Raw genomic sequence first — 144,179 nt, forward strand, 5'->3', positions numbered from 1 at the left:
TCTCTTCCAGGAGGGGAGGGGTCTGGTGAATTTTCCAAAGTTCCTGAGCTGATCTCTTCAGTCTTTGTTAATTTTTTTAAAGGAAACTATTGGAATTTTTGTTTGTTTTAGACTTAGGGTCTGTCTGACTATGTATCACTGGCCAGCATAGAAATTGCTATGTACGGCAGGCTAGCCTAAACTCACAAACGTCTACCTGCTTATGCCTCCTAATGAGGTTAAGGGCACATACCACCATTCCATGAGATACCATTTCAGTTTGATGCTTCGGACTGGTCATAAACAGCAAAGACATCAACAGAATTAAAATGAGACCACCAGGATAGCAAGGTTTTTGCTTCGCTTCGCTTTGCTTTGCTTTGCTTTTTTTCAGAGAGCTGAACTAAGATGGCAGAGTAGTCAAACCTCAGCTGTGACTGTTGCATCAGAAAAATCAATTAGTTAACTTAGCTGAAAACAAAGTTGAGTGCTAGACAAATTTATAACTAAATCCTGAGTGAATGCCAGTTTTATTTTACTCTTTAATTTTACAAAGTACTTATGCCCCTTGATTTCCAACCACCTCTAGGCTTCCTTTGCTGTCTTTTTCTCTTCAGGTCAAATCTACCTGTCTGCAGAATTTGAACTGAGTCTCTTGTCCCTCCTTTCTTGGCCTACATTTTAATATTTTGTCTCCCACAGTGTTTTTTATCAACCTGTTTGATGGAATTACTGCCTGGAACCTATAGCTTTCAAAGTTATATCTCCAGCTTAGTGACTTCTGTAACCCTTCAGTTTTCAGACTACTATTTCAGCATATTTAATATAGCCAAATCAGAGCTCTTGGTAATGTCTGAAACTCTGTCCTATTCCCAGCCCCCACCATGTCTGTGAAGAGCATTCTGCTGACCCCATTGGTCAGCCAAAAGCTGGGAAGACATCTTTGGTGTCTCCCCTGCTTCTGTTTCTTGTATCCTGTTCTGTTTGTAACTTCATTAGGAAAGATGTATTAAACAAATAATCTCTTTATTATTATAAACACAAAATACAAAAAAATAAAGAGAACTGAGTAATCAAAACACCTGTGCCATAGTAAAGAGATTAGCAGGATCAATCTGGTTCAGAGAGAGTGCTACAGATGAGACACCACATGAAGAAAGCGTTGCCATAGATACCAGAGGCCAATCAGGGAGAGCAGATTCTCCCTCCCTGTTAGGTATCATGAGAGGCACTGAGCGCAACGGTGGGTGTGCAGGCTGACAATCAAGAGGCAGGACATATTCTCAAAGTATGTGGAATTTAATGGGGGTAGAAACAGAGTGGGGAGGGGGTTGTTTTTCTCTACAGTCTTCTGGTAATCTTTATAACAAAAAAGACTAGTTGCCTATAGGTCCCATTTGTCTGACAATTTGTATTTCCAAAATATATCTAGACTATGTGGATTTTTAAAAATTCTTATTTGTTTGTTGTTTGTTTGATGTGTGTGTGAATTTTTCTCTCTCTGTATGTACACATGTGCCACTATGAACCTGTGTAGGTTAAAGGACATCTTGTGGTAATCTATTCTCTCCTTCTATACTGTGAGCTCCAGAAATCAACTTAGGCCATCAGGCTCAGTAGCCAGCACCTTTATCGTTTCTCTACATCTTTATAATTTGTGTACCACAGTTCTTATCTAAGCCCTTATCCATTTCCCATGGTACATTGCAGTGACTTACTGATTCCATTGCTGTCATCACATCTACTAACTCTCCACAAAAAGGCCAGAGTGGTCTTTTACAAAGTTCACCAATGTAGGGCCATCCTTTGCATGGCTGTTCTGATGATTCTTCATTTTCCTTGGAATAAAATGGAAAGAGTACACAGTTTCTAAAGGCCTGTGCTGTGCTACATTCTCCTGCCTTATCAACGAAACATATTCTTGGACCATCCCAGGAAAGACCTTCTATCTCCCTAGAATGCTCTTTGTAATATGTATATATACATATATACATATTTATGTACATTTATATATTTATATAAATTTATATTTATTTATGTACATGTATATATTTATATAAATTTATATTTATATATTTATATGTTAATATATTTACATTCATTTATTTACCAACATGGGATTATTTATTTGCCATGCCACATGTATGGAGATCAGAGGTCAGTTCACGGAAATCAGTTCTTTCCTTCTACAATATGGATCCAAGGGATCAAACTCAGGTTGTCAGCTAGGCAATAAGTGGTTTTACCCACAAAGTCATCTCACTAGCTCCTCTTTCCAGTTTTTAATGATTAACTCTGTTTCACAATTTAGATACCAGCAATAGTATTAATTCCTCAAAGAAACTTTTCTTAAGCACGTTATTATTTATATTAGTTCTACCAACTTATGTTTGTCCGCTAATTATTCTGAAGTGTATTCCCTATTAACTCTGTTCAAGTACACCTGAAATTCTTTCTCTGTGTCTTATATGTCTTTCCATCAGAATGTTTCTTTAGAACCTCATATAGTGCATTCCCCATATGTAGTTATTAAATGACCCTGTTTCTTACCTCTCTCCTCCTAGTTAGGTGTTAAAATTCCTCTCAATTCTTCTGTATTATTATGAGTTCTAAGATGACCACCCACAAAGTTTAACTTTTGTACATATTAGTTTAACATAAATTTCTTACATTGGATTTTAGAATATGTGGTATTTCCTCTGTCAGTTATTTATGAATAGGAACATTTTCTTCCTCCTCCTCATTCACTTGCACCTATCGCAGTTACCTCAGTGTGATTTTTCCACCTGAAGGTATCATAAATACTGAAAGATAGAACAAACATGTCTTAAAGTACTAATTTCTACTAATAATGTCAAAGATATGATCTAGATGTCTTAAGCGAAATTTTAGAATATTATTCAATATTTATTCATTCTGTTATGGGTGATTTCTATGTTCCAGAATAAATTTTACTGAATATTAGATTTCTTTTCTATTTTGGGGTAGCATTGTTGGTGACAGTTTTTGCATTGTTTGTCTTATTTGGGAGAAAGCTGAGCTCCTGCCTAACGTTCAGTCATCTTCCCTCAGGTTGACTCTCTATTATGTTGGAATAGGAGCAGCTGCCCTCGTTTTTGGCTATGTGCAGATTTCCTTCTGGATCATAACCGCAGCCCGGCAAACCACAAGAATTCGAAAAAAGTTTTTTCATTCAATTTTGGCTCAAGACATCAGCTGGTTTGATGGCAATAACATCTGTGAACTTAACACCCGCATGACCGGGTAAGGGAAGGAGAAGGGTCTGTGTGGCCTTGGTATTAACATACAATCTGTGTGTAACTGAACCATGGGAACTTCTCTGTTGCAGTGACATCAACAAACTCTGTGATGGTATTGGAGATAAGATCCCTCTGATGTTTCAGAACATATCTGGGTTTTCTATTGGCCTGGTGATAAGCTTGATAAAGAGCTGGAAACTCTCCCTGGTGGTTCTGTCCACATCTCCTCTCATAATGGCCTCATCAGCACTGTGCTCTAGGGTAAGCAAGCTAGTCCTGCTCCTGGCAGCAAAAAAAGGAGCACAATGCTTACAAAATTTGCAAAAGAGAAAGGGGTACTTGTGTTTATTCTGCATGTCCCAGAGTATAAAAGAGTTTATCAACTGATAAACTCTCTGATATCTTAATCAATAATATCACCTTTATGCCTTTAAATTACATGACTAAGATATGATTTTTCATTAATAGCTTACTAACAGAAAAAAATAGAAAAATAGAAACGAAAAAAATCACTTCTTCGATGATGACACAGATAAAGAACATTACACATTGGATACTTAGCTGTTGCAGGGGGGAGTCTTGTATAGTCTAAATCCCCCCATTGGATGCATTGTAGTTCATTGTACTTGGTAGAACTGAAGGGAAAGATCCTCAAGTAACACCCTTAAAGAGCTGTTTGATAGCAGTCTCCTAAAGTTTACATTGTACATGCCTTGAAATGGTTTAGAAAATATGTTAACATCTAAGTAAACATGGTTCAGCTCTTTAAACAAATTTGTATTTGCATTTTCAATTGCATTCTGAGCAATGTTCTAGTGTACATACCAGAAGATAATAATCTTGTTTACAATCTAGTGAAGTGTGTGTGTGTGTGTGTGTGTATGTGTGTGTGTTCATCCTCCAGTGGCCCAAGTATCCCTAATAGCTCTCAAAATTATTTCTTCATAGTTGTCCATTGTGTGTGCCCAACACATCAAAGGCACTGTGCTTTTAATTTTGTAATACTCAATTTTCAAAACTCAAATCTATAAAATTTCCTGGCTCACTTGCTAGGATAATACCAGCTCAATCAAAGATTTCTAGCAAAAAGAAAATATCCTGTAGTTGACTGTTTCCTTAGAAGGAAGCTTTGGGTACTTAGACAATAGATATTTTCAAAGTTTTCTCCTAGCATTTATTAATTGTACATAACAATGGGTTTCATTCACATGTATAAAATATAGTTTATCACATTCTCTCCATTTGCCTTTCTTGTTGCTCCCCAACTCTCACTCTCCTTCTCTTCCTCTTCCTGACTAATCACCCTTCTCTTTTCATGTCTTTTGTGCCTGTGACTCAATATGTGTCAATGGATTGTTCACAGGCATGTGAGTGAGTGGTTGCTTAGAGGAACATGGACAATGTAGCAAAGGCTATCCTACTAAAGAGAATTAGACAGCAGGTCTGTGGTAGTCTGTCTTCTCATGTTGACCTTGTAATCCTCATCTTTATCTCAAGCTTGCATGAAATGAGGGTCACTCAATAGGAAACAAAAAAGCCCAGAATGTGTTACTAAGAGCAGAACCTTATCCTCTCATGAGAAAAGTGGACAGAAGTTATAAAGGAACAGCAGAGGGAGTCTAAGTTCCACTAGTATATCAACCGAAGAAAAACCAAGTGAGAGCCAAAGTTCCCCCAAATGACTAGAGGGACTAGGGTGCATAATCTTCTTCAATTCAGTTTAATTTTTAATTAATATTTACTGAATATTCAATATGTAAAAGGCTTAGCACAACATGGTGTTGCCCTCCAGTGATCTACTGTGGGGTTATCATTGTTGAGCAAACTCAGAAAATGATTAGCTGTTCTGGCTAGTTTTATATCAACTTGACACAAGCTAGAGTCATCAGAGAGGAAGGAGCCTCAATTGAGAAAATGTTTCATTAGATCTGGCTTTAAGGCATTTTCTTAATTAGTGATCAATGGGGAAGGGCCATCCCATTGTGGATGGTGCCACCCCTGTGCTGATTGTCCTGGGTTCTATGAGAAAGCAGGCTGGCAAGCCAGTAAGCAGCACTCTTCCATGGGCTCTGCCTGAGTTCCATCCCCCACGTTCCTGCCCTTTGTGAGCTCCTGCTCTCATTGTTTTTGATGATAAACTGTTATACAGAACTATGAACAAAATAAACCCTTTCCTCCCCAAGTTGTTTTTGGCCATTGTAGTTCATCCCAGCAATTATCAGATTAGTAAAAAAAAAGTCAGATTAGTAATCCTAATACATTAATTAATATTTAATTTATGCCATCTCATGACTTTACCAGCCACACAAGCTTCTTCTACACCAAATCAACTCCAGTTGTATGGAATGTACTTTGGTATTTTGGAAACAAGTAATTTTATTACATGAGTAGGCAATGTAAAACTCTCAGCTTTGACGTGGTACTGTTGTTTTTCCCGCGCACTGAACTGTTTTACTAATAAAACTACAAAGGATTGACAAATGGATTATCAAACAGGAAGGAGCACCTGCTATTTCAGATTTTTAAGAAATCAGCTTACCACCTACTGTCCATAATAGTAATGATCTCCTTTTTCTTTTTAAGTCTCACCCCCTAGTGTTGAGAGAGAAACATTTACTGAGCATACTCCAGCATATATGAATAGTAATGGTTTCCGGACCATTCTCCATACATATGAGAAGTGAAGTTCCTTTTCCTGCCATAGTCTTGTGACCTAACCCCTCTCCCCTGAATCCTTTCTTTTTGTGCATAATAACAAATCAATTCAAGTCAGTCAAGCTCACTAATTTTCAGTGTTCACAAAACAAATGGTGTTTCTAATGTTCTTTGCTAAGTCAAATATTCCCCCATTGTACCAGTAAAACTACCCACATTTGAAGCTTTTAAAATACAGAGAATTTAGTGAAGCTTCACTGATAGAAGAAAAAGTCAGATAAAGATTTAGATGCTGGATAACGAGAAGCTACTCGGGTTTCAAATTGTGTGAGCGGTAAGTGTAAAGTCACACTGCCTCTGGTTCCCTATTGGTCAGTGCTCTAGCTTCCTCTCCTGCTGCTGTGAAAAACTACTCTGACAAGGGCAACTTGGGAAAAGACGAGTTTGTTTTAGCTAATAGTTCCAGGATACAGTCCATCACAGCAGAGAAGTAAAGGGCAGAGAGAGAATAAATGTGATAAAAATGTGCATGCATGTACTCGGCTCTCTTCTATCCTATACAACTCAGGATCACCTGCCAAGGGAATCAGACCACCTGTAATGGGTGGGTCTCCCCACCTCAATTAATAAAATCAAGAGAATGGTCAACAAACATTCTCACAGACCAGGCTAATCTAATTCTAGATCCGTCAAGTCAGTTTGTGTTGCTGTAGCACTAATAGCAAGAGAGAATAAACTTTTATTTTGGTCTTGCCCTGACAGGGTCAGGTACTGAGGTGCTGAGATAGGACACAGCGTCGGACAAAGGACAAAGACTGATGACCCCTAGCTTTTAACTTTCTCTTACCATTATGGGGACCACAAGCTGATGGCTTCTGGCAATTTGGGGTTCATAATTTGTTTTAATCCACCTTGACAGGAAAGGTAGAGGGTGAGCCAATGGTGGGTGAAGGGTGTGACTGGGCTTCCCACCCCCAAGGACCAAGAACTAGAAAGAGAGTAAAGCCAGAAGTGGACTATATCACACCTGTAATAGCCTATGTCCATCAGCTAGACCTCACTCCTGAAGGTCCCATAGACTCTCCAAAAATGTCACCACCAGCTGAGCCTCTGGGCAATATTTCAAATGAATCATAGCAGATTCGTTCTTTGCCTAACAGTGGCTGTGCTTATTACAGATGGTCATCTCGCTGACCAGTAAGGAGCTGGATGCCTATTCCAAAGCTGGGGCTGTGGCTGAAGAAGCTTTGTCATCAATCCGAACAGTCACAGCCTTTGGAGCCCAAGAGAAAGAAATTCAAAGGTCTGTCCCTTTATTATGATAAAAGACACTTGGTTCTGTTTTCTCCAAAGGCTACTACTTGGTGTTTTGCTTTGTAAGGTATACACAGAATCTAAAGAATGCAAAGGACGCTGGAATAAAGAGGGCTATAGCTTCAAAGCTGTCTCTTGGAGCCGTCTACTTCTTTATGAATGGAGCCTATGGACTGGCTTTTTGGTATGGAGCCTCTTTGATTTTCAGCGGAGAGCCTGGTTACACCATCGGGACTATTCTTGCTGTAAGTCTTATTTGCAAACAAAGATGGTGGGCTTAGAGGATCTTTCCTAACCTAGAGTTTAGTTTTTAAAAATTTACTTTGAATGAGGATAATTACCTTCTCATGATTTGCATGTACTTTAAGTCTATATGTGTGTGTGTGCGCATATACATATGTATATATACATACACACACACACACATATATATATAATTTTAAACAAGATTTATTCATCCGACATGTTTTGTGTCCTCACTGTGGCAAGCATTGTGCTTTCAGAAGTATCATAATTTAATTCCCCACTAATAAATACATTTTTTTAAATCTGGCACTGAAAATGGCCAATCTGTAGGGAAGCATTTCTTCTCAAGTTTCCTGGGATTCGATCACAGTCCACAGAGATGCTGGACTCTCTTCCGTGTAGTCCACAGAAAAGTCTTACAGTATAGTTGGATCCATCTGCTGTACCTCTATCCTTTTCAGCATTTAGCTGAGTTTAGGCTGGAGAGGTGGCTCAGTGATCAAGTGTGCACTGCTTTTGCGGAGAACCCAATCTCAGTTCCAGCACCCATGTTGGAGAAGGATGGTTTACAACTGCCTTTATCTTCAGCTCCAACTCCAGAGGACCCCATACCTTCTGGCCTTCTCTGACATCAGCATTGGTGTGCAAAAAACACCCATGCAGAGACATATACACAGAAATAATTTTAAAAGAAAGAAAGAAAGAAGGAAGGGAAGAAAGAAAGAAAGAAAGAAAGAAAAAGAAAGGCTTCATGCAACCCTTTTCAATCTTGCAATCCAGAGTCTTTTAAACTGCTACAGTTATGTATAAAATTGTAAATAATTTCATTAACCTCCATTCTCTACGTCAGACACACCAGTTCAGGCTTAAAGAGATCTGTCATGGTGAGCAAAGGGACCTTCTCTACTGCTTCCGTTTTTGTTTGGTCTTTCTATTTTAGATGCATGTCTCTACTTTCAATTAAATCGATCTTTTAAATTTGAAGACTTTCATAGTTAAGGCTCTTAGCTGTTCGTTCATCTCATATGAAGAACTAGTAGCTGCCATTTTTACTCCTTTAGTTCCCATATCTACATGACAGAGAAAAAGTACATGACCTTCTAGAATTTGTTCCTTATTTGAACTTTTCCTGCAGAGGCCTTTGCCTGAATAAGGACAGTGACAGAGCAGTTTTAAAAACAGGATGGAAGCAATACAATGTCTCTGAACGATCACCTCAGTCACTGTCTTGCTAAAACCCCCAATGTCGGCCATAGTACAGGGGAAGAGCCCATAGAAACACACTAGGCTTGTGGGCAGCTTCCTGCGGGCCAGCATGGTTCAGGCAGCTCAAACATTGCTGCAGCTGGAAAGACACAAACTCATGCAGTGGAGAGTCATCCTGAAAATAAGCAAAGACTGCTGGGGAAGCCTGTGTTTTCTTTATTGGCTTCATCCTGTTTCCACATTTTTATGTAAGTCCTCTGTAGTCCATGAGCAGGCCAAGCAGGCCTCCCAATCATCACTGCAACAAGGTGACTATTGTTTATTTTGTCCCTATAGGTTTTCTTCAGTGTGATCCATAGTAGTTACTGCATTGGATCTGTAGCCCCTCACTTGGAAACCTTCACTGTAGCCAGAGGAGCTGCCTTTAATATTTTCCGGGTTATTGATAAGGTAGGAGCCCTCACTGCATTGAGAGATAGCTGTCCTTACTGCAAGAAGAAACCTGAAGGACAGGGACATTCAACTCCCTAAAACCACATGGTGGGTAAAACCTACACATTGGTCATTTGGTTATAGAAGGAAAGATTGTGGTTAACTTTTTGTGGGGGAATGTTTTTTATTAAAAACTTCATGTCTGCCTGGAGGTGGTGGCATATACCTTTAATCCCAGCACTCAGAAGGCAGAGGCAGGGTGATCTCTGTGAGTTTGAGGCCAACCTGGTCTTCAGAACAAGTTTCAGCCAAGGCTACACAGAGAAACCCTGTCTCAAAAACAAAAGAAAGAAAGAAAGAAAGAAAGAAAGAAAGAAAGAAAGAAAGAAAGAAAGAAAGAAGAGAAAGAAAGAAGAAAAAGAAAGAAAAGGAAGGAAGAGAGAGAAAAAGAAAGAAAGACAAAACTTCATGTCTGGCTTTACTTACTTCTAAAACAGGAAGGAGATTTTAAAAGAACTTTAGGGTCCATCTCTAAACTATTCTGGGATGGAGGCAATGTCAGCAACTTAACCCTTTAAAGATGTATAACAATCTCTTTGTTTTTCCAAGAAACCCAATATAGATAACTTTTCAACAGCTGGATATAAACCTGAATGTATAGAAGGAAACATAGAATTTAAAAACGTTTCTTTCAGCTATCCATCAAGACCTTCTGCCAAGGTATGTTAAATTCAGTTGCATTCTTCCATTTTCTTACATTGCCTTCAGGCCAGAATCTTCTGTTGTGGGAATTGTTTTTAAAAGATTCTTTTGTCCGTGTATGTGGGGTATGTGGATATATGCATGTTTACCTGTGGGAGTGTGCATGCACATGTGTGCATGGACCTGTGGAGGCCAGAGATCGACATTTGTTGTCCTCTGTAATCAACCTCCACTTTACATGTTAAGTGTCTCTCACTTGAACTGGAAGCTCACCAGTTCAGCCAGTTTGCTACAGGAATCCCCTGTTGCTGCTTCCCACACTAGGATTACAGATGGGCTGCCCCCACCCCTTCCAGAATTGGTATGAGTCCTTGGGAATTGAACTATAATAATCCTCACACTTGCATACCAAGTACTTGCCATCTCCTCAATCTTTGGGATGATTTTGACCCAGAGTTTGTCTACTTGCTTAAAGACACAAGTAGACCAATATCTAGGCAGACTGACAAGCAATGGACGAATATCTCTGGATATTGTGGGCTTGTGGTTTAATGATAAGGATGCAGAGACATCTTTGCTCTACCTCAAGGGCTTGCTCCCTTTCTGTTTCTCTCCCAGACCTCCAGCCAGTCCTCCCTTCTGCCCTAGTTCCAGCCAACTCTTTATTATGGAAAAAGCCCGCTCTTTCTCCTCCGTTCGGGGGGGGGGGGGGGGCGCCAGGAAGGGCAGGGCCGGGTGTGTGTGATCTTCCCCACCACAGCTTGCTTTTCTCTTGGGTCAGGTGAGGAAGCAACAAACATTTACTGATCCTGCTAGCCTGGTGCTGCCGACCCAGCAATTAACCACTGAGAATACAAGGACATACCTTACAACATGTGTGGATGTGGGGATAGTGATTTATATTTTCCTTCCTCTCTCCTGTATTTGACCGATAAGCATTTTTAACCACCTATGTTTCCTCCACTCTCCATGGCTGAGCACACCAAAATGTCTTGGACTAATGCTGCCACCTACTGGTGGTGCTGGAATAGTATCCAGCTGCACTTAAATAGTTCATTTGTATCTGGGAGTTTCCAACCATCAGGTGTTATGTTCCTCCTAGGCCTTCTCTCTCACACCTTTGGGGCTTCTACTGCATGCACAACTGTATATTAGATACCCTTCCTCTCACTTTCCACACTCTCACACACAGACACACACATACACACCTGTGTTCATCCATAGACACACATTTATGAAAACAGAGTCTGTCCTATTTGAATCACTCAGCCTTTAATAGTTCTAAGGAGACTCAGTCTAGCTAAAGCCCAGTCTACTGCCCTCTTGAAATGCACCCAACAAACTAATCTTTTAAAAACAAATAATTCTTGGGAAAATATATCTGCCTCTCCTATTAAATTTTCCTTATATTTAATTAATGCATTTGCTCCCTCTGCTGCCCACCCCCAAAAGTAGCATTAAGGATTACAAAAGGCAGCTACTAACAAAATACATAATTAGGAGAAGAGAAGGGAGCAAAATTTTAAATGGAACAGATGACATTGCTAATGCTATCAGCTTCTAATGTGCCTTATAGAATCTCCATTAGAAATAATGTGCCCACTCCTTTCTGTTTTTTGTCTGACAAACCTTTTAACTGAAATTCTCTCCTCAGAATCTTTTGCTTTACGACTTGTCACCATCGTTGTCCTGGTTTTTTGCCTTTTCTCCTAATAGAGCATTTTAGACTGCATTTTAAATATACATTTAGGCTGCCTTCTGGGACCCTGGGCACCAGTTGTGCCAATAATGCCCTGGGCTATGCTCTCTGGGTTCTAGACAATTCTTACTTGTTTCTTTATTTTGTAGCTGGGTTTTCACTAGTACCCCAGACAAACTCCTGACTAGTGTGTCCTATCATATCTGGGTAAACAATTGTCTTTAACTAATTTGTGTGTATGTGTGGGATCAGGAAGAGGGGACATGCCACTTTGCACAGGTGAAGGTCAAGAACAGCTTAGCTTTCGGGATTTGATTTTCCACTTCCAACTTGTTGAAGCAGGTCCCTTTATTCTCTGGAATGCTCTGTGCCAGTGGGCTTCCTATACAAAAGCTACTGCACTGGTTTGTTGGTTTTCTTTCTTTTCTTCTTTCTTTCTTTCTTTCTTTCTTTCTTTCTTTCTTTCTTTCTTTTTTTTTTTTTTTTTTTTTTTTAACATGGGTTCCAAGAATTGAGCTAAAGTCATCTGGCTTATGTGGATAGCATTTTTACCTCCTGAGACATCTCCTCAGCCCTTAAAAGAACTTTTGAACATAACCCTTTCTGTTAAGCTGACAGGTTAATTTTGAAGGCCTACCCACTTTAAGGAAAGGACATACTCTTCCATGGGATGAAGAGAAACTGACTCAAGTGTGAAAAATACTCCTTATTAATCCAGAATGCTCATCTCCCCCCCCCAAAAAAAAAACTGCTTTCCTGGTTGGCTGGTTGAAGGACTGACTCACTTACATACCTGTTTCTTTGTAAATGATGAGATTCTGAGGAGCTGCAAATGTACAGTTGCAAGCAAAGATCTCCGAGGGTATCAGGAAGTGACTCTAGTCATAGACTGCCCCCGTGTGGCAAGTCTCTGGGATACAAAGTCCTGGTAGATTCGCAAATAGGAAAAAATTTTGTGGCTGAGATCATGCTGAGATGTGTGCTTAGATCCAGGCAGGTGTCTAGAGCGCCAAGGTCTCACCTGTGTCCTTGTGGGCTTGCCACTTGCTATTTTGAATGTACCTTGTAAAAATATTAGAGCTACTCTAAAGGGCAACTTTCCTAAGTAACTCAATTACTTGTTAAGATTTCATTTGTTACAAATTAAAAAATAAAACATTAATTTAGTTGTCATAAGATTCACGTAAGGTATTTCAGTTAAAAATGTGAAGTTTGCAGGCTTGGTAGATGGTTTATTTGGTAGTGAGCAGGTAAGGTACTCACTACTTAAACATGAGACCAACAGTTCATATCCCCAGCACTTACTTAAAACCTGGTAGGAATGGCAGCCCACTCATAATCCCAGCCTAGAGGAGGCAGAGATAGAATCCCTCAAAATGCTAACCAACTCAGACTCACTGAAAACCCAAGCTCAGAGAGAGACCCTGCCTCAATTGGGAAACAATTGAGGAAGACTCCTGGTGTTAACATGGAGCCTCTATGTGCATGCACACATGCATCATGTGCACATACCAGACACACATATGTGACAATGTCATAATGAAACACATTATAATTTTGTGCAATTAAAATATGCTAATAAAAATACGTGAAGAGTTTGTTGTGGCTGGCTGACTCTTAAATTAGATCTCTTCTGTGTACAAAGAAATTTTTAAATACTATACTCTCAAACTGCATATCACTATAGGTATAAATGAGGTGTTATACAAATAAATATAAGACCCAAATTGATTTCATATGCCACATAAGAATTTTTCTGTTTATAGTTCCAGATTAATTTTCTGATTGTATGTGCATAATTGCCTATCATTCCTAACCATATCATTTCCTGTGCATATAACAGATTCTGAAAGGTCTCAATCTCAAGATTAAGGCTGGAGAGACAGTAGCTTTGGTTGGTCCCAGTGGCAGTGGCAAAAGTACAACAGTCCAGCTTCTGCAGAGGCTATATGACCCAGAAGAAGGCTGTGTAAGTGCAGACTGCTTTTAAAAAAATCATGTATGAGGGCCTGGGGAGATGGCTCAGTGTTTCAGGGCTTGCTGCAAAGTCAAGAGGTACTGTATTCTCGGCACCTACATAAAACTTGTGGCTTGCACATCTGCAATCTCAGTGCCAGGGAACTGGATCTCTGAGGCTTGCTGGCCAGCAAGTATGGATAAATTGGTGAGCTTCAGGTTTCCTAAGAGACCTTATCTCAAAAACTAAGGAGGTAATTCATCCAGGAGGAGACCCAACCACTAGTCCCTATGCCCACACGTACACATACCCAAATACTGGTCCCTGTGCACATACCCAAACACTGGTCCCAATGCACACATGTACACATACCCAAACATTGGTCCCTATGCATACATGTACACATACCCAAATACTGGTCCCTGTGCACATACCCAAACACTGGTCCCAATGCACACATGTGCACATACTCAAACACTGGTCCCAATGCACACATGTGCACATACTCAAACACTGGTCCCTATGCACACATGTACACATACCCAAACACTGGTCCCTATACACACATATACACATACCCAAACACTGGTTCCTATGCACACATGTGCACATACCCAAATACTGGTCCCTGTGCACATACCCAAACACTGGTCCCAATGCACACATGTGCACATACTCAAACACTGGTCCCTATGCACACATGTACACATACCCAAACACTGGTCCCTATACACACATGTGCACATACTCAAACACTGGTCCCTATGCACACATGTACACATACTCAAAACACTGGTCCCTGTGCACACATGTACACATACCCAAACACTGGTCCCTATACACACATGTGCACATACTCAAACACTGGTCCCTATGCATACATGTACACATACCCAAACACTGGTCCCTATACACACATGTGCACATACCCAAACACTGGTCCCTATGCACACATGTGCACATACTCAAACACTGGTCCCTATGCACACATGTGCACATACTCAAACACTGGTCCCAATGCACACATGTGCACACACTCAAACACTGGTCCCTATGCACACATGTACACATACCCAAACACTGGTCCCTTTGCACACATGTACACATACCCAAATACTGGTCCCTGTGCACATACCCAAACACTGGTCCCTATGCACACATGTGCACATACTCAAACACTGGTCCCTATGCATACATGTACACATAACCAAACACTGGTCCCTATGCATACATGTGCACATACTCAAACACTGGTCCCTATGCACACATGTGCACATACTCAAACACTGGTCCCTATGTATACATGTATACATACCCAAACACTGGTCCCTATGCACACATGTGCACATACCCAAACACTGGTCCCAATGCACACATGTGCACATACTCAAACACTGGTCCCTATGCACACATGTACACATACCCAAACACTGGTCCCTATACACACATGTACACATACCCAAACACTGGTTCCTATACACACATGTGCACATATCCAAACACTGGTCCCTGTGCACATACCCAAACACTGGTTCTAATGCACACATGTGCACATACTCAAACACTGGTCCCTATACACACATGTGCACATACTCAAACACTGGTCCCTATGCACACATGTACACATACTCAAAACACTGGTCCCTATGCACACATGTGCACATACTCAAACACTGGTCCCAATGCACACATGTGCACATACCCAAACACTGGTTCCAATGCACACATGTGCACATACTCAAACACTGGTTCCAATGCACACATGTGCACATACTCAAACACTGGTTCCAATGCACACATGTGCACATACTCAAACACTGGTCCCTATGCACACATGTACACATACTCAAACACTGGTCCCTATGCACACATGTACACATACTCAAACACTGGTCCCTATGCATACATGTGCACATACCCAAATACTGGTTCCTATACACACATGTACACATACCCAAACACTGGTCCCTGTGCACATACCCAAACACTGGTTCTAATGCACACATGTGCACATACTCAAACACTGGTCCCTATACACACATGTGCACATACTCAAACACTGGTCCCTATGCACACATGTACACATACTCAAAACACTGGTCCCTATGCACACATGTGCACATACTCAAACACTGGTCCCAATGCACACATGTGCACATACCCAAACACTGGTTCCAATGCACACATGTGCACATACTCAAACACTGGTTCCAATGCACACATGTGCACATACTCAAACACTGGTTCCAATGCACACATGTGCACATACTCAAACACTGGTCCCTATGCACACATGTACACATACTCAAACACTGGTCCCTATGCATACATGTGCACATACCCAAATACTGGTTCCTATACACACATGTACACATACCCAAACATTGCTTTCCATACACATGTCATGCACACACATGAACATGTACACAGGTACACAAAAAGAAAAAAATCTAATTCTTAATGCTTCTACTTAACACTGACTATTGTCTTTAAAAGAAAACTATTTAGAACTTTGTAGGCCTGAGTTCATGCTAATATTGACTAAATAAATTACTGGATCAGTGTAAAGCAGTAAACATTCTCAAACAAATGCCAGGACTGTGAAGAATAAAGTCTCTGATGGCCACATCCAACTCTGCCCCTAGAATGTGTTGAGGTGACTGTGCTACCTAAGAAGACAGAGTTTATTTACCCTTAATTAAAAAAAAAAAATTATTAGAAGGAACTTTTGCCTTTTGTGATTGAATAAGGCATTGAGAAATAAAGAAGGCTAGAACATTATAGATACCATCAGTCTTAAAACAACAAAGCTGATGGTATCTGTCTATATAACATTTGTAGCACCTACAGTGTTTGTGTGTGTGTCTTATGAACAAACTAATTAATACTTAGTTATGGTTTCATGGGACTTTAAGTTAATTATTTCTTGAAGATTTGTTAGTTCCAATCTACCTGAAAAAAAAAAAAATCTATTGGTGTTATCCATACCATAAATATGTTTACCAAAATACAGCCAGTCTTTGCTGAGATACTACCCAGTTTGTTCTTTGGATTAAGAAGACAGTTGAAAGCCAAGACCTTGGGCAGCACCATAGCCTGCTTGGTTCTTTGGTATGGCAGATCACCGTAGATGAGAAGGACATCCGAGCCCAAAACGTGCGACATTACCGAGAGCAAATTGGAGTGGTCAGCCAAGAGCCGGTTTTGTTTGGGACCACGATCGGTAACAATATTAAGTTTGGGCGCGAAGGCGTGAGTGAAGAAGAAATGGAGCGGGCAGCGAGGGAGGCAAACGCCTACGACTTCATAATGGCCTTTCCTAAGGTGAGCGTTGTGCTGCCTGTGTTTTCAAAATCCACCTAGAGCACCTGAGGGCTCCACACAGCCTAGGATAGGCTAATTCACATTACACAGTGGGTTAATATGGAGAGTGTTTTAGATACAGGGTCTGCAGAGAAAGGAAGACGCTAAAGTTCCAAAGAAGGAAGGCCAAACACGGGAGTTAAGTTTAATTTTTTGCATGTCACTGTTCACGGAAAAGAGAAAATATGTTAAAGCAAGGACATCATGAGCACCAGCCGAGAACAAACGTTGGTTTGTAGCTCCATCTAGTGGCTCGTAGTAGAAATGGCGTACTCACACTGTCAGGACTGATGAGCAATAAGGAGACAAGTTCAAGGAATGAACACGGAATTAAAAATGTAGAACTGTAAAAAGATGTGATAAATTTGAAATTCTTGGTAACAAAACGAGTGTTGATAAACATCGTGTAATAGTTTTTAAACCATTTACTTACGTTTCCTGAAGTTTAAGTTCATTAGAACCCCATGATAATTGTGGTTGTACCCAATCAGATATTAAAAGCTTACACTTGAAACTAAATTACATCTACAGCCCGTAATTCCAGAGGGTCACAATAACAAAAGCATTAATTTTGGAGTACATGCTTAAAAATCACACTGTGTGCATTGTAACAAAATAACTAACTCTTTTTTAAAATAATGTTTATTATGCCGTGATTTAACATAGTGATTAACGTAGCATGCAGGCCAGCAAGATCACTAAGGGCTTGAAGGTTCCTTTCCTTGGTTAGGGAATAGTACATTGCCTTTTGTTGGTCTTTTATTCCTTTCAACGAATTTCCTCAAATGCACAATACTCTCTTGCCCCCCACTTAAAATTCGAGAGCATTTCCATGTAGTCTTCAACCAGACTCTGAAAGTTGGTATTTACTTTATTAAAAGAACACATATACACAAAGATGCCATTTGATGTAAATCTAATAGTAAGTCACAATGCTGCAATCCAAAGAATAAACAAATTAAAAGAATAAAAGGTTAGCATGGTGAATGCTAATGTTCACAGGTATAGTAACTTAGAGAGAGAGAGAGAACATGATAAAGGGGAGAGGAAGAGGAAGTAAGTAAAGGAGAAAGAGAGAGGGAGAAGAGAGGGGAACAGAGACAGAGACAGAGAAAGAATCCGCAATAAAAGCCGTTCTTGACCACTGATCTCACAGTCACTGAAAAGTTGTACTCAAGGGAACTATGAACCCCTTTGTGCCTGTGGATTTAACAGCTTAGAAGAGGGTCAACACCTTCAAAGACACAAACTGCCAAACACTTTTTTTAAAGCAAATAATGAGCCCAAACGTTTTTACAAATCAACTAAATTTTTAAATAGTGGCAAAAGTTATTTAAAAAAATTAAAGCTCTCACAAGTCTTCAAAATAAAATTTTCATAAGGATACCTTTAATAAAAGATGAGACAAAACAATAAAAGAAGACCTAAATAAATCGTGCTTTATTTATTAGTCAGCTGTTTTTAAGGTTGTATATTCTTCCCAAGTTAACTTATAAATGCGATTCTTTGATAATTAGAGAATTTCATGAGTGTTCTGTAGATGTGTAGAAAGTGATGCATAGACTGCAAAATATTTTTGTATTTATAAAATCAAAATATGAATATGGACAAAGCAGCTTTAAAAACAGAACAATGCTAGCAGACACACACAACACTTAGTTCAAGACAACAACCAATACTGGTAGTGGAGAAACATCTGTGAACAGGTAGAACATCAGGGCAAAGACTCAAAACAGAACCGTAATATCAATTAATTTTTAGCAAGGCTAATAGAATTAAGCAGGTGAAAGAAAAAAAATTAAGCAAGAAGTACTGGAACAAGATATCCAATGAGCTGTGGTTTTTGCATCACACCACACATAAAAATTAATTTAACATATATCTTAAAGCAAAATATTAGCTTGAGTTTCAAAAATAAAAATGTAGAAGACCACTTAGAGAGCTGAGGCAGGAGAATCGCCATTTGGAGGCTAGGCCACACTACATAACAAGTACGGAACCATAACAAGTCTGAACTATTTTGTAAGACAGTCTCAAAATAATAACTAATTAATACATTTAACACTTTAGCAGAAAGAAGAGAATCGTGATGTTAAGGTAAGCAAAGAACTCTTAGGAAGCTATGTACTGCTTTCTAAAGTGGTAACACCTGGGCTACTGAGACAATTCAGAAGGTAATGGCATTTACTGCCCTTCCAGAGACTCAAGTTTGGTCCTAGCACACATAATTGTTAACTCTAGTACAAGGGGATTACAACCATCTTCTGGCCTCTGTAGGCACCTAGTCAGACACAAAAAATTAAAAAAAAAAAAAAACACTTTAAAAAAAAATGTAAGGGCTGAAGAGATTAACTCCTAGAGTACTGACTGCTTTTCCAGAGATCCTGAGTTCAATTCTCAGCAGCCATATGATGGCTCACAACCATCTGAAATGGGATCTGATACCCTCTTCTGATGTGTCTAAAGATAGCTAAAGTGTACCAGAAAGGAAAAAAGAAAGGAAAAAAGGAAGGAAGGAAGGAAGGAAGGAAGGAAGGAAGGAAGGAAGGAAGAAATCTTTTTAAGAGATATTTATTTTTAAAAAGTATAAACTGTCGAGGCCAGCCTGGTCTACAGAGTGAGATCCAGGACAGCCAGGGCTACACAGAGAAACCCTGTCTCGAAAAACCAAAAAAAAAAAAAAACAAAAAAAAAAAAGTATAAACTGTCCAAGTATGTATGCTTACACTTGTGATCCCAGTATTCAAGAGACAGAGGCAGTAGTAGGAGAATGTCAAATTTGAAAAGAGCCTGGATGGATACTAAGACCATGTCTCAAAAGAGGGGTAGAGATATGGTCAAGATACAGTCTATACATTTCTAAAAAATATTACAAGAAGAACTGAAGCTGAAGGCTGGGGATGTAACTTGGTTTGGAGGATTTGCCAAGAGTGCACAAGGCCCTTGGCTTCTAAGAGAGGAGAAAAAAAAAAAAAAAAAAACAGTAACAAAAACAAAGATACAAAGTAGATTAAATTAAATTAAAACCTTCTTTCAAAGAACAACATTTAGAAAATAAAAGGGCTAGGTACACCATACAATAAAATGTTCTGAATGTCTCTACCTGACTAAGGCACACATCCAGACTATTTAAGAATTGTTACAATCAGAGACAAAGAAAAATTAAGATTAAAAAAAAAAAAAAAAAGAACCTCGGGTTTGTCAAAAGATACACTAAATGAACAATGCACATGTAAAAACTAAACATTTTTTACTAGTCATCAAGAAAAGCTGAAACAAAGCTGAAATCAGGTGTGATTTCACACTTCCTAGAATGGCCAAGGTGAAAAGGACTTGCTGAAGTAACTTGGGTGCTAACATAAGCACTTGGACCACCCCTCCCACTGAGAAGAGCAGCAGTTGATAAAGCAGTTTGCCTTCCATACTGCTGGACATGGGATCAGGACAGTTCACTATTCCTATATCTCATCTTTCACTAGAGAAGAAAACACAATTTACAAAATTATCTTTTCCGTGAATATTCATGGAAGCTTTATTCATAATAATAAAAACTTGGAAATAAGCATCTGAATGAGTTAACAAGTTATCACCAGATGAGACGCAGTGTTCTTAGTTAAATTTAGGTGTCAGAGAAACAATGACTTTTTAAGCTTTGATCTGTCTGAAATTAGAATTTATCTGACCTCAGTAGGGCTTAAGAGTATTTTTGTTTGGTAAGGCTACACCTGGGAACCCAAGGCAGATTGACATTGTAAGGCACTCAACAGCATAAAACACTGTCAGGTCATGAGCAAATTTCAAAAGCACCCCTAGCTGAGAGGAGCTATTGGCAAATGATACTGAGGAAGGAAAGATTGGGCTACTTCAGGGATGTAGGCTGTGGAAGGGGCCACTTGCTCCAGCAGATGCCCCTACATCCAAGTACACTGGACTCAGTACAGGGGCAGAGCTTAAGGTTGGGACCAGAAGCCACAAATGCAGGAGGAGTTGGCATTTGGATGGACTAGGGTCCTAGAGGATAAACAGAATCTAAATTCAAAAACCCAGAACACCACTATGTGGACTGAAGATACAACTCAGTAGAGGTTTTGTCTAGCATGCAAGAAGCCCTAGGTTCAATTCTCAACACCATATAAATTCAGACATGATGGCCCATGCTTGTAATTCCAGTACTTGGGAGGCAGAGGCAAGAAGATGACATAAGAACAGTCCAAGGTCATTCTGGGTTACATGGCAAATCTGAGACATCCTGAGCTGCATGAGAAGCTGTCTTAAACAAACATAATAGGTAAATTTGCACTGTAATCAAAATCAAATGTAGTTATTTTGAAGCAAGATGAGTTTCAGACTGAAAAGGACCCTGAGAAAATTTTGTAGGTCATAGTAGTGCTAATTTATTTGCCAAAAAATAACAGGGTTATATCAAAAAAAAAAAAAAAATACATCCAATTACTATGCATAACTATTCTACAATAAGACTGTTTTTTTTTTTTAAATTTCAACCTTTCTAAGATATTTTTTTGATGTATATGAGTGTTTGCCTGCATGTTTGTCTGTGCACTACATGTGTGCAGTGACCGTGGAGGTCAGGAGAGGGCATCAGATTCTTTAGAACTGGAGTTACAGGTGATTGTGAGCAACAAGTGGATTCTAGGAACCAAATGTGGACCCTCTACAGAAGCAGCCATGTTCTCAACCACTGAGCCATCACTCTAGTCCCAAGAGTGACCTTTTTAAAAATAGGGGAAAAAATAAGTCTCTAGGAATGTTAGGTTTAGAAAGAATATACCAACTTATATTCTTGATGATCTGTGTACCATAACCCAATAGAATATGACTAATACAGGTCACAGGTAACATAATATATAATATAATACAATATTCAAGTATAATATAATAATATTCAATTTGTTAAAAATGTGTTTATCAAGAAATAAATGAATAGAGAGGGCCCTAAATGTTTCACAAGATGGAAAAATGTTTTAGAAAAAAAAAAAAACTTCTTTTTAAAAAAGAAGTTGTGATAAGTTTGGTTGTCTGTTTTAGTTTTTTGTGTTTGTTTTCTGTTTTTGAGACAGTGTCTCTCTACAGAGCCCTGCCTGTCCTTGAACTCTGGACGTAGACCATACTGGCCTGAACTCATAGAAACCTATGTGCTTCTGCCTCCTGATTGGTGGGAGTAAAGCTTTGCACTACCACACCTAGTCTTTTGGGTTTGTTTTTAGGCAGAGTCTCCTGTAGGCCAGGTTGACTTTGTGATACACATCCTCAATGTGTAGTTGAGGATGGCCTTGAACTCCTGGCCATCCTGCCTGTGTTTCTTCAGCTTACAGGTGGGCATCACCACACCCTGCAAAGTGTAATTCATTTTTGTCTTACTATTTTTCAGAGTCTCCAAAGAAAAAGTATAAGTAACATATCAAACTACCAACAAACACTCTTACAATAAATGCTTCAGATTTTTTTTTTTTAACATATTCTGAGGTCATCTAAAAGAGATTTGAAAACTTACTCCAGTTAAGAACTTTTCTACGAATCTTTCTTTCTGTTCATCTGGTTTGGTCCTAAGTCACCTTTCCTCATTCTCTTTTCTAGGACTTTTCCTCAGAGATGTTTGTTTTTATAATGATCAAATCAAAGACTCTGAATGGCCATGATAAAGCAATCACTAAGCTGGTATTATGCCTGCCATTTCCTCCTCTAATCATTTAACCACCTTTCTATGTTTGTGCTTTTTCCACACTGTATCTCATAGAGATTTAATACACTAGTAGGGGAAAAAGGAGCTCAAATGAGTGGAGGCCAGAAACAGAGAATCGCCATTGCTCGAGCGCTAGTTCGAAACCCCAAAATTCTGATCTTAGATGAGGCTACATCTGCCCTTGACACAGAGAGTGAATCACTTGTTCAAACTGCTCTGGAGAAGGTAAGTGGGCAGAATCACTTGAGACCTGGCTCACTGTTGTCTTTAAGTACAAAAAAGTACAGATTTGAGATTCTTTGGATACCAGATAGTAGTTTCCAGAGTTCCTCTGGTGTGGATCCTGGATGTTACTTGAAAAAATAAATCTATAGTTGGCACACACACACCACATATGTAAGCCATCGATCTGTACACCCATCCATTCCAGCAGGTCTCATCTGCCCATAGCAACAACACCCTAATCAGAGAAATAGCAGCGGGCATCTTTTGCTTCCTCCATTCACACTAATAGGATTCTTCTCTCCTCCCAAGTATATACGCATTAACACAATTTCACTTCAGATAGAGAAGCCTTGACTTCCAGTTATCTTTCTCAAATAGCACTGACCACTATCATGAATGTGAGAGATGTTTGAATGACTTAGACATTACTCAGTGACTTAGCCTCTCTTCTGAATGGCACACTTCATTTCTAACTGCTAAACCAAATTATTATATTACTGCTTTCCTAGATGTGTTGGCTGATATAAAATATATATGCACATACACACACACATATATACATACAATCATATGTGAGTCTGTGTATATGTATGTATGTATGTATACAATCTATATATGTGTATACATTCCTAGCAAATGTGGGAATATGGAGCCAGTGAGATAGCTGTTAGTAAAGGCCAAGCTCCCAAGACTGATGATCTGAGTTTGATCCCAGGAAGTTGCCTTCTAACCTCCATGTACACATTATAATGTGAGCAGACACACAGAAGACATGTGTGTGTGTGTGTCTGTGTGTGTGTGTGTGTGTGTGTGTGTGTGTGTGTGTGTGTGGTATGTGTGTCTAAATATATATGCACATGTATGACATTCACAGATTATTTTAGCATATTCTGATGAGTCACTAAACTGAGCATCATTAAATTTTGAAGTTTCTATTCATTGGAAAACAGCAGAGAGTGAGAAGATAACCACATACATGGAAGAACAGCTTCTCATGAAGTCCCCACACTAGGCTCTGTAAACATCTCCTAATAATTAGCAAAGGAAAGCCCCATCTACTTCGAGAATGAAGACCATTCTCAACAATCAGACTGTCGACATTCCAGAAAATGTCAACATCACTCTGAAGGGCGCACAGTCATTGTGAAGGGCCCCAGGGGAACTCCGCGGAGGGACTTCAGTCACATCAATGTAGAACTGAGCCTTCTTGGAAAGAAAGGGCTCTGGGTCGACAAATGGTGGGGTAACAGAAAGGAACTGGCCACAGTCAGAACCATCTGCAGTCATGTTCAGAACATGATCGAGGGTGTTACACTGGGCTTCCGTTACAAGATGAGGTCTGTGTGTGCTCACTTCCCCATCAACGTCGTCATTCAGGAGAATGGGTCTTTGGTTGAAATCCAAAATTTCTTGGGGGAAAAAATACATCTGCAGGGTTTGGATGAGGAACGGTGTTGCTTGTTCTGTTTCCCAAGCCCAGAAGGATGAATTAATCCTTGAAGGAAATGATATTGAACTTGTTTCAAATTCAGCGGCTCTGATTCAGCAAGCTACAACAGTTAAAAACAAAGATATCAAAAAGTTTTTGGATGGCATGTATGTGTCTGAGAAGGGAACCGTGCAGCTGGCTGACAAGTGAGGCCTCAGTTTCCTAGCTCCAGAAACAAGATCCTGATCACAAGTACAATTTGGGCTCTTTGAGGGCAATAAAGGACTTATATATTGAAAAAAATAGCAAAGGAAAGATGGCTCCCACTTGAAAATGGGCAAAAGATCTGGGCCATTCACATAAAAAAAAAAAGTTTCACATTTTCATTAACCAGGTGAAAAGTTATACACCTTCATTATTCCTCAGGAAAATGTAAATAAAAGTTTCAATTTAATAACACCCATCTATCAGGCAAAGGGGGATGTACCATTGTTGGTGTAAATAGAATGCTACCTGAATTGTCCTGCTCTTTGGGCCTCTATAGACTGGGACACCCTATGTGTTAGCAGCCCCTTTTGAGGTGTACAAATGATAGATATACATATAAATTTGTTCACTAAATAAACAATGAAAGAACCTATATATTATAGAAAACAAACAAAAACAAAACAAAAATACTAAAGATAATTCAGGCCCAATTAGTAATAGAATGGATAAATTATATCTATAAAGTAAAATATTTTGTAGTTATAGGAAACAAAATGGTTAAACTCAAAGCCACAAATACCTGGACAATCAGGGTATAGACTGCAGATTCCATTTATATAAACACACACACACACACACACACACACACATACACACAAACACGTTACTGGGAATAAGATGGTCCTTTTGGTGGGTGTGCAGTAGAGTCACAAAACAAGGCAAATATTAGCTTCTAAATGCTGTAATGACATATGTGAGCTGGATAGATCTAGTTTGAAAGGTATCTATCAATGCCCTTATGTGTATCCATCTATGTACTGATGATTGATGTACGTCAAATTAAAACATATTTAACCTTGAGTCTGCACATAACTTGTTAAAGAACATTCTCATTTGAGAGGTGACAATGAGTTTAAATATTAGATCTCTTTTGCTCTTATGGTTAGATAGCTCAAAAACTCTTGCTAGGTTTCTTTCTAGAGCTAAGATACTAACTATGGTTATGGTTTTAAAACCACCGTTTGGAACATACTACCTTTTTATATTCTAATTTCTCCTATCTCTTCTCATCTGCTAATTACTCTGATATTTTATATCCCAGGGTGATATAATTTTGGAAAATAATTGTGAAAATAAGTTGCCCTGACTACTGCAGAGGTTATCTCTAACACTCTTCTGTTTACTCTCCATGTCTCTTGTTCCGTAGGCAAGCAAAGGCCGAACTACAATAGTGGTTGCACACCGACTCTCCACTATTCGTGGGGCAGACCTGATTGTGACGATGAAGGAAGGTGTGGTGGTGGAGAAAGGGACCCACGCCGAACTAATGGCAAAACAGGGGCTGTACTACTCCCTCGCCATGGCACAGGTAGCCTACGGGTTGTTATGTGCATATGTTTCTTCAAACTCTGCTCCATACATTTGCATCCTCATAAGTGGGATACAGAGCTCACACTGGGTAGTCAAAGGGGCAGGATAAAGTTGGCAGCCCTCATTTTTCAGGACTCATATACATGCTTGTGCTGAGATCCACTCTGCCGGATTTTACACAACTCTTTCCTCAAGGCACATGAGTAGAAGACGGAAATTAACTCTTGCCATCTCCTTTATTCTACTCCTGCTTCCTTCTCTTATTCTAGAGAACCGATTTCTTCCTAAAGGCTCTTATGTCAGTAAATAACTTTAGTTTTTTTCCGTTTATTTTACTTCAACTGTCTGGTTCTATCTTTAATGTCAAGATTATTGTTTTACAAATTAGGAAGTAGAGAAAGCTATGAGTCTCCATCTCCTCACCAAGTTTATAATAAAACTGTAAATTCTAACTTTGTCCACTTTACTAAGGGAAGGGTTATTTAGCTTAACCTAAAGTAATAAAAAATTAAAAAAATATAAAAAATAAAAAAACCAGACAGTGGTAGAGCGCTTGCCTAGCAAGCGCAAGGCCCTGGGTTCGGTCCTCAGCTCTGAAAAAAAAAAAAAAAAAAAAAAAACAGACATTTGAAATATACTCTTAAATAGAGTATGGTGACTCAGGCCTATAATCCCAGAACTCAGGAGGCTGGGAATACTGTTAATACAGTTCCTCATGTTTGGTAACACCCCTCACATACATACACACACACAAAAAAGATATTTCATGTTACTTCATAACTGAAATTTTCTAGTGTTATAAATTATAATGTAAACATCTGATACACAGGCTATCTGGTTTGGAACCCCCAAAGGGGTCATGTCCCATAGGTTAAAATCCCTGCCTTAGAGAAATCAGCTTATGAGGTAACACAATTCAGTATTCCCAAACCAATAAAACTAGTAAGAAAAGGACATATTTGAGGTCAAATTTCTCACTTTTTGAGTCTTTTTTAATTTTTTTTCTTTTTCTCGTTTCTTTTCTTTTCCTTTCAAGACAGGGTTTCTCTGTGTAGCCCTGGCTGTCCTGTAACTCATTCTGAAAACTAGGCTGGCCTTGAACTCAGAGATCCATCTGCCTCTTGCCAAGTGCTAGGATTAAAGGCATGCATCATTGCTGGCTCTGCTTCTACCCTGCCCCCAGCCACTTGTTGAGATTTCTAAGAACCATTTCTAAGAACCATTAGGTATTCTTTGGAATAACACACCTTTAGTTTTTCATTATAATTAAACTGAAAGTCCATAACTAGGCCTTTAGTTAAAAGGTTTCACAATGTAAGAAAATCAGAAATAATACCTTTGTATTATGGATATGTAAAATATTTTAACAACTTCTTTGAAGTAGATTAGTGTTCTCAGATAACCAAAACTGTGCCAGTTCACACAGAGCATATATTGTATTCTTAACGATGAATGAACACACATGAACAAGTGATTCTTTTTTCAAATTCTGGATGCATTTATTTGCCACTACTGACTGTAGTGTCAAAATTAGTCATTCTGAAAATCCATGACCATTACAACGTCAAAGCTAACACTGCTCAGAAAATCTGGGAACAAGTGACTAGGTGCTGTGGAGAGAGGAACCTTGCAAGGATGAGAACCAGATTCCAGATCCCTACCAGTGTGGTGGCCCCTCCGTAATTCCACAGCCCCACTAGTGTGTCAGATACCTATAATTTCAGATCCTTTCCAGTGTGACGGACCCCTGTAATTCCAGATTGTAATCAGTGGAGGGCTATAATTCCAGATTCCCACCAGTGTAGGGGACCCCTATAATTTCAGAAGAGACAGAATCTCCAATACATACTGCCAACTAGACTAACCATCAGTGCTCTCTGGGTTCAACTGAGAGACCCTGCCTCAATGAATAAAGTAGAGAATGACCAAAAAAGACTCTCAGTGTCAACCTTGGACCTCCACATTTACAAGCACACAGGTATACACACACCACATACATAAGCACATACACACCATACACACATATACCATACATACACACACATATACACCACATATACACACATCACACACACATACATACCACATACACACCAACCACCTATATACACACACATACACACCCCACACACATATACCATACACAAACGTACCACATACACATCACCTATATACACACACATATACACACAACACACACATACATCATTCACACATGCATATATACCACATATGCCACAGAGAGAGAGAGAGAGAGAGAGAGAGAGAGAGAGAGAGAGGCTTGAGTAACAGCACAGCACAGTAGCTGAGCAATGAGCTCCTGTCACTGCTAGCTGACTCTGTAAGGTCATACTTTTAGGGCCTGGAATAAGCATCTTAAATTATCTGTGCTTCTATTTTCTAATCCCTAACATGAGGAGAAATGCCGTAATCAGTTAATTAATTATTAAGTAATAAATTAATTAAGTACTAAATGAGCTGATTCTTATAAGTATTTGGAATTACTTTTCTGTTAGTGGATATGAAATAAAATCAAGTACAGAGGAGTTGGAGAGATAGCTTAATGGATAGAAACACTAGTTGTTCCTGCAAAGGACCAAGGTTCAGCTCCCAGGACTCACCTTAGTTGATAACAATCCATAACCCTAATTTCACCAGGCGGTGGTGTCACATACCTTTAATCACAGCTCTTGGGAGGCAGAGGCATGTAGATTTGTGGGTTGTAGGCCACCCTGATATACATAGGGAGCTCCAGCAGAGGCAGGACTACACAGAGACACCCTGTCTCAAAACAAAAAAAAAACAATAAAAACCTCTCCAGTTCCATGGAATCTGATGCCCTGTCATGATCTTCATGGTACTAGGCATGAGACAGAGAGAGAGAGAGAGAGAGAGAGAGAGAGAGAGAGAGAGAGAGAGAGAAGATTTCTTCCTTGGAAGAAGAATAACAGAAAGAAAGATGATAGCATAGGGGTGTCTGATTATGAATAATAATGGCAGGTCAGCCTGGTTAAAATTCACTGTACCTTAGTGACTCATTAGCTGTTCTTCAGATTGTTGACAAATCTGAGCATCCCTGGAATGTGGTCCTTGTGCACATGCTCCTTGCCCATCTGCCCTTCTCTCAGCTGCTACCCTGGCTGGCCTCCCATCGTCTTGTGCAAGCTCCCTGCACTAGAAGGGACATCTGGTAAAATCACAAATCTACTCTCTCACTCCTGGATCAATGGAAAAATACTGTCTAGGTGTCTCACTACAAATTGCCCTCATCTTTCTGAATTACAAAAAAGAAAGAAAGAAAGAAAGAAAGAGAGAGAGAGAGAGAGAGAGAGAGAGAGAGAAAGAAAGAAAGAAAGAAAGAAAGAAAGAAAGAAAGAAAGAAAGAAAGAAAGAAAGAGAGGGGAAAAAGCTAGGTACAATGCAGTTTAGCTTAGAATTTAACAGTAATCTATATTTTAATACTTTATTCTCATGGAGCACCAAAAAACACCAATTTGCTTTGAAATCTCAGTCTGGACTGGGCTATGGCTACTGGCCAGGGAAGTATTACTGTTTCCTAAGTTCTGTCTTAGGTCCTGGCTACACACACACATCAGCTTTAAAGTGACACAATAAAATACCTTTGTATTCTTTCCCTTTGTGCGTGTGCATGTATGAGTGCATGCATGCATGTGTGTGAGTGTGTGAATGTATCTGTGTATGTGTACATGAGTGCATGTGTGTGTACGTGCATACGTGAGTATGAATATATGTGAGTGTGTTCTGTGTGTATACACACATGATTGCCTGTGTGTGTGCATGCATGAGTGCATGGGTATGCATGTGTGCACCCAAATGTGTGTATATGTGTGTGTTGGATGTACATTCATGTGTGTATGCCTATGTGTGTATGAAAGCACCATCCACCTTGTATACTTGTTTTTTTAATGTAAGAGTCTTTAACTATATCTCACCAAGTATGCTAAACTTGGTAGCCAGCAAACCAAAAGAATCAATCTACCTCTATCTATCTGTCTACATCCTCACCCTCACCTTTCAGCTGCTCCCTGACCCCATTTCCCAACCATACTGCAGCACCCCTTTCTCTTCTTTCCCATGCCCACCTTTTTTTTTTTTTAACTTCAGTCCTAGGAACCAAACTTGGGTCCTTGTGGTTACTGGGCAAGCACTTTAGCAGCTGGGCTATCCTAGGCAGTTTCCCTATCCCTGCCTTTGTATTTTTAAGGAATCAGCATATCCATTCTTCATTTACAGCATCATTATGACAGCATGTATATTCTTCATTGAAGGATATTAAAAAGGCGGATGAACAAATGGAGTCAAGGACGGGTTCCACCGCAGGAAACACCAGCTATGGTTCTCTGTGCAATGTGAATAGTGTCAAGTCCCCCTGCACTGACCAACTTGAGGAAGCTGTACACCATCAAAAGGTAATGGGTCACCTACCAATATGCTTGCATACGTGTTCTCCAAAGTCCAATTGATCCTTATAAAATTTAGAATTGACATACAGTAAAATAGTACAGTGCCACTAAGTTCAGAAAGCATTTACTCTCGCTTCCCTGTGACACTAAGAGGGGCATCTAATGGACTGCATTTATGTCAAAAAGATCCTTGTTGGGGAGGAAAAAAATTTTCATGAAAACATGCTGTTTCTTCCTACAAGGAAAACTCTGAGTTAAAACACCAGCTTGAAGTACCACCCCAGCCACCCCAGCCACCCCAGCCACCCCAGCCACCCCAGCCACCCCGGCCACCCCAGCCACCCCGGCCACCCCAGCCACCCCAGCCACCCCGGCCACCCCGGCCACCCCAGCCACCCCGGCCACCCCGGCCACCCCGGCCACCCCGGCCACCCCGGCCACCCCGGCCACCCCGGCCACTCCGGCCACCCCAGGGCCAGCATCAGCTTAATTTGGGTTAGGATGTTGTGGATCTGAGTCTGAAGGGGATCCAATGGGACTTTCAAGTGTCTTAAACAAAGAACTGGACAAACAAGTGAATAGTCATAGAAATCAAAGGCAACTATTAAAGAAGAAAAAGGCACTTCTAAGAATAGAGGTGAGCCTAGGAGTCACAACCAACTAAAGATTCTTAAACTCCAGGCCATAGTATCATGATCCTGTTGGTCATTTATATACTACCTGCTTTCCCTGCATATGGAGAGGGGTCAAGTTCATTTCAATGTCTCACCTGCCACTCCTGCTGCAACAGCCTGGATGCAGACAAGCCACCTGCACAGTTCAGGCCTCCAGTATCCTCTGCTCCCATGAACTTGTCCCCAAGCATGCTCTTCTCTGCTGCCAGTACAGAGGTCACCCTGCTTTATCCCTCCTTGCCCCTGACACTCTTCAGTACTCTCTTCAGTCACACCATTCTACCCTGTCTCATTTCTGTGTCACAATGACACTCCTTTCTCTAACCCTCGTTGGGCTCTAGACCCACAACTGAATGCTGTCAGCACCTTCCCTCATCAGGTTATTGCCATGATAAGTACCATACTCAAAAGCAACTTGGGGAGGAAAAGGGTTTATTTCATCATACAATTGTAGTCCATCATGAAGGGAGCAGGAGCCTCGAGGCAGGAACTGAAGCAGAGGCCATGGAGGTTGCTCACCAACTTGCTCCCTGTGGTTCATTCAGTTTCAGTTTCGTTTTCTACATAACCTCCTGCCCAGGAGTGGCACTGCCCACAGGATCTGGGACTGCCCCCATGAATCATTAATCAAAAAAATGTTCCCACAGACTTGCCTACAGGCCATGTTGAGGCATTTTCTCAATGGCAGATCTTTCTTCCCTAAAGGCTCTGGTTAGCGTCAAGTTGACAAAACAAACAAACAAACAAACCATCAAAACCCAGCATGCCTTGGCATCAGCACCATCCACCATCTTCCCTGTACCCCTTCCTGAGTCCCAGAGCTCTCCTTCTCCAAAGCTCCACATTCCTGACCCCTGTGTGATGCTTAGTATTTGTGCTTTGTCAGTTATCTGCCTGAGCTCTGGATTGTGTACCCCAGGTGTTCTGCTACCCTATCCAACACTGTCAATTGTCGATGACTATAGATGTCAGCAATGTGTATCATAGGAATTTTGTGACTTCAAGTAACCAAGAGAGTAAAATTTATGACATCTAGCATTGAGAAACAAAACACGAAAGGACTGAGATGATGAGTTGGGGGGGATTTCTGGTAATCTGAGTTTAATGCCTACGCCCATGTGGTAGAATAGGATAGACTCCTACAAGTTGTCCTCTGACCTAAACGTTACCCAGTGGCATGTGCTATAAAAGCATTGAATTTGAGTGAGAATACCTAGTAGAAAAATCTTTGTGACCTTATGATTTTCTAGCTATAATACCAAAAAATATACTGATAAAAAATAATAACAAATCAGACATTATCAGAGTGAAGAACACTGACATTTATAAAACAGATGTAAGCAACAGAATAAACTGAAAGTATTCATAAACTGCATATCTGCTGTGGCACTTGAATCAGGCTGTATTAAAAACTCCCAAAGCATTAAAAAAAAAAAAAATAGCAGCATCCAACAAAGTAAGAAAAAGAGGAAAAAATAAAGAGACAGAAACATAATGTGAGTTTCAGGGGTGGACACAGGTTGAAGGGGCTGGTCTGGCAGCTGAGAGGCTGGAGAGGAAGGGCTTGTAAAAGGCAGGAGGAACCTTCTGGGGAAGCAATTATATTGGCTATGGTACTATGTTAGTAGTCTCATGAATAACTAGCTTCCAAACTCCGAAATTACTCATGTATATGCAATTGGCTCTGTGCAAATCATATCTTAATAAACTTCTAAAATAATCACATGAAAATTTAAATTCTTTAGGAGATTTTTAACTTCGTCGGATTGGTTTGTGCCGCAATAGAAAATGCCTGTTTTGTATGTTTACATTAGATTATCTTTAAATATTCCTTAATCTGTAATGTATTAGGTCTCATGACATTGCCCATGATTTTACAGAGATTTTTCATTTTTATTTTTTCTTATTTTATGTTATTCGTTTCTGTCTTGTTAACACTATTTAAGCAGTATTCCTTGTTTTAAAAAAATCTGGGCTTTTTAAATCCATAGGGATAAAACAAACACACAGACACACACATCTTTTAAAACTGTGACTCACAACTGCATATGAGGACATCACAACTAGATCACAAAAGTAAAACAACTGACAACAGTAAAATGTTTCTGAATGTACGACGGCTAAACATTAACTCAATATCAAACACTCTGTGAACATAGCAGTGTTCCTGGTTGTTTCACCTGTACTACATGAAACACCATCCCTGTGGTCTGTGAGCACATTGCCTGTGCCCCTTACAGGATGTGTGCCTTCACACCATACCACACACAACCAAACTGGGACACTTCCAAGGCTAAAAATCTAGTAAAGCATTAACCTCCTGCACTTTCTCTGCTGACTTCCTGCCTAAACCATATCCTTGCCTAGAACATAATATTCAATCTGACAAGAGTAAGAAAAATTAAATTTATTATTTCATGTGATCTTAGCTACCTGAACAAGTGACCTACTGTGTGCTTTCTTTTTAAATTTTTTTATTTTATTTTTTATGTGTACGACTGTTTTTTTTTTTCTTGTTTGTGCATCACATGTGTACAATGCCTGAGAAGTCAGAGGAGGGCATCAGATGCCCTGGGACTGGAATTACAGGTTATGAGCTTCCATGTAGGTGCTGGGAATCAAATCCTGGTTTTCTTAGTATAGCTATGTAAGATTCCAAAAACTAATGTAAGATTCTTTAATGTTTGAGACTCATCATTAGCAATTAACAGTGGTAAATGTTTCTAAGAAAAATACAATCGTATGCTGCCCTTCATTATATTTGATAGGTTCCAGTGTGCTTCTGTGTGTCCTGCCTCACTTCTCTGGGTTCCCTGATGCCTTCAGACTGATGTTGTTTTATTTATAGACAAGTCTTCCTGGAGTTTCATTGTTAAAACTATTTAAATTAAGCAAGTCTGAATGGCCCTTTGTGGTTCTGGGAACACTGGCTTCTGCTTTAAATGGATCTGTTCATCCAGCATTTTCCATCATCTTTGGAAAATTAGTCACTGTAAGTAAAACTCACTTGTTTATGCTTTTAATAACTTAAATTAAGCATACTATGAGAGCACAAAGCAGTAGTGTGTTGATCAGCAACATGGGAACCAGAAATTTGAGTGGGTCAACCCCAGGGCAGAGTCCCTGGTAGGAAAGGTAGCTCCGGTGCCTAGGATATGAACCATGTCTGTTATATAATGTTCAGCTGGATCTTGTTGGCTGGGTGATCTGTAAAGAAATTGCTTTGTTTTTTTAATTCTGACTCTAGTGTTATATCAGCATTCCTAAGCACTGAAGCAATAAAAGAGACAGATACAACTTCACTCTTCCCAACCTGTCCAAACAATGACAGACTTTTATTACCAGCCAGCTCCAGGAGAGGGAATACAAGTTTGGGATTGTGCCAGAGCCCTTGAAGAGTTGACTAGTTCAAAATCTTACTAGACCAACACTGACTTCAGCACCCCTGTGCACAGCTGTATTCCATGCCAATGTGTGGGTCTAATGGCTAGCTTTGTGAACAACTTCTAGGGGGCATATACAAATGTCTCACTTTAGAAAAATATTAAGAAATGTGAGTTATTAGAAGTTATTAGAAATAATAATTTAAATTTAAAAGATCTAATTGAAAAAAATGCTATAAGGTCAAAAAGCTGTCTCAGTGGGTAAAAGTGCTTGCCACACAAGTTTGACAACCTGAGTTTGATCCCCAGAATGCACATAAAAAGCCAAATGTGGTAATGTACATCTGTACTCTATGGCAAGATGGGAAACAGAGACAAGACATATATGGATGGCAAACTAGACTATGCAGTTAATCAGAAACAGGATGTCCTCTGCCTCAACAAGGTGGAAGGCAGGAAAGAAGCCATTACCAGAGTTGACCTCTGACCTATACACAAATATCCCAATTCATACAATACACGTACAAAGAAAAAAGGGAGAGAGGAAGAAAGGGAGGGAGGGAATGAAAATTCAAATAATAATAAAAAGGAAAACAAACTATGATGCAAGACTCATTTGTGTGATATATTTACCAAGCAAATGCAGGAAAATTAAAAGGAAGTTGATTTTATCATGTGTATTAAAAATGGGGTTTTTGGTTTTGTTTTTGGGTTTTTTTTTTTTTTTTTTTTTTAGTTTGGCTTTTTTTGGCTTTATGGGTTTTTGTTTGCTTAGTTGTTGTTGTTGTTGGTTGGTTGGTTGGTTGATTTTTTTTTTTTTATTTTTTGCCCAGAAATGCATAGCTTTTTTCTTACATTGCAATGTCTGTAGAAAATCCTGGTGTATATAGATGTTCTAAGCAAGGTTGGTTTTGTTTTCTGTTTACACTTTCCTCCAAGCTTCTGAAGGAAACTCTATTCCTTCTCAGATGTTCGAAGATAAAAATAAAGCTACATTAAAGCAGGACGTAGAACTCTACTCCATGATGCTAGTCGTCTTGGGCATAGTGGCTCTTGTCACCTACTTGATGCAGGTAAAGTTTTAATTAGTTTATCAGTCCTGGGCAGGATCACCTGTTTACATTATCTTCTCTGTTTCAGTTAAAAACATAAAGACCGAACATTACAAAGAGAGCTAAGAATAAACAGAGCTTTTTGTTTGTTTCCTAGGGGCTGTTTTATGGCAGAGCAGAGGAAAATTTAGCCATGAGATTAAGACACTCAGCATTCAGAGCCATGCTCTATCAGGTCAGTGAATGGAGTAGGATTTTTCCTCTTTTAATTTACATTTGTTGTCAAACATTCTAACCTTTAATTCTTTCTCATTTCTGGACATGGTCTTTATGTCAGATCATTGAAAAGCACACTTTTTGTTACTGTCCTAGGCAGCAAAAATCTACCATTAGAATTCTTGTGAGTATATTCTTCTAATAAAAGCATAATCCTGGGTCTGGAGAAACGATTCAGCAATTAAGAATGCACATTGCTCTTCTAGTAAACCTGAGTTCAGTTCCCAGAATCCACATCAGGAGGCTCACAACAACCTATAATTCTGACTCTAGAGAATGTGACCATCTCTGGTTGCTGAGAGAATTGCATGTACGTACCCATGTACATACACACACATACACCAATTAAAATTTAAAAATCCAGAAAACAAAACACATCCATATTATGAGGCTTGAAAATAAAAGATTTCAGGCCTACTCATATTCATTCATTGAGCTTCCCTTTGATGCACAACATTATGTCAGGGGATGAGAAAGAAAGACCACATGTTAAAACTGAAAAGGAGAGACGTGAACTCTGGCACCTTAGAATACCATTGCAGGACTCACTGATGTCCTAAGGTCTTATCCATGGGCCAGAGAAGGTTTTTCTCTCCACATTCAGGCTCTCAGCTGTTGGGTAGAAAGTTGTCTATTCAGATAGCATTTGTGTGCCTGGTAGGTCACACTGCTGCAGATTTCCAAGATGACTCTTGGAAATAGCTGTATTAAGTGGATCAAGTTCTAATTTCCCGCCAGGACAAGTCTGCCATCTGAAGTGGAAGGGGTTCCCCCTGAGAGCCCATAATCATTGAAGCCTTGCTTCACCTTCTGTCAGCAGAGCTGGTGGGGAAGTGTCCTGCCTGGCAATTGCTTTTCAGAAATGGAATTACTGTCGTTCCATTGGAGTTGTCACCATCAGTTTTTATATCTTCTTAACCATCTTGGGGCTGCCAAGCAATGAATTCCATGGCCCTTGTTCTGCAGCACACAGCTGCCAGCAGTAGGTGTCATCATGCTCTCTGTTCAGAAAGGTCCTGACTCAGAGCTTTCTGCATCTTGGAAACATCCTCTAATCTAAAACAATTATATATATATCCCCTGCATGTAACTCTCTGAAAATTTCTATTTCTTTACTTATTAGCACCTTATGTCTCCACCTCGAATCTTAATTAATGTGAGACTGTAATTAACTAAAACTTTATTTCACACCTACTAGCTTACCGTTACCCTCGTCATGAATTCATGTTTTCCCTAGTTCAGGTCTTTTTATGTCCATAGGATTTTTAACTGCTTCCTGAATATCTTTAATACTTAACACAGAAAACAGTAAATTTTTATGTTTTCTCTGTGTTACTTTGGACCTCTCCTCTATTCACAGAATATTTTTTAAAGATTTATTTTATTTTTAATTATTAGTATGAATGTATGTCCATGTGGGTATGTGCACATGAATGCAGGTAATAAAGGAGGTCAGAGACTGCAGGTCTCCTAGAACTAGAGTTAGAGATGGTTATGCTGCCTGACTTATGCACTGGGAACCTAACTTGGGTCCTGTGGAAGAGCAGCAAGTGTTCTTAACCACTGAGCCACCTTGTTGACAAAATGTTTCAAGAGGAAGCTCAAGATCCTGAGCTGCTTTAACGTCCAGAACAGCTGTCAGGTGATCTGTGGGTGATGCCACACAGACAGACCCTTCTCTAGCTTTAAGTATGTGAAGAGCACCAGCAGTAACATTTTTAAACAAGGACTTGCTACTCTCCAGGCCATCGGTTCTGTCCTTCAAAGCAATGAAGGCTAAACAAAGAATCCGTGTATTGCTTAACCAACTTCATTCAGTTCCCGATAATTTTACTCTGTCTCTTTCCACAGATTTTTTTGTTTTTCTTTTTCCCAATTGTTTTTCAGAATTCTTCTTGCACCTTGTATTTGCTTTTTTTTTTTTTTTTTTTTTTTTGATGAGGGGGCTGGTGCAGGTATAGCATTTTTAGTCTTTTCTTTGTAAATGCCTTCACAAAGTTGCTTTGTCTGTGGCAAGGGAGATAGCTAATATGAGATTTTAGCTGACTTTTATTGCTTGAGTTTCTTTCCTAAGATAAAACTTCGAAGCCTTAGAAAGCATGCTAAGGCTTGCAGTGCCTTTTTACAACCATTTTGGAATCTCACTGAAGTAGACATGTTTATAGAATCGGGTGTGGTTTTCTGTAGATATACAATCTATCTTTTATGTGATTACTTGAGAGCCTTTCAGCTAAATATTCTTATTGTTGCTATTTTTTAGTGCTCAATACTGATATACAGAGCTGTGGGGGGGTTGAGGTTTGGGGTCCCCCCCCACTCTGATTTCTCCTCTAAATTTTTTGTTGGGGGAGTCTAGGTGAAAACGAATCTTTCAGCCATCAGATAATAACACTGATAGCAGCCACTGAGAAGTCTCAGGAAGCCCTGGAACTTCTTCCAAAAGGTTGTGAGGTGACCAATCTCAGAGCTCAAGAAGCTAGAAATAAAACTCAGCCAGAATGCCTCAGCCAGATGAGAAGCAGAACAAGACAGTTTCTTAAGAACTGTGGCCTCTTTACTGAAGCTCAAATCCTGGCCCTAGCACTTGCCAGCCACGTGTCCTTGACTTAGTCCCTCTGTATCTCCCTCAATACGTCCATTTCCCCAATCTACAAAATGTGGATTATCATAATACCTCATGGGGCTGCTGTAATAACAAAAAAAAAAAAAAAAAAAAAAAAAAAAAAAAAAAAAAAAAAAAAAAAACCACACAGCACACTCTTGTTCGAGTGTGATTGTATTAACTGTTGGTAAGAGAACAATATATCAAAATTCCTGATAGCCTCTATTTATAAATTACTTTACCTCTGGGAGGACAGAAAGCAAGCCAATTTTCACTCAGTACCGGCTAAATTCCAGAAAATCTGCTAAATATTCTGGCATATATTGAGTATTCAAGAAGACAATCTCTAGGGTGTACAATTGCTGACTTGAAGGAAGCAGTTTCAGCCATACTGCTGATTGGACGGGTGACTAAGACTGTTCGTTGTGTGGTGCAGTGAGTACAACAGAATCTGGAACATGATATTCAGATTTCATTTTTTTTTCTGTGTTTGTCATATCACAGCTAAAGTTTCTTCATGTGTCCCATGGTATACTGAAGTCTAGAAACGACTAGGAAGTACATGGAGTCCCTTAATCCAAGAGCTAGTTCTGCAGAATAGCAAGTACTTGACTTCTGGTTCCAGTGCTGTAACCATACTGGAGCCATCACTCGTGAATGTTCCCTTTGCTTCACTCAGACCCTGTCATCACAGCTTCGGGTCACCTAAATCTTTTGAGAAAGCTTCCCATGGCAGTGGCTCACAGAACATGGCTCTACATAGGTACACCCACTCTCCTCTTGGCACACTCCTCCACAGATCTTTCTTCTTACATGCTGTATGACTCATGCCCTGCTTCTGTTTAATTTCTGTTTCCTTGACAGCACTGTGTAACCTGGGCCTCAGAGTCCTGGCTGGGTTGTATCAAGCCACCAGTTTATACTTTATTATTATTATTATTATTATTATTATTATTATTATTATTATTATTATTTATTATTACTGGAGCCATGTTCATCAGCGTCTCCACTGGGTTTTAATTCACAAGTGTGGTCTGAGTGAGTGGGAGGAAACACTCAATAAAAGGAAATCATTTCCTCAGGCAAAGTGCTCAGAAAAGCTGTCTCTATCAACTGTTGAAAATGAACCAGTTCTTACCTTGTGTTTTTGTGGTTTTTACCTGCCTTCTTTAGACTCTGTGCTCCTAGGAAACAGCTGTCCAACCTTCCACCTCTTGTCTCACAGTGCCATCAAGTTACCAAACTCAGGGAGCAATAAAAAGTGTCAGATAAAATTTTGCCTGTGTGAATCCTAAAGGAGACAGAAATAGGTTGTTGTGTGTTTTTTTTTTTTTTAATGTGTGTGTGGTTGGTTTTTGTTTTGTTTTTGTTTTGACACTGATCTGTTTAGGTAAAAAGATTTGAAAACGTTCCTAAATTGTACTGGACATTACTCCACTGTGTAGACAAAATGTTCTAGATATACAGCTCAAAAATCTCAGACCTGAGAAGACTGTCTCTCTAACCATATGTCAATTCCCTTCTCTCTAGGATATGGCCTGGTATGATGATAAAGAAAATAACACTGGAGCCCTGACCACAACGTTAGCCGTGGATATAGCACAGATTCAGGGTGTATGTATATTGTGATTTTAAAATTTGTTTATATATATATGTAGTCTATGGGTGCATGAGCATGAGCCACAGCCCACATGTAGAGGGCAGAGGACAGCTTTCTGAGGTTGGTTCTGTCTACCCACTACATGGGGCGTGGGGATCGAACTCAGGTACCAGGCTTGGTGGAAGGTGGCTTTTCCCACTGGGCCATCTTACCAGTCCTGTTGTTTTATTTATTAAACATCACTCTGCATGGTATGCATGTGTACCTACACATACGTGTCTGTGCCTATCTGTGGCTTATGCTGAGATGGCCCAGCGTTAACTATTAAGCATTAAGTAGTATCATGGCCTGCAGGGAATTCTTAGGAAAGACTCAAGGATATCTTTGAGATTAGGCTATTTTTCACCTAAAATAAAGAAGCATTGGCTTTTATTTTAGAATAAATCTAAAACTAAAATGGATTCTAAGAATTAAAGACAAGAGTTTACAAGGAAATAGCAGAGCAAAAAAATAGCAAGAAGAAAGAAAACACCCAGCACAAATTTCTTCATTGTTTTGTTTTGAGGCAGAACATCTTTAAGTAGTCCAAGCTGGCCTTGAACCCATGAGGCTCCTTTCTCAGCCTCCAAATGATAGACTTAAAGACCTTCACTTCTCCCAGCCCCAGAAATGTCAATGAAGGAAAAAAGTTTAATTTTCATTTCCTCAGAAACTAAGACCTCACTTAAAGGGATATCTACTGATGCATACTCAGTGGTATGTTCTCAGCAGAGCATGTTAAGCCATGTATATAACCATGGCCTGTTATATCACAAGCCAATAAGACATTGTTCATCATATTCAGGTTATTGGCACAGTAGCAGCACATTGAACACGATACTTGAGTAAGTGTAGGAACAGGGTTGGGTGCAGAAGGAAAAGAACAACTTGGTAGCCAGGTATAGCATTTTATGACTGTAATCTCAGAGCTTGGAAAACTGGGACAGGAGAATTGCTCTAAGTTCCAGCTTAGCTCATTTCATAGAATGAATTCAAGGCCATCCTGGACTGAGTGATGAAGATAGATAGATAGAATAGATGATAGATACATGATAGATTGATGATAGATTGATGACAGATAGATGATAGGACAAATATCAATTGTCTTCAAATTATTTTACTAAAATTAACTTTTAGGGCTAGAGAGATGCCTCAGTGGTTAAGATCACTGACTGCTCTTCCAGAGGTCCTGAGTTCCATTCCCAGCAACCACATGGTAACTCACAACCATCTGTAATGGGATTTGATGCCCTTTTCGGGTATGTCTGAATACAGCTACAGTACTCATGTAAATTTTAAAAAAATTAACTTTTATAAAACAATTAAGATTTTAATCTAATTGAGAAAATGAGTACAAAGCAAATTGTCTTATTCTTAATTCAGATGAAATTGTTTTTGTTAAAGTGGGTGTAGGTGTGGGTGTGCATACGTGTGGATGAAACTTCCTTATTGCAACTGAAAATCCTGCTCTTGCAACAGCTTTTGAACAAGCCAAAATATTTAAGAGGAAGAGAGGGAGGGAGGGAGGGAGGGAGGGAGGGAGGGAGGGAGGGAGAGAGAGAGAGAGAGAGAGAGAGAGAGAGAGAGAGAGAGAGAATAAGAATAGAAGATGTGATTACAATAGGAGCAGGTTCAAAATGATTCGGGGCTAAGAACTCTGGCTCTGGCCATAGAGCAAGGTGTGGCATAACTACAACAACCTTAAGATATGAAGGTCAGACTGTTTTTGCTACAGCTGCAGAAACATGGAAGCAGCATCCCCTGTGTATCCATTAGACTCACAGAAGTGAAGCCCTTTTTCCATAGGTCCCCCTGTGCTCAATTAGGAGGAACAGAGTTCTCAATGGGTAGTCACTGCATGCTGTGTAGAGCTTTTAGGAGTCTTGGTCACCAGTTTTCTTGTTGGAGATGGTCCTTGTAGATGATGAGACGACATTTGTTGTTGAACACTTTCATGGCTATGTATTTGCACAGAGAAAGATATATATTATGGATGAGATAAGTTATTTTTATGCATATTAAACCAGTCCAGCTTTAAGTAAAAGTCATATCAGTAAGTTATTAAAGTGGAAAAAAATTAATTGTGATGGGTCTGGGAAAAAGGATCAGTGGTTAAGGACACTTATTGCTCTTGTAAAAAACCTGGGTTAAGTTTCCAGCACCCACATGGTAGCTCATAACTATCTGTAATGTCAATCCCAGAGAATCCAATGTCCTCTTCTTGCCTCCAAGGGCACCAAGCGTGCCCATGGTATGCAGTCATTACATGTAGGCAAAACTCCCATAAACATAAAATAAAAATAAATAAAATAAAAATAAATTCTTTTTTAAAAATCAGTATCTATAGAATAAAGGGTCAGGTCCTAGACACTTTGAACTCGACAAATTAGAGTGAGAAAAGACTTCTAAGTGTGAAGGAGTCTGCTACTCTTCTAATACAAGTTCACATAACTGTTTGCTTGGCCACATAAAGGTGATGTCATACCCAGTGTGATGGGTAATCTTCATATCAGACAAAGAGTGACTTGCCAGTCTTATTTGCCTGCTAACTCCTTTCTCAAGAAGAGAGATTAGAGATGAGCCTAGAAATAATTTAGTGTCATATTTCTACCCTATGAGCTTAGCTAAATTATTTCCCAGTTCCTGTACTATGAAATTTCAGTTATAGTTTATCAAGTAAATTAGTGTGAATGTTCACAAGACAAACCCTTAATAATAATATGTCTTAGTTAGAAACCTTTTACTAATGGTCCAAAATATATAATCTTCTATATTATATGTGTACATACACACAGTCAGCTTTTGCGAATTTGTCCAACAGATTCTTTTTCTGGTGACAAATAATCTCACTGTCACTTTTAGAAGCTCTGATACTTTGAGAATTATGATCAAAACACATTGGTGAAATGCAGTCACAACATCTTTCCTAAGTGAGATGAGTAACACAGGCTCTTTAACTGGTATTGTTTTAGCCCAAAGTAATGGCTTTTTGCCCACCTATCTGTCATCAGACTCTCATATAATAGGTAGTTTTAACAAAAGTCTAAGTCCATTTTAAATTATTTCGGAATCTAGATTCCACAAGGTTACAAGGTATTGTTGTTTCTGTATATTCTAGTAACTCTGTCATCAGCCAGAGCTCTTACTTCATTTTCACACAAGAAAATTCTGCCGTCACCACGGGGCACATTCTGTGCCACCAGCAGACCCAATGCTAATGCCAAGATCTCTGCTTGTCGAAGCTATAATTATGTTGCCTCGAGAAATCATAAACGCTTACATCATTTATTAATTTCAGAGCCAATGAGCTGATCGGTTTGTGCTAGTATATTAACTTGGGCAATGATGATCTCACTGCTTGATTTCTGACATGGGAAGTATATAAAACAACTTGATAGTCCTTTTGAGCCAAGCAACATTAGTAGTTATTGAAATGACTTTATTTAGTACAGTATAAGCTGACATATAATTATAATCCTGCCTTGAGGTTTTAGGCTAAGTTTATTAAGAATGGTTATCAAGTGCGCAGCAAAATTTGACATCCAAATCTATGATAAATGCACAATAAATTCTATGCCTTTCCACAAAAAGCACACTGCTGAATTGTAACAATGAATAAATATAGTTTGCATGTATTGTATTATGGCAAGCTTTCTATCTGTTTGTCAAACTAATTCTTATTTCTTCTCTCAAATATTTTCACTACCACCACTTATAATACATCTTAACAGACTCCACTTCAGGTTGTTCTCTCTCAGGTTTTTTAATGCATTCTCATGTATAGTTGTTCTACATACGAGTTGTTAACATTATCTAACTTTTCAGTCACTCTAATTTCCACTCTCAAAAAATAGAAACAAACTGAATAGTAAGTAGCATTAACATATGCAAACCCATTGTGAGCCAGGAAACCCACTAAAAAAAAAAAAAGAAACCTTAATATATAAATCTTTATATATGTAATCTTTATACATACATATCTATGTATGTATGTATGTATGTATGTATGTATGTATGTATAGGAATAATCACTATCACACACTAATAGGAGAGAGAGAGAGGGATTTGTTATGTAGCCTAGCCTGACCTCAAATTATGTAGCCCAGGATATCCTTAAACTCAAGATACTCCTGCCTTAGCTTTCTAAGAAAACAAATATGTACCACCTGATTGTCTATCAAAATAATCTAGTTACCAAAAATTAACTATTGACGTTGCTTTCTCAACATCTTCAGCTCTGAGCAACAGTTATTAAACAGGCAACAGAACTATAACAAGGTCTGCATTCTGGATGCAGCTCTTCCAGAGCTACAATCCAATGTAATTAAGTTAGCTATTATCTTTCTTTGTCTGGCTGGTAAATAAGCCACTTAGAAAAATCACTTTAAGTCTCATTTTCATATTTTATGGAGAAATTCTGGTATTCCATTTTAAATTTCCTAATTTTTCTGAATGTTGTTTTCCTACAAAATTTTGGTATAAGTGTTCACTCTGGTAGTACTTAAATTTATTTTTCATTTTTCATTTTTTATTTTTTAGTAGTATGCAGTGTCACAGCATACAGGCCAAAAGCTGTGTGATCTAATGAGAACACACAGTGATTTGTGGTATGTTGTAAGCGTGGAGTTAACAGGGCAGCTTCTGTAGCCACCACTGTATTCTCTTTCTATCAACTTTTAGATTCTAGTGTAAATGAGATAAGACAGCATCTAACAGTTCTGGAGTGATTTCAGTTGATTAACCTCTAACCTTAACATGAGTCTCTCTTTGCTACACTTCAGCACAGCTGGTTATTTTTTATTATAGGCCACACATTAGGAATTCAGCAATTTAGATGCCAGGTGATACTTTTATAAAAAGATTAAAAAGAAAGAGAATATGTTTTGTGGAGGTGTGTGGTGAGGTATGGGGGAAGGGGATGTCTCAGCATCTCTTCCCCTTGAGGGACCAGCCACACACCAGTATAGTATAGAATAGAATAGAGTTGATTCAGGGCATGGGGAGGGGAGGTAAGAGGGTAGTAGAGGCAGAGAAAGAGAGGAGAAGTAGAGGCCATGAACATGTGAAGAGAGGGGGAAGGGGAAGGGGTGAGGGGACAGAGGGATCAAGAGATCAAGAGGGCAAGAGCAAGAGATCAAGAGAGAGAGGAGTGGGCAAGCAGCCCCTTTTATAGTGGGCCAGGCCTACCTGACTGTTGCCAGGTAATTGTGAGGAGGAGCATACCTGGCTGTTGTAACTGTGAAGGTGGAGTTTAGACAGAATGCTAACAGGGAGTCTACTCCAAGACAAGGCCATTCTGTACACTCTATCCAAAGCCCCTAAGAATCACAAACCTCTCTGTCTGCTTAGTATGATCAGGCACAACATATCTCTAGTCCCCATGTGCATGCATTTTCTTTTTTCAGATAAATACTTAAAAAGCATCTTCTGTGGCTGTCCTGGCTTGTTTAACCCTTTGTCCTCTGGTAAATATGCTGCACTGATTAGAATCCTTGACTCCTCAGCTTTGCTCAGTCAATCCAGCTGAGGCAATCACTATGTTTGTCTGCCGTCTCTTTCCCTACCTACTAGATGTCTTATATAGAATGCTGTGAATACCAACACTTCATATACATACTACTTTGTCTATTTCTTTTTGTTTCTGGTAGACAATAAATCTGTTACTCCATCTTGGCCAGAAGTAGAAATCCTTCCATGTAAAATGTTACTGTAATTGCATCCTGAGATCCCTTCATTTGCTCAGGCTAGCCACTCCTTAGTTTTCTTACCAGTTATACCTCCAACTGCATTTTTAAATGATTTATTTATTTTTAATCTTCTGTTTTGCCCACATATATATATCTGTGTAAAGGTATCAGATTCCCTGAAACTGAGTTACAGACAGTTGTGAGCTGCTATGAGGGTGCTGGGATTTGAACCCAGGTCCTTTGGAAGAGCAGCTAGTGCTTTTAACTGCTGAGTCATCTCTTGAGCCCCAGCCCCCCCCCCCATCGATTTTTGATAGTTTACTAAAAACTGTATAATTTGTGAGAGGTGGTTTGACAAAACCCATCAAGTATGTGAGAGAATATTTTCTAGCAGTTCAGAATCTGGCTTGAAATTAGGATCTCTGATACATTTGGAGTTAAGTTTTGTGAAATAAAGATATATTTTCATTCTTTTACATGTGTGCATCCAGTTTTACAGCCACCATTTGCTGAAGAGGATGTCTGTCTTAGGGTTACTATTGTTATGACAAAACACCATGACCAAAAGCAACTTGAGGAGGAAAGAGTTTATGTGGCTTACATATCCTGAATCACAATCCACTGAGGGAAGGAAGCCAAGGCAGGAACTCAAATCAGATAAGAACCTGGAACCTGGAGGCTGGAGCTGATGATGCAGAGGCCATGAAGGAGTGCTGCTTACTGGCTTGCTCTCCATGGCTTGCTCAACCTGCTTTCTTATAGAACCAGGACCACTAGCCCAAGGATGACCTGGATGACCCCACCCACAAAGGGCAAGACCCTCCTCCATCAATCATCAATTATAAAAATACGTTATAGACCTGCCCATAGCTTATTCTTATGGAATCATTCTCAACTGAGACTCTGTAGTCATCCAGCGGCCATGAATGAACTGGGTTTACCTGAAAGGGTAGCTGGAAATGTAAAAAACAAGGGGACAAGAGAAGCATGGAACCAAGACAAGGTTCTGATCAAGACTCAAAGTTTAATATTCAGCACTGAATTTATGTAGGGGAAGCCCACTGAACCCCACTGAACCCATCCTTTGTTTCAGCTAGATTATGTCACAAAGCAAGCTCAGCAGGCAGTCTATTCTTCTAAATTCCTGTAGGAAATTGTGTGCCCAACCAGAGTAGATGACTCCACCTGGTTCTTTAAAGTCCATTGTGGTAAACAAGGTCTATTCTGCCTGCTCTAGGCTGGGAAGGGCACAAAGCTCCTTCATCTCAGATGCCTCTAGCTCTTATCAGGTTGACATAAAAACCAGCCAGAACAGTGTCTTCCTCCAATATGTTTTTGTTGTTGTTGTTGTTGTTTTGTTTTTGTTTTTTTAAGCATTTTTGTAAAAAATCAGGTGGCTCAGTGTAGTGGCACATGCCTTTAATCTCAGCCCTTGAGAGACAAAGTTAAGAAGATCTTTGTGAGTTCAAGACTACTAGTCTATATTGAGAGTTCCAGACCAGCCAGGGCTACTGAGAACCTCTTCTCTTTATTTTTCTTCATAGCACTGAAGACATTTAACATTTTAGTGCATTGCCTAAGTACTAAGCTTTCCACCAAAAGAAGATTCATAAAACGTGTAGCTCTTTGTTTATGCATTTAATTTGGGAGTAGGGGGCTGAGACAAGTCTCACATAGGCTAGCCTTGAACCCACTATGTAGACCAATATGGCCTTTAACTCACAGAGAACCACTTGCCTCTTCTTCCTGAGAGCTGTCTGAAGGCTTTACCTCCATGCCCACCTTAGGCATGTAGTACTTACATAACAATTATAAAGACAGTTCTACTTCTTCTTTACTCTTGGAATATTTTCTTGCCTTGGACTACAACGTCTCCACCTCCTTTTCCAGCTTGATATTGCCACTTACACCTTCACTTAATGAGACCAACCTGTTAAGTATAAAAAAGAAGATAATAAATATCATATTGAAGCACACACTTGAATGAAAGAAAATCTTTAATCTTCCCATTTAACGCTGCTGGGGTTACAATAGCTGAGTTTTGGTCTTCTAGAACTGTGGGAGAAGAACAGGGCCAGGTATTAGAGACTAGATATGAAGAATCAGGCATGCGAGCATTGTGTCAAAAAAGCTGAGGGGAGCAGCCAGAGCAAGGTGAGGAAGGTACCATGGAAAGTTAGCCACTGGGAGAACAAATGGATTGTACATGGAAAGACAAGCCCATTAAGAAAAATTAGGAGTCAAACATGGTAGAACATGTCAGTAATCCCAGCACTTGGGAGACAGAGGCAGGAGAATTTCCACAAGTTCCAAGCCAGGCAGAATAAGTGTGAAACCTCACCTAAAAACACAGATAGGTAAAGGGAGGGGAAAATGGGGTAGGGTAGGGTAGGGTAGGGTAGGGTAGGGTAGGGTAGGGTAGGGTAAGATAAGGTGGAGTGGGGTTCGGAGGGGAGAGGAAGGGAGGAAAGGGTAAGGTGGGGAGAAGGGGAGGGGAGGAAAAGAAAATGAGAGAATCAGATTTTTCACTTATGAAGACAGAGAACAAATAAGGAAAAGAGAAAACTAAAGCCAACCTTGTAGCCTTGATTGGGAATTGGAAAAACTGCAGACTCTTGAATTTCAAGAAATTTTAGATAAGTAAATGCAGATGTAAATACATAAACATACACACTCACATACACATACATACACATGCACAAACACATACACACATACACTCTTAACACATGCACAGACATTCACACACACACACACACATGCACACTCACACACACACACACATGCTCACACATGCAGACACACATGCACACACATTCACATGTGCACACATGCACACATTCATACACATATGTGCGCACACACATGCACATACACACAGACACACACACACACACACTGCCTCCCAGTTCTGCTCACTGGCAGTCCAATCACAATGAGCACAAGTAACACAGATCTGTGCAGAAATGCCACACTTTCCTACAAGTGCGCTTGTCTTTCCGTGTTTCTGCATGTGTAGGACTCACAGAGGTACATAGTGCTCAGCACTGCTATGAGTGACTGATGGAAGTCATGTGACAGGTTAACTGTGTCAATACTACACAAAGATCTCAGGTTTGCAGATTCCATAAGGAAATATTGTTAAAATAGAAATTGACAATTCATCTTAGGATCTTTTTAGAGATAAAGAGTTGACTTTAATAAGTATGTAAGCTAAGGCACAGAATTCTTTTTATGCAAATATGTTACATGAAACCTTTGTGAAAGTACATATACACAATTTAAAACATGTTTTCCAGGCACTTAAACTTTAAGTGCATGACATTATGCAAGTCTGTAAAACTGGTGCTTTAGTGGCATTAAACATTAAGATATTTACTTTCCCACTGAATGTAACAACAATTTCATAACAGGGAATACTAAAAAATGCTTTACAAAAGACTCATTCTTACTTTTTGCTATTCTTGCTCACAGTACTCATTACTCTGTTACTTTTTCAAGCTACTGGTTTATTTTCATAAGTTCTGAGTTAGGGGACTGGTAAGATCACTCAGCATTTGTCATTCAAGGCTGACCAGAACTTGAGTGATTCTCAGAGCCCATAAAGCTGTCCTCTGACCTCTCCAAGTGGGCTGAGTGCCTGTGCACATGCATGCACACACACACACACACACACACACACACTATAGTAATAATAATTTATAAGTTAGGATTGAGATAGAGTATGCATATGAATTTGTGTGTGTATGTGTGTGTGTAACACAGAAGATCTTTAAGAAGATAAAGAAATCCTGTTACTTCAACTCTCAATATACTTAATTTTTATCAGAATATGAAATCGTATACAGCTAAAAAGAACTCTCTTGGAGTGACTTTATAACAGGTTACATTTGCAGTCATAGTGGTATACATTTTAATCCCAGCATTCAACAGGCAGAGGCAAGTAGACCTCTGGGAGATCAAGGCCAGCCTAGTCTACACAGTGATCTCTAGGACAGCCAGGACTATGAATAGAGACCCTGTTTCAAAAGAAAAAAGTAAACAAACAAACAAACAAACAAACAAAAGGGTCATATTTAATTTCAAATAATCTAAAATGTCTACCATGCTTCTATATTCTGCATACAGTGTTAAAATAGACAACATTCCATGTAGCTGTCTCAGTACTAGATGTAAGGTTGAAAAATGAAAGGATTCCTCAGCCAGGTTTTCAAGAAATATGTGTCCTCATTAATCTTTAAAAAAAAATAGTCTTAAAAAACAAGTCCAAGTAGAAGTTTGAAAGCACTTTATTTTACAGGAAACTATAAGAAGAATTCTTCTAAACTCCCCACTCTGAATATGTCTGATTCTAGGCAGCAACTTCAAGACTTGGTATCATAACACAAGATGTGACCAACATGAGTCTGTCCATTCTCATCTCCTTCATATATGGATGGGAGATGACGCTCCTGATTCTCAGCTTTGCGCCTGTACTTGCAGTGACAGGGATGATTCAAACGGCAGCAATGGCTGGCTTTGCCAACAAGGATAAGCAAGAGCTTAAGCGTGCTGGAAAGGTAAGGTGCAGGCTCTTGTTTCCACCCTGAGGATGATAATAAGAGTATCCACTTACAGATCTGAGCATTAAACAAAACATCATTGTTATACAAAACACTTAGGATGGCAACCAGAAGATAGGGAACAATGTCCTCCACTATCATTGTTACTGTCAAGGGAAGGTTTTGAATGCCATGAATTCCCATCCTCTATTTACTGAATAATGAAAATTTCTCAAATAATAATTCTGGGCATTTTATTTTTTGAAATGTCAGGAAATCTAACAGTTACTGAGTACAAGACATTGATATTGATACCTAAATTAATCTATTTTTAATAATCAATAATCAAAATGAAGAATTCATGTAACCATATATTCTTTTAGCACATTTAAGCTTCTCAGGATCAACCACAGTAAAAGAAAGAAAAAAGAAAAGAAAAAGAGAAAAAAAAAAGAAGAAAAAAACCATAGTTTTTGAGGTTTAGGAAAACCCTGCTGTAGAGCTAATCGTCTATGATGAAAGAGGGTCATGTGACCTAATGACTGACCTCACCCAGGCATCTCCCAGTATAGTGCTGTGATGTCAAGCATTTATCCATCTTCTACCCACCTGTTCCTCTAGTGGCTAGCAATGCATTACTATCTCAGGGTGCCTACTGTTAACATTGTGTTTTAATGCTGGGTCCAGGGAAGAGGAGGTATTCTGGGTTTGGTTTTGTTTAGGTAGCTTTGTATGCCACGTTCCTTTTTATCATGACAGCATTTTAGAAGATGCAGCATGTAAATACCCATTCCAGGTCTTAGGCTTTTTCTCTCTTCACATGGCTTCAAAGCTCTGCCACATTGATGGGCATCCTCTGAATGTGAAAATGACTTTAATGTCATGTAGAGTCTACATTACAGTAACTGGATTAGAGCATAGCATCTACATCACAAATACTCGTAAGTGCGGACAGTTACTTAGTGATCTAGTTTGCCCAAGCCTTGGACCTTTCCACTATTCCTACACTAGATAAGGAGCCTTGGAATGTCGACTTGTGCTAGATAAACTGAACTATTTAACAAATATTTGTCTCAGAGATAGTGTTTACCCTCCCTGTGTGCTTTTAAAATGGTGATAATTTGGACATTTTCTAAATTACTAAGACATTAATTAGATTTTTATATCTCATTTTTTTTGTGTGTGTCATAAGATTAACCTGACATTGTACGATTACTAATTGCCCTTAAATTCGGCTACCTGAATCTCTACCTGCGACTTTTAACAAGTCAGTTTAGCAGCCAGTGAGACGGCTCAGCAGGTAAAGGCATTTGCTACCACACCTAATGACTGGAATTTGATCCTGGAATCCTGCATGGTGAAAGAGAAAACTATCTCTCAAAGTTGTCCTCTGCCCTCCCCAGGCATGTAGAAGCTCACCCTATCCTCTCCCATACACAAACACATACACAATCAATCAATCAATCAATCAATATAAATTTAAAGTTTTACTAATAAAAGATGCTGGTCTTCTATCTTAGTCAGGGTTTGTATTCCTGCACAAAACACCATGACCAAGAAGCAAGTTGGGGAGGAAAGGCTTTATTCAGCTTACACTTACACATTGCTGTTCATCACCAAAGGAAGTCAAGACAGGAACTCACACAGGGCAGGAACTTGGAGGCAGGAGCTAATGCAGAGGCCATGGAGGGGTGCTGTTAACTGGATTGCTTCCCCTGGCTTGCTCAGTTTGCTTTCTTATAGAACTCGAGACTACCAGCCCAGCATTGGCACCACCCACAATGGGCCTTCCCACCCTTGGTCACTAATTGAAAAAATGCCTTACAGCTGAATCTCATGGAGGCATTTCCTCAAGAGAGGCTCCTTTCTCTATGATCACTCCTGCTGTGTCAAGTTGACACACAAAACCAGCCAGTACATCTTCCTTTTAGTTACTTAGGTAAACTGGAAGAAATCGTCAAATATTTGGTTTCTTCTTTTTTACAAAGTAAAATGGATTTATTAGTTTTTCTTATGATTATAGTATTTCTTGAGGCTGCAGAGGTGTCTCCTATGGTTAAGAGCTCTTGCTACTCTTCCAGAACACCTGAGTTCAGTTCTCAGCACTCACATGGTGGCTAACAACCATACATAACTCCAGTTACAGGGGATCCAATGTCTTCTTCTGACCTTTGTAGACACTGGCATGCATGCGGCATGCAGATGTGCATGCAGGCATGACACTCATATGAACAAATATACATTAAAAAAAAAAGATTGGAGTAGTTTCCAGATTTCTTTAGTGATGTTTCCCTCTCCATTATGAAAAATAATTTTTTAAAAAGTCTCTTCTTGCTGCTAATTTCATTTTTTCTCTAAAAGAAGACTTCAATAGTCTCACCCATTTTCTTTGTAAACAACTGGTGTAAAAAGTGAAGGGTTCTTTGAGATTAATGAAGTTATGAAGTTAAAAAGAACATGAAAACTGAGGGCAGAGTCTGAGGCCCAAAATGTCCTTTAATAAATGTGAGGTGTCCATCTGGGTTGCTGTAGGACAGTCCACAGAGGCAGCCTAAAACAAAATTTTGCAATACTTTTGTTGTCTATCCTTCAAGTTAAACTGCATTCTCAGATCCAAGTGTTACTCTAAGCCAGAAGTCTCACCCATTCTGAAACCCATGCAACTGTATTCTTTTTGAACAATATCTAAACATAAACATTCATCATATTTTAGTTATATATCTTTTTAAGTTTCCAGACTTGAAAATGAAAAGTGGTTTTGTTTTATAAAGAATTTTACAGTCACTTTGTGTGATGCCTTGTCCTGTTTGCTATGATTTGCAATTCTGTGACAGAATACTTACTTATTTGATTTTGTCTGCTGTCTTTGATAAGCATTGTTTCATAATTTATAAAAGCTTATTTGCAAGTGAACATGCTCCTCGATGTTTGATTTCTCTGCTGGGAAGATAATTGAAATTGAAATTCAGTAAAGACTTAAGGGCCCTAAACTAGATGTATTAAACTAGATGTATCTTTTTCAAAAGAAATTTTCATCTATTGGAGTGATTGCCAGGAGTAATTGCCAGAAAAAAAAAAGATTGACTTGAAATACTGTATTTCCTAGACTGGTTCACTACCAGGGAGTTTAACATTACTAATATTATTTCTGTATTTTATTTTCCCACCTTATAAGATAGCAACAGAAGCTGTGGAGAACATACGTACAGTAGTGTCATTAACAAGAGAGAAAGCCTTTGAGCAAATGTACGAGGAGACACTTCAGACCCAACACAGGTGACTAGCTCAAGCCCACTCTACTGGTTTTCATCCTGGAAATGGGGTACTCGGGTTGACCCTTTTGGTTTGCTTGCTAAACTATTTCCATGTTAATCTTTCCTAAGACCAGCACATCCTAACTTCTCATGTGACTCCACGGAGAGAAAATCAAGTGCTAACACACAACAAAAAAAGTATAGGTTCCCATGTGATCATGTGATCCTCAGTGAGGGCAGAGAATCAACTTATTTCTGAAAGAAAGTTGAGTGGAAGAGAGAAACTAGGATGGCTCACCCACCCTTTTATATTAGAAATACTGTATTCCCTAGACTGGTTCACTACCAGAGAGTTTAACATCACTAATATTATTTCTGTATTTTATTTTCCCGCCTGGTAAGATAGCAACAGAAGCTGTGGAGAACATACTCCCGGTAGTGTCATTAACAAGAGCGAAAGAGAGCTTAAATGTGAGGCAGCTGTGTGCACCCTGCTTATCACACTGCCTCGGGCTCTGTATTTATCAGAGAGATAGTTTTGTTCTCGTTTGCACTGCTGTCTGTGGTCTGCACCACCCACTGGTCTCCACTATGTATTCTACTAATGTAAGGCCATGAGGGAAATTAAAGAATACTTCTAACTACTGAACACCTCTCCTTAACTCTCACATTCGTTATTCTTTTGTGACACCTGTCCACGCATTTGAAAGTAAAGGCAAGTATGCTACAGTAAACCATCTACAGAAATAGAGGAAATTACCTTTCTCCTCTGCAATAACTTTGTAATCCTTAGAAAAATTTATATCCACAGAATTATAGCATTTCAAAGGTCTCAATGTTCAACACTCTGAGTTTATCCTATTGACCTTTTATCACCCGTGCCCCGTCATTTGGTAATTATGTATTTCAGAAATGCCTTGAAGAGAGCACACATCACTGGATGCTGTTATGCAGTCAGCCATGCTTTTGTGCATTTCGCCCATGCAGCAGGGTTCCGATTTGGAGCCTATTTGATTCAAACTGGACGGATGATGCCAGAAGGCATGTTCATGTAAGTTGTGCAAATACTCAAATGCTCTAAGTGGGTTATGCATGCATATATAGTTTATGGAGGATTCTCATCTAGATCCCATGTGGAAGAGGGCTTCTTGAAACATTTAAGTGTATCTATTGTGTGTCTTGTTTTGTTTTTAATTGACAAATAACATTTGTGTCTATTTACAGGGCAAACTATCATGTTTTGACAGATGCTTACATTGTGTAATGATTAAATCAAAGTTGATTCTTTTGTTGGTGGTACTTGGTAGCTATAAGAAGCACATCATAACTAAATTTGGTGCAGTAACTCTGAATTATGCAGTGTGTATACACTGATGCAATGCAAGTGATCTGTAGTGAACTCCCAAATAAATTGCTCTCAGCTTCAGTTCATCACAGTGTGGGCTATAGGACCAAATCTCATTTCCTGGGGAACTCAGAGGCGTCATGGAGTTTCCCATGTAGAGATGGCACAAGTCAGAAATCAGGAATTGACCACTGTTACAGTTTCCTCTCAAAGTGGCTTGTGCCAGCTTGTGCTATCAGATTCTGTTTATACTGCGGGGAATTTCTTCACTTTGATAGGAACAACTATTGCAACTAGAAAAACTTTGAATGTTACTTTTCAGTTGCCCCTGCCTAAAATGCTAGAAATGTTCATATTTGTATTATGGTTCTCATTGTTAGTTGTTTACAGCTACAGGAAAAAAGTCATATTTTTATTAATTATTTTATTCATTTACATTTCAAATGTTATACAGCTCCCAGTCCCCTCTCCAGAAGTCTGCCTCTATGAGGGTGCTCTAGGACCCACCCACTCCCACCTCTGCCTGCACATTAAAGCAAGGCTCAATCCCAAATGATAATTGGGATTTGTTCTTTGTTCTAAGCCTGAGGCTATTTGGGAAACACTAGGGCTCCTCCTTGGGTTCTGGCCTCCTACGGCTCTTGATAGTCCCTGTTCCCCTCTGGGACATATTTGTAGTTTGAGGATATATTCAACTAAAAAAAAAAAAAAATGATCGAAACTCATTTGAAGCCCTGCAATTTCAAGATAGTTTTAAATAATTTTTTCCACTCACACAAAAAATATCTTTATTTATAAATGTCCTCGGGGCATTTTTGTTGTTATTGTTCAGCACTTTTAAGAAACAATCTACAAGTCACCAAATCAGCATTCCTGAATCTTACCAGCTAACAGTAAACACTGCAGGTCCACAGGAATTGTGCTTCACAGTTGTCCTTTCAAACAAATATCTGCATTTAAAACTACAACAGAGACTGGTCTGGTGGGCGCCTGACTTTAATCCCAGCAGGAAGATCGCTGTGAGACTGAGGCCATTGCTGTTTGTGTGAATCTGTAAAAAACACAACTAAGGCATGTTGCCTCGAGCCTCATTGTGATTGCTTAGACCAGTTTGTCAAATTAACAAAAAAAAAAAAACAAAAAAAAAAACAAAAAACAGAATCACATGGATTAATTAATTTATGTGGTTCACAGGCCTGGTAAAATTAACCCTTTGCTTTGGTTCTGATGTCCTGTGGTCACTCCCAGGATAAAAATTCATTGTCTTCCAAAGTTGACTTTCAAACAAATACTAGAAACTTAGAACAGCTGCCCTCTTAACCTCCAGCCCCTGTAAATGTCCACACTGTGACCGCAGAGTATCTGGCAAACCTACTGAGCACAGAGCACAACCTAATGTAGCATGTCCTGTAATTTTTACCTCTCACAACAGACATTTCATCCTCTCTGCTGTTTTTTTTTTAATCACTACTCTTTGCTTTTCTATTTGTTTTGTGTTTTTAATTGTTTCTTTTGGTTTTTTTTTTTTTAGATTAAAATATAATTACATCACTCTACCACTTCATCTCTCTAAAGTTTCCCATATGCTCTTCCTTGCTTTCTTTCAAATTCTCTTTTGTAGCCTTGGTTGGCTGGAACTTTCTTTGTGGACCGGCCTAGCTTTGAACTCAGAGACATCTGCCTGACTCTGTCTCTCTCCCTGGAGTGCTGGGATCAAAGGTATGCACTGCCATGCCTGGCTTTCTTTGCTTTTTAACCACCAAAGAAAAAGAGTCTTCCCCTTCTACTCATATCCATGTCTCCACATTCTGTCAACTATCCTGTGGCCAAACTCCTTCCTTTCCACATCACTAAAAAAGGTCATTACTGACCTCCATATCAGCTATGAGGCCCCAATTCTCCAACCCCTTCATCCAGGCCTTTCAGTAGCACTACCAGCTCATTCCAGAATTTCCTTCTGCTGTTTCTCTAGGCTTTTCTAACTTACTGGCTCCAGTTTCTCTATTTTCTTTATGGCTCTGGGTTTCTACGTGTGGAAGGGCTGTAGAGCTCGAAGACTTTCCATTTAAGTACACTCGAAGCTAAGCTCAGCTTCCTTGGTTCTTCTAGTTCATAGAACATAAACAGGATGATTAGCACAAGACTAGTGATTACTGGAGCAGGAGGTGTAGGTAGCTCATCTGGTAGAGCGCTTGCTCAGCACACACAAAGGCCTGGCCAGCACCACAGGAAACCAGGCACATCAGGCACATATGTGTGGTATAAGCACTTACTCTTGGCTGTGAGGTTAAAGTCTTCTTGAGTCCTTCTCTCTGTCTCTCTCTCTATCTCTCTCTCTCTGTCTCTCTCTCTCTCCACACACACACACACACACACACACACACACACACACACACACTAGTGATTCTGAAGAATACCATGATGGTATTTCCCAGGGCCAGGAAGGAAGAAACATCTGTCTAGCTAGAGGCAGAGTAGTATAATACATGGTACAAACTTGTAAGCTGAGAAATATCTTAATTAAAGCTCCATTTTTTTTTAAATAGAGGCAAATATACTCTCTACTACCATGTGTCTCAAATGTCCCTTCGGATACTGAGACTATGTGCCTTCCACAATCTAGAGGAACAGGGAACTTTCTTTTCTTTCTTTTTTAAAACTTTTATTTATTTATTTATTTATTTATTTATTTACACTCCAGGTTTTATTCCCCTCACTGTCCACCCTCCAACTGTTCCACATCCCATACCTCCTCCCCACCCCACTGTCTCCAGAAGGCTGTCCCAACCCCCCACCCTCCACCCCACCAGACCTCTAAACTTCTTGGAGCCTCCAGTCTCTTGAGGGTTAAGTGCATCTTCTCTGACTGAACACAGACCTGACAGTCCTCTGCTGTATATGTGTTGGGGGCCTCATATTAGCTGGTGTATGCTGCCTGGTTGGTGGTCCAGTGTCTGAGAGATCTCGGGAGTCCAGTTTAATTGAGACTCCTGGTCCTCCTAAAGGGACACCCTCCTCCTCAGCTTCTTCCAGCTTTTCCCTAATTCAACCACAGGGGTCAGCAGCTTCTGTCCATTGGTTGGGTGCAAATATCTGCATCTGACTCAGCTTCTTGTTGGGTGGGAGGATAGGCATGATGGGTCCCTTTTTTTGAGCACTCCATAGCCTCAGTAATAGTGTCAGGCCTTGGGGCCTCCCCTTAAGCTGGATCCCACTTTGGACCTGTCACTTCACTGGACCTTCTTTTCCTCGGGCTCTTCTCCATTTCCATCCCTGCAGTTCTTTCAGACAGGAACAATTATGGGTCAGAGTTTTGACTGTGGGATGGCAACCCCTTCCCTCACTTGACTTTCTTTCTAACCACCCAACTGAAAAGAAAAAGTTCAAAAAGGAAAGCTCCTCCTTCAAGAAACCTCTCAGTAGTTAAAGCTAATCCTCTTGTGCTGGTCTCTTAGGTGGTTTTCCAAGTCAGCAATCTCAGAGCTGGTTTTAAAAGGCAGTGCTTAGAGCTCACCCTAAAGTCTGATTTACAGACCTGGTATGGAGCCAGAAATATGGATTTTAATTAAGCATTCCAGATTATTCCAAGGCCTAGGGTCACACACACTTTAAAGAAATGTGAACACCAGAAATATATTCTATTCTGCTCTCCATACCAGAATAAATGTCTTACTCATTTATTTGGTCTGCTAGAAGAAACTTTCCTAGAATTATGGAAAAGTTGGGAAACTCATGTTTTAGTTTATTGTTAAAACAATGATGTATGGAGGGAAAGATGACTTAGCAGGTAGAGGCACATGCTGCATGAACCACATGATCTGATTTCAATCCAGGGAGCCAATAGAGGAAGAAGTTTCCCTGAAGTGAACATTTAAATAGGATAATAAGATTTTTGTTCTGTTGACTTTGGGCTAGGAATGGGGGTTGCAGAAAACCCCCGTGTAGGCCCCTTGTACTGGGGGGGGTAGTAAAATACCCCCCCTCACTGTTAGCCTGACAATGCTCAGTTGATTACTTCACTATTAATGTACAGAGTTTGAGGATACAAAATAAATTTAGTTTCCCCTGTCCCACTCTGCATTAATAAAGTAGGTATCCTATCAAAAGCCTGTAATCCTAACACTTGAGAGACTGAGGCAGGAAGATTGAAAGTTGGAGGCCAACCTAGGTACATAGTGAGTTCTAGACCAGTATGAACTATATAACAAGACTCTATCCAAAAGCAAAAACTGAAAGGTTTGGTACTGGTGCCACTAGGCAAGGTTCTGGCTGATGTGCCTTCATAATATAAACCAGAAACTTATGGGTGCTAGCAGAGGCTTCTGGGCCTTCCCACCATGCCTACTTCAGGCTTTCTTCTATCTGTGAGTCACCTCCTTCTTTGTGGTACACAAAGCTCAGTGCTGTACCGGGCAAAAGAAAATGAAATCCCGACAGTATACTACAGTAATAATAAAGGCTTGGAAACTTCCTAAGATAGTCAGGTCATACATGTATGTGTGTGTGTGTGTGTGTGTGTGTGTGTGTGTGTGTGCGCGCACGCGTGTGTGTTTCCCATTCTTCAAAATCTAAACACAGCTCTCAACAGAAAACTATCCTGAACTTTCAGAATCAAATATAGCTATCAGAACAAAGCAACACAGCTTCATTTTAAATGAATCCTAGTAGCAGACTGATACTTTGAAACACTAAGGGCTAGAAAGACTCTCCTTAGGCCTTCTTGGACATCTTTGCTTAGGAGAACTGATCTTTGTAATTAAAACAACCACCTTAGTTAGCAAACAGGAAAGACTTCTTTACTTTGACCCTGCATGACAACTGTCTACTCCTCCAGCTCCTCCCCAGGAATTATGTGAAAGAAAGGCCACATAAACCAGTCAGATTAACAGAGAAGGGATCTGCAGAGAGAAGTCAAAGTAGAATGTATGTCTAAGGCCTGTGTAGATCCCAGGAGAGGGACAAGGGCTAATGAAACATAGCATGAGGGCAGACACCATGCTTACCACCAGAAAGTGCAACATGTGAAGAAAACACAGTCAGCAGGACTTGCTCACTTTGCAGTCTGTGTGATCTTGGGCCAACTGTGTAAGTTTCACAAGCTGGGGTTTCCTAATTTGTGAACTGGGAAGTTCCTGGCATAATTATCTCCTAGGTGGTCAGATTGTATCATGTGTTTGAAAGCACTCACCAGCTTCAGAGAACCAAGTAGATCTCAATGGTTTGGGTATCCCTCCATCATGAATAGGATGTGGAGTGGGAGGAGAGGGCCTCTGATTTGCATCTGGATGAAGAGGGAAAAAGGATAATAAGCCAGTTCTTTGAATGAATACTTCCACCACCACCAAAAAAAAAAAAAAAAAAACAAAACAAAAAAAAAAAAAAAAAACAAAAAAAAACAAAACAAAAAAAAAAAAAAAAAAAAAACAAAAAAAAAACAAACAAACAAACAAACAAAAAAACTTTATACTCTGGGGTACTGACTTATCTGATTAGTTACAGCAGGTGACTGAAGCTGGTGGGAGGTATCCAAAGTCAAAGTCACTGAAGAGATCACAACCCCCATCCTTTAAGAGGTCACAAGGTAGCAAAGGATGACATTCATGAGGAATCCAGACACATTGGGGTTTTGGGTTGGGTTGGGTTGGTTTGGTTTTTGAGACAAGGTCTCTCTACATAGCCAAGAGCTTGCTATGTTGACCTTGCTGACCTAGAACTCACAAAGATCTGCCTGTTTCTGCCTCCTGACTGCAGGGATTACGGTGGTACACTACACTGCTAGACCCCCAGACACACATATGATAGATCAAAGCCAACAAGTACTAGGGTCCAAAATGCCCTTTTACCTAGTGCTTAAATGTTGTGATGAAATGTGTCCCACTGTGGCTGAATTATTCTTTATTTTTACATCTAAAATGAAACAGAAAAATAGGAAGAAGATATTTAACCACGTGTTAGGTCACCACTCTGTGAATGCCATGTGTGCTATCAAGCACTATTGCCCTGCTTATTGGGTTTTAATAAAGGTGTGGAAACTGAGATCAGAATCTGCAGCAGACTACAGGAGCTGAAGTGGTTTTAGTCACTTCAGGAAGGGTAAGAAACTGTAAGTGTAGCTTTGCTCTCCAAACAGTGCAAGGCTTAAGGCAGAGGATTAATCTAACCCAGCTTCAATCACCTGCTTTAACTACATGGCTGCAAACAAGAGGGGACCTGTACCATATCTCACCACTAGAGGCACGTTCTTCCTATTGTCAGTGGGTTCCCTGTCAAATCTCCAACAACCTCACCCTTATCAAAGTGGCTAAAAGGTTTCATGCTCATTGGCAGGAATGTTTGATCACTATCAAAAGAGGCATTTTTGGAATAACTCAAAGGTTGTTTTGCTGTACAGAGCACCTGGCAGAAAGCTATAAGGAGATGCCAGTGTTGAGCCTTCAGCATCAGTGGTACTGGATGGCTTCTGTTCACACATGCCCTCCACTCCACAAATTCTGCTATTACCATAGACCTGAGACACTGATGTCTTATCTTTCAACAGAGTCTTTACTGCCATTGCATACGGGGCTATGGCCATTGGAGAAACACTTGTTTGGGCTCCTGAATATTCGAAAGCCAAAGCTGGAGCTGCACATCTGTTTGCTTTGCTGAAAAATAAACCAACTATAGACAGCTGCAGTCAAAGTGGGGAAAAACCAGTAAGCACAACGTAGAATATTCTGTTAAGATCAGGTGCCAGAAGTTTGTATAGAAGAATTTTAGCACCTCAAGAAGGAGTACCTTATTCCAGTCAGGTTTTCTCTCCTAAAATACATTTTATGTTAAAAAAAAAAATGTTTGTTTATATGCCTAGTGCCATACGAATGTTCAATGAAAGATGGATTGCTAAGTCAAAATGTATTTAGATAACAGTGGTGTTGGTCTTGCAGGAATGTTGGCTAGAGCTCATCCATTTTTTTTTTTTTTTTCTAATCACATCTTCAAGGCAAACAATGCCTTTCTGTCAAACACAGTTTGATATGGAAAACATATTCGTGTAAGAAGGAAAGGGGAGACTGAACACATTCATTAAATTGTATGGACTTTTAACTACAAACTTTTAGAAACCATGAGTATCGAAAAGAAACAACAGAGAGCTAAATAATTTGAAGATACACTTCTTGATAACATTCCTGTACATTAAGTACAAGTTATATGTCAAAAACCTTTCTAGGAATTTTATACTTAAAAATCATCATTAGGTGTATACTTAAAGTTTTCATTTAAAACTGCACTATTCCTCTCTAGAATTTTAGTAGTAGATTTACTTATATGACAGTTTAAGGTAACACAGTGTCAGTGACAGTGTAAAATTAATAAGATGCTTGTGTGCATATTTGGTAATAGAAATAAAAAATACCTTGAAATTCTCCAAATGGGATACTCAAAGATACATCACAGAAAAAAAACATCACACATATTGGAAAGTAAGGAACATGAGAGTATTTAAAATCTTGGGATTTCAAAGTATATAATAGGGGGCTGGAGAGATGGCTCAGAGGTTAAGAGCACTGACTGCTCTTCCAGAGGTCCTGAGTTCAATTCCCAGCAACCACATGGTGGCTCACAACCATCTGTAAAGGGATTTGTAAAGGGTGTGTCTGAGGACAGCAATGGTATACTCATATACCTAAAATAAATAAATAAAGTAAAAATAAAAAGTATATAATACTGCTTTTAGTCCTTTCTAAAAGTTCAAAGAGAAATTGAGTATCTCACAGCTATGTACATATAAAAGCTGAGGAGGGAGGAATGGAGAGAATGAAAGGAGAAAGGGAAGAAGGGATAAATTATATGCATGACATAGAACACAAATATTTTATATAAGGACTACAAAATTACTCATTATTTTATTTAATACAAAATATTTCAGATTATCAGTTCTGCTTTGAAAAATTGAAATCTGGGCAAATAAATTCCACATATTGATATAGACTAAAGCAAGCTGACAGCCACATAGCAGCCTATTACATTTTCCCCCCATTTATGTAAGATTTAACGTTTCCCTATTGTAATTAAAATAATAAGAAAAACTTTGGAATGTGTTAAGATCTAGGGATTTTCTAGAACGTCTCTCTGTGACTTTTCAAAGGCACCAGAACATGTGCAGAAGTAATTGCTCTATCCGTTTTCTGCCGCGTTTTAACACTGAAGCAAACAGTGTATGCTTTTAGGGGAAAAGTGGAAAACGAACAAACCAAAAATAAGTGACTTCTATTCCTCTCTTAGATCTGGTGTGCATCATGGTGGATATTTTATTCTGCTGCTAGAACCTTTAACCACATCTTAGCGTTTCAAATGCATTTTGTTTGTATTTGTATGCTTGTATTTGAGACAGGACTGCACATCTGTTGTGCAGGCTAGCTTCAATCTCATTATGTAGACAAAAGTGATCTCTGAATGTCTGATCCTCCCACTTCTATCTCCCAAATGCCATAGCCACTGCACCTAGCATTCACAGTACTGGGGATCTCAAATGCTAGGCTCCTCCACTGAACTCCACATCCACCCCCCAAACATGCTTTGTCCTTTTTCTCCTAAGTTCAGAACACTGCACATGATTATTAAACCTGACTATTAAGGGACTTGTCTAAAAGTCTAACCTTAGTCTACATCTACCTTGATCACAAAAGCCAAAAAATATATTTTTTAAGATTTATTTATTTATTTAACATATGTCGCTGTCTTCAGACACACCAGAAGAAGGCACTGGATCTTATTACAGATGGTTGTGAGCCACCATGTGGTTGCTGGGAATTGAACTTAGGACCCCTAGAAGAGCAGTCAGTGCTCTTAACCACAGAGCCATCTCTCCAGCCCTGCCAAAAAATACTTGAATGTATTAGAGATGTTATTCAGTGGTAGAGCATGTGCTTAGCATGTGTGAAACTCTGGCTTTGACTTCCAGAAATACACACAAACACACACACACACACACACACACACACACACACAGAGAGAGAGAGAGAGAGAGAGAGAGAGAGAGAGAGAGAGAGAGAGAGATACAGAAGTACTGAGAGAGAAAAAGAGGAGAGGGAGGGAGGGAAAGAAAGAGAAAGACCAACTGTGAATTTTAAAAGAACCCAAGTCTTTGAACAAAAGATAAATAAATAAAAATAAAATAAATAATCACCATTTAGTTATAGTTCTGGAAAGTTTTTTAAGAATATCATTAGTTGGGGTTGGAAAGATGGATCAGCAGTTAAGAACACTGGCTGCTCTTCCAGAACACCTAGGTTCAATTCCCAGCACCCACATGGCAGTTCACAACTGTCTGTAACTCTAGTTCCAGGGAATCTGACACCCTCACACCAAAGCACATAAAATTAAAAATAAATAAATAAATAAATAAGCAAACAAACAATAAATGATAAACTATAAAAAACTTTAAAAAGAATATCATTAGCATAGAAAAGTATTAGCTTACATAAAAATCACCAATGACTAAAGAGATTGGAAAACACAGAGAAAAGTAAACTTTCAGCTAAATCTTACTGCCAAATAATGTTTAACTGAAAATGAAGATAGCTCATAGTTCAAAGCAGTGTATATTAACTGTAAAATATAGTCCAGTTTTAAAAGTAAGACATGTGCAAAGAGTTTATAAGCCATTTCTGAGTTAAGCAGGAAACATTTTTTAAAGCTCAACCTGAATTTAAAAAAAAAAAAAAAAACAAAAAAAAAAAAAAAAAAAATTTATTTAGAGTATATGGTCAGCTAGTCAGCAAAAAAGACTGTGATGGCAAACAGAAGGAATCTAGTGCTTTTCAGGAACATGGCCCAGCAGTGAAGGCAGCAAGACATGCACACATAAAATAACATATACAAATTCTGATGAGGGCCAGCCTTGAATCAGTGGCTCTCTGGAGAGGAATGTGTTTGACATAGGAGTGTGGGAATGGAAATATTTTAGAGTGAGTACTTATCCAGAGAATGGTCATGGGAGCAACCTTCCTAAGTCCACTGTAAACACGGCCTTCTTCCTTTCACAGGACACCTGTGAAGGGAACTTAGAATTTCGAGAAGTCTCTTTCTTCTATCCTTGTCGGCCAGAAGTTCCTGTCCTTCAGGACATGTCCCTCAGCATTGAGAAAGGGACGACTATAGCATTTGTTGGGAGCAGCGGCTGTGGGAAAAGCACATGTGTTCAACTGCTGCAAAGACTTTATGACCCCATGAAAGGACAAGTGGTAAGCTGGGCTTAAAACACCTAAGCTGGGTGTTAGTGGCAAATCCTTAAATGTGCAGGTAAGTCTGTAGAGCAAACACAAAGCCAAACAAACAAACAAAGCAACTCTGCCCTATTCTTACCTAAGAAAACAACAACCCCACAACAAAACTTTTGAAATTGACAATGACCCAGAATCTTGAGCTTTCCTGACAGCCTCAGTTCTTATTTTAGAAGCTGTGTAATTCTTTTGGAATATGGGTGTTGAGACAAGTTAGCTTTCCCTTTATCACTGGCCCCTACTTGTTCTGGTTCAAGACCCATAATGGTCTCCACCCTTTGGCTGATCTCACTGGTCTTCCACACCCTCAGCTGTCAAGACCTTTTTTTGTGGGCAGGGGTGGGGGTGGGGGGCAAACTAAGGCTTTCTCCAAATCAACCTCCACTAAGCTGAGAGGTCTGATCTCAACAAGAAACAATCTCTTCCTCCTTTGAACCCAAGGATTACATTCTTGACCTTACTTGTGTCTACTAATATCTTATATACCTCATGTTCTGTATTCCTGTTACCCTCCCCCACCACTGCATCTCTCCCCTCCTTTCTCCCCTTCTTATACACACAAAGTTTGCATCTTGACCCCTCCCTTACACAATAAAAACTATACTTCCCTAAAAGTTAAAGGTTGTCATGTTAATCGTATTCTCCTATAACTTATAGTCTTTATTATAGAGTCTAAACAAACATCTGGAAAACAGAGCTGTCCATAAAGCTCCCTTGAACTAGGTGGCATCTATCTGTTTTCAGGCAGCATACACACTACTTTCTTGAAACCAATGTAGAGTGGTTCCCTACCAAGCAAAAACACAGTTTAACACCACCAAAGCCCTTTGTGATATGTCTCTTACCCCCCTCTCCAAACTTCCCCTCCCTCTCGCTCTCACTGTGGGCTGAACATCCATCTCCACAGCTTGTGTGCCTTTTTTCTTACTGTTCCTCTACCTGCTTGTTATGACTCAAGTTCTGCCTGTGATTCATCTGGCATAGTTCCAGAATTCCTTCCCATGGCATCCTAGATGCCCTCTGCCTCAATCCCTTTCTGTTCTATTACTCTGTCTTCATATTACCTTCTCATTCTAAGTTACTAGGGTACATGTTATCCATCAGCTACAGTACAAACTCTCAGGGTAAGAAGTTTTGCATTCTATTACTACTTCCCCAGTACCTAGAGCCCCAAGCACATAGCAAGCACGCTCATCAAACAGCAGATGAAGTTTATGTATCAGTGTGAATGAATACATATGGCAGAGAGCCAAGTGCCCATCTCTACAGGTAGACTTCTGTATCAATCAGCCAACTCTCTCATTGGGGATCAGTAATGGATTGGGGACCAGTAAGTGTTGTTTTATTTGAATGGAGGTTGGTCATTTTCTATGTGACTTCAAGACAGAATACTGGGTATACTCTAGTCTCTGGGCATATCCCTGGAACCTGTGGCTATTCTAGAAGTATATGTATCAGTCTTTCAGTAAGTTGTAAGCTGGGAGCTCCTATCCAACAGGTGATTTATGAACCTTCCTTTGGCAACATATACTTCAAAAAATAGCTTGAATTCCTAGGTTTCTTGTTATGATTTGTATATGTGTGAATAGCATGAAGTGTAACATGACACGGTTGTTAACAAACTAGTCTCCACTTTGTTCTGGCAGCTGCTTGATGGCGTTGATGTAAAAGAATTGAACGTGCAGTGGCTTCGTTCCCAGACAGCCATGGTCTCCCAAGAGCCTGTGCTCTTCAACTGTAGCATCGCTGAGAACATTGCCTATGGTGATAACAGCCGCATGGTGCCCTTAGAGGAGATCAAAGAGGTGGCGGATGCAGCCAACATCCATTCTTTCATTGAAGGGCTCCCCAGGGTAAGGAACCAGCTGAAATCTTGAGCTACAAATCGAATGCTGATTTTGATGTAGTCTCACATAAGAATAGATGCAAAAAACAAACCTGATATTTTTGTGTATTTTTTCCAAGCCTGCTAGACATTCATATATAATGCAGTGGACTAACTTTGACGTGTTATATCTTTATGTGCTTGCAGTCTGCCTTGGTAAAGACATGGTGTTAAAAGATATAGTGTCACTCTGAAGTAAATATTTGGGGAAGAAATAAAAGTAAACCTTGTAGTTTACTGCATTTTCTTCAGATAGATTTTTCTTTTAAAGACAAGGTCTCTCTGTTTGGTTCTAGTTGATCTGGAACTAACCATGTAGACCAGACTATCCTCTAACTCACAAAGATCTACCTGTCTCTGCCTCTGAGGTGCTGGGATTAGAGTTATGTACCACCACACCTGTCCAAGAATAGATCTTTTTTTCTTTTTGGTTTTTCAAGACAGAATTTCCCTATGTATCCCTGGCTGTCCTAGAACTCATTCTGTAAACTAGATTGGCCTCAAACTCAGAGATCTGCCTGCCTCTACCTCTCAAGTTCTGGGATTAAAGGTGTACCTGTAACCACCCAACAAGAATAGATTTTCTTTTGTTTGTTTGTTTGTTTGTTTGTTCGTTTGTTTGTTTGTTTCGAGACAGGGTTTCTCTGTGTAGCCCTGGTTGTCCTGGAACTCACTCTGTAGACCAGGCTAGCCTTGAACTCAGAAATCCGAGTGCCTCTGCTTTCCAAGTGCTGGGATTAAAGACGTGTACCACCACTGCCCAGATTAAGAATAGATTTTCTAATACAAACAAACTGATCTTGACATCCATCCCAGTTTGAGAACACAATATCCATGTGAAACTCTGAAAGACTAGGTCAGCTTTGCCCGTAATTATCAATATGACAAACAGCACACAGTCACACATACAGCAGGCACCACAGGGTCTTCCCCAACATCTAGATAGTATTAATCTTAATTTCTCCAGGAATAATTAAGTAAATTTAATGGTTACTACCCAGTCAGTTTCTGATGACTTATTTTACCTTTATTTCAGACGTTATGGATGCACCCATCTGCCATGTCCTGATGGCTCAGATTCTGTACCTCCTATCCTCACCCTCATCCACACAGTTACGGATTTATTTTATTTACTCAACACACAGCTATGCAGCCTTGTTTTTTGTACACCACCGAGCTATTACTTATGACAAATCAAATGCAATACCATGCTTATAGAAATAATTGTTACACACAAAGAACATTCTATGTAATGAGCCCTGGATATTATGTGGCAAAGACATGGCAACAGAGACTATGGATGTGCTCACAGAATAATCAGTGCCCAGTGTAGTGACTCACAGTTGTAATCCCAGGATTCAGAAGGATGAAGCAGAAGGACTGTTTGAAGCCACATAGAGTACTTAACAAGACAACATCTCAAGAAAAATGTCTGAAATAAGAATAATACAGAGTGATAAGTGTTTGGACCAGGGTGTAGTGTTTAATGAGCTGAAAAGTTATGACTGAGTACTTAAATACCAAGTCTTAGGTTCAGTTCCTGTAGCTTCCATAACATGCCTTGAAGAAAGCAACTTAAGAGAATTTATTTTGCTTTCAATTCCAGGCTACAGACCATCACCTTGGAGAAGTCAATGCAGCAGGAATCTGAAGCAGCTAGTCATTTTATATCTATATTTAAGAGCAGAGAACAAAGAATTAATATGTACATATTTATGCTCAGATCCTTTTCTCTACTCAAACAATTCAGGACCTCCTTTCTAGGGAATGCTGCCACCCATAGTGGGTTTGTCTTCCCACCTCAGTTAAAATAATCAAGATAGTTCCCCACAGAAGTACCCACAAGCCACCCTAATCTAAACAATCCTCTCTGGGACTACTTTCCCAGGTAATTTGAGATTGTGTCAAGTGGGTAATTAAGACTAACCATTGAAGCAAGCAAAGAAATTGTTTCATTAATAGTTTCTAAAGACTTACTGAAGGATTGTGAACAGGGATGACATTTAGAACTGGCGATGTAAGTGGTGACATGGAGTGACAGAGACAAGGACTTGGGAGATCCATTATGAGAGTTTAGAAAATGGCTTCTTAAAGTCTAAATTCATAAGCATACAGTGCAAGACAAGAAAACGGATTCAAAAGGCGCATAAACATGAAAGCAAACTGGCCATAATGAGGCATGCCTGTAATCTCAGTGCCCAGAAGAACCCTGTCTCAAAAACAAGACAAAAAGAAAAAAAAAAAAAAGGCAGAATTGTAGAAATTGGCTCAAGATTGATTGTTCAACAAGGAAAAGTCTCTATACTAAGCATCCTGCTGAGGCAAAACAGAAAGCAGTGATCAGAGTCCCAAACGGAGAAACTACACAGAGGTTATTCATTCCTTTAAACTGGGCTTTAAAAATTGCATAGGAGTTCTCCAGGGAAGGGTAAAACCATTCTGAGAAGAAAAGGTAACAGTATACACACACCTAAAAGAAGCTTTAAATACAAGGGAGATTTTAAGACCCTGATGCATACGTCAAACAATAAAGAATTGAAGTGAAGCCAAAACACAGCAGTATTCAAAGTGAAAACCCCAGGCTAAAACATTTGAACTTTGGCTTAGTAGAAGTGGTATGCTTATAGGTGTTTTTAGACAGGGAAATGACATGATCAAAAAAAGCGGTTTTTTGTTTTGGTTTTGTTTTGTTTTGTTTGTTTGTTTTTGGATAGAGACATAGTTTAGCAGTAAAGACATTCACCATCAAAACTGAGGACCACATGGTCAAAAGGGCAACTGCTTGTCCTCTGACCTCAAAATGCAGACAGTGGTACATGGGTGCCTAAACATACAAGCACACACAAGAAATACCTGAAGTTTTAAAGATTGTTGTTGTTTCTGGTTTTTGTTTTGTTTTGTTGTCTTGAAAGAAGGCCTTGAAATGCTGACCACATGCTAACTCAGCTCTTGAATCTTCTGGCTCCACCGCCCATGTGCAGAGGGTGGTGTTGTCCTTAAGGATGACATTTTTAAAGAATAAAAACACCTGTTGAAAGTAACCTTTTGGAGGATTAGAAGTCCCAAGCCATTCTGGGTTGCACAGTAAGAATCTATGTTTAAAAATGAGAGATTGCTAGAGAAATGGTTCCAGCAAATCTCAGTTCAATTCTAGCACCCACAACTGCCTATAAGGGAATCTGACAAACTCTTATGACATTCAAGGACAGTGCACACTTGTGGTTCATAGACTCACATGCAGGCACAACACTCACACACATATAATTTAGTAATTAAAAATAAAAGAGAGGTAGGAAGGGCATGTGGATCAGAGAGAGAGCTAGGTTTTTGTTTGTTCTTCTAGGAATGCAAGGAACATTATGGGTGTGGTCACATATACAAGTAATCGATTGGAAGCTTAGGAGCAGCCTCAGCTATGTGCCTAGTTCAAGGCTGACTTACTTGAGGCCCTGGCTCAAAAGAAATAAACAGAAGTACCCAAAGTTTTCTGGTGAGGGCAGAAACCTGTGTTAAAACAGTGGTAGAGACACCATGGAGACACTGGGAGGAGCAACATGTGACCATGAGCTCTTGGGTATGGCTATGGGAGTGCATATGGGTAGGGCATAAATGCCAGGCCCTCTGACTTGCAGAAGACATGCATCCTGTGAAGACTGCATCCAGCTCTCTGGGGATATGATCACAGAGGGTTAGCATGAGATGGACCTCATTCCCATGATCTGCATAGGAGCAAGAATAGATTTCAGGTGTGCCAGGACACACCTTTCAAGAGCATTGAAATGTGAACTCTTTAGACATCTCTTTCCAACAGTTGCTAATGTGCTTTGTTAACCTGCGTGTTTCTGAGACAGAAATACAACACCCAAGTGGGACTAAGAGGCATGCAGCTTTCTGGCGGCCAGAAACAAAGACTAGCTATTGCAAGGGCTCTTCTCCGGAAGCCAAAAATTTTACTGCTGGATGAGGCCACTTCAGCCCTTGACAATGAGAGCGAGAAGGTAAACACCCTCTTCTTTCATGTCAAATAGGAGTGTGCTGTACCACAAAGACCAAGGTCAGATTGGGGAAATGAAGGCCTGGTGGTGTCAGGAGGGGAGGGTTGAAGCCGGGCAACTAGGTTCTAAAAAGGTTTTCTCCTTTGAATTCATCTTAGAGCAAGATGAGTCCAGATCTGAAAGCGTCTGACCAGTCAGGAAAAGCCCAGGGAAATCTCCTTTTCTAGTTTGTTCTTTTCCATTGACGCTAAATCATCTAGTAAAAGGAAGAGTTTATCTGTGAAGGAAGAAGTTGATGCAGGGAGAACACTCTTGTAGTCTACCTTCCCAGACTTTTCCTATGGTTAGATCAAAATGAAATGGTGAGGGGACAGGGGTACAGAAATACAGGCTCTTGGTTTTAAGCTTGGGACCATCTCCTTACCTATATAACCATTCCATTCACACACACTGTTGTAAATGTTCTTTCAACCCAGTTCTACCTTAGCACGTTTTTTGTTTTGTTTTGTTTCCATTTCTATTTGGCAGAGTGAATATTTCCCAAAGTCAGACAGTAAAGCAAAGACCATCATTGGATTGCCATAATGACTGAGCTTAGGCATGCTTAGGAAGAAGAGCTACACCAGATTGAAAGTCTTCCTTTTTTTCCTTCCAGGTGGTCCAACAGGCCCTTGATAAAGCCAGAAGAGGGAAGACCTGCCTGGTGGTGGCTCACAGACTCTCCACAATACAGAGTGCAGATGTGATCGTCGTTCTGCAAAATGGAAGAATCAAGGAGCAGGGAACTCATCAGGAGCTCCTAAGAAATGGAGACACATACTTTAAATTAGTAGCTGCACATTAAGTATAGTAGCTTCACTGGGTGCACTGATGCTGCCAGCCTTGCATGGACTTGGGTCTTCTTGTAATAAAGAGTACAGAGTCATTTCTTGGCCTGCTCTAGACTTTTGCTGCATAGTCAATACCTAGAATCTTGACACTCAAGTACAGACAAGTTCTGTCCACGAGTCTTCTCTTTAGATTTTTAAAAGCAAACCAAGGGGACTGAAGTTGAGGCTCTGCGGTCCACAGAGAAGAGCACTGGCTGTGATCTTTTGGAAGACCTGGGTTTGATTCTCAGCATCCACATGATGATTCACAACCACCTAAAACTCCAGTTCCACAGGCCACTCAGACTATTCTGGCCTCTGTGGGTACAAGGCATACATGTGTAGTGCATCTACACGTGCAAGCAAACCATATTTTTTAATTAATTAGAAAAAAAAAGCCAACCAAATGTTTACAAAATTTACCTGAAGAAAGTGCCTATATCTCTTATTTCATAAACATACCCTAACACATTTTCTTGTAAACAGCTTTAGGCAAAATAAAAGCACTTCTCTATTGAAGTGCTGTGATGAAATTGTGGGAGAACATCATCTAGTTGAAAGGTTTCTGCTGTGGATAGCCCTGGTCTTGCATTTTGATGCTAATTCTGCTTTCCCCAGAAGGGAAAACTTAATATTTTAAGTTTTCAGTATGCAGGTGACTTCTTATGAACATTCTGCCCACCTTAATTATTAAAATAAAGGCTAGAGCCAGTGATTGGGCAGTAGAAGGGGAGGTGGAGTGGAAAAATTTGGAAGAGAGAGAGAGAGAGAGAAGAAGGGAGAAAGAGAGGAGAGATGGCGGCTGACATACATGTCTCTAGCAGTCTCAGGCAGTTATTCATATCAATGCTAGGTAATTGGGTTAGCAATTCTAATTGTGTGGGCATTTTGTGTATTGAGTATTTGCTAATATATAAATCTATTGGATAATCTTTAAGAGTCTTCTTTATACTGGGTACTGTGAGGATGGCAGTTATTGTCTGGGGTTGAGCTGAGCACTATGAGGGTGTTGGCCCAAAGCCCATACGTAGAGCCATGGACTCCATGGAGCTGACTCACGGAGGCAGCAGTCACACCAACATTTGTGGGTCCCTGGCCAGTGCCACCATTAGTGCAGGAACTTAGAGCGGGGACATGGCAGCTGAGAGCTAGCCGGAAGTGTCACCTTTTCTAATACCTCCCACAACAGGTTTCAGCTGAAAGGGTAAGATGCAGCAAGTTAGGCAAGTGGCATTGCAGAGAGCATCCTTAATTGGGAAGATAGCTTTGGAGCATATCAGCATACCGTCTGTGCCTCCTTTTTCTCTAGATGGCATAAATATTAAGTTTCTAAAATTCTGCTATATCCCCTCATTGGGCATGGGTGGGGAAGTCTGAGAGTAGAACAGGGTAAAGTAGCCAATAAGGGAAGATGGCTCCTGATTCCCCCAGCTAGTACAGAGCCTCACATGACTAGTCCTTCCTGAAGATTCCATTCCAAGCTTTGGGTGTCCAGTGTGAAACATTGGCTTACTGAAGTATGAACACTAACTTAAAAGATCCTTCTACTCCAAGTGAGAATTGTTTCTCTGTATTGGATCAAACAATTTATTTAAATTCATTGTACTTAATAATATGTAATATATGATTTAAAAATTCTGTATAAATACAATATTAGTTAACTGAGTCATGGTTTTCGCTTACTTGAATGCATAATGCCATTTTTAGTCTCTCTCCTTTTAAAATTATTTTGCTAAGATATGTTGGTTATGTGTAGTAACGGATGTCATGGTGACATCTTCATACATGGCATTTTCATTTCATACATACTTTTACCACATCCACCACCTGTCACCCTCATTTGTCCACCCACTTCTGCTGACCCTCTTCCCCCTTCTGCTTCCAGGTCCCTTTGCGTGTTATCAAGTGACTTTAATAAGAGTTTGTTTTCAGGAACTCAGGTGAAGGGTTGCAAGAACATGAACAACTTACACACTAACAAAAATCAATCTCTCTCTCTCTCTCTCTCTCTCTCTCTCTCTCTCTCTCTCCACACACACACACACACACACACACACACACACACTCAGCAACCACTTACTGCCTATAAACCCTGAGAGAACAGCAGCACCTTGTGAAACCTTCTCTCTCCTATATCAGAATATTGATAGCACAGTTTTGTGCAGATCTCATAACATATAATCAAAACTTTTGACAGTTCAAATGTGCCAGGGCTACAAGGAGAAGAAAAAAAATGAAAATCCACAACTAGGATAAGGAATTGAACAGAATTCTCAAGAAGGAGAAATGCAAAGGCTAATAAATATTTTCAAGTTTTCAACATCATTAACTAACTAAGAAACACAGATTAAAACTAGATTGAGAGTCAGAATGGCTATCATCAAGACAACAAAATATGACAAATGTTGAAACGGGGTGTAAACTGGAACAGCCACTATGGAGATCAGTAAGCCTCAAACTCACAATCCTTCTGCCTCAGCACCCGGTGTTGGGATAACAGTGTGCACCACTGTCCTCTTTGTTGCTCTTAATTATTTTCTTCTATTTACAATGACACCTATAACGAACGTCTCTGAGTGCTTACAATCAATGGTCTGAAATCTTGCAGGAAAAAAAAAATTGAACCATTTATGTGCTATTCCACCTTTAAAAACAAAATACAAAGTGAAAATAGGGTTGAGATTAAGAACCAGAAGCATTGTTAAGAAATGTTGACCTTAATTGCCTTGTGGCCATTCGGCCCATGTGAGCAGACAACCCTTGGTAACTTCTATTCCCAGAGCAGGTTAGAACAGGAAGAAAGAGTAGTATAGAATGAATTCATTGGAGCCCAGAGCAGGAGCAGCCCAGGTTCAAGATCTGTAATCCCCACTGGGTGGGCAAGTACTTGTAACTACTTACCCCTGAACCTGTTGGTACCCACCCCATATTATATATATATATAATCACTGTCTTTTCTCACTTGTAACCCTTCTCATTTTCATCAGTGCTTTACTTCCAATGATTGTGACAGACACACAGGCAGCATTCTCTTAAGTAAAGTCACTGTTGGTTCCAGTCTGTGAGGTTTTTAGTTAATAAAGAAAGAAAATAAGTAGAGACCAAATGCTTTGTAGGGGCAACGATAGTTGAAATGTCTTTAATAGTTTCCTACTCTATATGTGTGCATGTATATGACTGTCTGTCTGTCTGTCTATTTCTCTCTCTCTCTCTCTCTCTTTCTCTCTCTCTCTCTCTCTCTGTGTGTGTGTGTGTGTGTGTGTGTGTGTGTTTATGTTGGAGAGCATGCATGCAGAGTCCAGATGTCAACATTGGGTGTTGTGAGGAGCCGCATTCGCCATTAAAAGATGGCGCTGGCTTCTGCTTCCTGGTTCTTCATGGAAGCTTTACTTGAGAATGCGCCTGCGCATGGCGCGAAAACCGAGTATGACAATTGGATGAAAGATTTGAGCCAATGAGGGATCTGCACGTCTCCCAAAGCTCTATTTAAGCAGCGGGCTTTCTGAGCTCGGCATCCTTCCCCTTTTCTCCATCTTGAAGAGCTGTTCAATAAATGCTGTCAGAAGAATCCTGAGTGTGGCGTGCTCCTTATCGGCGAGGTAGCGCGCTACAAATGGAACTGAAACCCGGGATGAAGCCGAACATCTCGGGGTTTTGACCAGTCACGAAGGACACTGTTGGCTCGCAGAGGATTCAGAACTGACGGCGCAGAGAGTCTAGACGCTTTTCTGCAAGGTATGGTGGATCTTGTTTGGCTTAACAACAAGATAGCCTATCAGAAGCAGAAAAGGGAGAGAGCGCTAATAAAATAGAAAAGAAAACTAGGATAGAGAAGGAAACTAAGAAGGAAAGGCTAATTTGGACAGAGCCTCAATGTTTGAACTCCAGTAAGCGGGATACAGTGGAAGACACCCTGCGCTGGAGAACTAGTCGACTGACGGAGCTGGCTGAATTCAGAAGTGGAACAAAGGTGATTGCATAGTAACAAAAACGGGGCAAGAAATAAGTAAATAGAAACAGATGAAAAAAGTTTTAAAGATGCAAGGAGTAAATTGCAGGCTGCTCTGAGTCAAGAGAGCCAAACAGAAAAATAAATAAAGGTTATAGTAACGAAAATGGGGCAAGAAATAAGTGAGTAAAAACAGATGAAAAGGGCTTTAAAGACGCGAGGAATAAATAGAAGGCTGCTCTAGACAGAGAGCTGAGCAGAATGATAATGTTAATTGATTTAACTTTTAAAATGGGTGTGATTCTGAGTTATATAGTTATATTTTTCTGGATAAAAATTCAATGTAAAGGTTTTTCTGGTTACTGGCTTAAGGAAAGGTTAATTTGGAAAAAAAGGTTTTTCTGTGAGTTTTCTGATGAGGTCATTAAGGTAGTAGTTATGTCTTCCAGAATTATATGGATCAGACATGACAGAGGTAGGCCTCCAGAAGACTAGATTTCAGAGAAACAAAATAATTATCTTGATACTAAACCTTGTTTTGAGATTTGTATATTGCAGAATACACAGCTTTGGAGAATGAATCTTATCACCTGCATGTTCACTGATGCCCTGGACTTCCAGCTGGATGCAGTTAAGACAGACTTCAGATGCTTATCAATTTACCCTTCCCCTCATTCCTAAAAGTCAACGCCCATGTTCAGCTTGAAGAAGTTAATGAGGAGTCAGCGCCCCAATTCCCTGGACTTGGGGACTGAGGTGGGGGTAGGGTTATTTGGCTGCATGATCTTTGGGGGAGTGCTGCTTACCCTCTGGTTGCTCTGCAAATTCAAACAACAACATCAAAAGGATAAGGTGGTGATCACGCAAGCATTGCTTGCCGTGGAGCAGGGAACATCCCCTCAAGCCTGGTTGAATCTGCTTAAACAATGAGACACCATCACTTAATAAGATATCCTGAGGGCTCGTGTTCCCATTGCACCAGGTATCCTAGTGGTGGTCCTCCACACTTCCCGGGGCTCAGGTTCCCATTGCACGGGATAAAAGGTGTGGAGGGTCTCGTACTGTTTAACTGCCTTGAACGCCTATCGGTAGAACGGTGGGCTAGATCGGCAACCTAACAATCCTCGATTGTTGTTGCAGTTTAATAAGGAAGGGGGAGATGTGAGGAGCCGCATTCGCCATTAAAAGATGGCGCTGGCTTCTGCTTCCTGGTTCTTCATGGAAGCTTTACTTGAGAATGCGCCTGCGCATGGCGCGAAAACCGAGTATGACAATTGGATGAAAGATTTGAGCCAATGAGGGATCTGCACGTCTCCCAAAGCTCTATTTAAGCAGCGGGCTTTCTGAGCTCGGCATCCTTCCCCTTTTCTCCATCTTGAAGAGCTGTTCAATAAATGCTGTCAGAAGAATCCTGAGTGTGGCATGCTCCTTATCTGCGAGGCTGTGCGCTACAGGGTGTCTTCCTCAGTGGCTCTCCACCTTATGTTTTGAAACAGGTTTTCTCACTGAAGCCAGAGCTCATGGATTCAGCTAGACCAGATAGTCAGTACAGTCCCAAGGAACCTCCATATCTAATTACCCTGCACTGGGATTGCAGGAAAATGCCTCTGTGCCCAGCTTATATGTATGTTAATATTTCTGAGTGTAGAGTTTAAAAAAAAAAAAAAACAGTATGCAGGGAAAAGACTAGAGTCTGACTTCAACAGATTGAACCAGGTTTATTAGCATACACAGTGAGGGCAGCCTCTCTCCCTTGAGAAATGAAGGGGTCTGACAGTGAAATTTTCGGTTACAACCCTATATAGGGGCAGGGTGAGGGGCTTGAGAATAAGAAAATTGTTGCAGATGTAGGAGACTATGTGTGTCACCTACAAGTTCTCTTTTAAGAAATTGTTTGCTCAAGGCAAGACAGACTATCTTAGAAGAGGCTACCTCAACAGATATTCCTTTATGGGCTGACCAATAATCCCTTTGGGATTGGATATTATTGTGAAACAAGAGACACAAAGACAAAGCACTGGTTCACACAAAAAAGACAAGAAACTCGCACAAAAAAAAAAAGACAAAAAACTCCTAAATTCAACACAGAAAGTGTTCCAGAGAAGATCCACTACACAGACATCTAAAAATATTAAATATGTCACAGCAGCTCACATCAATGGCCATGTCTTCTCTTGGAGACAGCCACCCTTCTCAGGAGAGATGACTATCTAATGAACCTTAACACAATTGAAACACCAATGAAGATACCAAGGGACAGAAACTATGCGTAGACTTCAGTGAGAACAAAATATGTAAGGATGTCACACCTGTTTTATAACTAGCTCAGCCAATCTATTATACCCCTATCACCTTTTAATCTAATAGTAGTATGCCTTCATGTGGAGTCACTTATGTCATCGAAAGTAGACTCACCTGAAGTTTATTCTATAGTCCACAGACAGTGGACTTTCAGCCCATTGAATGTGTCTATTCACATGAAGCATATTGTAGGAGGAGTTAAGGTGGGAGAAGTAAGGAGAGGAAGAGGAAAACGAAGAGGAGGATCGAGGTGAGGGGAGAGAGAGAGAGATGTAGGAGGATGAAGAGCCACGCAGGTATGGAAAGCAGTTCTGGGTAACAATTTATATTTAGGTTAGCTAATTTGGGAAACAACTCTAATTGTATGGGCATATTGTTATTGAACATTACCAAATATATAAAGCCTTTGATTAATATTTAAGCATTAGAGTCTCATTAGAGTCTCACCAGGCCCGTGTGGGTGGCTGGATGGTCTGGGCACAACCCAGGTTTGTGGAGACAGCATGGAAGGTTGGCAGAGACTTCTCCCACGATGGCGTCTCGTGGGTGGCAGGGCAGTATGCTGCCTCTGCTTGCAGCCACAGGCCTAGGCTAGCCAGGAACATGGCAGCTGATTGAGAAAAGCCAGATTGAATGCTGACGATTTAAATAATTATCTCAACAGCATAGAGATATCCTATGACCATGTGAAAGTCTGTACTACATTAGCATCAACTCGTGTATTCACTTTTTGTTTGAGCTTTTATTCCAAAAGGATTTGTGAAGTGACACCATAGGCTGGCTGGAAATTTTACCTATGAGCAATAGATAAGGGAGTGTCTTAGTTACTTTTCTATTGCTATGATAAAACACTATGATCAAAAGTGAGTTATGAACTTATTTAAAGAAAAACTTATAACAAACAAACAATAACGAACAAACAAAGACATTTAATTGTTCTTTTGGTTCCAGGGTTAGAGTTCATGATGGCAGAAGGCAAGCGCAGCAGCAAGAACAGCTGAGAGCTCACACCTCAGATCATAAGCAGGAGGCTAAGAGAGAACATACTGCAAATACATAAGTCTTTTAAAAATATCAAAGCTCTCCCCCCAGTGACTCACCTTCTCTAATAAGGCCACACCTCCTAATCCTTCTCAAACAGTTTCACTGACTGGAAACAATATCCAAATATTGTTTATCCAAATAGTCTATAGGATATTCTCATTCAACCAACCACAGGGAGGAAATAGAAATTTTGAATTGGAGAAATGTGGATAAAAGATATGACAGTGATGTAGCTTTTAAACTTTTAGCTCCCTATCAATAAAAATTATATTCATAATTATTATTAGGTTGGGCAGTGATGGTGCATGCATTTAAATCCTAGCACTGTGGAGGAAGAAGCAGGGAGATCTCTGAGTTTGTGGCCAGTCTGGTCTACACAGTGAATTTTAGGTCAGCCAGAACTACACAGAGGAACCCTGTCTTGAAAAAAAAAATGTATATATTCACTTTTAAAACCACAGACTGTACGTGACAAAAATCCCTTCTTTGCAGTTGAAAGTCAAGAAGAGATTTTAGGAAAGGGTTGATGTTACATTACCAAACTGTTGTGGACAAACATGAAGCAAACAGTCAAAGGCCTGATTAGTAATTCTTAAAAAAAAAAAAAAAAAAAAAAAAAAAAAATCCATATATGTGACACTGAGAAATTCAAGAGGAATTGTAAATTTGAGTGTTTCTGATACTTAGTAGGAGCATAAGCTCAATAGCATAGAACCAGCTGGGACCATTAAGAGTATGTTTACAGTACTGAAGCTCACACTCATCTATCTAGCTCAGTAGATGGTTGAGCCCACACTCTTTGGCTTACAACTCAAACCTTATTGTGCTGGGAGTTTTACATTAACTTTGTATAAGCGAGAGTCATTTTGGAATCCCACTATATAACCCACCCACCATTCCTCCTGGATGGAATCCCAACAGCTAACCTACCCATCATCCCTCCTGAATAGAATCTACCAGTTAACCCACCATCCCTCCTGGATACAACTGGGATGGAGAGACATTTTTTTGATGTGACTTCTCCTTAGGCTATACAACTACAAATGTCTGAACAAAGGTCTATGCTTTTTGTTTTGGTGTCGAGCTGTGGTTTGTTGTTGCTGTTGTTACTGTGTTGTTGTTTTCCAGCCCTCCCATACTGAAATACTTTTCTTATACATCCTTACTGCAACACAGAGGAATTGGAATCCAATGCCTTAAACAAGGATACCCAGAAAGTCTCAGGCTTCCCTAGCCTTTGTCACAAGCACTCAATGCCAGAAGAGATTAGATCTGATGTCTACACAGGCTGTAGAATCATCTCTGCTACCTTCACTTTCAGGGTCTTATCCTAACTCCTTTGTTCTTTCTGCAACCCAGTTGTATCATTCTTCTCCTTGGTCTAGATAAGAAAGATTTTGTAACTATCTTGCAAAAACAAGACAAGCAATGAGGAAGATGATGCTGAAAGATCCTCACCAAGAGTTAAAGGTATCATCATCATCAAGAAAAAATAATTTTAAAGGACAGATTTACAACATTGTAACTTTGGTGAGGGTGGGATCTTTTTTTTTTCCCCAAGAATAATGTTTTTTTTTATTGGATATTTTATTTACATTTCAGATGCCATCCCTTTTCCCCATTTCCCCTCCCTAGAAAACCCCTATCCCGTACCCCCTTCTCCTTTTTGTTTTTGCTTTTATACAATTTTTTTAATGTTAACCAATGGCTTTATAAATTTGGTAGTGCTCAATATCAATCAGAAGTGTAACCTAATACCCAACCTAGATATATCAACTATCTTTGACTGGCGGAGACATGTGAACATCTGCCTCCATGTCTGGCCCCTCGATCTTTCTCTCTCATCACCTAGCTCCTCCTCTCCTTCTCCTCCTCCTCTCCTTACTCCTCCTCTCCTTACTCCTCCCACCTTAGCTCCTCCTACATATCACCCTTCCTGTTAAAATAAAACTTTTCTCTCAAAATACAGTTAGAGCATAACTATGCCAATTTATGTCAGTAAGGTGCAAGATAGACCTAATACCCAACGTTCTGTAGTATAGGGACTGTCCAGGTGTTCAGCGGTCTCTATAAATTGGCTATGTTTTAGAAGCTATGCTTTGTGCTTCCCATAATTTCAGTTAACTCAGTCATTCTGGATTTCTGACAAGGTTGAAAACTTATAGTCCCATAGCCAATCCAAGCTATTTACTTTGAGAGAAAAGATTTGAGAGGACGGTTTTCAGCTGACCAATTCATTCTAAAGCCAAGAAAAAAAAAAAAAAAAAAAAAAGCCAGATTCAGAACTAAGTCTTTTATTTAGGAGAGATGACAGAGGGCGGGATCTTTTAAGGAGACGCATAAGCATTGAGTGGAATAATGGCTAAGATTTGGAAGAAAGCAACTATAACAGTCCAAACTCTAATGAATTTCAACTTTCAGTCCAAACATTACTGAGATTTGAATTGTTGTGAATGGCTTTCTAAATATTCTAAAATAAATACTGCTTTAAGGATAGAGAATGTACAGCATTTGGCTTTCATGTACAATGTCCTGGATTTCATCTCCAGCATCACACACACACACACACACACATTTTACTAAATACTGACTCAAGTAATGAAACAGTTTTAAAATTGGGGTGTCCACTAGTGATAGCCCAAAGTGACTTGGGCTATCATATACAGGCAGAAGTCTTAGGACATTAACCTAGACAAATTAAAGCATTTGGCAAATAATATACAAACCCAGTATAGCCAGAACTAGCCGGAAAATAGAAACCCCAATATTCAGTCCTACCCTGGAACTGGAACAATACTCCATGTTTTTTTCTCTTTGATGGTTATCATCTTCATTTAAAAACAGAAAATAACAAAAACAAAAACACCATAGTCACAGAAGATTTAGCCTTCCTTTGTCTACATTAACTTTTGTTAGACTATTGAACCAGAGATCAAATATTTCTGAAGTGAGCCCCATCTTACTGTATCATACAAATGTAACAGCTTATCCCCACCACCACCCCAGCCGGAGCCCAGTGGTCCCCTGGCATTATTTTGTTTATTTGTTTTGTTTTGTTTTGTTTTGAGACAGGGTTTCTCTGTGTAACCCTGGTTATTCTTTCTTATTAAAGCAGTTTGAGTTTGTGTGTAAAATTTAATGATGGAGTGACTTCAGCCACTGTTTGTTGTGGAGTATAAGCTGCTTTGTCCTTCTTGGAAAAGTAATCTGGTCATTTCTACCTAGGAACTTTATAATAATGTTCTTACCTCACAGTAACCCATACTTTTCTAGAATCTTAAAAAAATTAGTCAGAAGTTTAAGGTATCCTATAGCCCAGGAATGTATCTGGTAGAGTACTTGCCTAACACACACACACACACACACACACACACACACACACACACACACACGCGCCTCAGAGTTTGATCACCAAGGAGTGCATACACCAGGCTTGATGTCGTGCACCTGTCCTGGAATTTACTACACAGGGAATGTAAGGAAGTCTGGGCTGTATGAAACCACATCTCAAAAACAAACCAGAACAACAATAAAAAGTATTAATTAAGGATGGCCAATGTGTTACTGTGTGTATAGATCATGTAGGGGGGAAACTAAATGACCAATATTAGGCGAGTACATGACATTTTGAGATATGCAACTTTAGCTGTTTAAGATTAGAATTTTTAACATAAGAGAAACTAATTTTGATATTAGTGAAAGAAAAAAAGTACATGGTAAAAAGTTTATGAAGACACAATTAAGTTGGAGAAATGAAGTCAGTTTGTATCTATAATTTCTTGTGCATTTCAGTTAGCATCTGATTGTCTCTAAAAAAAAAAAAAAGGATAATAGAGTTTAAATTTTTCATTAGAGAACTGGAGATAGGACTTAGCAACAGGGCACCTGCCTAGCACCAGGAGACTGGAAATTTAAAAAGCAAGCAAGCAAAATAGATAGCCTTTATTGAAGTGTAAAGCTCTGGTTTAGCATAGCAGTAGGGGTACTTACCCCCCCCCCCCCCCCCAAAATCTGTATTTATACATGAATGCCTCCCTTAAGCAAAGAGGTAAATACATTTTTAAATAATTAATCCGAATGTATAGCTAATTGATTTTCTAACTAAAGTAGCAGTAGGAGAGAAGTAGGGTCACTTATGGGAGAGTACATACAATGTAGCATTTCAGGGAATGCTGCCACTGACTCGGTTCACATTAAAATCCCCACACTTTCCACCTTCCAGTTCCTTCAGAATTTGGCTGTGACAGGATCTCCTAATAAAAGTGAAGTTTAGGGAGTGTCTCTCTTTGAAGCCCAAGTCCAAAAAGTATCCTCAGTCTATCTGTAAAAGGTTGTGTGTTGTTCTTTCTGATTGTCCTGGTAGACAAGCATGGTCTGTTAACACCATTCTTGCTTCCTCAGCTGTGCTACATGAGGGAAGATGAACAGCCTGTAAGTAGCAAGGTCTTTATCCAACTCTCCCTTATTAATACTGTGTATAAGCCACATAGAATTTTACTCATTTCTGGAGATACTCATAAACAGTAACTATCACAAGAGAAGGAAGCTATCAGAAAATGAAATTAATAGCACAAATAAGACACAGGCAAGTAACTGGTTACATAAACATAATAAATTGCTTTTAGAGATGAGGTCATGTATCAATGGATGGATATGGTATTGATTTCCTACAGCCACACTTCCATAGAAGGAAAAAGAAACTCTCCTGAGACAGAGAACTTTCATGTGTAATTGTTTGGTTGCAATTTATGCAATACCTTGCAAGTGGGAGTTTTGAGGCTTCTACGAGTCCACCTTTGAACAATTATAGCGAAAGCAAATCAGCCAGAGGTAAGTGTAACATCCCAGGGAGTAGAATGCACAGGACAAAACTTCAATGCAGAGTCACACCTGGAGCGATTGAATACATTTCAGATACCTCCTGTTTGCAACTTTAATATCAGAAGTGTGGAGTGGCTGACCAGCAGTCTCCAGCTATTTCTCTTCTAAACTAGGTAGGTGTGGTTCCTCAGTCAGCCAGGCTAATGAGTAACAATAGCACAATGGATTGCAAATGAAGTCACACAAAACAGTAAAAATAAAATTCAATTCCACAAGTTCACCCTCCAGGTAATGAGCAATCCTAACATTTCACATCCTAATTCTTTTTAAAACAGCACAGAATAGTGTCCTTTCTAATTTTTTATTATATTTTTTCTAGTTATATGAAAGATGGTCTAAGTAAAATATATTTTCCTTACATACTTTTTTCAATGTAAAAGGCATACTGAGAGAAGGAAACAGAGACAGAGAGAAAGAGACAGAAAGACAGAGAGAGAAAAAGGGGCCCAATTTTTAAATATGTTTGTACTCTGACAAACTCAATTTTAAAAATAAACATAGCCTAAAAACTAATTCAGAAAATAAGATAAATAAATGAAATCATTAAATTATTTGTATTTTAGCCACTATAATAAAGAAAATAAAGTCATTTCAACATATAAATTTTTAAAGTACAGATTATAAATAGAATGCTGCTAAAATGCACATTTAATCAATTGAAGTAAGAATACTAACCATTAAGATGTGAATCTGGCTGTCCACACATGAAATAAAACATAGAACTAAACTAGATATATTCTTAAATTTTTTTTTATTTAGGCAATGGTGGAAAGAAAACCACAGAAATTCTGTATACTGCCTAAGATCCATAGCCAATAGTTCACCTTTAAGTGAATTTTAAAATATTCATGCTTTCAGAGCATAAATAACAAAAAGAAGTCACAGCCCTAAGCGTCTTTTCTCTTTCACCAGGAATTTATCACCACCCTATTGTGAAAGTAACTCCCTGCAAAACAAGTAGAATTATAAGAATGGAAAAACTTCACTAAATCTGACTTTCAGGGTATTCATACTAAAACACACAAGTAAACATGTCACTGGCAATGCATTTTACTTAATAATTACATACTAAGTAAAGCATGTCATGCCTCCTATAAGGGTATATAGCAGAATGTGGGTATAGCTCAATGTTCTGTTCCCAAAATATTTATTAAGTGGTTTAATTGTTCTCCAGTCATTAATACAATACTTAACTATGATATTGCCTAAAATATGTTAATGCTGAGGACATGGGAATTGTAATGTATGTGTGTACCTTACCCAAACTTAACTCCCACAGTTTTAAGTAAAATAGTTATTCTTTGGAAGAAATACCCAAACTTACTTTACTTCAAAGTATAAAAGTTAGTAAATTGTAACCCAATACAGCTCACTCTTTTAATTAAATTAATTTAATTTCTAGCATAATGCTGCAAAGATTTTCCAACAGATGAGTTCACCTGTCTAACATAGTTAGAAAGTATATAACTCAACAGTCTTGTTAAAACACCAGTAAATCAATGAATATATCTTTAAAATACATTTCCACCAGACGTGAAGATCACTGTTGGCTAAACTGAATAGAAAAGAATCTACTTAGGGAAGGGGTGGGGTTGAGGTAGCTAAAGTAAGAAACAGGTATGCAAGAGAAATGAGTACTGGTCAGCATAGGAGCAAGAACACAACTTCCCGAAACAATGAGAAACCTGAGGACAGCCCCCTGGGTAATTAGGGTCATTACACTGGGTGCAAAATTGGGCAGTACAAATCCCTTGCTTTCAGCTGAATTAGACAATTACTCGGACTCTGGGAGTGGGGAGACCATCTACATTTTTTTCCTTCTGTTTCAGGGCTTAAAATGGAGTGGCCAAAAACTTGAAAGCTGAAAGGATTGGTTCCCCTACAGACATAAAGGTAACCCAAGGTGAAATATTGAATGTTTCCAACATTCGTACAGAATTCATGGTGAAGTGAGCATAATGTAAATCAACTCATTGTTTGGGCCCTTTCAAATGGGTTGCCAAGAGAGGAGAGAAAACTTGATAAGCAGGCTCCAATTTCTATGTGTTGATTTAGAAATCTTGACGCTTGTGGGAGCTCAATTCATCTAAGGGAAGCAACTTAAAGAAAGGAAACCAAACAAGGAGAATGGTGTGGAATGCACAACTGGAGAACAAGGAATTTTCTTAATAGTAATAATAATACAAAGAAGCAAGAAAGCCTCCATTGTGCTTTAAGTGACAAATTTAGAATTCTTTTATTTTTAAGTCCAGGGTCTGATTTCCTTTTGATATTAAATAGCCATGACGCATTTCAAAGTCCAAACTGTTGACGATTCTTATCGAGCTTGGCAGAAGATTAAATTAAATCTCAAAGATTTAGTTCTCCTCAGCTAAGTAGCATGGAACAGCAAAGGCAATTTTTTTTCCTTTCCTTTCCTTCTCTAGTGGAGAACCCATTTAAATTGTGTGGGTGCAGAACTGGGTGGCTTCAAAACACCAGTGATTAGATCACCTCTTAAGAGCTCAGTTGATCCAGGACTCATTCTTTCGGCCATCAAGAGATAGTTCAATAAAAGTGAGAGAGGACTAGACCTAAATCCTAGTGAGGGCAAATCTCAGGTGGCTCTTTGTCCTGGGTATATGTGCCTTTTCCCAGGATGCTGCCCCAGCTTTTGCCTGTGATATGTTTATCACAGTTTTTTTTTTTAAAATGATCTTTAAAGTGTTGTTTCCATTTTTAAAAAATCACCAATAAAACTTGAATGTAAGGAAAAAATAACACTGCTTAGCAGAGGCAAGAAAGATAAAAGTAGAAATGTCGTAGATTATCTGCAGGGGGATTTGAAAGACACTTGTGGCTTACTTGAGAAGCTTCATTTAGCATTGAACATTCTGTTCCTGGTGACAGCGCAGTGGGAATTCCCACTCCAACAACCCATGAAATGTTACTGAATAATTATTCACCTTCTGAGGCCCATTAGAACTTATCAACAGAGAAAGAAATTTAATTTAAACTCACCCCTCTGTGCTACAGAATGGCAGGGACATGAGATCAAAGCACAAAGCTCTGTCCTTCAGTGGTTTGCAACACCTAGGCACAATAGGGTGAGAGAACGCAGCATTCCAGTGCTTCCTGGCTTTCCGGACCGGAGGGGGTGGGGGTGGGGTGGGCTTGCGTCACTAGCCGGTTTCAGGGAGGAGACTGGTGTTCTGAAGGGGGAGTTGTCAATTATGTTCTAGAGCTGCGGGTGGCCACATTACTTGTACCCGCTGCTGCAAGCACTTTGCTTTACTTTGTGTTGGGCACTCTACACACCAAATAAAGAACCTTTCCTTCCCCGCTATAGGTAGGGTTTTTAACTACAGAAGTAACTATGAGAGCCCTGTTTTGCACAGGTGTGCATCCCTGAGTGCTTCCCTGTTAGTGCTTAAACCTCAGTCTGGGGGTGCCTCACACCAATACAGAATGTTGCATGGGTGCCATCAATAATTTTCAAATTTGACCCTTGGATAAGGATACAAACTAGATCCCAGTTAACACAAACACCCATGGGTCTAGGGCCTAGAGCGGTCTACAAAAGTCCATGGTGAGAAAAGTTTTGCCAAATGCCGGCTCTTTTCCTCAAATAGCCTGCATGCTGCAGGCACATTCTCCAAATGAGAATACACTTTCCAAACAGTTGCTCTTTCTCCTGGGTCTTTTAAAATATCACCAAGATATGGCCTGGAGAAGATTGCTAGCGTGCTCTGATACCCAGTGGGCCAAAGAACAGAGTGGGAGAGCAGAGAGAATTAAAATAATTAATAATAATAATAATAATAATAATAATAATAATAATAATAATAATGAGGTGGGGTTTAGGTACAAGGCTTTAAGAAAAGTTTATTTCTTCTTAAGGTACCATGAGTCTGTACCTTCCTACCAACTCTCTGCTAGATGGTGAAATTTATTTCTAAATCCAAAAACGAAACAGACAGAAAAACAAAACTAAACTAAAACGAAAACCCAAAACCAAACAAACAAAAAACTGCCGCAAATTTTCTCTCTAAGAGCTAGACTCTGACAAGGCGGTTTAGGGGAGGGAGATGCTGATGGAGCCCAAGGTCAGGCTGGAGAGCCGTGGGCTCCGGACTCTGCAGCGCGGTCGCGGGGCACAGGGTGGCGCTCGCTGCCCGCGCAGAAGGTGCAGGTGGCCGCCTAGCCTTTGTGTGCGCCGGGAGCGCAGAGGGTCCCAGCACAACCTCCACCGACACCCAAGGCTTCCACTGCTACCCGGGAGCAGCCGGCGCCGGTGCAGCTTAGCGGCTGGAAGCCTTCCTGGGGCGGCTGGGGATCTTCCCAAAGGCTGCCTGCACGCAAAGAACGCCAAGCCGAACGGGATGGGGTGGGGGTAAAGGGGGCGGAGGGGAAAACGGCTAGGAACTCTTCCCCGACTTCCCTGGTTGTTTCCAGAGAACCGGAAAAACTGGTGGCTGGCGGAGAACTCAGCTGAGTGCGATCACTTCCAGTGAGACTTCAACAGAACTTAAGGCCGGAGTAGTCAAATTGGGAGTGGACTGCAAACAAGAAGCCACCTATCCGAGCTTTAAAAGATGGCTTTAAAACTAACGATAAAGGACTGGTTTGTAGCTAAAGCATTATGCCTAAGGCTAGGTCGCCCCAATCCCCCCTCTGTTCCCAGGATTCTAAGAGTCCCGACTTTCCTCAGGAATCAAAGCCAATGTAAAAACCTACTTCTCTGCTGCCAAGAGACCCCACAGAAATTAAATTAAATTAAACACGCGTCCAGGGACTAAAATAAAATAGACTCTCGTCCTCCCACCCGCAGCAGCGAATCAACGTACAGCTCCCAGGGAGAGACTACAAGGTGGCCGCGCGCACTCTTCCCCAGGAACCAGGGGCTGGAGTCCAGGACACCCGGGGATTACTGGCTTTCCCCTGATCCGGAAGCAGGAAATAGGGGCACAAGCGAGTTCTTCATCTTGGTTTTTTAGGTAACAGCAACCATTGTACTGAGCAAAATGCTTTGGAGGACAGCACTCGGAGAGCTGGCGAATAAATCTCAAGAATACATCTTACACAACATCTCTCCAAAGTCAGTCGTAGAATTTTAAGGCTATTTTGGAAAAGAACTGCGAGCGGGGGAACAGAGTATCCTACCTAACCTGTAGTTATTTTAGTAAGGGGGGAGGAATAAATAGAAATGCCTGCTTAGACATAAACATTAAAAAAAAAAATAAGGGCAGAAAAAGTTTAAACCATAGTTATTCAAAACTACTGGGATCAAATCTGTTCTTCATTTATAAGAAAAATAAGTAGAATTTATCTCTAATTTCTTGAGCAGCCTGAAGATATTTAAATCTACGCTTTTACCCTATACATTTTTGCCTTAATTTACCAACCTGCCCCCAATCCTCTAATTTGTGAGGCAATCTTCTATAACAAAACATCTATTCTCAATAAAATGTTTCATTCAGTAACCTGACCAGATTCACCAGGAGACAAAGTGTTGATGGTAGAACTCTCGACCTACTTAAAAAGAAGCAGAAATCCTGCTCAATACAGCTTCAATGCTTGGTTGGAGGTTCCCTAGCTAAGAAGCCCAACTGAGAAGTTATGCAAAGACTAGAGTAACAGGGGCGTGGAGAGACAAGCCTACTAAGGAACATAGTCGGGTGTCTCTCGCAGTGAGAGAGCAACTATCACATTAGGTATCCATCCTGAATAGCATATCTTAGCTGATATGTCAACATTCATCGAATCAGTCGCTTACCTAAGTGAACAAGCTCTTCTAAAAAAGAAAGGTGATGAAGTCAGGAGAAAGCAAGCAGGGTGAAGAAGTGTTAAGAGTGTTAAGGGAGGAACTAGGAAGACTGGATAGCACGACCCTTGGGGAGGGGGGTGGAGTGGGCGCAGTGCCTTCCCAGGAGGATAGGCTGATACATGCAGGCCTGACCTCTGGGTCAACAGCTAGTTTGATTCTACCTTGATCTGCAAGTCCGGAAGCTTGTCCTTTGGTTCAAAGTGACAGCTACTCTGGCTTCATGGGAGTGAGTTTCAAGTCATTATCAGACGACACAGAAGAATCCCTTTTGTGTTTCATCTTTTTACCTCCCCAAAGAGGCATGATGTTAGCTCCCAAAGAGGGATTCTACCCGCTCTGTACTAAACTAAGTTAGAAATACTGCTAACAAAAACAAACAACAAAATACTGCTCCATGCCAAGCAAAACAAACTAAAGCCAAGCTAGACTGTGAGGGAAGCTGAAGGAAGAAAGTGAAAGTTGGAACACCGACAACACAAAAATAACCCCAGCTTTCTGCACCCCAAAGACATCGTCTTCCAGACAGTATCCCTCCTTGGCACAACCCATCTCTCAAATCAAGTATTCATTTCTATAAAAATGCTAAGGAACTGTCCTCTTACCTGCCTCTACATTAACTGTAGAACTGGCCTCTCCGTATCCCCCAGCTGCTGTAAGTTTCAACAAAAAAGAAACACTTAAAATGTGTTCTGCATTGTTCCTAGGGAAAAAAGTGACAGGAACTGTTTTATTTTTCTTAGTAACCATTTCTTAGAGCCACAGTATCCCAAAATAGCAAAGGTAATTTGTTTATCTATAACCATAAGGGTTTGAGGCCTCCATGTGTATAGAATGAACAATTTGATAAAGGCTACTACTTGGGCACCTACGGTATTATACAACATATTGAACTACAAATCTCTGATTGCTTTTGCTCAGGCTTTATATAGTATTTATAACCCCCTGTATTTTTCATTTGTTTCTATGTATTATGATTTTTACATAATCTTCAATGCAAATTTTTCAATTCAAGATAGATACCAAGACTGAACTGAGTGAGGAGCATGCAAACAGAAAGAAAGAAGCTAAACTTATTAGAATCTCAACACACTAACTTTTTATTAAGTTTGATTCAAAATAATATTAATCTAATAGTGAATAGTTTGATATAACATCAATCAACATTTAAAGTATACTATGTTTCAAAGTATGGCTCAAGGAACACCCATTGCTTAAATGCACTTAGACATAACAAGACAATGTTTTTATTGGCATCATTGACACCTTTGAACAATAGCCTCGTAGATAGATTAAGGTTTAACCTTCCTTTTCTTTGGTGGCTGTTTAGAGACTTTTAAAGAACAGATAACTCATTTCAACAGGAATCTACTGATATTTGCCTTTGCAGAATGTTTAGCTAAGACATAGAATGCCAAAAAAACAAGCTTTTGTTAGCTTGACTCCCTCTGTCTCCTAACAGAAGGTATCCCCAAGATGCTTTTATTTTAGATGTATTGATCTTTCATCTAAGTCTTGGCCTTTCAAACACTAAATGCAATCAAAGGCCAACAACCTGACTCCTTCTGGAGACTGAGAAGGAAGCAGCAACATGGAATTTCTTTGAATTGTTTGTGAACTACTATGAGTTTTCAGAGATCAATAAATCCTGGTGCTGAGCTAAATCTAATAGTAAATAATTAATTACGTATCTTAGACACTATAATCTTTATATTGGTAAGCAAAGAAAACAGCTTTGCCAAATAGATCTTCCATCTACATAATATCTTAAAGGCAAATATTTAAATATTACCACAAAAACAGGGTCATATTTTGTTTAAATTAGACATTAAAACTGAAGATAAAATGCAAATGCCCATAGTTTTAAAAGGGGAAAAAATACAAATTAACTGACCTAGTCTTTTTTCTGAGTTTATTAATACCATTTAAAATATTACAAATAAATCAATTACATTTCATGCATTTAAAATGCAAGTCTAATGTTCCAGAGAAAGGCTTTTCATTTCAATGTGAAATATCCAAATTATTTCAACATGACAATGAATAGTTAGTTTGCAGACTCTGCAAACAACACTTAAATGTAGTGTCAGGAGTGTTTGTCAACAGTTAACAATATCACCTTCAGGAAATACACAAAGGCCAAAGTTAGTATCACTTGGACAATTTATTTAATACATGGGTTTGGCAGACCCCGTTATTATGAAGTATAGGAGAACTCTCACTTTAACTATACCTGAACTGCCAGCAAATGCAAATAAGTACATGCGCCATTAAATTAAATGTCATCCAACATTTATCAAATAGTGTCTTAGTTACAGCTTGATACCTATCTAAATTCATATTCGAGCAAAACTAGGCCCGGAAAGTGCGTTGTGTGGCTCTGCACCTCCAGAATTGAGTTCAGAAAAAAAAAAAAAAAAAAAAAAACTGCAGCTCATCAGAACCTCAGCAATAACTCTTAATATTTCCTTCTGACGAAAAAGAAAAAAAAAATCAAGTTTACTTCAATATATTTTCAAATATTTACCGGAAGTAATGTACAAGAAAAATACTATACAAAATCGTCTCCTGTACAATGTACCTCACACCTCACACCGGCGGAGTCATGTTTAATGGGAAACTAATCTAGAACGATTTTCCAGTTGTACAAACCATTAGGTTCAGATATATTTTACAAAGAATTTTTAAAAAATGTTTCCCCATTTCTCTTTTGGCATTTAAACTACAGCCTCATCTGAAATAAACGATAGCTTCTTCACTTGTTTAAATCACAAAGAAAAAAGTTTAATCCTAAAAATATTCAATGACTTGCAATAATTTACAGAAATCAGTAGATAAATTGACTCCTGGACTAACCCAGAAGTGGTGGTGGTGTGGGAGGTTGGGAGAATATGCTTGGGAATGGTGAAAAAAACCGAGGTAGAAAAAGACAAACACGAAGATGGTTAATCTGGTCTCACCGGAAAGAGGGTATTTTTTGCATAAGAAAAGACACCTACCCTCACTCCCGCCCCCACCCCATAAGTTACGGTGGTCAAAATAACTTTGGGATCAATATTAGCAGTTAGGAGAGAAAGACGTGCTCACAAGCAGAGGGAAACTATCTAAAAGGGGAGCTAAGAGGAAGATTGCTTGTTTGCTTTTTTTCCCTCTCAGTTTTTCAGTTAAAAAATAAAAAGTAGCAAAGATGAAAGAGGATGGCCGTATTGATTCCCGTTCGCAGAACTCTCATCGGTTCACCCGCAGGGCACAAAGACCTAGCCAGAGCTGAATGGGGAGATCTAAACTCAGCTAACCCGGTCTGGGTTGCAGTAGTCCTCCCACCAGCGTAGAGCTCAGCACCGGACAGTCGTCCAAGGGACGCGTTCAGGGGTTCAGGAAGGGATTCCTTGTCAGGATTCCCGCATCTGTCTCTACAGCTGCGGCTCAAGCGGGTTGAGCACTGTTCTTTCTAAGGGCGCCAAAGCCGCTGGTCTACCAGACAACCCATTCATCCCGTCCTAACTCCAGAGGCCACAGCCTCTTCAAAGTTCCCAGCCCAGAGCTGGAGGAGCGGGTTCCCACTGGGCCCCGCATGGCTGTCACCGTGCATAAGGGAGCCAAGGATTCAGCCACCGATGTGTGTTACTTACTGTCCACATTCTTTTTTAAATAAAGTTAAGAGCGGAAAACCGGTGAGAGGGAGAATGCAATGCGAAGTTGGGGGGAAAGAGCGCGAGACAGCTAGCCTAGACTGGAGCCCAGTCCAGGCACACAAGCCCGACTGGACTCAGGTGGGAGGCAATGCGACAGTCACTCCAGGCCGTTGCGGTGGCCGGGCTCTGGAGGCTGCAGCAGCTCAGGGGAGTGGCACGGCGGGCTTCCCGCCGCGCTGTGCTCGCTGTCGGTGTCGCTGCCCTTCTTGCCGCCACTGGAGCCCGCCGAGCCGCCGCCACCGCTGTGTGTCTTCACGTGCTTGCTCAGGTGGTCGCTGCGCATGAAGCGTTTGTTGCACACCGGGCAGGCGAAGCGCTTCTCACCCGTGTGGGTCCGCAGGTGCCGCTGCAGCTCGTCGGAGCGCGTAAAGCGCTTACCGCAGAACAGCCAATTGCACACGAACGGCCGCTCGCCCGTGTGCCAGCGCAGGTGCGCCTTCAGGTGCGACGTCTTGCCGTACACCTTGCCGCAGCCCGGGATGTGACAGCTATGCAGCCCTTTGCGACGCAGGCTCGCACCCGCTGGGCCCAGCCGCTCAGCCTCCTGGCAGTTGGGGCAGTCGCAGGTGGCGCGGCCCGAGTAGCGGCGCGCGGACGAGCGAGGGGACCCCCCTAGCGGCGCCGCGGGCCCCGCGCTCAGCATGGAGCTACCCGCGCCGGCCAGCGGCGACGGGGCAGAATCGGGGTAAGAGCCAGGCAATACCGGCTTGAAACCGTCCATGAGGTGCTGTCCTGCAGGACTGAGCAGGTGCGACGAAGCACCACTACTGAAAGCCGAGTGGCTCAGGCCGGAGTAATCCGAGTTGTAGCCTCCCAGCGGTGAGTGCAGCGACGTCTGGAGGCCCCCGGCAGCCGGGTGCAGCGAGCCGGGCAGCGCTGCCGCCCCATTGGGGTTCTGCACGTCGATCCAGCCCGCGCCCACATCCCACCAGCTGGAGGCGCCAGCGGAGCCCACGTCGGCCGCGGCGCCAAGGCCCGGGTGCGACGGCTTGAACCACGACTCATACGGGTGCGCCATTCCCACGCGCGGGTAGATGCCCTGCAGTCCGTCCACCGACGTGTGCACCTTGGAGATGAACACCGGCTGATGGGAGCTGTCCTGCGAGTGCGCTCCGGAACCGCCGCCGCCTCCCCCGCCGCCGCCGCCGCTGCCCCCCGAGACGCCCGGGGCCTGGAACACAGAGTAGTCGTTGGCAAAGGGCGAGCTGGAAGCGGCGGCCGCGGCAGCCGCTGCAGCTGCGGCGGCGCTGCTGGAGGTGAGAGAGAAGGCGCTGGAGCCCGGCGAGCCCCCGCAGCTAAACGAGTCGGACACCAGGGCCGCGGCCGCCGCTGCTGCCGCCGCCGCTGCCGCTGCGGCCGAGGACGAACTGCCGTTCCGAGAGGCCCCAGACACGCCGAAGCTAGAGAGACTGGAACCCACTACGTTGCAGCTGCCGGAGGAGGAAGACGAGGAGCGTTTCCAAGGGTGGAAGCCTTTACCGAAGGAAGAAGAGCTGTCCGACAGGGAGGAGGGAGACGGGCTGGGGCTGCCGATCTTATTACAGGTAGCAGCAAGCATGGCCAGAGGAGTGGATCCCAACCTCGGTTCTTCCTGAGACCAGAGCGGAGGAGAAGGGTGGGGGAGGGGTGGTGGGCAAAGGGCCGGTGGGGGAGGGAGGGAAAAAATGTGCATTAGTCCCCTGGTAGCCTCCAGACGCCCCACTGCTCCCCATCTCTGGCTGCGGCACACTGCCACCAACTTACCCTGCACCCCCAGCTGCCCCGGCGCCCGGCTGCCTCCTACTCTACAGGAGGGGACAAGTTTGGCTGCGGGCGTCTGATTCTGGAGCAAAGCGCCACGCTAAAGAAGAGTTTAACAAGAATTTTCACCTAAGACGGCACTCTTGTGTTCACAAAGCCCTAGGACGGTTTTGATCAAATGAACAGAAAGTCCAGATACAGACTAGGGAGGGAGAAGTTTCCTTTTACCTTACAACCTGGGGAAATCTCTGGATTGCGTTTAAAATCGCTGTCCTGCAATCCCGAGAGAGCTTCGAAAATTCTGTTCTGATCCCCCTCAACCAATCTTTGGTTGCTTCTCCCCGGCTTAAAGCTTACTCGGTCTTCCATTTTTTCTTTTAGTTCCCCTCTCTCTGTCTCTCTCTCTCTCTCTCTTTCTCTCTCTCTCTCTATAATGGCAGAAATAAGACGAGCTCAACGTACCTGCAATACAAAGCGGGCTTAGGGAAAATATTAAGGGGAAGGGGGAGAATCTGCTGTATGCCCAGGAGGGAAAAACTTACTCGCGTTCCCCTTCGAAATCGTCGCGTGTATTAGGGGCTAAGCTCAATTCTCCCGAGTAGGGAGCGGCCAGGCTCTGTGAGGTGGCGGGTCTCAATGCCCTACGAACCTTTCCTGTGCTGAAAAAAAAAAAGTGGCTCTGCCTCCTTCCCCCCCCCCCCGTTTCTTTTTTCTAAACTCACTTGTATTGGGGGGGGGGGGGTGGCTCTCAATAGAGAGACTGATAGCCCGTGGCCTGGCCGGGGCGACTTTAACCCCCTCCGATAGGCAATAAAAGGAAACTAATTAAACCAGCAAGAGAAGATCCTGAGACTCACCCCTAGAAGTGAAGTTGCCATCACACAGAAGCGCCCTCCTCCTCTCAGAGGATCTTTTTTATATTGATAAATCAGAGGCAGTGTTTTTTTTAGAGGTGTGCAATACAATGATCAGTTCCGCCCATTCCGCCACAATTGTAGCTCCCTCTCCGGCTTTGAAGTGCCGCGGAGGCGCGGCCAGCCAATCTGCGGCCTCGCCGGGCCGCGCGGCGCGCGCGCCGTGAGGTCATCGGCGCCGGCGGGAGTGTGGGGGGTGCGAGTGTCGCAGAGTGTGCGTGTGCGCGCGCGTGTAAAGTGATCGCGAGTGTGACCCACCTCGGAGAGAGCAGTGTAGAGAGCGGAGGGGTGGTTGGGCAGGGTCGCAAAAAACGTGGCCTAGCAAGGGCAGGCGCTGGTCATCCAACCACCAAGGTGGGAGGCGGGTAACTGCGTGTGTGACAAAAGGGGTCAGAGGGAGAGCTGGAAAGTGTGTAAGATAACTGAGTTCCTCTACCCTAGGGAGTCAGGAGCGACAGTACGTTCAATTCCGGGTGCAGAGAGGCGTGCGCGCGTGTTTGGTGACTGTGGAGAGTGGGTGCGCGCGATCGAGAGGGAAGGCGGACGTGTGCGTGCGCGCGAGCACCAAAGCTGGGGGTAGGGAACCGAAACAATACAATAAAGTGTACGTGCGTAAGAGATTGGTGATCTGGATAGAGAAATTGCGAAGTTGAGTGAGGCTGGTAAATACACCAAGCCCTGTCTTCAAGTCACTAACTTCCTCTGCCCCTTGAACATAAAAAACAGACTGATTTTTTTTTTCTTCTTAGCTTCCTGGACTCTTTCAGTATAGCTTTGAAGAAAATCTTGATACTTACCTTCCATTTCCTGATGTTTCGGTCAAATAGAAAGATTGGATGGAGAGTAGCAAGTGTGCGCCTGCGCCTGAGTCGTTACTTTGATCTGGTCGCCTTTACCCTCTTTCAGAGGTGGGATTCAGCTTTGGGAGCGCACGTCCCGTCCCGGAGGAGGTGTGTTTGCCCCGTGGTGTGCAGTAAAATTACAAAAAGATTAGATGGAAAGAGGAGTAAGAGGGGGTGTGTTTTTCTCCCATTGGATGAGAAATTGAGGAGAATTTTACCCAGTTTAGAAGTTTTCTCAGGTAACCCCCACTGTGCCTTTCTGACAGAAAAATCAGAATGGCCGGAAATCTGTTGGTACCATTTATGTATGAATAGAGGCGAGCTTTTCGGGCTACATTTATAGGAGCGTCTGTGGTTTGAGCAGGCCATCTATGAGTGTGCTCGAGTCATCATGAGCATTTACTTCAAATTTTGCTGCGTTTTAGTCACTTACTTGCTATTTTTATTATTAGTTGCCTTCAGAAATGTCATTACAATTCAGTGGTCACCACAACAGAACTTCTTAAGCCACAAGAAGGCCAATACCAGTATAAAGGAAGAAAATTCAGTCCTTGAAGTCTTGTTGAATATTCATGCATTTTAAAACCCCAGTAATTCCTATTTTACCCTGTTAGGGAGACTCTCAGAAGTCTAATCCTAAAGGGGACTTGATTAAAATGTGAGTAGATGAGAGAACTGCTGTGTTTTGACTTGGGAGACTTTTTTTTTTTTAAAAAAAAAATTGGTTGTTCTCAAGGGTATTGCAGGTTCTGAAGATGTCCAAAAAAAAAAAAAAAAAAAAATCCTCCTGGGTTATGCAGAAGTCTAAAGTAGGGCTTCATCCTTTGCACAGTTGGACCTGATGTTTGTGGTGCAGGGGTTTGTATTTCTGAGCCTTTTTTTTTTCATGTGTGGGGGTATTGACTGTACATCATATTTATTGATTAAGGGAGTAAGGGACATCCACATACTTAGAAGTAACAGTGAAGTAAATTAATGAACTGCTTTCTTTCTCTGAAGGCTAACGCTTACCATAAATGTCGTGTTTCTCTCTGCAAGCCCCTCTGAATGATTTTAGCGTGTTGAGAAGGCGTGACAGGCCAGCCCAGAAGGAGGAAGGGGTGGGGGGAGGAGGGAACTTCGTTTAACAAATAAAAGAGAATTAACTTCATTGCTTTGGTCTCCTTCCATAATGATATTCATTTTAAGAACCTAATATACAGTTGTTCAAATTTGGGGTTTAACGTTAATCAATACCATCATCCTCAAAGGTGGAGGGAAGTGCTTTGAAGGAAGACTCCTTCTTATGAATAGTTATTTTATCTTTTTATCCTCCTATCTTCTGGAAGAAAAAGAGGCAGGGCTATTAAAAAGTTAAATGCTGAGCAGGAGAGTAAACAGAGGGCGTTAACCAGTTTCCTCAAAAAATGCGGGAATTAGAAAAACTCAGCATCATGTGACTGCAATTTTGAGCTACTTCGTTCTAAGCTAATGCTAAGATCTTTCATTTGTATAAGTGCATTTAGAATCACATGCCATTCTTCCTGTGACAATGAGTCACAATGTTGGTGTGAATTTAATGAAAATACTAGATTCTTCCATTTGCATGAGGTTTGCTTTCAGCATTGAGGGCTTTGTAAGGGTTTGTATATATAGCTTACACTAGAAAATATTTATCACTGTGTCACTGATGTATAGTATATATACACAGTTAAATTCACACATTCAAGCTACTCCCATTTATGAAAGTGAGGGATTTGCCGAAGGGCTTCTTTCTCCTTTGCTTGATTTCCTTTCTTCCTTTCCTCCATGAAATGGTTAGTGTTTATGTCATGAGGTTATCAAACAGCAGAGTTAGAACACTCATAGTATTGCTTCTACTTTAAATGAAACTACTCTTAATGACCGCCCCACAACCCCAGCCCAAACACACACACACACACACACACACACACACACACACACACACTTTGAGAAGTAACCCAAGCACACTTGAATCCTGACCTATGGAAGAGAAGATGACAGATACAGCTGGCCTTGTTAAGCCATTGAGGGCAGAGTTCAGTTCACCTGTTTTGATATTAAGCAAATTGTTTTTGCAGTGTTGTACTTAATAATTGAGATGGTTATAGAAAAGGGGGAGGAGATACAGGAAGTTCAGCTTTCCAAACATCAGTTAAAAGTTTCCCCTATCCAACAAGAACTTTAACATGCTGAAAAGGAGCATGCTTAGACAGTGTGCTGTGTTTCTTGCAAACCTGTGGGATCCACTATCAATAAAGCTAAAATCTATTAGCATTCTGTATGCATCTGCAGCATAAATTTCATTTGAATTTCAAATTTAATAAACCAGGAGGTTTTTAATCATCCCTGGTTTTATTTGTTTGATATTAACATGCTTATTGACCGGGTCTGGTGACCAGTTTGATCATTACAGGACAGCAAAAAGTTAATTAAAACGACCACAGCCCCTTAATCATATCATCTGTCTCATCCATGTCGCTCTCTTTATTACCAGTGATGATGGATAGTCTCCCAGATTAATTTCTCTGTTTCTTCGATTTGGACAACAGCTTTGGGGACCTAATTTACATCCTGGGAACTACTTGCTCAAGTATATCTAACACCTTGCAGCTACAATATATACATCACCTTCTCTTTAGCTGGAGCAGAGAAAGGGAGTGTATGTTGTTCTTGTTCTAGGTAGTGGAGGTGGTGATGGTGGTGGTGGTTTTGTTGTTTAGGGGTGTGTGTGTGTGTGTGTGTGTGTGTGTGTGTGTGTGTGTGTGTGTGTGTGTGTGTTTGCAGGCAGTTTTGATGCTTGGAAATCTTTCACAACCAGAGAAATGAGGTTATAAAAAAGCAAACCAGAGTTTTGGATCTCTGCTTTCTCTTTCCGGAGAGTGGGGAGTGAGATATGCTGCTTCTGCTTCTTGATTAATAGACTAAAATGTGTAGATTCCGAGACAAGTAAATAAATTTGTATTTGTAACCACCAAATACAAATGGGGATTTATCATTGAAAACATCAAAGTTACCCAGGCTTTCTACTATCCCGCAAGGCACTTACTGTTAATATAGTTTTGAATGCAAGTATGGCCTGACATATACACGGGTTAACGGGTAAAAAAAAGGAAGGAAGAAAGCCACAGGAAAGCCTGGTGGGAGAAGACACCGGAGCGGAGCGCGTCGTACCTCTGCAGGGTACGGATAAGCCAGCTGCTGGCAGTCTGGGTTGCCCAAGGCTTGGCTGCAACTCTCCAGCTTTGCTAAGCGACCCGGGGTGTCCTCCGCGATTGAGCGCGCTGCCTGTGGCGGCGCGCGACCCTGGCAGGAAAGGTGGGACTCTCCGCAGTGTGGGCACCAGGTGCGGAAGCGCGCAGGCTACTAAATAAAGCAAGTGGAGCCGAGCGCCGCCGGCGCCCGCCGGAGAAGAGGGCTGAGCCAGGTGGGGGTTGGTGGGGGCTGTTGGGAAGTCTGTGGTCAAAGTTTCTTTCCTGTTGAAAAGAAAGCCTAGACAGGCGTGGACCTGTGGATTCCTGAGGGCCCCCTCCACGGCCCATCCCTGCTCTCGGGTGGTTCTACTTAAGAACTTGCCTGACATTTCCTGGGAAGGGATGTAATAAAAGCCCCTCGCTGGTGGCAGATTGTTGAGCCGTAGGTGGGAAGGGATCAGTCGGCTAGAGCTGAGAGAGGGCTGTATTTTCCTGATTGGAAAATGGGAACTTCCACGCTGAACAATAGCCCCTATTAGCGAGGTTATTCGGTTTCAACTGTCCGGCCACATTTACAGCCGGGTCCTTACTTCCCTGGCATTGCTTAATTGGATGTATTTGTTGGCCACAGCGAGGCCGCCATGACTCTTGAGCTACTTGCCCAGAGGAGTCTTGCGGATACAAAGCATTATTTCTCGAATAAATGGGAAAGAGTATTTCCTTTTCTCTTTACCTCTTTCTGATTCGACTCAATGTTTTCTTCCATTTTTCCTTAATACTTATCGCTTTTCTTCTCCGTCGTTTTAAAGCATTAAAAGTTAGAAACACTTTTTAATTAAAAGATGTATGCCCGTTTAACCTAGGGTATAATGATCTTTGATTTACTTTAGCTAGGTAGTTCAAATTGTATATAGTCAGAAAACAAGGACCCCCCAACAGTCTTAACAAGCAGTTAGGTTCAGAGAGGGAGAGAGAGAGAGAGAGAGAGAGAGAGAGAGAGAGAGAGAGAGAGAGAGAGAGATTGCTTTACCAAGACACATAGCCCAAACCTCCACTCTATGTGTATAGCCTATTTAAATAAAGAAAACAAAACACATTTTTCCTATTTATTATCTCCATGCACACCCATATCTTCATTCCATATTGATGTGGCCTTATTCTACCTCTGCAGGCAGGTATACAGTCCATGGTTTATTTCCTATTCATCTTTCCCAGCCTATAGATAAAATTGATAATCAGTTCTGCAGCTTTTCTGTACTTCTTTACCATGTAAATGAAGAAAACACTTGTAAGAAAAAAAGGGTTTGCTTGTTTTCAGAGGATAGTGCTGCTGTTCTTGTGCAAAGCTGTTGTGTTAAAAGCAGCTTAGACATTCAGATGAGTGATTTTTTTTTCTGGAATAGATTTGTTTTGGGCTGCTTTTTCTTTTGATATTATATATTACTTTCTCACAGCTAACATGCAGAGTTAAAAACTACTAAATTCTTATCCTCAACACTATTGATTTCTTTTCATTCTGTTCTGTTCCTGGGAGAAGCAATGCTCTCAGCTCGCCCAGTTGCCTGCTCCTCCAGACGGTTGACAATTGCAATCGCAGTTTCAGGAAGATAAATGTTACTTTGGGAATTGTGTCTAATTACAAATAATCTAGGAGCTGCTCTGAGTCTCTGTGCTCTGCCATACACGTATTCAAATCAGTGTACAGGGTTCCCGAATGGGGACATTTGTGACCAGGGTTTTATAGTTCACTTTCTAAATCTATGCTACAAACTAGGAACAAACTAGCTTCTCCCTGAGCTTCATCACCAGGACCCAAGAGATCACACAGCTCAAAACAACACCGACAAAAGGGGGGGGGGGTGTCTCAAAAATACTTAAAAGGCTGAGGAAGAAAATGTTCACTGGGGTTTACTTTCAGCTTAGCTTTATTCACATGAGTTCATAGGATCCTTTGCACAAATCCTTTCTTATAGGGAGTTTTTTTTGTTTGTTTGTTTGTTTTTATCTCACATATGTGGATTTTTCTTCATGGGTTATTTTTCTGCAGAAAATTCTGTGCTGCCTTTCTGCTGAAATCACTCAATGGTTATGTTTTACTGTTCCTCTTGTAACTACTGCTACCTTTGTGTGTGTGTGTGTGTGTGTGTGTGTGTGTGTGTGTGTCAATTGGTGCTGGTGTGTATGTGCGCGCGCGTGTGCGTGTGTGTTGTGTGTGTGTGTGTGTGCTTCTTTCTAATAGTCTTATTAACAAGAAAAAAAAGTGACGAACAGGTTATTCTCTTAACCTGACCTGGCTGTAAGAGTAAGATGAGCAGCTCTGAGCAGATGTCCTCATTTAAGCCGTTCTTTTCCCACATGCCTGCTGGATATTGCAGGCGCGCAGGAAGCTCGCTTCAAACCTGGCCCATTTCAGGCCATAATGGCCACGTTATTTCGGCCCAGTGAACACGAACAAAATCTCGAGCTTTAGAATCATTCGATTCTGAGTCCAGGAAAAGCAGGGGGTGTGGTGGTAGTGGGGGTGGCTAGGGAGGGGTGTGTGTGTGTTGGGGGGGGGGGGTGATTTCATCTCGGATCGCAGGAAGAGAACTTGCTCAAAAGAATTTCCCCCAGCAAATATAGTATAATTTACAGCGCAACTTAATAATCCGAAGGGCAATGCAAAAGCCCTTTGCGTTGTAAACCGCTTCTAATTACCTGCCAGAGCAATTAGCTGACTATCACGAAGAAATTAGATCGCTCAATGTAGCATAAATAATGCGAATAATTTTGTAAGAAGAATGGAAAGCGAGACCTGGTGTTTCTTTATAAGGAAATAACACCTCGTACTGTACGAGCCCTCCATGAACACATATTAATGTCTAGGCATGCATGGCAATGAGTCCAGGCAGGAGCCCTCTGGCTGCGGTTCAGCACTTTTTCCGTTTACGTATGCGGGGTGAAAGTCGGCTTCCAGGCGTTCGATCTCCAGCCTTCCAGCTCACAGTAATTAACACATAGCTACTTCAATGGGAAAACCTGTTTTCCAGATGATTTTTACAATGCAGCTTTATGTCTCATTTGGCAGTTTAAATAGCTGGAGTTGTTTTCTGGCTTCATCTCCACTATCATCTGTTGAGCATATTTTGCTTAGAATATTGAATCCTAACCAAAACTCGGGCACAGGCTTGTATTGACTTTTATTCTCTCAAGTGAGGATATCAGAAGCCACTTTAAAAAAACAAGAGAGCAAGGGATTCTTATGAGGAGTTGCTAATGTTTAGCCTGTGCACGAAGGATAGTAATATGTTTGCTTGTGGCTTCTCTTGGACTTTTTACTAAATTCTACCTTCATCGGGTCTCAAATCTAGTACATTTGTCTTAGTGTTTCCTACATAAGGGTCCCATGTTTCTCAGTAAAGTAAATCAGAAGGAAAATGAAAACCTAATTTTCGAGTAAAGTTGACAGTGCAATAAGGAGTCTGAAAACACCATTAAGTTCTTTGAAACTTACTAGGTTTGTAAATTACAAATAAGAAAACAGCTTCAAAAGAAATTTAGGAAGAGTTTGTCTGCTAGCACCTTCGCAACACCCCCCTCCCAGGGAGGGAGGGAGGGAGGGAGAGAGAGAGAGAGAGAGAGAGAGAGAGAGAGAGAGAGAGAGAGAGAGAGAGAGAGAGACTTCTAATTGAACGGCTTTCAGATGCCTTAAGAGAAGGGAATCAGGAGCCCGCCCACTCTTTTCCTGATTGACTAGGTAGGTCTCACATTTGAGTCGTATTAGATCACCTAGGAGAACTGGGCATTTGTGTTGGCCATAAATGCCTTAAACAGCAGCAGTTTTGCTGGGTACCCCACAGTGATCTTTTACCCTGAGTTCTGTTCCAAGAATTCTGCTCTAACTAGGATGGGCATTCCCTTCCCCCATCTCAGCTCCTCTCTTTACGGAACTGTTGGCACAAGTCATTCTCTAAGATTAATCTTTTAAGTCTTCATTTAGTAAATTCTGCAGCGATTAGAAATATTCTCCTCCTTAAGTAAACAACAGTTCTGCTTGTCAAAGAGATCTAGAGGGAAACTGGGGGAATCCAAGTGATTCATTCCATCAGTCTTGTCCTGTCTACAAAGAAAGTTACTTTTGTTTGGTGTCAGGTCTATATGCAGTTACTGTCTTAAGAGAGGCATTGCTCACCTTATGTTCTTTCCCACCTGAATTTTGAATTTGTGGGCTTGGGGCGGGGGCAGGTTTATACATTTTGTATCAACCTCTTTCACTTTAAAAGATATTAGGATTTTCCCTTTAATCCATATATAAAGTAACTTTCCTAACCTTGGGTTCAAGGGCATTAGAGTCCACATCATTAGGTTCAAGTTCCCCAGTAGAGAACCCTCCCACCTAGAAAGAGCAGGATATATATATATATATATATATATATATATATATATATATATATATATATATATATTCATTCTTGACAAGCACCAAGCCTGTATTCAACAGCAGTTACTTTTAAAGAAGAAATTTGGTCTTCATTCTTGCTTATCCATTAGAAAAGTAATGGATGTTGGTAACCCTAAAACATCTCCAATCTATCATTCCAATTTGAATTATGCTATGAAGCTTTGTTTCTTTCAAACACTTCAAATCATGTACTAACTCAATATTAGCCAAGAAGGTCGAGTCTTAAATAAGAAGAATCCCGCTGGCCACCAAAGGAGTCTGTCCCATTTTAATTCAAAATAAGGCCCAGAAGTGCAGAGGGAGGCAGGATCAAACTTTTCTTCTAGCAACTGCCTGCACTTAACCGACCACAGCCAATGTCATTCCTCCTTCTGTCTCCTTTGTCCTTATTGAAATGAATCATTCTATTCACAACTCCTCCCTGGCTTTTTGGAGGGGGAGAAGATTCCATAAGGTAAAAGAAGCTGAATTGATTATTGTCATGTCTGTAATTGCTCTAAAAACACTATCCAACGTAGCCTCATAAGGCAAACACATTGGTCTTTGATCAACACTGAAGAAAGCAAACATTTGTAAAACAGACCCACAACTATGCTGTCCACACTTGGTATTTACAGCCCTCAAATGGAGTGTCCATTACTTTCAAAGGGGCTATTAAGGACAGAGTTTTTCTGTAGATGGTGCTTCTGTGGTATTCCAACCTGGATATATCTCCCACCCCCAACCCTTGGTGCTATAGGGAAAATCAGTTGTCACCAACCACAATGAGGTTACCAGTGTAATCCTTTCTTTGCCTGTATACTTGAAATATGGACTGTAGCTGATCTACATTCTTTGGTTTGGTTAAGAAGGTGAAGTGATTGCTAGAACTAACATACTGAGCAGGTGGAGCCTTAAGAACAAGGGTGCAGCAAGCCAAGAGCCCACAACTAACCAAAACTTGCAAGTTTTTAAGTTAAAAACCGCACTAGTGTTATTTTATTAACTGAGATTGAGATATCGAGCATGTTAATCCATTTGGTGTTTTAATCAACATTATAACAAATTGTTCATTAGCAGACAGTGTTTAAAACTTCACTATATACCTTTGATATGTATAAATAATTTTATTAGGCAACTTGCCAAATGAGTCAAGAATACACTTTTTCTTAAGCGAAGCGATGAGTAGGATTTCCTTTTTCTTAGCTTCCAAGATTTAGGAAGAGAAACTCCAAAATGGTTAATAATGGGTAGGGGAAATTGTAGGGTGAGAAATCTGCAGAGAAATTACAACCCATGGCTGAGTTTGAAGGTGCCTGTTACATCCCAGTTCAGAGCTCGGCCTTGAGGGGGACTTGAACATCGTTCTCACACCTCTCAGGGCAGGGCCCACTGAGGATGCCCGCACGCAGAGAATCACCCGAAGCTGCGTTTTCTGCAGTTAATTGTCCTAGTGCCTCAGACTGGCCCCTGCTTTCATGTGAACCTGTCCCTTTTTGAAATACCGATTCACCTGGCTGGCCGTTTCCGGATTATGTCTAAGATACTGGAAGATTCTAGGAAGGAGGGGAAATGGGGCTGGCACAGGAGGAAGAGAACAGGCTACGGGTCTCCTCCACTGTTGGAGGCAACGGCCCAGCTTGCTAATACCAGCAGCTGGTATTAGGGCTGGAGTAAAAGTGAATGGAAGGCCAGTTTTTCCATCAGTCGCTTGAGAAAGCCACTGCCGACGGTGAAAGATGTAGCAGTCACAGTAAGTGTGACAGCTCCAGACCGAGGGAGAGGGCGTCGGGGCTTCCCGCTTTAGGGATGCTCCTCGAATACTCAGGTCCCCGGCAGTGCTCTTTCCTGCCGACTCTCTGTCCCCTATTCTTGCGCCGAGTTCCCCAGCCTGGGAGCGCACGCGCCCGGGGCCGAGGTCCGACGTCTCGGGAGAAGGAGGAGCACGCCCGGGGTTGCTTGTTGCGGGCCGGGCCCCGCCCCGGCCCTCCCTCGGCCCTCCCATCCGCTTAGCCGCGCTCCCCCGCCGCGCTGTGCGGACTCGGTAGCTACGGGCGCCAGAGGCTCCCGGGCTGCCGGCCGTGCCAGCTCTAGCCAAAGGGGAGGCACCAGCGCGCCCCGGGGCGGCGGCTGCGCACGGGTTGCAGCGCGGGTCACCGAGCGGCTCCTCTGCGGGTGCGCTGCGGCTCCCACCCCTAAGCTTAGCTGCCCGCCCTGATCCTCCCAGCTCCTCCCCGACCCTCCTCCGCGCCCTCCCCCAGAGAGCTCGCACACCCTGCGGGCGGGAAGGGGCCGCCCTCGGGGCGGACAAAGGGGCTGGAGGGGCGGGAGGGGGCTGAGGCTGGCACGCGCGGCCGCGGGAGGGGCCCGTCGCTTCCCGGGCCGCCCACCTGACACCTGCTCTGCTCGAAGTCCCGGAGGCGGGTGTGAGCGAGGGGTCGTCTCCGGGTCAGATTGCAGCGGACTTTGCTTGCCTAGGCAATAGCTGAACCCACTGTGGCCAAACCTCCCTCTCGAGTCTTGATGGGACTTAAAGGCTCCTTTTGAAAAGTGAGGATGCTGATTTTTACGTCCGGAATTATGTATCAGCATCACCCGCCGAGCTATTCCAATTACCAGGCAGGTTGCTGGGCCAAATGCAGAGGGGCAGTTTAAGTTTTGTGGCTATACCTGTGTAATGTATATTTCCGTCAAGTGCCCACGCCCTAGGCTGCTGATCACTGATAAGCACAGTATGCTGTTGATTCTCTACTATCCTTCACCATGGAGGTCCGTCGAGGAACCCAAGCCACTGGAGGTTAAGGCTCCTGTAGATGAACTTCAGGCATAAGGACTGCATTTTCCCTGAGGACCGACCAAAGCATGGAGGTAATCCTCAGGCTCCTTCAGTAAAGACCAAGGCCTCAGTCCAGCGTGACACTATCCACTTAAAGATCAGAATCAAAGTTTTGAGTCTCAGTACCTATGCACAGACAGATTCAGAGAAAAGAAACTAGTCCCTAGTCCAGGCTGGCCTGGAACTTGCCACAATCCTCCTGCCTCAGCCTCCAAAGTGGTTGCGACTGCAGGAATGACCCATAAGGCCTGGATTTCCCTTTTTATTTAGTGACAATCTCTGGCCTTTTTGTCTACTCTTTTTTTCCCCCTCTCAATCCTATGCCTTGCATATTGTATTATGTTGTATTGTATTGAGGATCTAAAAGATTTTAAAGCAGCAAAGGTACTAAACGGCAGTAATTTAAACAAACCTTTAAAAGGCTCAATTTTAGATTTAAAATGTTCTTTTTAAAAAAAATAATCTATGTATGTAAAGTGAATGTAATTAATTTTATCATGTTAAGCACACTGGTATCTTCTCAAATCTTATTCCTTTAAAAATGTATTTGAAAATCCAACTTGAAATATATTTTGACGTTCCAACTCAGTGAGATTTAGTTGAGGAAAACTACCCAAAAAAAGACTTGCTAAACTTTTCTTATCCCCAGTGGGTGGTGTTAATTATCTAGTTTGAGCCTTGTAGTTTTCATTGTCAAATACTTGGGTTCTCTGAAAGGGAAGAAAGTTGGGGACTTGCATTCACTGTTTTTCAAGAGGAGATTAAACACAAAATCGATTTAATGGAGCATCTGTAATCTTAAATACAAGAAGTCAAGAGCTAAAGCTGTAATAGGAAGGTTAGCCTTCCCCTATTGTTCCCGCAATCTAACTCATATTTTTGGAACTTAATTATCAACGAAAGCTACTACATCAATGCAATACAGTATAGGCAAATTACAAGACCTTTTACTTCTCCCAACTGGGTTTAAATTGCAAATCTTAACACTGAACACTGTGCTTTTGGCATTGAATATTCAATACAGTGAAATGTGTTTTAAGTGAACCACCCAAGGGCCCAGGAACATTTGCTTAATAATGATACTCTGCAATTCTATAGGGCCTTTCAAGCAAGGATCTCAAGTGGAATGCTCTTTAACTATACCCTGCATGGGAAACCTTGGGGATATTTTAAAGTGCTCACTTAAGGCCTATTGGAAAGAATTTTTTTAGTATAGATTTCACAGTATGGTTTTTAGAAATGAGGGACTACAGGATTTTCAGTCTCAGGCATATCATATTCATGGAGGTTTGATGGGTATTGAATGTTTATTACTTATTTTATGTGATGCTTAAAAATGTACTTTTGGGGTAACTTTTTTATTCTGATGATTTCAAACCAACAAGAAAGCTGAAAATAATGGTCCAAGGAAACATTTCATTTTAAATAACATATTTCCTGAGCTTAAGGTCATTAGTTGTTAAGATTTTACTGGGATTGATTAGGTTTTCTCTAGGTTGATAGAAGATGGATGGATAAATAGATAGATGAATGGATGGATGTCATTGCTACTTACTCTGTCTGGCTAGATGAAAGAATTAGATTACTTACAACTGAAGCTACTCTTAAGTCCTGCCCAGAGGGTATTTTCTTGTATTTCCTTGAAAATTCTCTTTCACATTCTAACTCATTGAAGTTCACAAGTGTTACCGTTTCAGGGACTTTACTTTTGTGTTCAGAACATTCATAAATTTTATCAGTATTGTCTATGAATTTAGAAAATAAGGTTTAAGCTAGCAACGATATACATAACTCTAAAATACTATCCTATAGCGTAGGCATCTTAGGAGATTTCAGAAATTTAGAAGTTTTGATTAAAATTTGCCACATAATCAGATATCAAACAATAGAAAAAAACCACTTTTTGGCATGCTTATGGATTTTACAAGTAGAATATTTAGATTTCAATTCAAATTCAAAAAAATTCATCTGCTTTTACCTTAATTAATGTTTGATCTAAAGTATCAGAGTAATTGTCCTAATTATCCACTTCATTTTGCTATGTAGCATAGCCTTGACCAAAGTGAAAATAACATTGGCAGTTATGTACTTTGAGAAGTGTATGTAGACAATTTACATAATTTAGCCAAAATGGCCAATTAATTGGTGTAATTATGAATGTCTAGACTTAGTCTTTAATGGGGAAATGGAAGTAAGATCTCTCATCTTCCCAATGGTGTGTTACCTCAAGCAGTACAGATCCATATTCTTCTTGCATTGAATATTTTTACATTTTTAATTTTAAAATGTTCCCATATGTTTTTATAATATAGACATGTTAATTAAAAGTAATTAGTTGAAGAATATCAAGTACAATCTTCTTGTCTCTTACAAGTCCTTAAATTATTATATGACTTAATGTGTGATTTATCCCACTTTGGGAAATGGAGGTAATTAGATATTTACCTCTGTAGAATTACTGTGTTGTACTTAGTATTCACTCATTAGTGTTACTTTTTCTCTTCTGATAAAAAAGTCAGCTTCAAACTGCATGATATTCCTGAAGCTTAAGCCCATTTTTGAAGTAAATGTAGATGAATTTTTGCAGTTTGTTAGGTTTGAAACTCATACAGCCTTATATAAAGATTAATGGGAACATCCAGTTTTTTTTTAATACACATAATTACCTCCTTGGGTCCAACTTACTCTTATTTTGATCATTTCAATTTAACTTAGGCATGGTGATGCATACCTTTAATTCCAGCACTCAGGAGGCAAAGGCAGGTGGATCTCTGTGAGTTCGAGGCCAGTCTGGTCTATGAAGCCAGTTCCAGGATAGGCCCGGCTGTTAAACAGAGAAACTCTGTCTTAAAAACAAAGACAAAACAAATCAGTTTAATTTAATGTTTTCATTTATTCTTATGTAGTTCACATTTTTAAATATCTTTTGAATAGTTCAATAATTGTTTCACCTTTCAAAGCTATATTTTAAGGCAGAGTGAGAAAATGTTGAAGATTGTATTAAGCTTATTAAAAAATTCAGATTGGTTAATCAGAATTTCAGCTATAAAAACTACAATCTAACTATACAGTTAAATCATAATACATGTTATACATAATAATGTATCATAACATTAAGACATTACAATTTATACTTTTGTTGCTATTGTTTGTTTTTTTGAGACTAGGTTTTGATATGTAGCTCTGGCTGGCCAGGATCTTACTATGTAGCTCAGGCTGGCTATGAATGGTCTCAGCCTCTGAGTGGTCATAGACCTATGTTGTAAAGTCTACCTTGTTTTTTCTTTCTTTTTTCTATTTATTTTTTCTTACATTTTTTACATTTACATTATATAAAAAATTACATATATTTTTTACATCATGAGTGTGTGTGTGTGTGTATGTGTGTGTGCATATGTGCATGCATGTGTGGGGTTGTGGTGGTGGTGGCAATGGTGATAGTGGTGGGGGTGGTGTGTGTATACATACAACGGCACATTTGTGAGGTCTCAGAACAACTTCTGTGAGTCAGTTCTCTCCTTCTGCCATGTGGTCTGGGAAGCCACTCTGTCAGGCTAGCAGATGCCTTTACCTCCTTCCTGAGTCATATCACCACTCATCGCTTACTTTTTGAGATCGGGTCTTTATGGTTGTTTGTAAGAGATATTCCCCCATAGTCTTGGGCGTCTGAACACTTGGGCCCCAGTTGACGGAACTGTTTGGGTAGGTTTAGGAGGTGTGGCTTTTCTGGGTGAAGTTTGTCACTGGGACAGGCTTTGAGATTCCAAAACCTTGTCAGCCCCTTGCCTCCTTTTTGCTTCCTATTTGGGGTTCAAGATATGAACCCCCAGCTTCTGTTTATGCTGCTGTACCTGCTGTTTGCTACCATCATGGACTCTTAAACCCTCTGGAACAATTAGTGCAAATGAACCGTTTCTTCTGTAACTTGTCCTAATCATGTGTTTTAACACAGAAATAGAGAAATAACTAATCCAGTCTTGCTATCAGGCCCAGGCTGACCTAGAACTGGCTATTTTCTTACATAAGCAACCCCTCTAATACTGAATTCATGCTTCTTCTTCTTCCTTAGAATGTTTGCTTATTTTATTCAATAAAATGCTATGAGTGTGATGGTTTGTATATGCTCAGACAAGGGAATGGCACTATTAGGAGGTGTGGCCCTCTTGGAGTAGGTGTGTCACTATGGGTGTGGGCTATAAGACCTCATCCTAGCTGCCTGGAAGTCAGTATTCTGCTAGCAGCCTTCAGATGAAGATGTAGAATTCTCAGCTCCTCCTGTGCCATGCCTGCCTGGATGCTGCCATGTTCCTGTCTTGATGATAATGGGCTGAACCTCTGAACCTGTAAGGCAGCCCGAATTAAATGTTGTCCTTGTAAGAGTTGCCTTGGTCATGGTTTGTTCACAGCAGTAAAACCCTAAGACAACGAGCCTAAATTTTAAAAAAAATTCATTTTATATATTTGTTGTACATGGTATATGTTATATATTTTCCCAGGGCCCCCTACCTCCTGATAGTCCTTTGTTCTCTAGATAGCTTCACATTTACTTTCTTGGCAAATACGCTTACATGTTTGTGTATGTCTTTGAAAACATAGGAACAACATATGAGGCAAAATTGTCATGCTTTCTTCCCCACTGCTAATGGTTACTGTCTCTGTCCCTGAAAAATTTGGTCTTACTGATCATCGTAAAGAAACTGACATATTTCTATATAAAACTGATTAAATTTTCCATCCAATTCCATCTCCAATTTGGAGAAACTATATGTTATAATAAAATGGACACCAACTTATAAACTAGCAAAACTGGTCTCTGTTTCTAATTTCCCTGCTTTTTCCTGCTGGCTCATTGATATATTAGTGATTCTTCCCAAGTCTTTGTTCCCTATTTACAGAATAAAGATATTGCTGCACTGCCAACTGCATAAGTTTCTGAGGAACCACTGAGGTGATACGTATCTACTGAGTATCTATTCTGGACACACTTAATCAGTTTTGCTCAGTTTCAAGATATGCATAGTTTCTGGTGAGAAAAGCAAAAACCACAGGAAGTTGCATTCACAGCCTAATTCACATTCAATGAGTTTATTAAGTTCATTACTTTGGAGAATAGAGACCTGCTGGAAGACAAAGCCAGGATGTTTTGGAGTTGCTTTGATTTGTTTATTTTCTTTCATTTTGCTGAGAATGTATTTTTGGCTTAAGTCAGGAATGGCCTCAAACTCAGAGACTCATATACTTCTTCCTCCCCAGTTCCGGGAGTAAGCTACACCTGCTCAAACCAGGAATATTTTCATTTGTTTGTTTTTTATGTAGATGATATATTCAGCTGGGCATGGTACAAAATCACAAATTACATATTTTCTTGGGCTACCAAGAGAGACCCTGTGCCAGGAAATGGAGGGCAGGGGAGTAGCATAGTGGATGGAGGGCTTACTAAGCCAGCCTGGGCCATGGTATCGATTCTCCTATAAAACATAACAAAACCAGACAAAGGCCTTGTAACACTCAAGGCATTTTTAAGATACAGAATTTTACTTCGTGTGTGTGTGTGGTGTGGTGTGTGTGTGTGTGTGTGTGTGTGTGTGTGTGTGTGTGTGTAGTCATGGGGATTGAACTTAGGACTCCACAGATGCTAGGTAAGTGCTCTGGCCACCCTACTTTTCAGGATGTTGATGGGTCATCTTAAGATAAACTACAGAAGCTCTCACTTTCGACATGAACTAAAGTAAGGGGCAGAGTAATAATATACAGTACATGCTTAGCAAAGTATAATAGACTATAAAGTTAATAGTCATGAAGGAGGGGGAAATTGTTTTACTTGGTTTATCAGATAAAATGGCATTTGAGAACAGGTAGGTCAATACTGCCTTATACCAGTGTCTTCTGTATAAAAAAGACAGCTGGCTCTTAAAAAATGTTACTGAAATAAATGGGGCTCCGAGACTGTCACCCTCTTTTGTTTGTTGGGGACAAGTGCCTGCCCACTTTGGGGCACGAGCTCTACATCTGTCACTCTATTCACCATTGAATCTCAGTCGAGACACTACAGCTGTCCTGCTCTTTTTAATCTTTTCTTGGGTGGACGGGATGGGAAGACTGGCTTGCCAGCCAAGGCTTCCTCACACATTCAGCAAGGCTGTAAGCGCACTATCATGTAATTGTATTGCTCTCCCTTTTGTCTGTGGAACAGAACTTTCCAGTTTAAAAGGTCAATGAAATGTTGATTTTTTACTGTGTGTTCCTATTTAGTTATTCTACTCTGGATCACATTTGTTAATAAAACAATGGTGTCAAATTGTAGCCGTAACTTATGCCTGATAACCACATGGGTGCATTTGCATAGCCAGAAGGAGTTAGGAAGAGAATAGGATAGTCCAGAAAGGCCACGTAGCTTTCCTTTTAAACAGGGACTAATCTGTTGACTGACCAAATGAAATTTATAGACATAAGCAGAGTCCTTTGCATTTAGAAGTAGCCAGTTCTACTAATTCAGCACTAATGTCTCAGCTTTGGCCTAGGGACTCAAAAGTCTAAAGGTCTAATAGTTTTTCTATTTAGGTGAATTCTGGCCAAACTCTCCAGCTTTCAGTTGGAATTAGTATCATCAGGATCAAAGTTGATTTGAGTGTGTGTGTGTGTGTGCGCGTGTGCGTGTGCGTGCGCGTGTTTGAGTTTGTCTGTGACATTCCAGTAATCCTGCTAGAAAAAAAAATTCCAGTAATTCTATCTTCATCAATTTTAACATGCCACAGGTGGGTTTGAGGAGTTTTATGAAGTATGTTTTAAAGCCACTTGACAGTGAGCCCGGTTCCTAGTAAGACACAGAAAGCACACATTATGAGATAAACAAGAATTCAGATTGACAAATTCTATTTGCCTTGTTTTGGATTTTTTTTAAATCATTGTTTTTTGCTTGTTTATTTAGATTTACATTTACTTTGCCAAAGTATGCTACCATGCACACCTGCTTAACCCAAGAGTTTTAATGATACAAGTGATGAAGAATATAAGACTTCTGCCTATATATTATCCCTTGAGCACAGATGATTGAACAGATGTAATTGGAATTAATGCCAAATCAAATACTCAGTAAGAAAAAGGAAATATAGACCTGGAGATTGGAAATGAAACTCAGTGGTAAAATGCTCACCTACCATGTGTGAAGCTCCTGGGTTTCACTTCCCTCCCCCTTGAAAGAAAGGAAGGAGAAAAGAAGAGAGAGAAGAGGAGGAAAAAGAGGAAAGGCCAGAAGGTGGGCAAGACAAAATAAGTCTTTAAAACGCTGGGCGGTGGTGGCGCATGCCTTTAATCCCAGCACTTGGGAGGCAGAGGCAGGCGGATTTCTGAGTTCAAGGCCAGCCTGGTCTACAGAGTGAGTTCCAGGACAGCCAGGGCTACACAGAGAAACCCTGTCTCGAAAAACCAAAACCAAAACCAAAACCAAAAAAAAAAAAAAAAAAAAAAGTCTTTAAAATTACATGTTAGTCCGTTTGGGGGGGGGGAGGGGGAATTAGTAATCTTCAATGTGAAGAAGATTGGAATCATTAATTTTGCACCAAACTAGGTCTGCATTAGAATGTGTTTGACTTTTTTGTTAGGCTTTGGTCCTTAGTGTTTTACCCCAATTAAACTGTCTCTTGGATGCTATCTGGTCATTGACACACAGCTGCTATGGACCTAAATGTGTAAGTTTGCTGCCTAACAGTCACACCCTTTGGCTTTTCCCTTCAGTCTTAGTAGTTCTTAACCTTGGCTGTAACTTCATTCCTACCCCCCACCCCCCAGCCCGCCCCCGGGGTTTGAGCAATCCTAGTGTCTTGAATTGACTCTCAGATATTGATTAAAGTGGTCTGGCATGTGCCTAAGCAGTTGGAATTCTGATATCTCCCCACTCCACTCCACCTCCACTGCACACATACATTATAACCTTGACTAATCTTAGATAAACTGGAGATCCATAGGCCAAGAATGAGCTATGTGGAGTATGCTTGAGAAGAGAGGCCCTTCTCTAGATCTTTCCTGCAGGTCTTTAGTGAGAAGTGAGCGTCTCAAATATCAATAGGAAGGAAGCAAGTTAGAACAACGAGGAAAGGTCATGTCAGCACAAATCAAGCAGCCGACACTGGACTACTACCAAATAATCTAGGTCCATTGAGTTCTGCTCTTGCAATTCCTTAATAATAAGTCATTTGGACCCCCTTTTGTGGGTAAAGTCTTGGTAGTTTAAAGCATTATCAACAAACTTTTCCGTCTCATTGGCCAGAAAAATTATTAGTCAGTAAGTAAGTTAGTAGGGTCTACTTTCTTCACCAAATTGCCCTATTGCATGTCTCTTCTCAGTCACTAACTACACTTACCACAAATGGTTTCCTTTTTTTTTTTTAAAGCTCCTTTAATAGAGTCCATATATACTAACTACAGAGGATCCTTTATAATTATTGGTTTATTTATTTGTGTATGTGAGGGTATGAGTGCCTATGAACACTTATGCGGAGGCCAGAGGAGGATGTTAAATGTCCAACTTCGTTACTTTACCTTATCACCCTGAGACAGTCATTTAACATAGAACTACCTCGTTTCCATTAGTCTGAGTGGCTAGCAAGTCTCAGTGATCCAGTGGTCTCTATTTCTCACAGCACTGGGGTTACAAGAGCATACATAGCCATCCTTATTTTTTTTTTTTCATGTGCGTGTTCAAGATCTAAACTTGGGTCCCTGTACTTGCATTGAGCCATCCACTCATCCCGAGGAGCCTTTGTAGAAATCTAATAGCAGGGGATCAAAGTAGGGATAATCTTAAGTGTGATGAATCTTCCTGACTAAAATGTATCAGAACCCAGCGTAATAGGTGATTTACCATGAATCTTAGATTTCTCTTAAATATTAGTACTAAAAATTACCTTCAGAAGCAACCTGTGAGGGGGCCAGCAAGAGAAGGCAGAGGGAGACATTAGCTGAAATGCAGCCCTGAAAAAGATTCACATGGGAGAACCTTCTAGTGAATTGTTGTCCTTTTCTAGGAATTAAGATAGCTAATACCTCCCCTTTCTTAGAGGGATGGAGGAGGGGCTGTGGGAGGCTGGGATCAGGATTTAAAGCAAATAAATGAATTAATTACTGGTGAGAAAACAGATAGCTGTCACCTCAATCACCAGAGTACACTGTGCTAGTGATGGCTCATGCCCAGGATAAAGGCCCAGACTGTACCTCAACTCATAGCTCCCCAAATCACCTTTGTTTCAGAGATGGCATTGGAGGTCAGATGGAGTTTTGTGACAGCTTCATGTCAGTTCATGTCTCCCTTCCAGGCATTGCTTCTGAAGGTACTGTTTACTACTCTGACATTCTGGGTGAGAATCTGCTTCTGGCAAGCTCATCCTGCAGTGATGAGCTAAAACAGGGATCCATGTGGTTGTGAAAGTTACCATGAATACTCAGTCACAAAAATCTCTGAAGAAATAAATAGCTAGATGTGGGCTCTGTAGCTCAGAGTTCAAATCTTGACTCTGCTAATACAAGCAGATATGTGACATTCGGCATGCCAAGTAGCTATTTGTGTCTCAAGTTTTGTCATGTGTAGAGTGAGTTTGGGTGTAACATGGCAGAGTGCATTGTAATTATCAAGACTGCACAAACCAGTTCAAAGGGCATCACAAACAGGGTCCTGGAAACACTGAGATTGTTGTATGGGTATCTTTGCAAATATTTTTAAGGTCCCTTCTCCATACTAAGGTCTTCTTTGCTCTCAAAGTCCATTGTTCATCAATGCAGAAGTCAGGGTCAGGTTCTCTCATCAAGAATGGAGGCTACCATTTACAAAGATCTTATCTCTCTCTGGAAGTTCATTCATCAAGGCCTTAGAGGTTTTACAGCCCTGTACTTGTTCCGTAAAATATTTTATTTCACATTTCCACTTCTTATTTCTTTTTTTTTTGTTTAATAAAAAGCTGGAATAAAGATACATTTGTATTCTATTACTACTTAATAATTACCACAAACTTACAATTGAAAGAGCCAACTTTTTGTTTTTTTGTTTGTTTTTCAAGACAGGGTTTATATTCATGTAGCCCAGATGGTTCTGGAACTTGCAACTTGCTGTTTAGACCAGGCTGGCCTTGAATTCAGAGATTCCTCTGCCTTGTCTACTGAATGCTGGCATTTAAAGGTGTGAGCTAAAGTGGGTTAGCCTGATGTTGTTTGTATTCTAATGTTAGTTGATTCTGTTTCAAGAAGGGTTATCCTTTCCCCTGTCCCCAACAAGCAGCTCATCATATATTCAAGTGATGTCATGTGAACCATCTCACCCATGTTAACTTGTCAGTAAAGGCTAGAGCCTGTGATAGGGCAGATCTAATACTATACTAACTTATTCCCCAACTATAAGACTCCTTGTTACTTGCAGTTTCTCCGAGCCACATGGTTCTGATCCATCATGGCTTCTGCTCGTCTTCTTCCACCGTCTCCTCTTCTCCTCTCATTCTTTTCCCTTCTCTATCTGCTCCCACTCTGGAAATTCCATTCCCACCTTTCCCCTCCTCTGCCCAATCACAGGCTCTAGTCTTTATTGATCAGTTAACATGGGGAGAAGGTTCACATGACATCACCTGAGTATGTGGTGGGCTGCTTGTTGGGGCATGGGGGAGGCATGGGAAGATAACCCTTCTTGAAGAAACAGAATTAACTGACATTAGAATACAAACAGCATCAGGCTAACCCACTACAGTGAGCCATCACTGCCCAGTGAAACAGCCTACTCTTACTACCTCAGTTTCTGTGACATAGCTGGGGTTTAGTAGGCTGAAATGAAAATACTGACTGGCCTGTAATTGTGTCTTAAGGCTTCACAGAGAAGAATCTGTGTCTAAGACCATCACTGAGAATGCTAGTCAAACTCATCTTGCAAGTGTACGATTAATGGCCCTGTACATTTGATGCCCTGCAGCTAGAGATTACAGCATGCTCCCACTGCCTTCATCTAGCCAGTAAAGACAGTATGTAGAACATAGCCATTATCAATATACTTATGAAATGTAACCCTAGGAGAGAATCCCAATGCTTTTGATGACAGTAACTCAAGACGATGTCCCTTGTCATATTCAAGGGGTGGAGGTCACATAAGGACATGCAGAACCAGAGGCAGGGATGTAGGTGCTTCCCTAGGGTGTGTCAACGACCAAGGATCTTTTGTGTCTTAATCTATCTTCACTGGATGGGAAGTCCACAATAAAATTATTAAAAGCCCAAAGTCCTTATGTGGTAGACCTACATCGATTTAACCAAATAAAAACCCTGTACCATGGTTAAAGTTTTCAGCAACACTCTGTAACAAACTCAACACAGTATCATATGATTAGAGCTGAACACTGTCTATAATTGGGTAGAAAAAGCATAGCCAAGACATAACACTAGACAAAGCTGGAGGAAAAGTTTGCTGGATAATCCCTTAAACAAAAAGCAGACTATACATCTTGATTTAAGTTATACGTTTCAGCAATTAAATAAAAAATCTGCAATGTTGGTCTAGCAGTTGTTTCATGCAAACCAAGAAAACAAAGGCAAAACAACTCCTGGATATTGGGGGTGCCATCATTTCAACCACAGGAAGCAGACAGCAGATACATTGATGAGGAAGACAATAAATACAGTCACATTCTTATCCCATGGACAACTGTGGTTAACTTCTGTATTAGTCAGGGCTCTCTAGAGTCACAGAACTTATGGAATGTCTCTCGATATTAAGGGAATTTGTTGTAATGGCTTACACTCTATAGTCCAACTACCCCAACACTGATCAGCTGTGAATGAGAAGTCCAAGGATCTAACAATTACTCAGTCCCATGAAGCTACTTGTTTCAGCTGGTCTTCTATAGAAATAGATTTCAACAGATGTGCTTGCAAGTAAATGCAAGCAGGTAAAGAAGAGTGAATCTTCTTTCTTTCAATGTCCTTATGTAGATCTCCAGCAGACTTGTGGCCCAGATTACAGGTATATACCACCATGCCTGGATCTGGGACTTGTTTTGTCCCAGACTGACTTTAAACTGAGAGCTCTTCTTGCCTTAGTCTCCTGGGATTAAAGATGTGTATTACCTTGCCTGGGCCTAAGCTTTTCATAGTCACTATGCCTCATGATCTCCATGCCAAGATTCAGGTCAGAAACTTGTGTCTTCGAGACTCAAGATCTGGATCGCAGGTGAGCTCTCCAATTCTGGATTGTAGTTCATTCCAGATATAGTCAAATTGACAACCAGGAATAGCCATTACAGCATCATTTGATTCAGCAGTTGTAATTATAGTTACTGTGACTTCTAAACATACTGCCTGGTGGCAGGCCTGTTGTTTCCTACCTTTGGATTCAAGTGAAGAAACATTGTACCACTGCAAGGTCTTAAAGAAGATTTAGTGGTTCCTTGTATTTGGGTCATAAAGAAAGAAAGCAAAAAAATATATGATTAGGAGCTGCCATGGCTTAGCAGGTGCACACTACCAAGCCTGATGACCCGAGTTCAATCCCTGTGGCCCATGTTTCCGAAACACTATTTGTGTTGTTATTTATATACAACAGAATAACATTTTATATAAGAAAACTGTTTATTTTTATTATCTGTGTTATCATTTTTGCATTAGATAATCTAGTCAACTCTTAATGACAACTTTCACATTTTTTTTTGTGTGTGTATGATACTACATACTTTAATAAGCCAGATATAAAACTGTGTAGCAAGCAGCCATATGGGCAAATTATATACACAATTCAGTCACTCAGGGGTCAGCTGCTGGTGGTGGTAATATAAGTTGCATTTATAGTTGTCTCTCCTTTTATGAAGTTCATAAAGGCGAGGAGTCCAATCCCATTATCAAAGGCTACCTCAGTGTAAACAGGATCAGAAGAAAATGTGGCTTGGGGACTTCCCATTAAAAACAGCAGACTGAACACACACACACACACACACACACACACTTTTTGTCCTCTCCCTAGAAACTTACCAGATCATAAAGAATCGGAAAGAGAGGGACCAGAAAGTAAACCAAGAAATGAGCAATTATGAGACCCAGCAAACAGAGTCCAAGCAAAGCACATTGAAGGAAAAAAGAACAAATGGAGTTAGCTTTAGGAAGAGAGACCACACCCTGAGGGACAAGCATTAAAATACAGAACTTTGACAAAAATGCAAAAATAGCAGATTTTTTGATGTTCATGAAGTTTTAGAAAAGTTTATGGACATTTTATAACTTTATTGTGACTCTCATGGGAGGAAATACCTGTAAGTATACAGAAAATGGAGCCAGCCTAATGTTAGAGAATAAGTAGCTACAGGAGAAAGGGAAAGGGAACATTAGCGATGTCACTCAGCTCAATAGGAAACAATATACATGTAGTCACAATGGAGTAATTCCGGTTACTGACTTAAGTGAATTTTTTGATGTAACTGTGTGGGATGGATGGGGAGAGAAATGTGCATTTTTAGAAGGTGGCTTTGGTTTGGAAAAAGCTGAGCATAGTTGTCCATACACTTAATTCCAGTGCTGCCAAAGCACCAGGGGAGGAAGAACCTGAGTTTAAAGCCTGGACCGCACACTGAGAGTCTGTTTTTTCTTTTCTTTTCTATTTTCTTTTTCTCTCTATCTCTTAAAAAAAAACCCTCAATCATTATCTATATTATCATAGGATATCAATGTGTTATGTTACAATTTTGCATATATGCAATTTGGATAATAATATTGGGAGAATGAGAATGAGAGAAGTTGGTTTTGCTATGACTAAGAGTGTTTGAAACCAGATACATATATAGGAGATGTCAGTCAGGGTTCTCTAGAAGAACAGAACAGGTAGGGTAAATATATATTGCAAAAGGGATTTATTACATTGGCTTATAGAGCATGGATTGGGTAGTCCAACATGGCTGGTTGATCCTCTTATACTAACCACCCCCTATTTTATTTTTCTAAGACAAGATCTCACTATGTAGCTCTGGATGTCCTAGAATTCACTATGTAGACTAAGCTGGCCTCAAACTCACAAAGATATGTCTCTGCTTCCCAAGTGCTGGGATTAAAGGCATGCACTACATCACCCAGCAAGATTTTTATAAACATGTGACTTACGGGTCATTACCATGATACACAACTAAAGTAATTTTAATAAGTGTTTCAATTATTACTATGCAAGAACAGGTGACTAGTTTCGGATGACCCCAAAAAGTAAATTTAACTAGGCAACACTTTTATTTGCCAGACTTAAATTAGGTATATATATATAGAGATAGGTAACCTAATGGGAACTTTGATAAAGATGACAAATCATCTTTTTGCAAATGATGAAAAAGATGCATAGTTTCTTGTAGTTGGTATATCACAGGTGTTTGAAAGACATTCCATTCTGTTCTAGAACTCAATGTTATTTGCCTTAGTTTATTTTAACTTCATCATTTTAAGAGCATCATAACTGTGACTGATGAAGTATTGAGCATGTTTCAGATGAATGACTCTTTCCTTCCTCTCTTCCTTTTGTATCTTCTTATCTTTCCTTCTTTTTATATCTCTTTTCTTCCTTCCTTCCTTCCTTCCTTTTACATCTCCTTCTTTCCTTTTATATCTCCTCTCTCTCTCTCTCTCTCTCTCTCTCTCTCTCTCTCTCTCTCTCTCTCTTTCTCTCTCTCTAAAGGGTTCCACTGTGTGGTTCAAACTGGCCTCCAACTCTCAATCTTCCTGTCTCCTCATCATCCCCAGAGCCACAATGGCAGGTGTGCACACCACTGTAGCTCCTTTATTGGCTTCAGATTCACCATCACCACATGGGCAATACAAGTGCTTCCTTTCTTACTGCAAGATTATGGGCCCAATAAACAATTTATAAATCGAAAATATCAAAAGTTAAAAATACATTTAATACACTTGAGCTCCCAAACAAGTTCTGTAGTATGGTTGTTCATTCTCATGGTTGGGGGCTATAAATTGCTGTACCCAGTTCCACAAAAAAGAGTCACAATGCTTAAAGTAGGCTGAGAACATACCGAACAAACACAAAGAGTGATTTGCACTGAATGCCCCGTTGCTGTGATGTTACCACACAGTCAAAGAAACCACTGTCAACTTACTATAAATCGGGAAACTTATGTATTATCATCAGTCTTCTTTAGGGTTTCCATTGCTGGGAACAGACACCATGACCACAGCAACTCTTATAAAGGAAAACATTTAGTTAGGGATGGTTTACGGTTTCAGAGGTTTAATCCATTATCATTGTTGCTGGGAACATGGGAGCATGCAGGCAGACATGGTGCCATAGAAGGAGCTGAGAGTTCTATATCTTGATCTGAAGGCAGCAGAAGGAGACTGTGCTATACTGGGCATAGCTCAGTTTTGGTAACTTCATAAACAGGTACCTATGAGATTTCCTTAAGAATCCCATACTGATTCCTCATTAGTTAGGCTGTGCTGCTCTGGTTTGTCCCCTGCAAATGTGAATAAATTCCTTTATGCTGAAATGCTATGAAGGTGTATGGGTGAGTGACTACAATTTCTAACACATCTCTGATGTAAAAACTTCAAGGTGGGATATTCTGGCCAAGTGTGCAGTAGTGTGACTATTAGCTATGGTTCATCATCATCTTGAGCTTGGCACTTATACTTCTAGTGCCAATTTCCCTCTTCTGTAAAGGGACAATGTAATTGTATCAGTTACTTTCATATAGTTGTGAAGATTACATAACATAAGCTACTATAAATACCTGAGGCAGAATGTTGAGTCCTACTAAGTGTCTTGAGCCTATTACTCATCGAGAAAGCTAGTATTGTTAACTTGACAGTCTAGGATCACCTGGGAAATAGGCCCCTGGGTATTCTTGTGGAAAATTATCTTGAATATATCGAGATGGAAGACTCTCTGCTGTGGGTACTGTCATTCCCTGTCTGAGATCCTGGACTGTAGAAGCTGAAAAAAAGGGAATTGAGCAACAGCATAAATTCAGCATTCTCTGCTTTCTAGGTATGCATATGTGTGTGTGTGTGTGTGTGTGTGTGTGTGTGTGTGTGTGTGTGTGTATGTGTATATGTGTATATGATGTATATGTATACATATATACAGCCAGCCTCTTGTTTGTGCCACTTTGCCCTTCCCTTCTTGCTGCTAGCTATTTCCTTCATGGTGCACTGTATCTCACAGAATAAGCTAAAATAAACCCATTCTCCCTTATAAATAGTTTATTGCATTTATTTATGTGGGATGCATAGGGGTCAGTTTTTACTTGAGTCCTGTGTGTCCCAGGGATTGAGCTCAGGGTTTCACACTTTATGGCAAGAGTTTTGTTTGTTTGTTTGTTTGTTTGTTTGTTTTAATCTACTAAACCGTCTCACTAGACCTCAAAGGCAACTCTACTTTAAAAAGATTTATTTTTATAAGTTTTAATTATGTGACTATCTATATATTAATGTGCATGTGAGTGCAGGTGTTCAGGGAAGCCAGAGGAATCAACTCCTCTGGAGCTAATTATAGGCCATTGTAAACATGGATGTCAAGAACACAAGTTAGGGTCCTAGGCAATTGCAGAATATGGTCTTAGCTGCTGAACCGTCTCTCTACCTCCTCTCTGGGGCGTTTTTAAAAAGAAGAATATTCAATGGAAATTTGAAACATTTACTTCCTGTGCAAATAGATTTGAGGTCTAAATGATAAATGAGTCAAAGATAGTGTTGGAGGACCAAATCAATCATTTCTTGGGACTCTTGTCTATCTTTTCTGTTTGTCTGAAAGTTTTTCTAGGGCAGTGCCAGCATTTCATTCCTCTTCACTTTCCTTGTAACATGCATCACCTTCTTTCACACAAACAGGAGTTAGTGAATGAATTCATGATGATGGTGGATTCTGAATCTACACCTTTGGAAAGAACCCTCAGTTAAACTTCTGACCTGGTTCTAAATAGTCTTTGATATTCAGAAGGACTTTTAACTTCTATTCTCTGAGTCCGTTCTTAGAAAACCAGTCTCCAGATTAATTTGTAATATTGGATGGGGCATAAGATTTAAGGAAACAAAACCAATTAAACAATGGGATTGTAGGCAATTAATTGTAGTGAAAGATTTTGGTCAAGGTATTTTTCTTCAAATAATCATGATCAAATATGCTTTGGGTGAACATGGAGTTATTTATGTTAGATGACGTACTTCATATTCTCCTCTTGTTCCACTTTGAACATTAATCTTAAATAGGAAGAACATTAATATCCAAAATATATAGTGTCTTTGGTTCTTTAAAAAAATTCTTTTTAGAGTATAGTGTAGCAGTCAGAAAGTCATATGTACTTCAGTCCCAGGAGTGGTGGTATTGTCCATGCAAAATATCCTCTATTTCCACAAATATCTCCTTCAGTATGACTAAAAACCTTTCTCATTTATAATGAAATGACTAGAACCACTGCAATCAAATTCTGAAACACTAGATTAAAGTGACTAAGCCTATCTCAGAATGTAGAAGAAGAAGAAGAAGAAGAAGAAGAAGAAGAAGAAGAAGAAGAAGAAGAAGAAGAAGAAGAAGAAGAAGAAGAAGAAGAAGAATCTAGTGTGATCCCACTGTGTAATCCTTTCCAAAGAAATTTTGATTTTCTAGCAGATTCCTGGCTGTGGTGGTTTTGTGATTCTGGCAAATACTTTGTGTGTCTTGTGAGAGATGCTCAGATGTTCCTGCCTCACTAGTGAATTTTGATCAATTTCACTAAACCGTTTGTCCTGGGCTTTCAAACCAGCAGTTTGTATTTATAAAGTGATCCAAGAAGAAGTCAATGAACTCTGTGGTTTGGCATTAACCACAGTATTGTCATGTCAAATGGAATGTGCCAACTCATCTCAATCTGTATTCATGTCCGAAGAGCCACAGGAAGTCTATGCACTCAGTCAATAAAGAGACTGTTAACTTTGACTGGGGACTTTGCATACTTCTTATCACTGAGTTTGAAATAAATTGAAAAGAACACAATTTATTCTGTAATTAGTCATTTTAAATTTAAGATGATATACTTGTTTAGTAGTTAATCTTTGAATAAATCAATTTAAATATCAATCTCTCCTTAATTACTATCCTCTTTTTTTTTTTTTTTTTTTTTTTTTTTTTTTTTTTTTTTTATGATAGGGTCTCACTATGGAGCTTAGGATAGCCCCTAGCTTGGTATCCTTTTACCTCCACACCCCAAGTACTGAGATTATAGCATGCACCACTGGATAAATATTAATCTTAGGATAAGAGAGGAGTGAGCTCTCCATAAGCAGCCAGGATGATGACACAGGGTAAATCATAAGCTAGTCACATAGTTCCCAAACCAAAAAGGGTCTCGACTGGATGAAAAGTCTACAGAATGAGAAAAACTAATTGAGGGAGACAGTGGACAAAGAACACCATGACTCATGACCACTCTCATTATTGGATGAGCAACATTGAGTCACCTTTCTGGCTGGACTGAAAAGCTATGCAAAGGGTATGTAGACTGCCCACTGGTTTGGCATGCAATCCACTCCAAGAATGACCAGTCTCGATAGAGATCATCTTGATGTCCATCCCATTCTTGGTCTAAGTCTCATCCTCAGAAGGCAGCTAACTAGGCTGTTTTTGTTTTTCTCTGTATTTCCATTTGAGAATTTCTCTTTTTCTTAATAGATCTGTTTCATTTGCTTTGTTTACTCTTTACTGAATCTGCTTATCTATTCTTCTTTGGCATGGACATGAACCTAGGATCCTCTGATTTGAGCAGCTTTGGTGATCTCAGCATCTTGGCTCCCTGGGTTGAGCTCACCATGAGTTGACAAAGGCTCTGCTGCAGTAAAGAACCATATCACTACTGGTTTGTAACAATCTTATTGTGGTATTTTTCTCCTCATAAAAGCATTTTTAAAAATTCCCATGAGAAGCCTTACAGTATCATCTCAACCTCTGGTATGGCTAAGATTGTAAGGGTTGTCACAAAGCTTAGCTGCAGTAAAATTTCTACTGTATGCCAGAGGAAAATATTCTTTGATAATGATAAATTTGTGTGCATGTATGTATGTATGTATGTACGTATGTGTGTATGCATATGTGTATACATGACAGAAGAACATAGAAGTTTATTTTTTTCATACTGGAGAATAGCACTGGGCAGCTTATCTTACTAAAATCATTCAAGTGATCAGGTGTCTTCCATCAGCTCGTGCAAGCAGCTGCCAGGGTGTTGTTGCCATGGGTAAGGTAGAACTAACTGCCTCTCCTGTAGTTTGCTAGGATACAAGGAAACATGCCCAGTACCCCTAGGTTCAGGACAAGGAGGTGATCCCCTCTCCTCACAGTCTATGGATACTCTAGCCCACAATGGGTGCTAGGAAATGTGGTCTCTCATGGGAGTCACACACCCAGGAATGAAGGGAAGTAAATTTGGTAGATTGCTAGCTATTTTCATCAAAACATCATTTTGTTGATTTGCAGAATTATCTCCAAGATAAACAATTTGGTATTTCAATAAGTTTTCTTTTCAATAGATTCATGACAATTTAAAACTGATTTTATATTCCATGAGATTGCTGTTTTATCATGCTACATGAAAAGCAAACTCATATTTGTGAGCAAAGGACTCACTGACTGGACTCTTCTCTTATACAAAGCCATATAGCTGAGCAGCCTTTGAATGAAGAACACATTTTCCTCAGGGCCCAAAGATGAATGCTTACTATTTGGGGGAATATCAAAGAGACTATAATAAACGGGAAAGCACTTTGGAGAATGAAAAGCTTTCAATAAATGCACAATTGTTATTATTATAGTATTATTATCATGGAAGTGTTAGTGGTCTGTTCATATAGAGTGTTATATAGTTCTACAAGGGGTTGGGCTCCATATAAAGACACTTTATTCTTATCTTTTCAGCTTGTTTTCTACTCTGTCCTGCAGAGTTACAAGTGTGATCTGCTAAACAAACATGTCGTGATAAATATAACAGATTTTGGCACAAAAGTGATATAGTAAAATCTTATGTTCTCAGTATCACAGTCAACTAGGTATATGATTTTAGCTTCTATTTATAAGTCATAAAAATTTTCTCTAATCATAATATATCAATTTATTGCAAATTACTTCTTAAAGTTATTTTGATTTTGAGACGGGGTCCGACGATATTGTTCACTCTGGCCTTGAACTTACAATCCTGCTTCCATCTGCCAAATGCTTAGGTTACTGGCATTTGTTATAATGCTTGCTCAAAAATTACTTTTATTTTTTACCACTGATTTTTATCATTACCATTTATCTTTGTTTGTATGATACTGGCTTTTTCATCAGCACTCTTACAAATGTCTGGAATATTCTTCAGAGAAGAAACCTCCATTCTCTCTCAATACTCCTCTTGAAGGATACTCAGGACAAAAGGAACTTGCTTGTCCTGTGGCTGCATCCAGTCTAGTAGGTGTGATGACACATGTAAGTTCTTACCCATGGATTTTCCCCCCTGTGCTATGTGCTATAGTGATTGATACCATTGTAATTATTGCCAATCAGTAAATCTTCGCCATAACTGCCTATGACTTTTGTTTGTGCACTATTTGTGTGGACTTTTCTCCCAATCCCCAGGAAAATTAAATGAATGGAAAAGAAGAGGCTTTACAATAATAATTATACCACAAGAATGCCTGAGAAAATAAGACAGTCTTAGGAGAGTGGGTTATTTAATTTTTTGAATGAAGTAATCCTTACGTATAAGAAACCACGGAGCATGAAGAAACACTTATCCTCAACGACTTCAATTTCCAACCTTTAGAATAATTCGACCAAGCCAACCAGATGCGGAGGAAAGGCTGTCTTACCGATCACGGACAAGCTTTCTCACAGCCTATCAAATGTTACTCAGGATAATTTGGCACACCGTTCCTATTGTTTTTTTTCAGACGTCTGTCCCCTACAAATATCTCATCTTTGCAAAGGAAGCCCATCGAGAGGATTATGGTAATCTTTGTTCCTGATTAAAATTTCTCTGCTCCGTTGGTGTGTGTGTGTGTGTGTGTGTGTGTGTGTGTGTGTGTGTGTGTGTTTTCCTTCCATGGTGGTTTAATCCACATTCTATGGTTCTGTGATTAACCTTGAGTGTGGACCCACAGTGTAGATTCCTTCGAGCCCTAACTGAACATGCAGACTGCCGCTTTGTTTTACTACCAATTTTTGCAGTACATTGAATGCCCTCCCCCTCGATTTTGTTCCCCGAGCAAAGAATTTTCTTTTCAGTTCTTTCTTACTTGAGTTGGTCTTTTTCTGAGGAGTGATTTTTGTGGACTTTGGAAATCATAGAATTGATCGGTGATTCATAAGACCGATTTCCTTGTGTCCTCACAATTAAAATACGCTGTGACATTTTGTCATCCACAAACGCAGGCCGGACGGTGGTGGTGTTAAGATTACTGATTAGTTCCGCGGCCCTGCTCAGCACCTCCCGCCTGCACCTCGAATGGGCCATAAACTTGAAAGCCTCTCTGGGCCGCAGGGTGAGGCTCCCCTCTAGGCACTAGGAACCCGGCGAGCCACCCCGGAATGAGAAAAAGAACTTAAGAGGATTAAAACAAGAAAGGACGCATTTGGAGTCCTGGGAGGTGATGCCAGTCAGGGGCTCTGAATACCTAAGAAAAATTTCCTTGGTCTACGCGGGCGGGGCTCCCTTCTCCCGGAGTAGCATCCCCAGAGGGAGGGCAGGCACCGCCACCTCTCCTCTCTTGACAAGGGTAGTTTTGGCTAGGAAAGAGCCACAGGGGAGGCAGGAATTTGTCCCATAAGCCAATGACTGCTCAGCTGTGCCTGTCGTGGTTGCTGTCACTGTACAGCTTCCGGAAAAGGCCGAAGGAAGGCCAGGCCCCATGGGTCATTTGAATGAATGAAGACTTTAGTCTTGAAGTGTTTGGTCTGTTCTAATCATACCTGATTTCTGTTTGCTTTTAATTTTGAAATAGGGTCTCATTCTGCAGTTCAGCCTAGTCTCTGTGTAGCCTGTGGATCACCTGGGGTTACTGGAGTGTTCTGTGAAACCTGGCTTGCTCACACTGGATTTATATAGTCCATCCCGTGAATAAGTCACCACTAGTTTTAATTTTATTTTTGTTTTTCATGACTCTGGGGATGGAATCCGGAGTTCATGTGTGCTAGGTAAACACTCTACGACAGTACTAGGCCCTACAGAATTCTACGAGAGAGAGAGAGAGAGAGAGAGAGAGAGAGAGAGAGAGAGAGAGAGAGAGAGAGAGACCCAAAGTACGGCTCTCATGTTCATACATCAGATAACATAGGTAAAAAATATTTCAAATTTTAAGTAGGCCTAACTGCTGTTCATCAAGGAAGTAAGAAAAAAAGTATTCTTTTTTTAAAACAAGAGAGAATTTTGCTGAGCTTCACGGCACAGGTCTGTAATATCAGCTACTTGGGAGACTGAGGCAGGAAGAGTGCAAGCTCATGATAGCTTGGGCATCTTAGTGATAAAATTTGTCTAAAAATGCAAGATTTAAAAAGATTAAGATAACTGCTCAGTAGTAGAGTGCTTGCCTAACATGCACAAAGCTCCAGGTTTGACCCTAATACTCCCCAAACCAGAATAGAAATTTGTCTGCAATTTGCTTAACAATGGTCTCAAATACTGTAATGAAGCCTGATATACAAAAACGCATAGCATTTTAATGTACTAGAAAACCATTTTTGAAGAGGTGCGGTGTAAGTGAAGAGGCAATTACTAAACACCGTCCTTCAATAATAGGAGAGCGTTAGGGTGGGGACCAAGCGATTTCATAGTAGCCCACAACTGAAGAGAATCACAGAGGGAACAAATATAACCTGCCACTCTAACACAGTACACATGTTTGACTACAGGACAGGAGCAGTGCCACCAGATTTTCAGCCAATAGAGAGCATGCATTTGAAAAACTGCTCTGTGCTTGGGAAAGTCCTGAGGCTATGTAAAACAGTGAAAGACTTTTTTTTTTTTTTTTCCTGTTGTCTATTCTGCTGCTCAAGAATTCAAGGAGGTGCTCTCTGCTCCTCCTCCCTGTTCCGGAGATCACTGCAACTTCTTGTGCAGTGCCCAGCCTCGTCCCGTAGACAAAATGATGAAGGTCGGTGTGAACGGATTTGGCCGTATTGGGCACCTGGTTACCAGGGCTGCCTTCTGCTCTGCATCTGGCAAAGTGGAGATTGTTGCCATCAACGATCCCTTCATTGACCTCAACTACATGGTCTACATGTTCCAGTATGACTCCACCCATGGCAAGTTCAAAGGCACAGTCAAGGCTGAGAATGGGAAGCTTGTCATCAACGGGAAGCCCATCACCATCTTCCAGGATCGAGATCCCGCTAACATCAAATGGGGTCATGCTGGTGCTGAGTACGTCGTAGAGTCCACTGGCGTCTTCACCACTATGGAGAAGGCCGGGGCCCACTTGAAGGGTGGGGCCAAAAGGGTCATTATCTCCACCCCTTCTGCTGATTGCTCCATGTTCGTGATGGGTGTGAAATACGACAAGTCACTCAAGATTGTCAGCAATGCATCCTGCACCACCAACTGCTTAGCCCCCCTGGCCAAGGTCATCCATGACAAATTTGGCATCGTGGAAGGGCTCATGACCACAGTCCATGCCATCACTGCCACTCAGAAGACTGTGGATGGCCCCTCTGGAAAGCTGTGGCGTGATGGCCGTGGGGCTGCCCAGAACATCATCCCTGCATCCACTGGTGCTGCCAAGGGTGTGGGTAAGATCATCCCAGAGCTGAACGGGAAGCTCACTGGCATGGCCTTCCGTGTTCCTACCCCCAATGTGTCCGTTGTGGATCTGACATGCCGCCTGGAGAAACCTGCCAAGTATGATGATATCAAGAAGGTGGTGAAGCAGGCATCTGAGGGCCCACTGAAGGGCATCCTGGGCTACACTGAGGACCAGGTTGTCTCCTGTGACTTCAACAGCAACTCCCACTCTTCCACCTTTGATGCTGGGGCTGGTGTTGCTCTCAATGACAACTTTGTAAAGATCATTTCCTTGTATGACAGTGACTATGGCTACAGCAACAGGGTCGTGGACCTCATGGCCTACATGGCCTCCAAGGAGTAAGAAACCCTGGACCACCCATCCCAGTAAGGACACTGAGAGCAAGAGAGAGGCCCTTGGTTGCTGAGGAGTCCCTGTCCCCCACACTGAGCATCTCCTCACAATTCCCTTCCCAGACCCCACAACAACAGGAGGGGCCTAGGGAGCCCTCCCTACTCTCTGAAATACCATCAATAAACATTCTCTGCACCCACAAAAAAAAAAAAAAAAAAAAAAAAAGGAATTCAAGGAGGTGAACAGTCACACTGTCCTTCATGGCAGTACCCAAAAATGGATGCTGTGAGAAGCCATTAACCTGGCAACTCGATGCCATCAAAACTATCCACCATAGCAGTTAAGTCTCATAGCTGCCAATCAAGGTGAAAAGAATCATGGGTCAAGTCTATTTTTTAAAAAGATTATATTATTTTACTTTAGTGTGTGTATATATAGACCTATCCCACAATTCTCTTTTATATGGATGTCTAAGGACAACCTGCAGGAGTTGGTTTTCTTTCTCTAAGTGTGGGTTCTGAAGATTAAACTCAGGGCATCAAGCTTGGAAGCAAGTGCCTTTTGTCTACAGAGCCATCCCACCAGCCCAAAAGTCTTAATGAAAAAAAAAAAAAAAAAGAAGGCAATCGTTAGGGGAGGGTTGTTGCTGCTCTAGACAAATACATTACCACTAAACTCCACTCTAGGTAAAAATTTCTTTCTTTCTTGTTTTGTTTTTGTTTGTTTGTTTTGAGACAGGGTTTCTCTGTATAGCCCTGGCTGTCCCAGAACTCACTCTTTAGACCAGGCTGGCTTCGAACTCAGAAATCCACCTACCTCTGCCTCTGAAGTGCTGGGATTAGATTAAAGGTGTGCGCCACCACTGCTTGGCTTAGGTAAAAATTTCTTGATCGTCACATTCAGAATGATTGTTCCTGAGTCCTGATTCTGGTGGCGATGCTTAAAGAGAACCTTGAGGCAGACAAAGCTCCTGAGGACACCGAAATAGACAGGCTCTGGGGCTACTGAGATGGTTTGTCACCAAGCCTGAGGAACTGAGATGGATCTCTGGAATCCACCTTGTTGAAGGACTGGATCTCAAGCAGGTCAGGAAGCAGGAGCTGATGCAGAGGCCATGGAGAGATGCTACTTACTGGCTTACTTTCCCTGGCTTGCACAGCTTGCTTTCTTATAGAACCCAGGACTACTGCCCAGGGATGGTACCACCCACTATGGGCCCTCCCACTCTTGATCACTAATTGAGAAAATGTCTTACAGCTGCATCTCATGGAGGCATTGCTTTAAGAGAGGCTCCTTTCTCTGTGATACCTCTAACTTGTGTCAAGTTGACACACAAAACCAGCCTGTACACCCCCAACACCCAAAACAGTGTTAGACTCTATGTAACATTGTAACTCCAGAAACCAATACAGTGCTTGGTTTTTTTTTTTTTTTTTTTTAGATTTATTTATTTTACTTACATGAGTACACTGTAGCTGTCTTCAGACACACCAGAAGAGTGCATCGGTTCTCATGACAGATGGTTGTGAGCCACCATGTGGTTGCCGGGAATTGAACTAAGGACCTCTGGAAGAGCAGTCAGTGCTCTTAACCACTGAGCCATCTCTCCAGCCCACAGTGCTTGATTCTTAGAAGAAACCTAGTGAATGTTTGGTCAATGAAGGAATGAAAAAGTCAGTACACAGGCTGAAGCTTTCTTTGGGCTAACATTCATCTTTGCTTTTCTCAGACTATGAGAAAATGGTTCAGGCCAACCATTTTCTAGAATATGTTAATTGTCTCAGATTCAGCTTCTTAAATGGAGGTCACCAGCTCAGTTCTGGGTTCTTTTGGTCCCAAATCTGATCAAGGAAAAGAGTCTTAGAGATCATGTTGAGTCCTGAACCCTGGAATCTTGTGCCCCTGTGAATGATCTTAAGTCAGCAGTGTTCTGAGGTCTGAGTTCTGATCTTTCATGATCATTCCAAAGTTTAGGACTTTGCTCATCCTGTGTCCCAACACCTTCTGTCTTCCCGGCATAGGAAAGACCGCATACACAGGCAAGGACTGTCCCACATGTAGAAGACTCAGTGACAACAATCTGCCATCCTGGCTTTCTCTCTCCTTCTCAGCTTTTCTGCTTTCAACCCACGTCAATTACTGCCTGACAGTCTAGAAAGTTCTGACAGTTTGGAAATGCGATGCATTGCCCTTTACTAAGGAGGAAGGCCTCCTTTAGTAGGGAGGGAAACAGTAGGTGAATTGTTTTTGAATGCCTAGAAGTTTTTGGTGTTGCTGCTAGCATTTCTTGTGCTGTACAGCTCTTATTTTCTTAAAAACATATTGATGGACTGATTATTGTTCAAGACACAGTCTTTCCCTGGCTAGTCTGGAATTCACTGTGTAGCCCAAGTTAGCTGTGAACTCATAATCCTCCTGCCTCAGCCTACCAAGTTTGATCAGGAATGTGAAATCAGAAATTTTAGTATCAGCAAGTTCTAAGGTTACAGGTAGACACAATCATGCTAAGCCTTTATAGTTTGGTTTTATATTTTTAAGTGTTTTGTGTGTGTGTGTGTGTGTGTATGTGTGTGTGTATGTGTGTGTGTATGTGTGTATGTTTTCATGTGTGGGGGTATATGTGTCACACACATGTGAAGGTGTTGAAATGTATTATTACCTTACTCATTTAATGAATATTATATTTTTCATAAAAATTGATTATAAAAAAAATAACAAGGCTATGGGTATCCAGTGGTAGAGCACTTACTTAGTATCTGTAAGGTTGTGACTTTGAATCCAGCACCTCAAAGCAAAGCAAAACGAGTATCTTCAAATGTACTTCAAGTGTGACATTCTCTTCATTTGTAAAGAGCAGTTTTCTTTTACTTTATATATTTTCCTGAGCTTAGGGTTTTGGTCATGCTATCAAGTGCTTTACCAGTGAGCACATGCCCAGTTTTAAATCTCCCCATTCATTTTTTTTTTTTTTTTGCATTTTGAAAGGTACCTAAATATAATAATACATGTGTATAAAGAAAATCAAAAGAGAATACATTTATCACTATTCGTAGTTCATGCTTGATTTCTTTTATTGATATAGTGTTATAAAAATTTCAAGTCTGCAGTTTAGAACATACAAACTATGTATGTTTACATACAGCTGCATCTCATAGAGGCATTGCTTTAAGAGAGGCTCCTTTCTCTGTGATACCTCTAACTTGTGTCAAGTTGACACACAAAACCAGCCTGTACACCCCCAACACCCAAAACAGTGTTAGACTCTATGTAACATTGTAACTCCAGAAACCAATACAGTGCTTGGTTTCTATGGAAGTCTTTCTAGAGTGAGCAACGATGACTTTTTTTCTGACTGTAGACAAAAAAAGCTATAAACAGGAGCACATGCTTTTCAGACTTTCATTGGTAAGAGAGTCAGGGCTGGCTTAGATTAATATTCAGGCCAGCCATTGGCACTAGATAGGGTGAGAGCCTGCCCAAAGGGATGTGAGTGTAGACATGGCGCCCCACCAGCCATTTGTTTAGCATGCTTGCACACTTGTTTTGAGATGTAACCTAGGTTAGCATCAAACTTAAAATATGTAACTTACCTCAAAATTGAGGATAACCTTGAGTCCTGAGTTTTCTGACTCTCCTGAGAACTGAGATTACATACATATCCCGCCATGCTTATACGTAGCATTCTTTCCTGAAGCCAGACACTGACTATGGAAAACCTTGTAAATTGACTGTTTTCATCTTGATGCGGTCTGTAGGAATCATTAATGGGAGGAGCTAAACCTCACACAGCAGTGTCCTGTCACTTCAGCCTGTAAGAAGGGAGTCCATTTGGCTTCCTCATTCCTGAGCTCTGGGCAAACGGTGTTGGCTATGGGCACTTTGCCCCAGCCGAGTACTAAGTGCATCATTAAGAGCTGCACATGCTTGTGGGGAAACGTATACTTCAATAAGTGCAGTGAAATCTCACTGAATTGCGCGAAGCAATTTAGGCCTTTTATTGCACTTCACTATTGGAGAATTTCACTATAAGCAACTCCTCTAAGGAGGAGTACTACCGTGAGCTCACTCCATGGAAAGCACTTTACATGGCTCTGGACTCTCGAAGTGTTAGCCTTCTTTCTTTTCTTTATCAGGAATTCTTTATTGGTGTTAAAACCCTGTGAGATCGGAAATCAGAAATGTAAAACTAATATGTGAAATATGTCCTTCTTGCAGGAGGTATGATGTAAATAAAAAGAATGCCCTGGAGAACACTTTCTGATTTAATGCTTTTGATTTCCTATAATGTAGTTTAAGTGAGTGCTGTAATAAATACCCTATGCATATTTTACTATGTGGGGTCCACACCATCAGTCCTGGGGTGCTTGGGTAGGTCAATTCATTGTTACTTATATGTTCACACCTACCTCTGACCTTTTAGGTTATGAAGGGGGTCAGATAATCCCGGGAACATTTTTCTTACTCTGGTTTATGGAAAAGGCAACAGGTAAGGCTACAAACTGGAGACTTTTCTCCACAGAAAGGAGCAGAACCGCTAATGGTGGAATCAGTCTGAGGTGAAAAGGGAAGGTTCAGGTGATGATGAGAAGTGAGGAAAGAGCTCAAGGATTTCAGAGCAAATGAGGAGAGGTCTGGTCTGGAGGGAGTGATTGGAAAACTATGTGGGTTTCCCTCCACAGCCTCCAGTAAAGCCAGTTGCATCCCGAATGTCTCTATTGCTTTTTGTTCCTTGTAGTTTTGTGGGGCTGGCTTTAAAGCCTCCTTGGGAAAGGAAAAGACAGACATACCATGTAGAGTCTGGGCTAATAAGAGTGAAGTACCCAGAGACAGAATGAGGTTGGCTGGGTGGTTTGCTGAGGATGCAAAGAATATTTTGATCATCGCTGTCATTTAAAATCTTATGTACTATATAAAAAGTGGACTCGTGTGTGTGTGTGTGTGTGTGTGTGTGTGTGTGTGTGTGAGATGAACATGTGGATGTGCATGGGAAGAAACCAGAGGTGATGGCAGGAATACTGCTCTGGACTTTCAGTCTGCTTTATTCTACTGAGACAAAATCTCAGTGACCCCAAGCTCCTGTTCTGTGGCTAAGCTGGTTAGCCAGCAAGCTCCAGGGATCACTGGTCTCTGCTGTCCTCAGTGTTGGGGTTATAGGTATACAGGGACATGCCTTACTTTCACATAGATGCTAGAGATCCAAGTTCAAGTCCTCATGCTTGCAACAGAAAGCACTCTTACCCCTGGAGCCATCTCCTCGTCCCCTAAAATGGGCTGATTTTTTTTCTCCATCTCAACACTAAAGATTAAATCTAGAACCTCTCATGTTAGGCATCCTCAATCCAGTAGAATGACTCTTATTTATTTTTAAGTTTTTATTTCATTTATTATTGTGTATAAATGGAGTGTATTTATATGTGCCTCAGCCTGTATGTGGAAGTCAGGGGACAATTTTATAGAATCACTTCTCTCCTTCTACCTTCAGGTGGGTTCTAAGGATAACTCCAGTTGCCAGGCTTCCATTTTATCTCACCAGTCCTGTTTATTTTTTTATTGTAGTAATAAATTTGTTCTTCATGTTCTTCACATGCCCCCTGATTGAAGGGGAAATGCCTCTGATACTCCTACTTCTGATCTGCCATTAAAAATTATCAAAAAGCCAGGCAGTGGTGGCTCACATCTTTAATCCCAGCACTTGGGAGGCAGAGGCAGGCAGATTTATTAGTTCGAGGTCAACCTGGTCTATAGAGTGAGTTCCAGGACAGCCAGTGCTACACAGAGAAACCCTGTCTCAAAAAACAAACAAAACATATATATATGGGTTTGGTATCATGGGCCTTAAGCTGGTGGCAACATCCTGGCTCTTGCTCACTGCCAGTCAGATTCAAGTTTAACTAGAAAAGAGGTAAGGAAAGAAAATGACATTAGTCACTTGTTTCCAAGCCTCTGTAACCCTCCCTTTTACTGTGTCTGTGCCTGGGGAATATTAACAGTAGCATGCTTGTTTTGATGAAAACTTAACTTCCCTTAACGCAGTAGGGAACTCTTGGATTACTGAAGACATAGTTCTGTTGCTATGTTGTGTTTGTACCTGTGTTGCTACAGCTTTGACATGCAGAAGGGAAGTAGAGAGCTACTGTAAACCCAGATTTCTTCCTCAGACTCTTGGGTAGATTTGTTCTGGTACCATACTTTTTTCACTGTGGGGCAGTCCTTGACCATGGGTTGCACACTCTAACTTTCTGATGCATGTCTCCAAGCTCTACCCTGGCTGATGGCCCGAAGCTCACAAACGGGTGCCAAGGCACAGCCCGCCCTATTTCCTTCCTCATGTCAGACTGAGGCTCCCTTTGACCACATGTAAATAATTGTGAGTCACAACTGGAGCAGAATTCCTCAGACTCTCTGTAAAGAACCAGACAGCACATACTTCACTGTTTGCAGGTGACACAGACTGCTACAAATATCCAACTTGGTTCCTGAAGGGTGAAACCAACCTGTTCAAGTAAAGTTTACTTATTTCTAAACTGAAATTTGAATTTGTATTGTTTTACATTCATAAAATATTTTAATCTTTTAATTTTTCCTCTGTCTTTTTTCTTCCATTTTTTTTTGTTGCTGTTTTCTGTTGTTGTTGTTGTTTTTTTGATGGTGACAGGGGCTTGCTATGTAGCCCAGGGTAGCCTGAAACTCAGTAGGTAGCCCAGGTTGGCCTCCAAACTCGAGATCTTTTTGCCCACCCTAGTCCCTCAAGAGCTAGAATTACAGGCATACAATACACATCTGTACCCAGCTTCCCCAATCACTTTCAGATCTTAGACTGCAGGTTGTACAAAATAGCACAGTAGACTAGATTTGATCTTTGGGCTGCAGTTTGCTGATCATGACCTAGAATGATTGGTTTTGGTTTTTTTTTTTTTTGTTTTTTTTTGTTTTGTTTTGTTTTTTTTTGCTATGAATTCTGTGCATCTTAAATTCAGCAGTTTACGACTACCAGTTAAAACTAGAAAGAATGCTCCATGGTTAAAGACACTTACTATCAAGCCTAATGATCTGCATTCAATCCCTGGAAACCACATTGTGGTTCCTGAAGATTTTTCCAATGTTCACACATGCACCACAGCACCTGAGCACCCACACCCATTCAGAGAGAGTCTAAAATCCATGTAGGCTTACATTTGGATATTTGAACCCCAATTTGAGGGAATTCTGCTTGATGGTGCAGACTGCTCCCTAGGAGCCTTTTCTACTGGCTCTTTACTGTTCTGTGGGTTTGGTAGTCAGCTTACTGTATTATTTACAGCCCTTGATTCAAACTTTCGAATAACATTTCCTTTTAAGAAAATTGAGAAATGTCCTCTGTGTTCAGGTGAATGTCTTCTCTAGACTCAGTCTCCATTCCTGTAGAAGTTCGGATCCCAGGATTCTCTTTTCTGTCTTGAGTCAATGTGAGCACTTTAGTCTAAGATGGTGGCACTTCTGTTTGTACACATGACTTTAGCCTTCTGAGAGCCTCCTAGATAGCCAATGCAGGTTCCTTTGGTGCCACAGAAGCTCATCCACAATGCTCACTATGAAAGGCTCCTTTTTTGCCATGGTGTGTCAGCTGGTTGATGAACATAACCTTCCAAGCCTTAAAAGCCACTTTTGTCTGAAAGCATTAACAACAACCTCAGAGATTTCAGAGTTCTTAACAAAGGAACTTACAGTCACACTATGATTTGATCTTTACCCTGAAGCCATTTCTTATGTTGACATTTTTTTTTTTTTTTTTATTGACTGGGGAGATGGAAGATAAGGAACAATGTACTTTCTTTTCAGCAAGTTCTGGCCCCTCACTACTTCCTTAAGTGCATCTGTCCTTACTAGTACCTTATGATGGACAGCTAAAAGAAGCCAATTAATATGTCTGACTTTCAGTGAGGCCATCACATTCACTCAATCCAGAAGTTTATTAGTTACTATCAGTGATGTTTTCCTAAACTGTCCTACAACTAACTCACTCAGAATGTTGTGTTCTCTAGCCTGCTGCAGTTTTGTTACCACAATCTCAACAGCAGTGTGCCCACTGTTTTGTGTAGCCTTCATCAGCCACCTGATTCTAAAGTCACAAGACTGTTTTCTGTTTGCTGCCTTTAAGTACTAGTTTTTGCACTAATTGTCTATTTCTGAAAAATAAAACCATAAGACTGGAAGCTTAGATGGTTAGATGTACAGACAGACAGACAGACAGACAGACAGACAGACAGAGTTTAGAAATTTTAAATGGGTTCTGCAGGGAGGAACTCCACTGGTCCTAGTCAGGTTTGATCATATCACTTTGGCTTTTAGTACTTAGATGAAAAGCTAGGCTTATGGATGTTAAGAAGGGTACGTGAGTAAAAGTGTCACATGCTTTTCATTACCAGATGCAATGGTTTCCACGGGGGTGACAACAAAGGTTCCAAGGTCAGCCAGGGAGAGTCAGCCCCAATATAGAAATGCTCTTTAACCATCTGCTTGTATAGCATTGACTATTGTTTCATTGGTGAAAACCAGTTACATGGCCAAATTGAGATACATGTGAATGTAGGAGGGAATCATCCATTTGCTTATATTCTGGGAGCTCATGGGTTGGAAGAGCTGTGAACAAAATTGGGCCCATGAATACAACAATCTTCTCCCAGGCTTACTTTAAGGAGAGTAGACTAAGATGTGACACACAGGAAGCCTGCCACATCTTGAAGCACCAGCAGAGATGCTGCCAACTTGGAAAAAGAGACGTCAAGTTTGCTTCATTTGTAAGCTTGAGTTTTGCTATTGGCTGACACAAATCTAAATCATGTCTTGAAACCAGTTGTGATAGCTATTCTTGGTTGTCAACTTGATGACATCTGGAACTAAATAAAACCCCAAAATGGGACATATCTTTGAGGGATTTTTGCTTCATTTGAAGTAGGAAAATCCACTTCTAGTCTAGATATTTGGAACAGGAAGACACACCTTTAACCTAGATCTTTTGAAGTGGGAATACCTGCTTCTAGGCTATAACTTCTGCTGTATAAGGACATGGAAGAAGGAAGCTTTTGCTCTTTGCCTGCTTGTTTTCACCTTAATACAAGTCCATTTCTTTGCTGGCATTAAAGCCTACCTTCTCGGGATTCTAGTGTATACTAAAGATCAGCTGAGACATCCTTGTGGACTGAAAAACTGTGGGATTCTTAGACCTTCCATTCATTAACAGCCATTGTTGGATTAGTCTGACCACAGCCTATAACTCATTTTAATATATCCTCTTCCTATATTTAGAGAGAGATTCATTCTATAAGTTCTGTTACTCTAGAGAACCCTGACTAATATACTGTTAAATAAAAATTATTGCATATAAAAACCATAGAGATTTCTCCAGGTACTTTTGAAGGCTAGGCAATAAAGGGAATAGAAAAAAAAAAAAAGGCTTTTCAATTAAATAAATACAGAGGACCAAGCAGAAGAAATAAATACTAATCTAATATTAATGGCATGTTAAATATAGGTAACAGATACCTTGCTAATAGCTTGTTATATAGTATGTCAGTATCTCATTTAGAAATTGAAAAAAAAAATAGCATTAGTGAAAAATCAAAACCATTTTCCTGAGCCAGTAAGATGGCTCACCAGGTAAAGGCACCAAATCCTAATGATCTGAATTCAATTCTAGGAACCCACATGGTGGAAGCAGAGAACCCACTCCTGAAAGTCATCCTTTGTCCTCCACACAAACACTGTAGCGTACGTGATTCCCCAAACATGTACATAAAAAACAAATGCAAACAATTAAATGTGATTTAAAAGTTGAAAAGAGAAAGGCATTTGAAAAACATCTCAGACATTCACACTTGTGACTCTTAAGTACACTCTCAAAGTAGGTAGCTATGTCAAAAGTAACTAAGAAACCGTGGCAGATAATTTGGAGCAACGGACACACACACCGGACTAAACAGGGAACACAACTAATTTTTTAAAATGCTCATTATTACCCAGCTGTGGTGGTACATGTCTGCCATCAACACTAGTGTGGTGGTTTGAATAAGAATGGCCCTTTAGGCTTCCATGTTTGAATACTTGGTTTCCAGTTGGCAAAACTGTTTGGGAAAGGCTGGGAGGTGTGGGTTCCCTGCAATGCGTGTGTTTACAAGGACAGACTCTGAGGCTTTCAAAGACTCCTGCCATTCTCAGTGTGCTCCATCTGCCTCTGACCTGAGATGAGAGCTCTCAGAAGTTCCCACTGCCATGCCTCACTCTGAAATCACAATCTCTAAACTTCTGGAACCATAAGGCCAACTAAATGCTTTCTTTTATAAATTACCTGGATCACAGTGTTTACAGAAGTAATAGAGAAGTAAATAAGACAACAAGGTAAGCTGAAAATGGAGAGTTTGAAGCTAGCCTAAAAGACTTGCGGGAGATCCTGCCTCAAAAGGAAAGGAAAAAAAACCCAAACAAACAAACAAACAAACAAAACTCCAATATTGACACTGTACCTCAATGTTAAGAAAAATGCTAAAAGATTCACTAAATTTGAAAAGCATAATTTCTTCTTAGCTTTTATTTTCTCTTTTTTTTCCTTCATGATTGTTTCTATGACATGGTTTGCAATAGTCCTTGATAGGTTATTTCTTCTCTGCTGGTGAAATGAGCCAATTCAAACCAGATTAGAATATATTAAAGGCAGGCTTTATTGGGAAGCTGCTCTCCAGTTCACTGGTCCCAAGGACTGAGGCCAGGGAAGTCTCCATGGGGGGTCGTGGCAGGGAGAGAAAGGGCTTGCTCAAAAAGAAACAAGGAGAAGAAGAGGGAGGGGTGGAGAGAGAGAGAGAGAGGAAGGAGGAAGGAAGGAAGGAAGGAAGGAAGGAAGGAAGGAAGGAAGGAAGGAAGGAAGGAAGGAAAGAGTAAAATGTCTGGATTATTATAGGGAGCCTCTGGGGCAAGGGCAGCCCAGCCCCTGGACTGGAAAGTTCAAGGTTGGGGTAGAATATGCCAGGTAGGAACTGAGGGATGCTGGGATAACTTGGAGATGGAGTCTGTTTTGATTTGTAAAAAACACACCTCAGTCTCTTGTCCCGGGTAGAAACCAAACAGTCCTCCATTTTACTTTTTGCTTTGAAAGCGTCAAACATAAAACTAAGAAACATATAGAACAATGAACACCTGTATACACTTCACTTAGGGTCTACAAATGGAACAGCATTTTCTGGTGTTTGCTTTAGCTTTTTGTGCATATGATCCTTCTGTCATCTATCAGTCTGCCTAGCTTTATGTCCATCCATCTGTCTAGCTGTCTTCAATTGTCTCCAGGTATCCTGATTTTTCATCCCTAAATACTTCGAGTGTAGGTCCTTACATGGTCTTGTGTACTAACAGATTAAGGAAACCCAAGAATCTCAATTTCAGAAAATTTAAGCCCAATCCAGCAGTAATCACCTAAAATAAGTTTATATTCAATTTTACCACTTGTCTCAACAATGTTCTTTAGAGAAAAATAAACACAAACAAGGAAAACCAAAGCTCCTTTTCTCCCTCTCCAGCATCAAACTGAATTTCATCTTGTGCTTAACTGTTGTCTTTTTAGTTTCTTCCGTGTGGGTAAGAGAGGGTTTTTGTGCCTGTGTGGAGGTCAGTGAGCATCTTTTCCTGTTGATCTCCATTTAATTTTCAGAGACAAGATCTCTTGCTGAAGCTGGAGCTCACTAAGGGGCCAGGCTGGCTGGTAAGCAAGTCCCTGGGATCTGGCTGTCTCCATCTGTCTCCACCCTCCCCAGTACTATGTGCACAGATGTGCACTGCCACCATGCTCAGCATTTGTGTGGGTGATATGGACGTGAATACAGGTCCTCACACTTGTGCAATAGCATTCTACACACTGGGTCACCTCCCTAGCCCCTCTTGTCTGTTTAAGTTGCACCACCTCACCAATCCTTCGAGTGGTCACAGTTTTGTAGAGGACAGGCAAACTGTTCTATATTATATCTCCCAGTCTGTGCTCACTTTCCCATGCTGAGAGATTCAGAAGACAGCCTAAGTGGACACATTTGTTTCATTACATCTTCATAGAAGTGTGTCCTTTTCAGTGTTTCACATCACCTGGCATTTTAGCATGCTCTTGGTAAAACTAACCATACAACTCTTTTTTAAGGGGATGCCTGATGTTGTTTCTAAAGACATTATTCTCTTCAGTAATTTTTTGCTACAGAATAAATTATTTCTTCCATGTATTTCTATTAGAGAGAAGGGAGGCTGGCCAGCATAGCTGCCAAAGACTGAATTTTCAAATTTTGGATCAAGCATAAGTAATTATTAGAGATTATTTTTTAAAGTATGAAACAGGCTACTATGGGAATGGATCCATCTTTAGACAAAAGGGCAAAATGTTATTATAGGTAATTAATTTGGAGAGGCAAAAAGACTATACTCATTGGACAAACAAGCTGTTTTAAAAGTCGGAATTTTCATCAAGCAGCAGGAAGGTCATAAGTTAGGCCCATGTAGTAAAATGTGCATGTCAGTCATTTCCCCTGCATAATGTCGAGCTGCTTTGCATTTATATACAATCATGCTTCTTAATAATCAGCAAAGTGTTTGGACTGTACGTGCACACACAAAAAGCTGGTAGTGAGTATAATAGAGAAAAATGAAAACAAGGGAGCCAGGAAAGGCATTTAAGATTAGAAAATGTTTATGTAACATCTCTAAAGCATTTGATAAATTACACTACTTAGATTACCAGTTTTTCTTTCTCTGTCCCTGGCTAATCTTATTAATATATTATAGCTTTAGATTGTTCTCAGTTGCATCTAGTGAATTTTTAAAAAAGAACAGTCCCGCAA

General features: G+C 40.6%; 2 protein-coding genes, 1 long non-coding RNA gene and 2 pseudogenes across 7 annotated transcripts; 3 read left to right on the top strand and 2 right to left on the bottom strand.

Annotated features, from left to right (window-relative positions):
• Positions 1-3,057: 3,057 nt before the first annotated feature.
• On the top strand, positions 3,058-71,692 carry Abcb5 (ATP binding cassette subfamily B member 5). The gene is made up of 23 exons (XM_076920914.1): positions 3,058-3,243; positions 3,329-3,500; positions 7,073-7,197; positions 7,276-7,453; positions 8,997-9,110; positions 9,702-9,812; positions 13,337-13,462; positions 16,571-16,774; positions 22,569-22,739; positions 25,583-25,744; positions 30,036-30,176; positions 33,693-33,836; positions 35,196-35,300; positions 35,437-35,514; positions 39,688-39,771; positions 49,839-50,042; positions 53,200-53,300; positions 54,189-54,329; positions 61,162-61,318; positions 64,652-64,849; positions 66,535-66,741; positions 70,625-70,771; positions 71,424-71,692. The coding sequence occupies exons 1-23, from the start codon at positions 3,236-3,238 to the stop codon at positions 71,610-71,612; spliced, it is 3,267 nt and encodes a 1,088-aa protein (XP_076777029.1). The 5' UTR covers positions 3,058-3,235; the 3' UTR covers positions 71,613-71,692.
• On the top strand, positions 23,806-24,393 carry LOC143436671 (large ribosomal subunit protein uL6 pseudogene; annotated as a pseudogene).
• LOC143436672 (uncharacterized) lies at positions 47,286-86,945 on the bottom strand. The gene is made up of 3 exons (XR_013106533.1): positions 86,813-86,945; positions 59,812-59,904; positions 47,286-47,413 (listed from the first exon to the last, which is right to left on the bottom strand). It is a non-coding gene; the product is annotated as an uncharacterized LOC143436672 (long non-coding RNA).
• A 3,743-nt stretch (positions 86,946-90,688) lies between these two features.
• Positions 90,689-100,106, bottom strand: Sp8 (Sp8 transcription factor). Of its 5 annotated transcripts, XM_076920917.1 has the most exons (3): positions 95,908-96,724; positions 95,054-95,150; positions 90,689-94,901 (listed from the first exon to the last, which is right to left on the bottom strand). In XM_076920917.1, the coding sequence occupies exon 3, from the start codon at positions 94,866-94,868 to the stop codon at positions 93,408-93,410; it is 1,461 nt and encodes a 486-aa protein (XP_076777032.1). In that variant the 5' UTR covers positions 94,869-94,901; positions 95,054-95,150; positions 95,908-96,724; the 3' UTR covers positions 90,689-93,407. The 5 variants fall into 5 exon arrangements, with proteins under 5 accessions (XP_076777032.1, XP_076777034.1, XP_076777030.1 ...); XM_076920919.1 differs by lacking the exons at positions 95,054-95,150; positions 95,908-96,724 and adding an exon at positions 96,762-100,106; XM_076920915.1 differs by lacking the exon at positions 95,054-95,150 and having other exon boundaries at positions 95,908-96,720.
• Positions 100,107-130,324: 30,218 nt separating this feature from the next.
• Positions 130,325-131,383, top strand: LOC143436674 (glyceraldehyde-3-phosphate dehydrogenase pseudogene; annotated as a pseudogene).
• Positions 131,384-144,179: the final 12,796 nt, after the last annotated feature.

Source organism: Arvicanthis niloticus, chromosome 23 (assembly GCF_011762505.2).
Source record: "Arvicanthis niloticus isolate mArvNil1 chromosome 23, mArvNil1.pat.X, whole genome shotgun sequence".
In the NCBI taxonomy this organism is placed as follows: Eukaryota; Metazoa; Chordata; class Mammalia; order Rodentia; family Muridae; genus Arvicanthis; species Arvicanthis niloticus.

Coding starts and splice junctions, on each gene's coding strand:
- Sp8 (XM_076920915.1), bottom strand. CDS start 95,928: ATGGCAACTTCACTTCTAGGG. Junction 94,902..95,907: donor TGGCAACTTCACTTCTAGGG/GTGAGTCTCAGG, acceptor CTCTGGTCTCAG/GAAGAACCGAGGTTGGGATC.
- Abcb5 (XM_076920914.1), top strand. Junction 35,515..39,687: donor TCAGAGCCATGCTCTATCAG/GTCAGTGAATGG, acceptor CCTTCTCTCTAG/GATATGGCCTGGTATGATGA. Junction 64,850..66,534: donor ACCCCATGAAAGGACAAGTG/GTAAGCTGGGCT, acceptor TTGTTCTGGCAG/CTGCTTGATGGCGTTGATGT.